At 40.6% G+C, this 144,179-nt stretch overlaps 1 protein-coding gene across 1 annotated transcript; it reads right to left on the reverse strand.

Annotated features, from left to right (window-relative positions):
* Nucleotides 1-1,042: 1,042 nt before the first annotated feature.
* On the reverse strand, nucleotides 1,043-120,775 carry LCLAT1 (lysocardiolipin acyltransferase 1). Its single transcript, XM_074168625.1, has 7 exons — nucleotides 120,600-120,775; nucleotides 120,318-120,427; nucleotides 78,661-78,829; nucleotides 75,066-75,264; nucleotides 62,292-62,438; nucleotides 51,814-51,930; nucleotides 1,043-1,858 (listed from the first exon to the last, which is right to left on the reverse strand). Exons 3-7 carry the CDS (start codon nucleotides 78,823-78,825, stop codon nucleotides 1,350-1,352), a joined length of 1,137 nt encoding a protein of 378 aa, XP_074024726.1. The 5' UTR covers nucleotides 78,826-78,829; nucleotides 120,318-120,427; nucleotides 120,600-120,775; the 3' UTR covers nucleotides 1,043-1,349.
* Between the last annotated feature and the right edge of the window lie 23,404 nt (nucleotides 120,776-144,179).

Genomic DNA, 144,179 nt, shown 5'->3' on the forward strand with positions numbered 1-144,179 from the left:
CTTTTACTATGTGACCATGGACATTACTTGTATTATATACAACAAGGAATACAATTGAAAGTGCCTTGTCTGAGTTTAAGCCTTCAGCTTTTCTGAATGTCACGAAAATACGGGAAAGCGTTATAGCAGGTGCCCCAAAAGAACCCCCCCAAAAATTGTGAAGGAGACCAGAAAAGTAATGATGTCATCAGGAATCAAAGAAAATACCTCAAAGGGAAGATGTAGCTCAATTTCCCTGTGCTGTGACAGTCTGAAACCCATCCCTCGTACTCCTAAGGAGACAACCATTGCATCAGATGCATTTTAGCAGGTCTGGCTGATATGCACAGAGCAAGCAGTCTTCCTGCTTATCTATATGAACACTTGAAATGTCTAAGGAAGCAATGTGAAAACCAAAATAAACGCTAAAAAAAAAATAAAAATATATCTTGCCTACTCTGAAAAATAAATAAAATGTTTTCAATCAAATAACATCTACAAAGAGATCTTTTTGAAAAACATTTGCCAGCTACTCAGAGACAGACACTTATTTTTGCCTCTACCAGAAAAAACCCCACCAATAAACCAACAAAAAACCAGCTCCCCTGTCCCACAGCTCTGCATACTACAGTAGAAACAAGTCTCCTACAGCTAACAGGGAGACCAAAACAGGATGAAACAGCGATAAATTAAAATTTAGCTGCATACATCTATTAAATAATCAGTGAAGACTTAAAGGGAGGCAGAGCCAGCACTGTTTTCTGTCCTACAACACAAGACTGCAAGGCTTGAAAATCCTCCTGGGTGACCAATAGCGGTAGGTTCAGTAGTGCTTGAAAAAGCTTATGTGAAAATATGATTTTAAAATAGGTTTGAGTATTTGAAAGAGAAAAAAAAAAAAAGAGAGAGAAAACAACTCATCCTCCAGCTTCCACCTACCATCAAAACATTGTTAAACTTACCAGCTTCCCAAATCTGGTGCTCGCTTTATGAAAACGTGATTATAGAGAAATCATACATCTGTCTCTTTTAGCCGGACAGTTGGGGTTTCTACATGAAAGTTCAGTGCATGTCACATTTATTAACGTCCTTACGATTGTTCAATAATCCAGCAATTTGTTTCTTAATTACAGCAGAATGTAGTTGGTAGCTGCTTGCGAGAGCAATGTTGAAATTACATTCAGAGATAAAAACTACCATTTTCACGTGTAGCAATAACTAACATTTTTCTTTCTTTTCACAGAATTGAGTGCAAATGTCTAACAATGGTGATAGTAAAAGACAATTCTCATGCAAAAATTCTTCCCTGTGCATAAAATTTGCAGGACATCTCCAAACCAGCCATTTTTACGCCTTTCTCTACCCCAGAACTAATTGGTTTTAATTTTCGTGCCGTGAAATTTCTGTCGCTTTTTAAAATACCGATGGCAAGCGAGTTCAATTAGTTCCAGCCCGCCGAATATCTTTTGCTGGGCAATGAAAAAGACGATCATGGCTGCAAAATACCACCGTGCCAAGCTGTAGAGGTACAGCAGCGCTAGCATACCCGGTGGGAATACGGTCCAATATAGAAGGGAGATGCATTTCACCGCCAGGACCCTGAGCTCAGATTTACACGGTGGGATAATGCTTTGCCCTGTCGCGCTGAAGCATCTTCCACCTTCATAGAAACGTCGGAGTCTCTCCTCTTTCTCTTCCCAACGCTGCCGGCACCAAAGCTGCAGCTCCTCCTTAGAAGTGGGCACTGTCTCTATGGGATATCTCTGGACGTGGAAGTGAATCTCCTTTGGGAAGTTTCCATTCAAAAGGTGCTTCTCCGTCTGAGGAATGTTTTGGGGGTACGCCACAGTTATGTCATGGATAGCATCAAGATTGTCACCTAGAAGACACGTTTGGTGGAAAAAAAGATCAACGGCAATGGTCAGAACCCAATTCACTTCAAGGCATGACTGAAAACTGTCCGAACTATGGCAGAAACCCCAAAGATACATTATCTATGCAGTTTTTTATTTGCCAGAATCTCTAAAGAGAGGTCAGTCTTTTCCCAATCATTATCTGCTCTGAATCTGAGCAAAAAACGTCGACAACAAAATTATACGCAGTACAAAGTAACACAGAATTATAACACACTAAGAGGATAAAGTAAAATTTAAAGGAGAGAAGATGCGCATATGGTCTTGGATAAAGATCAGAGTACGTGAGACTAATCCTCAGTTATTCACACCTGTGCTGCAAGCTGAAATTGCTTTTAACTAACGAGATACAACTCAGTGTATGTTCCTGTGAACACTGAAAAAGATTCAGCTCGATCTGGAGCAAGCAGCATAGACAACCCTAATTTACTGGAGATTGAGAAAACGTACGTGAAACATAGACCAGCTAAATACCAGGAGCTCATTAAATCTGGGGTATCTCACAAAGGATGAGGACTATCTCTGTGGCTCAACCAGCTCTGCAGAGTACTCCAGTTACCACCATTCCTTCAAATCTGGCCAGCCAGTACTGTAAGGAGGTGAGCTGCTCCTTACTGCATTCCAGATCTGGTAAAGGCAAAGTACAGCATAAAGGTACCACAGAAGCCCAGCTTTAAGTAAACCACATACAGTTAGTTATTTGGGTAAAGTGAGTACAGTTAACCATTTAAAAAGCAATTGCAGGTTAGAAATTCAAGGGAATATTGATGAAAACCCCTCTACTCTTCATCACTGTGCCTGATCAAGCCGACATACTTGAAAGGATACTGGTATTGCCAAGGTGGGCTTTGCTACTGCATCTTTGTACTAAGCATTTTTTACATTTTTGCACTTTTCTAAATGCCCTCTTTATCCCCCGGCCTCTGACCAGACATTCTTTTCAGATTTCATAAAGTAAATTCTGCTAGTGTAAAACCGATCTAAAAATAGGCGCCTGGTGCACTGGATGTTGCATAACTGTTAAGTTCTGCCAGCAGTGATTTATCCCGCTGTTTTTATTTGGCTGCCTGGCTCGGGGCAAGATAGAATTGGAGACTAAAAGCTGTCTCCAGTTGCAGAGACTGAACATTTTTTTTGTTCTCATAGATGATGTCACTTCTTGCAGAGATGATCAAAACTTACTCTTTAGCCCCGCTCCCCCTTTTCGTTTGCTTCCCTTCCCTGGCATTTTGGCTTTCCTCACAGCTCTAAAAATGACAGGGACAGAATAGAAAGTTACTTTAAAAGGCCATGTTCAAAATGATGTATCTAAAGTTCAACTCCAAATATCACAAGAGGGGGAAAAATCCCCATTCAGCCTTTCAGGGTATTTTATAACCGTGCTATCTTATAGCGATCTCTTTCGGACAGTTTCGTGGTAGGTTACTTGGTTTTTTTGAAAGCTATATATGGTTCCTAGGAGGTCTATCACAGCAAAACTCAATACTCCAGCTTTTATCTAGCTACAGGATCACATCCTATCTCAGCAGAGTATCACTGTATTCTGCACAGGTGAAACCTTTCAGATCTCCCTCCAACAGATGCCAAAATTGAATATGTCATAAAAACCCTGCCCATACAAAGGGAAACGATGGCCAGACTGCTGCACCTTAGCACAAAGCATTTTCATTTTGAGAACACCTTGCATTTTTCCTCCCCTTACTCCAAATATTTCTGCCATTGGGAGGAGTTACAGTCACCCTCCAGGACAGATGTGCCCTTGTTCCTGGCCCAGCCAGGGCTGCTACATATGCCTCTAAGAGATCCTCATCTCTTAAAATCTTCCTCCTGGTCCTCCATAGCTTCCCAGGTCTCTGTGCCACATAACATCTACACACTTTACCTCGAGAGGGAGGCCAGAAAAGTTCAGCCTTCCTGCGATCCTTGCATTAAAATAAAGCCTTTTAAGAAAAGAGGTTTTGGCTACATGAGTTTTTCACACACTCCCCCGCAGTCATTTGTGTCTTTGCAGCTAAACAGTCGGTCTGCCATTACATGCAAATGTTCTTGAAAAAATCAAGGCTTTCCACATAAGGATCACTGACATACTGACCACAGACAATAAATCATCAGATTTGCTTAAGACACAGATTTTCTGACTCTGTGCAAGCATTGGACTGGCAGGACTTGGCAGGACTCCCTGCACCCACACAGCTGGGCTGATCCCTTCTGCCTGTGAATTCCTCATCAGTAACAGGGAAGCCTCTACTCCTCACCTGTAGATCTGCACCATCCCCAGACAGATACCTTCCTGCAGGGCTTCACGCCAGGCTGTAGAAGGTCTACACTACATTGTGGCTTCTAAATTAGTTACCCATAACAAAGCCCAAAGAGCTGCATACAGGAGGGTGGACATTACTCTTCCTGCATTACAAATGGAAAACTGAGGCAAAGGATGATTATGTGAACTGATCATTGTGTCCAACCTGAGCCAGTATCTCCTAATTCCCAGCTGCGAGGTTCACCTACTAAAGCGTATTTTACGCAAGAAGAAATGAAACTTCAAAGGTAGATTTAGCATATCTGAAAGCACAGAAACATCAGAAAGAGAGAAGGCCAGAATACTGGGCTTCATGTGCAAGAGGATTAGAGTGTTTCTCAACAGGACCCTTGTTTGGGTCATACATATTTAAAAACTTCACACAAATGGCAGCCTGAAGCTTTAATTCCCTGGCAAGGCAAGCATATGGAAAGGACCAGCTTCAATCAGTTTTCTACAGCTGCTGAAAGAAGCGTGCCCTGCTAGTGTTCCGTGCGGTAAAGCAGTAGGATCCACACTGTACACTTGAACAAAAAAAGTTCTGCATATTCTCTGCTGATTTATCAATGACATCTTTTAATATGGACAGGGTTAATGCATCTCTGCCAAACATGTGACAAGAGAATCTGTGAAAAAGGAGAAAAGTTACTGCAGCAGATTAAAGTCCCCTCTACTCTGCTCTGGTGAGACCCCACCTGGAGTATTGCGTCCAGCTCTGGAGCCCTCAGCACAGGAAGGACATGGACCTGTTGGAATGGGTCCAGAGGAGGCCACGAAGTTGATCAGGGCACTGGAGCACCTCTTCTACGAGGACAGGTTGAGAGAGTTGGGGCTGTTCAGCCTGGAGAAGAGAAGGCTCCAGGGAGACCTTAGAGCCCCTTCCAATACCTAAAGGGGGCTACAGGAGAGATGGGGAGGGACTCTTGATCAGGGAATGGAGTCACAGGACGAGGGGTAATGGTTTTAAACTGAAAGAGGGGAGATTTAGATGAGATATTGGGAAGAAATTCTTTCCTGTGAGAGTGGTGAGACACTGGAACAGTTACCCAGAGAAGATGTGGCTGTCCCATCCCTGGAGGTGTTCAAGGCCAGGCTGGAGGGGGCTTTGAGCAACCTGGTTTAGTGGGAGGTGTCCCTGCCCATGGCAGGGGGGTTGGAACCCGATGATCTTTAAGGTCCCTTCCAACCCAAACCATTCTGTGATTCTATGATTTGTGGGCAGGGACCAAATCTCTTAGGCTGGGTTTAATCAGGCAGTTCTGAACCTGCATCCTTGGTTAGAGCATCTCTACTCTCTCTGTTCTGCTCTGAAGTTAAGCTCGTTCTCTCTGCAGTCTGGAGGTACCTAACAGCACATGTTTCAGATCATAAACAAAGCACCAATCAACCAGCAAAAGATAGTGATCCTAAGCGAAGACACAGGGCAGTCACGGATTTTAAAGATCTTTTTTCCACCTGAATACAAAGATCTGCTTAAAACACCTGCTTCTGCACATTTTAAGAAGAAATGACCCAAGGGGAAGTCACAACATTCTACTTCTCTAGTGGGTCAAAAATGAAGTAACCAAGCGTATTTGTTCATAGTTCAGAGAACCTTTTGGTGGACAAACCACTTTTTGCAATGCTTTCAGTGACATCTGAGGGATCTGCTTTATCCTGCATGTATCCACATCCCATTGGGGAAGGGATCAAGGACAGAGGAAATCTAATAATGTTCACGGTTTTGCATCTGAAATCTAATTAAGCTAAGAAACTGCCATTAAGGCTAAAACGTCAGGCAGGTAGCCCAGCTCTTCAGGCCAAAGAGACATCAGCTTCCGTCACTTTAGTGTCTCGCAATTTTCTTCCTGCAGTAGTAGAACTATATATCCTTCGTAACAGAAACACAGAATCGTCATGGTTGGAAAGGACCTCTGAGATCACCGAGTCCAACCATACACACACAAAAAAACCCTACAGTCTTGGCCACTAGAGCACGCCACTAGAGCATGTCCTGAAGAGCACATCTACACGTTTCTTTAAATACCTCCAGGGATGGTGACTCAACCACCTCCCTGCGCAGGCTGTTCCAGTGCCTGACCACTCTTTCAGTAAAGTAATTCTTCCTAATATCTAATCTAAACCTCCCCTGCCCCAACTTCAGACCATTTCCTCTGGTCCTGTCATTATTCACTTGGGACAAGAGGCCAACACCCACTTCTCTACAACCTCCTTTCAGGGAGTTGTAGAGGGCAATGAGGTCTCCCCTCAGTTTCCTCTTCTCCAAACTAAACATACCCAGTTCCCTCAGGCTATCCTCATATGACTTGTTCTATCACCAGCTTGGTAGCTCTCATAACCGTGAACAATATTCTGTTCTATGCTTTATAAAAGCACCTCAGAAAAAGAAAGCTTACTACAGTGCTCAGGAGTGAATACAAAGCTTATTTGTGATTATTGCTATACAGCTATAAACTGCATAACACGTAGAGGATGATTAATCCATGTGGCGGTCTCCATTTCTGGGATGACAAAATGCCTCAAAAGCACTATTCTTCTTTTTAAACTTTCTGTGCTCCAACCAAAGTTATTTATATTTCAAGGCTCCGTTGATACACGACATTACTTCAAGTGATCACAATGCACAGCTGGTTGCTCTGGGCATTGCACTCAGAGGTGGCAGAGGAAGAACTTACCAGACTCACAACCAAAGTAACAGCATCACAGAAAGACGCCTTCTTTTAAAAAAAATATTTCCAAGGAAAAATTAGGATATTTTCTTTCACTACACCAGCTGTTCCATCAGAATTTTCATTCTACGTTAGAAGTCGCAGCATCTGGTAGAGGCGAGGTTGTTGAATCTCCCTGCCCCAACTAGGAGCAAGTCTGAACCCGTATTCCCTATATGCACATACAGAATGCGTGGGCACAGACTGACGGACAGCCAGGGACATAAAACTGACAGAAAACACAACACTCAAGCAAGCAAAATGGCCTCATCGTCTTCCCCTCTCTGGCTGAATAGGATAAAGGTCTGCCAGTGGGAACTGGCCTTCGACACTCAGAGCTACCCCACCAGCTGGCCTTTGGATCTCCTCTTCTCTAGCTGCCTCATGCAGGGACAGTCAGACATACAAACTGGTACTCAGTTGAATCCAGACCCCAGCTTGGATCTTGCAGTCCCTCCAGTAGACAAATTTTGACCATCTGACCTCTCCAGTATCTGAGCAAGACTTATGGTCACTTTGATACCAGGCTCCCAAGCCTCTTACCCTACTTGCCTGCTAGTCCTGCTCGGTCACACATTGACGTATGCACCCGCACGACAGACACAGACCCTGGTCTCTTCGGTTGCTGGCACCTGGCTTTCCATACGCACACCCACAGAGTATCCTCACCCAGCAAAATCATTAGAAATGGGGTTTAATGAGAAGACGGGGAAGACTGGGCTAATCAGGCACAAGGCACAGCCAGGCAAGTGTACTGACCAGTCCTATTTACACAAGACCAGCCCCTTTTACCCCTTATTCCTCTATTTTCCCAAATTTGTTCCTCCCAAGCCATCCTGAACCATCCCTTTTACTTCCCCAAATATACCATCCCCAAATGCTCCTCTTGGGCATCCTATAAGAAGTCCCAATGCCCTGCAAGCAGTACCCCCAGTTTGTCTGTAGGTAATGGACAGAAGCCTCTCCCATTGACTCACTGTAATAAGTGTCACCCCTGGCCCATGGGCTGATAGCTTCTCCATGACAGCCCTCAGAGGAGCCAAGGTAGGGAATCTGTTCTTCTGGCTGGATTTTAGGGTTTTCTCTACCTGTCATCATGCTCCTGTGCTCCTTTGCACGTGAGCAGACCAGCCCTTCATCTCACAGCCTATTATAAAACCTTACAACCAAGAGCCTCTCATTAGGTTCAAAATAAAGATATCACAGGTGAACTAAAAATTACTTTAAAATGTGCATGTTAAATAATACAATGTCAGCCCCGTATTTTAATTCCGGGGAGTGAAAACTAGCCTAAATGTAAAAGGAAGGGTTAAACTATTTTAAGCTGCTTTCAAATACATTTGCAAAGCAAATATTGCAATGTTGCCAGAAGCGATGCTCAGCCCCACAAATAGGTCCCGAATAAGCAGGGTGGTTGGATGCACCCATCCCCTGTGCTGTAAGGATCGCGCACGGGACCCCAAGCACTGCTTGTTCCTCAGTTACGATCTATGTCAGTGACAAGGACACTTTCTTGCAACGCTGAGCAAGCTGACAGAGAGAGAGAAGGATCTACATAAGCAGTGACTTGAGAGCCAAAATGATGATTCAGAACAAAAGCTCTTCAAGCCAAGGTGACCATCAGTGAGCCAAAAATGAGGATGGGCCCCAGGCAAATCCATGCAATGAACTGCTCAGGCTCACAGCAGCCTGGAAGGTGAACAGGCAGCTGAGCCTCCTTGGCTTTAGCAGTGGTGGCTATTACCCATTTCCTTCCCTAGCAAGGGTTTCAGCAGCCGTAATTTGTCCTACTTTAGCTATCATTGACATTACTTTAAATCATACAAGAATTATACAGTCTCTTCCCCTGTATTGATCCAGTAGAGAAGATGCTATTCTTAACCACAGTACATCACGAAACAGTGTGCCAATGGGTTGTTGAGCCAGAACAGGGAGAGCTATACTGAGATGCTCTCACAACAAAATATTCACAATAACCTTAAAATAAGCTCTTCTGTGAAAAGTGGGACCACTACGTGAGGCCCTTGTCCATTCCACCTTTCACCACAACATAACTGTACCTCCTTCTTCCTGCAAAGCAGCATACCTATCCCTTCATCACACAGCTCCAGACTTCCATAAAACAGTAGTTGTAGCCCCCTCACCCCTTAGTATCCTCAACTTTATATACATTTCCTTAGGAAACCCAGCAGAAGGAGGCTTGACGTTTCTGTAAATCAACAGATCAGCAACATAATCAAAATAGATACAAGGAAACAAGTAGAACAAAACTAATTATGTTTCACAATATCTGAGTATCGTACATTAGCTGTAAGACAAAGATACATTTTTGGACATTAAAACAAAAGACATCTAAAACTGCTTACTGGGAAGTATTACTGTCTTGGCTCCTGAGATTTGAGTCATTTTATTTTGAGAACATAGTATCAGGAGGGAGCAGCTTCAAGGATTTACAGCCTCTCCTGGGAAGTATCATCCTTGTGAAGATTTAAAACTTCAGGCAGCCCTCTTTAAAGCAGCAGTGTCAGCCAGGGTTAATCTAAATCGCTTTCAACTCAGTAGTTATTGGAAATCTTTTTTGGGTAAGTGTAGCAATCAAATAAGCAAACAAAAAAAGACAGAATGATAATGCTGGCCTTGATTAACAAAGAAGAGCGACCCTGCATACCAATTCTTCTCTAGCAATCTGATTTTCCACTGGTGGTGTAATACAAGGAGAGAGGAAGACCTTCCACCTGCCAACACGAAGGAGTTGAGACCTTACAGCAGCTTCCCAGTATCTGGAGGGGGGCTAAAGGAGAGATGGGGAGGGACTCTTTATCAGGAGTGATAGGACGAGGGGTAACGATTTTAAACTGAAAGAGGAGAAATTTCAATTAGACCTTAGGAAGAAATTATTTACTGTGGGGGTGGTGAGGAACAGGTTGCCCAGAGAAGCTGTGGCTGTCCCATCCCTGGAAGTGTTCAAGGCCAGGCTGGATGGGGCTTTGAGCAACCTGGTCTGGTGGGAGGTGTCCCTGCCCATGGCAGGGGGATTGGAACTGGATGATCTTCAAGGTCCCTTCCAACTCAAACCATTCTATGATTCTTGTCCTGGAGGGTGGGAGCCTGGGGACAGGACAGCCCCGGCTACTTTCTGCTTCCCAGCAGGAAGGAGCTGTTATCCGGGTGCTGCGTACAGGAGCAGAAGACTACTGGGATCTGCTATAAGGTACCTCCAGCCCAGCTGGTACAAACATCAAGAGATATAAGGACATCCTCATAGCTCTCAGCAATCATGACATGTGCTTAACTCTTTTGTTAAATACATTTACACCACACAGTTTTGCAGCCTGATGCCACATCTCATGGTCAAAATAATAGCACTAACTGAAGTTGTTGGGGGGAAAGGCGGGGCGGGGGGAGGAAATCCACTTTGACTTTGAAATCTCTGTAAATACCTCATTTAATTATTTTAAGACCAGACTAATCTGATCTCCTAACACAGGCCACGGGAGCTTACGCAGAATGCTTTCGGGTTTGCCATGGGATGTTGTCAGACAGACATACTGCGTTGTCTTGAAGCTTTTGACATGAGGTAGGCAATTCCTCTAATTTTTTTTTTTTTTTTTAAATCAGCATCACTACACTGAACTTGTAATGCCAATAAAATCTAATCGACTTAAATGCCTCTTAGAGACGGAGTGATTCTTTGCAGGACTATAAACCAACGTGACTACAGCGGCAGGAGGAGATGTCCCTCTTTTCTAGTTGAAGGATGCTCTTTCCTTCAGTAGACCCACCTGCTGGCTCCCTCCCTCCCCTCCAAACCACATCACAGCTAACACAAGAAGGAAGACAAGGGGTAGTTCAGTGATGGTTTGCAAAGCCAGTGCTGTGGGAAAGCTGGGAAAGCTAAGAGCAGGTCAAGAAGTCTCTTATCCTGGTCTTGGGAGAAGAGACTGACCCCCTCCTCACTACAACCTCCTTTCAGGAAGTTGAAGCCACAGCCAGCCTGTCTGGAACACCACATGTGGCTCCTGGGCACCGCTGTTGACACAAACTGATTGATTAATGCCTTCAGGAACCCAGTTTGGTTGTTTAAAAGAGAAATCTCCGGGCAGAGGAGGGAAGGGTGTGCAGGGGAGAGGGGGGACCCAGCCATGGTGACAGGGAACACGCCAGCCCAGGGGCTCCATCCTGGGGGGCTGCTGCCCTTCGGTCTTCCCTCCCTGGCTCCAAAGGGTTATTTTACGAATTGCAAAGCACAAGCTGGTCAAGCTATAAATACAAAAATATGCGGAGAGGAGGGAGCGAAAGGATAAAAGGGTTGGAATAACAAGTTATTTCCAGTCACTAGGGATGACCAGGCATAACTGACTCACAGCTCTTTACTCTATCATTCCCAAACTATATTTATCAACTCCAGATAACAAAAATGCCATGTTTATTCCCCTGCCTACATATCTGCTCACTCCTGGCCTCCCATACTCTATGTCCACTCTATATATACATATGGGATTTGGTTGTCATAGGCATGTTACATGTTAGGAAGGAGAAAACTTTGGTTCTAGGCTTCAAGCACACTACTACTAAATTCATACAGAAAAATGGTATTTCATACAACAGACAGACACTGACGCACTGGTATGTGACTCTCTCACTCCACTAAGCTCCAACATAAATTTCCTGGCAAACAGCCAACAAATTCAGACAAGAATCACAATTATGCTTGAAATAAAGATAATTTGCTACACTGCAGTGAAATCCTTTTAAAAAGCATTGCATGTACTCTACCTTATCATGATAAGATGTCTTTCTAGACAGGCAAATGTACATAAATTAGGAAATGGCTGATTTTTTTTAAACTGTTGTCAAGAAAGCTAAACTAGCCATCCATCTCAGGAAAGCTAAGTATCATTACGATTAAGCAAAAATAAGATACCAAATATTCTTAAAATAAATCATACATGTGCACATACACAGAACGCATGTATAAGCAGCTCAAGCTTATTATTTTTATTTAATATAACAGACTATCCACCTAATTCCTCTGTTACTTGTTGGGCATTTGAAATCACTGGGAATCTGCGACGGAAGTAATCCACCCATGAGCATTTCTTTGCTCTCTGGCTGGATGAACAACCTCTCCCCAATGCAGAGGAAATTAAGCATCAATTGCTGCAAAAGAAAACACATCCCCGTTCAAGGTGATCCAGTTCTGCCAGAATTCAGCTGTTGCATACGCAATTTCCACCGTCATTTCTGACTGGCCTCACTGAGTTAATGGTAAAGCAAACCACTCTGGAACAGTTTACATACAGAACTGCCACACCAATGATGCTCAACATTGCAGGATGTTACTGCTAGGTACGCAAACGCAGCTGGCTTAAATCCTGGAATTTTTGGAAAAGTGTTACATTTTTAAAGATGGAAGGAGTAGCTGTATGTATGAACTGCCATGTTGTAGCACAAAAATGCACATTAAGCTTTCAGCACCCCAATTAAAATACAAGCATTAAAGGGATTACTCTTCCCAATCTCCCTGCTCATTCTACCAGATGTCACTTATTTCCCCCCAGTTCTTCCCAAACAACTGCTTACACTCTTTTTAAATAGATTTTTTTTTAATAGTGTTAGGATTTTCCAGGATGTAGGGTAGGAATTTTCTCATCATTTTCTCAGTGTTTTTAATAATTTTCAAATTGTTTTGGGCAGAGGACCATCAGACCCCAGCCAATCTGCAGATTGACCACGCGACTTATTTTCAGTCTCATCCTTTGTGAAGTCACTATAAAGCTTGTGTGCGACGCTGTGAGCAGCAGAGAAAAATAATTCCCCACAGATACTCAGAAGGAAGCAGTTGTGGCAATTTTCACTCAGTAACCAACTGATCAAAGTGCATCCTCTCTCCTCAGCAGTGCCATGGACTTCTCACTTTCCATCAGCCCTTAGTTCATGCTGGTGGAACAACATAGCACGACACCATCCAAGGTGGTATTGGAACAGTAGCAAAAAATAAATAAACAATGGCTAGTAAAGAACAGAGATTTTATTCCTGGCTTCTAGTGCATTACATCCATTCTTTTCTACAGAAATATACAGTTCAGCTTCCTTTCCTCACTTTATTCTGGTTTTATTCCTTTTTTAATGGCTACAGATGAGAAACCTGATGTTAATTCAGTGCACTTTGCAATCTGCTCTTATCACTACCCAAAGTCAACCGCTAGAGAGTACTCTTTAGCTGCTTAGTGACCTGACACTGATTTGTAACCCTGCCCTCTTCAAACTGTCCCTGGCATTACCCATGGGTACTGCAGCCTTTAGCAGCCCCGGGAAGACCACTCCGGAACGAGGGGGTCAACTTGGGTTCCTTGCAATACAAAAGGTGGGCCAGATGATATACTCAGTACCATCGTATTTGGGATATGCAAGAAGAAACTGAAAATGCATTCAAACTTTCGAGAGATTCAATATTACAAATACGGCTCATGCCAAACCAAAACACTAGATGAAAATGTACCCTGTACCAAAAATAGAGTATGAACTAGATGTTGAAAAAACACCTGCTAGCAGCCACCTCAAATATTTGGATGGAGTGCTTCCACAGCCATCCTGAGCCCATCTCTTGCATTTCATGCCTCACTGATTTGTGCTATTGCCATTCTTGGTCACAGCGGTTTGTTTTCATTTCTGCGTACAAAAGCAAGAGGAATGCAGAACAGCACCAGCAGCCTGACAAGAAGGCATTATTTCAGCACACATAAAATGGTGAGGCTTATAACTTGTCTTTCATGAAGATGTATATACTAAAGCCACATCATGTTTTCGCTCCACCTTGTTTTAAACCCAGGACAAGGATTTTGCTCTGAAAACATTTCATACTCTGCCGTTAGAAGAACCTCCATCGGTTTTATTATCTGAATTTGCAGCTGAGGCATATTTACATAGAAATGAGCTCATCTATACATCTCACTGAGCGAAATCAGTTTGGGGCAGAGAAACACTTGGGCTTCAACTAAGCGGCAAAGCCCTAGTCATGAATTAGTCAACAAAACAGAGCCTCTGACATACTTTAATCTTCTGTTCTTTACTGTAACCTTCCAGATGCCACTTAACCCTTTGATATTCAACTCTAGCACCACTAATTCACTTGTTGTCTTTCCCCTCTGCTGACTGACCACGCAAACTGTGGAGCCCCTTGACATGAGAGCATGGAGCACAGCACATAACAGCCATTTCGACCCTGTGCCTGCCTGCACCGAGATAGGAACTCATTGTTCCCAATCCCCTGGTGCTAAAACAATTTCCACCAGACCATGATACACACAAGTGGACAAATCTTATTAAATTTAATCAGCCCAGTACTTGGGGGAGCCATCTTAATCAGAACAGGATTTAATGAAAAGCCACAACTCCAATGAATACTCCTTAATTACGACTGACTAATATTTATCCACAAAGAGGAATTTGTTTCAGGATTAGCCTGAGACCTGGAAGAAGCCAAAGACATCAATTTAATAATGGAATGCCTAATTAAAGTATAATGGAAACCTAATTGTGATATACTGCTTTGTAGCGCACATGATTTATTTAGAACAATTGCTTTTCTCTGGGCTCATTAGGGAAAGTTAAACAAAACACAATAGTAAAAAAGAATAGGGAAAAACAGACACACTGCAACTTCCAAGATGATTATAATCAGCTGATGAAAGACAATGACATATTTGTCAGATAAAGCACTGCCATCCCTCCACAGGCTGTGGTTAAAATTTCTAAAAAGGATAATGATTATATAGTTCCTTTCCTCCGTAACGACATGGGATCAGACCCAAACCCTACTGCAGCTACTTGGTGGAGCTCCACTGGTGGAAAGAAGCCATAAAGCTGAAGGATCTGACGGTCTTTCGATCCTCCTTGTGCAGAGAAATCTCACATAGCAGAATACTCACGCTATGTGAGAAGAAGGAGAGCAGCTGGGGCAGAGCAACTAGCCCAAGGACAAGAAACACAGAATGATTTGTGTTGGAAGGGACCTTAAAGATCATGGAGTTCCAACCCCCCTGCCATGGGCAGGGACACCTCCCACTAGACCAGATTGCTGTAAGTCCCATCCAGCCTGGTCTTGAAGACCTCCAGGGATGGGGCAGCCACAGCTTCTCTGGGAACTCAGTTACGTTTAGTTGGTGATGTGAGAATGGCTGTACCAACCGAAGCTGCCATGACAGTGCCATGGAAAAGAAAAAGCATGTGTGAAAACACTGCATCATGGCCTTGCAGATGGATGAGGGATTACAGTCATTTTAAATGCACAGCAGCAAAAAGATCTGTCTCTAGAAATAAAATGATTTGCTAATGGTTTTGTTCCAACTACTGCTGTTCATAGGGATGCTTAGAAAATATACTAAAGTCAATCCTTTGAATGAAAATGAGCAAAGACTGCTGAGAGTGCCTGAACAGTCATTCCTGTGCCCAGATGGAAGCGGAATTCTGGGCATCCATCTTGTACTTCCACACGTGCAGCGCTGTCAGTCTGCCAGCCTGAGAAGTGAAAACTGAATTCCTACCTCAAGGATAGCAAGAGAGTCACATATGGGCCAGTGGTTCCTCTTCAGATCTGGTCTCAGGATGGCAAGAACGAGGTTGAGAGAGACCACTTAACCCAATGCACAGTGGCCCAAGGCTGAGCCAAATGCACTGCTCTGCTCAAGGCAAATCAGACCAGGTTTAGGCTCATAATCTGTGCACTGTGCCTTTGCGTTAAAGGTGAGGGTTGCAGTGGTCTGCTGGGTTTTCATACAGAGCAGCAGGCAATCCCATGCCGGCAGCTAAGGCCACAGATGAGAAAATGTTGTAAACCCTCGTTGTGCAGGCCTCTTTGAAAAGAAGTCTAAAATTGGTTTCCTGAAAATATCTGCTATAAACTTCCATCTCGGAGCTCCGGTGGAACACTTAAATCCATTGGCACTGTGTGCTAGAAAGCTCTGAGAGCAGTCATTACTAATGTTTTTAACATTGCTTTTTGACACAAATATGAGTATGTACATAACTAAACCACAATGAATAAAATCAACTTAGGCAGTTCAGTTTATTTCATAGGAATTACAGAAACAAATCAACTGCAAGTTAGAAACTCCATTGTTGTCAGCACACAATAGTTTTCCTTAAATATTTTAGCTTGGGAAAAATGAAGCCCCCTAAATTTCACACAGTGCATTGAGAGGACAATGCTTAATTAAGGGGAGAAACTATTTATCATAGCAGAAAATCATTTTGAGCTCTGTTTTCCATAAATACAGTTTGCTGTATCTAACACATTTGAGTTCACAAACACTTTCCCTCAAAACCACCTGGACAACAACTCAGCGCGTGGCTCCCCCAAGGACTTTCCATTGAAAACACAAAAGGCATCGTGTAGTCCTCGTTCCAGGACCACCTCCGCTGGGAGATCCTGAGGTGTACAAGGACAGCAAACAGAGATTGGAAACACCCCTAACAGTAGCACATCCCAGAAAACTCCATGTTCCTCAGTGGTACCTTGTTATTTTCCTTCAAGTGTACATAACACGGTTCACTACAGTCAACATCCAGCCTCATCAGTCTCAACATATTATCTCAGTGGCCATGAACAAGCTAGTCACCATCCACACAGACTTTAGGAGAAGACTGCTGTCCTCACTCATGTTTGGTCTATGGACACAAACAACCGTGGAGAGCTTCAGCCAGGGAGGAGGAGGACAGGAGCTCTCCTGACCACAAGTAAATGCACCAACACCTGTGCTCTAGAGGAATGAGAGTCAGGGAAGAAACCTGGCTCAGGGCTGGTGGAAAGCTCTGAACTGCCTGCAGGAAGGCTTTGCTACGGTACAGCACATCTTCATCAGCCAGGAGCAACTGGGTGTCTCTCATTTTCTGTCGCAGTGGGAAGGACAAAGGCTGTCCTGAGAAATGGGAACAAAGAAGTTGCCACTGGTTCACACGGCAGGTCAACAAAGGCAGCGAGAGAGTTCAAGTTTATCTGAAGAGTGTAATTTCTCATCTGAGGAACAGCTAGACTTTTGGATAGCTGCAGAATGATGAGCTGCCAGTTGATCTTTCACAAAGAAATGACAGGGTGATGACAAATCCAGTGTAGCTTGGCTGAGTTCAAAGACAGCTCAGCTCTAAGGGGCAGTTCTGGTGAAAACCTTTCTCTCCGTGGGCAAACACAAGCAAAGGAGAACTCCAGCAGTTTTGCTGTATTTTTTGAAACATGGAAAACATGACGAATGCTGAAACCCAAAGCCCACCACTCATCTCAGTATGTTTTCTGCCTAAGCAATGGTGACACAAACTAACTCCCACCAACTCTCCCATCTGCCCTTCTTTTGAGAGCATTAAAAACAAGTAAACAAGCCAAACAATAAGCAATTATAGGATGAATATCTCTGGAACTACACATAGTTAGTAACAGAGGCAAAAGAAATGCAAACCAAAAAGACCTCTTATTTTTATTCTCCCAAAGCCATGTCAACCTACAGTCAAAAGTTCATTAAGTAACGCCAGCAACTTTAACCATGTTGCTCTATTGTAGAAATGGCCTTTAAAACATCAAGGCCAACAACAAAATTCATCTGACAAACTGACAACTTCTGTTCAAACACCTGTAGTAACTCATGTTTAAGTGGACTGTACACCAAAGTGACAGATTCTTTGATTATTTCCTAAGAAATATTGTACCTCAAATCAAACCACAGTGCTAAAGAGAGAAAATGCTACTGCAGTAACAGCTAATGTCTCAGGTTAAAAAATGGAATATTTTTCTAGATCAGTCTTGATCTGAGAAGTCGTCACAGCATCACTCCACTCTCACCAACTGCAGACATGAATGAATAATTCTATCCATAGAGTAAAACCCTGGCACACTTTGGCGTTTTAAATTGACTAGTACATTGAGTTATGGCGCTGCCTGTGATGAAATAACGTTGTAGGCAAGAGCCCCAAGATGGAAATGAATTGGCTACTGTCCATCTGTCTTCACAGACTTTCAAAAAACTTCTCTTTTGACACTAAGAGTGACAAAGTATGTACCAATGTGTTTTTAGACTGATCGGTAAATTATCTTACCTAATCTGAAATACAAAACTGATGGAGGTCTGGAAGGCTGTTGAACTTTATTGTATACACATCTTTAAAATTATTTTGGCTACTTCTCAGTTACAATTACAGGGCACATTTCTATTTTACTCCCTGAGCTACCCACCTTCAATGCAAGTGGCAGAGATGTACGTGGTAGTAGACTGATACAGATGCACCTACACTGCTCTTCTGGAGGCCCCAGGACAGGCACAAGGCCAAATTAACTACCTGTTCCTAGTTACTTAGAAAGAGCATCCTTCTGGGGCTAGGTGCAGGAAAATCCCACTGCGATTCCCAGAGGGAAAATTTCAGATATGTCCAGCACTTAGGAAAAAAAAAAAAAAAAAAAAAAAAAAGGCCTTTATTTGCTGGATAGGGACTTGGTGGTCTTTGTCACCTCCAGCCAGGTTAAAATCAGGCAGGGTAGACACATTATCCAGGGTCCTTCCCAGAAAGGCCTCGGTACCACCTGTCAGTGGGGGCTCAGTGGGATTTGTGGGATTTGTACAGAGCCTGAAGGGACAGTATCTGCAATGGTAGAGGGGGAAGACCTATTGCCGAGTCTCAACATCAGCCCAGACCCAAGTGCGTCCCTCAGAGCCACCTGCTGAGCCTAAGCAAGGCTGCTCAGTCACCATTGCTGGGTCCCGAGCATTGCCCCCTGCATTTTGGTTTTACCATCTGCAACAGAAGTATACATTACATCTATCTATAGGTACCATAGGCATATGAAAACATAATTAGAGGTTATATAGCAATTTGAACAATGCACAACAGTAGTCAGACTCTTAAAAAAGAATTGTATACAGTAAAAGGGGAAAAGACAAGATGAACAACTGCCTTCTCTTGTTTTCCTGTATTGTAGACACACTTTATTACCAATGGTTGAACTCCATGACGTACAATTTTGAAGTACGCTATAAAACCAGAAATGTATCCCCTAAAGCAAGATGAAGATGACTTCAGGAAGTACGTATTATCAAGGAAGGATTCTAAAATTGATGAAAAGCCCATCGTTTTGTTCTGACATCAGCAGAACCTCAACTAAAAATGTTGACACTACAGCTGATCTGTGTAGCTGTTTCTAATTTACTACATGCGATGCTTTTTCCCTTCATGATCTATTGTCCAAAATTGTTAACCAGCAACAATACCTGTCTCATTTTTGAATACTGAAAAAGGGAACAGCAGAGCAAAATACTGCTAAATGCATGATGCCCTGAATTCCTGATTCTTAAGTATACATTCTCAAAGGGCTGTTTTAAGAAAATATTTACTTTTTGGTTGTTATGGTGATCATCTTTTCACAGCAGTTTATAAAAATAGGAATGGCTAAAAATAAAAATCTAAAGGAACCTAAGGTACTAAAAAAGGAATATGGCATGCAGATTTGTCTGCTTCAGAATAAATCTGCATATAGTGTCCTGCAGCAGCACGTTTTACAAAGGGAATTAAAGCCATGAAATTAACATTTTAATGAAGTAGAGAGACCATTGACGTCAGGACTACCCACTGATTGCTGCTTCCAGGTGGCCTAATGAGATGAAAATGAAGTTTATATCTTCAGCTAGTCTAAGCCAGGCTTGTTTTGTGACTGTGATTGAATTTAAATGAGAAGATACTGCTGTGTGCAAACATGTCTAGGCTGGTAAGTAGCCTTATCAAATCTAGGCATAATAAATGCTTGATTTTAAATATTTTATGTTAAGAAAAGGGATTTCAGCCTTCCTTTCACAATTCAACATAAATGCAAAGCCAAAGTTTCATCATTAATTGTATAGCATGCCACTGCTTTTGTACTGGTTGCTCCAGGAAATCCCATATAAAGTTTTTACTGCAAGATGTGCTCGTTTATCTCTCAAGACACAGAAAACATTCTAGATTACAAAGGTGAAGTAGGAAATCATAAATCCAGTGTAGCCCATGGGTAACCCACAGTGTGATGTTTTGGCACCAGAAGCATAGTCAGACATTAAGGAACAGTGATGGAAATGTGAGACCATCGTATATTGTGAAACACAATATACAATAAACACAACAAGGAACTGCAGCACATCATAAATTCCATGCTCCTAAATGCCACTGAGAGTGCTGCATTTCATTTTCTGTCTTCACTATATATAGCGAATAGACATGTATAAATATTCTTCATTATTTCTTATTAGAGGAATGAATCAATATTGGTTTTGTTTTAAATACCATATTTCTACCTAGAGAACAAGACAACCATTGTGCTGGGGACATCCCCTCAGGATTCCTGTGAAATCCTCTGAATAAGTTTATTACTTTTTTAACTTCTACCCCATGTTACAATATGAAAAAATAAATAAAAAACCCCAAACCTAAAGCCCAGCTCAGTTCATTACACTATTACAAACACAACATAAACATGTTATTTAAGTCTAATTCTCACTTCATTCCTGGGTTCACACATTTGTGAAGCAGTCCTCAACTGTCCTAATTTCTCACTTCATAAGAAGTCCTGACATGCAATCTGCTGCTGCTGTTATAATTGATCAACACTAGAGATTGGAGCAGGGCTGGAGAAATATAGAAAATAAATTGACTGACCTCCAACTCAGCTCTCCTCCTCAGTCTGTAACCTAGAGCTAAAGAACAGCAATGAGGGGATTTGTTTTAGTCCCTTTACACGATATTCTCTATTTTATCCACTAAAAGCATACATAGTTGTAGGTTCGTAAACAAGAAAAAAAGTAGCCCATCAATAGCTCTTTGCCCTTTTTAAAATCTGAAAACTACACAGGAAACCACTGTTATGGAAAACCCCTTGTTCCTCTGCAAGATGGGGTTACTAATGTTTACAACATTTAGCAGACTGCTTGTAAGCCTTTTATAGACATCAGCGTTCCAGGCAAGATGCATCTCTGCATACAATATCTATATTTGCATTCCCCTTTTTTCTTTTTTTTTCCCCTTTCTTTTTTTCTTGTCCCCTTGGAACAAGAGGTTTTGCACATGGATTACATCTGAGGTTTCAGTAACCAGGTTTAAAGAACGTCCCCACTGGTAACGTGACAGTAATACCAAGCTTGAAGCTACCCCTGACCCCTCCACAGCACCGCAAGTGATCTTCCTGGCTCTTGAGGTGGGGATTTCCAGAAATCTCTTTCTGTTTAAGATCCTACTAGGTATAAGGCACAGAGAGATGGCTTGGAAGGACTTCATGGAACGTGCACCATGCCCTGCCATGGGAACTTAAGACACGGGGAAAGTGACTGCTCAAAACAGGAGGAGCAGTCAGCAGACATCTATTTCAGATGCTCTTGTATCATCAGCAGAATGACCCATGTTCTTATAGGCAAATAAACACATCTGAGCTCAGGACTGCTGTCTGGCCCCTGGGACTACCTTGAATACGGAGCCTTCTGATCCAATTCACTACTTGAATTGACACAACTCTCCTGGACAGAAGGCTAGATACAAACGCGCCTGTTCAGTGTGATAGCAAACACCTTTCTCTCCAAAAGGAGGTTTCAAGCCACTTTTATTCTTAGGATGCAAGTAATACAGCTAAACCAATCCAATATCACCCCACCTGTGAAAGGACTGATGTAGCTGCCTCCTGCCTCACGCTGCAGGCTCCCATTGCCCTCCCTGATCCTGCAGTGAGGCTGTTCATAGAATCATAGAATTGCCTGGATTAGAAGAGACCTTTCAGATCATCTAGTCCAACTATCTACCTAACACTGACAAAAACCACCACTAAATCATATCTCTAAGCACAATGTCTACCCATCTTTTAGATACCGCCAGGGATGGTGTCCTCCTGGCAGCCTGTTCCAATGCTTAATAACCTTTCAGTGTATATAATTTTCCCAATATCCATCCTAAACCTTCCCTGGCACAACTTGAGGCCGTTTCCTCTTGTCCTATTGCCTGTTCCTTGGGACAAGAGACTGACCCCCACTTCTCTAGAACCTCCTTTCAGCAGACGGAGCCGGCAGAAGACAACCCTGCCCAAGAGCTGTGCTGGCACTGGGGCTGCTGGGGAATCTGAACCCCTGACTATTGATGGAAGTGGGACACAGGTATTCCCACTGATGAGAGCTTGTCAGGCTGGACCAGATACTATACACAGTGTGCTTTCACATTAGAAAATTCTTCCTTCATCCACACCAAAGAGGAAAAGCACCCTCCGTTTCCCCCACCCATCCCAGATGTGGGTGTAGGCTTCTCTTCTTACGGCAGAAGACCCAACCTGCAGCTCACATCTGTTGTGTTGGTGAGATGCAAAAACAAGATTACAAAGAACACAGCGTCCTCCTGTAATTCATAGGAATTCTGGGCCAAGGGTTGGAACATTTTTTCTTCATTATTCTACCACTGCCTAGAGTAGCATTTTCCTCTATTAGTTGCTATTGCCTAGAACAGCATCTGGAACAAGTTAGGTAGCCAGAGGAGACTAACAGACATGAGCTCAGTGTGTTCCCAAGACTTGATTCTCAGAGATACAACACACCTGCAGCTTTCAGCATATTCATTACAGAGTTAAAAGGGCTCAAAGCTATCTGGAAAAATCAAGCCCATGCTGATTAAACCCACTCAGGAAGTATGCCACTGCTTTCTACACACCAGCTAAATGCTCTGGAGGCTTATGAACATGTGCTGCAAGTATGGATTGCAGTATTTCAGCCTGGGAGGTGACAAAGACATGAATAACCTCAGCAAGATCCACATCCGAGAAGGGATGTTCACAAATTCCTGGCTAGCAACAGATGGAAAAAACAAAGGCATGGAACCACAGCTGTTCCTTTTCTGAAGTGGTGAAGGACCCAGGAGGACCTCCGAGCTCCAAACTCCAAGAGAAGTGAGGGGCACACCCTCCCGCCTGCCTCCGGAGGTGGAGGCACTTACTCCATTCCAGTAGATAAATGCCCTCTGCCCATCAGACAGACATGTCCCTGCCATGCAGACCCAAATTTCTTTACCACTGACAAAACGTGAAAGCATTTAGAATATGGAACAGGTACATGTCTCACAAGCTTTACCACAAACAACCCCAAGCTGGGCAAGAAGAAAATACTGATGTTGTACCCAAGTTGTACTAAAACTGTAATTTTCAGCACTTTGTAATCCCTCTCCCAGTATCCTTATGCATTCATTTATCCAGGGCAGCAACAAGTTCAGCAGATTCCCGAAATTAAGAACTTCCAGAGAGGAAGAAAACCACCCTAGGAAGAAAATCACGCTCAGCTCTGACACCTTCACACACAAACCCCTTCCTGCTGTCAACAGGAGCTACTCCAGAAACGGTGCAGCGCCTCGAGGAGAGAACAGAAGGAAGACTGGGCTATAGGCTCCACGTGCCTATAGCATTAAACTCCTGAATAATTGAATTTTTTAAAAAAAAAAAAAAAAAAAAGAAAACCAACTGGAATAGTTCCTTAGGTTTTTCATTCCTCTCAACTAGCAGGAGAAAAAAAAAAAAGCCAGAACTGACTTCAATTTATAATTTTGGGTTTGGGGCAGTGTTCTTTGTTTCTTTTTTTTTCCCCCAAATTGAGGTTCTGCGTTTCAGTACAGCCATTTCTCCAAGGTGTTCCCTGCCTCCCATCAGTCACCCAACTCTTTCAAGATGATCTTAACTGATGGGGAATTGACAAAACATGTACCTTCTTATTACAGTGTAAGATGCTTAAAGCTATTTCTATGACACATTAAGCTGATATTGTCTTTAGGAAACAGCACATTTCAGGCTCCCAGTGTTTTTCAGTTTCAAAATAAGTATTTCTACTGAATGCTTAATACATACATTTGTAAACTGACAGATCAAACAGTGCTAACGCTTGATGCAACGTAATTACTTCTGTTACAGAAAACACCATTGAAAACGAGTAAACACATTTATGAAAAAAATTAAAAATAAATCACAGTACATCAAATACTGCACCTAAAACAAAAGCCCTGCTTTGCCCAGTCCTTCAGTCTTACTTCCCTGACTTTATACTGCTTTACAAATGGCGAAGTGCTTGACCACAGAATTAATTGCAGAGACAAAAACAGTGACTCTGAACTCCACCTAGGGTTGTTTATAGCAAACTATGTGAGGCACGTACCTATTCAGTAATAAAACTCTGAGTAAAAATCCCGGCAAAGAAACTGGTTCAGCCAAAGAAAAAAAAAGAAATTCACAATAAAAGAGGCATGAAAATGACAGCCCTGAACTAGGCACAGGCACTCTCTTCTACAACTTTTGTTACAGCTATGAAAAAGTACTATTAAGTGATGGATAATGCACTTTCACAAAACAAGGTTGTAGTTTGTGCGTTAATATTTGGAAATCATAGGGTTTTTAGGAGACAGACGGATTATTTTCTCTGTACACAATGTGTACAAAACCCATGCATGCTTAAACCTGTCTAATTATCTTTTCCGCCTTTATGAAACGCATCTAGAATTTCCATCCTAAATTACACATAGGATTCTTTAGTATAAATGCTGTGACTCACCCATGTAAATGGAATCTGCCAAGAACTGCTTACTGCAGTCAACTGCATGGCAGGCCCGTTCCTGGCAATGCTGCACCTGAATTACCTCAATCCCTCCTCTCCCATCCACCACCCTCATCTCCAGAGTCTTAAAGCTCAAAGGTAATTCATGCTGCATTTTTGGGGAACACTCCCACCACGTGCAAAATGAGCAAAAATTGTCTATGAAAACGGTTTTTCTTTTGGGAAGGATTCATATCTTTTTGCATGTTTATCACATATTTGCTATGTTCGGCAGATAAGAATCAAACATTTTGGTCCCGGTTGGGACCTGCAGAATGGTTTATTATAATGCGATTCATTACAAGAACTTTCAGTTTTATGGATGAATCTCAGAACAATCCAGTGGGTTTCAGGGAGGCTCTTATGAGGACAGAGGACATACCTTTAAAAACACCCAGGCTGGTGCTGAAAAGCCATTTTTAAATGGTTTCTGTGATGTTTCACTGCCTGCTTCTGAAAATTAGCTTCTAAGTGTAGTAGATCCACTTTTTTTCTGTTGCTTAACAAAAGTAATCAACAGTTTAAGGATGCCTTATTCAAACAGAACTTGAGTTTGTACTTTTCCACTTCTTAAGTGGAAACATGATCACACAACTAAATGATACGTTCACGTCTTGTTTCATACATAAAATTGCAATTATATGTTAACCTTATACATTTAAAGAGGAAATCAACCAAGGTTTCACAAGAATTGTTTTTATATCCCACTCCAAAATAGAAAGAAAAGGGACTAATTGGTAAAAAGCAATGCAGCCATTCTGAAATGAAAATGACTGAGTTGTAACTGGTTAGGTCAAAAATTTGCATTCCTCAACCACATTATGGCACTGAATGTTATGTGTCTGAAAAAGACCCCAATCCAGCCTCTACAGAAAAAGATGGCCGGTTTTGTTTTAGAGAGAAAAGCACTGACAAATACAACCTACTCTGGCACTCTGAAAATATTTTTTCCATAAAGCAAAACCCTACCATATTAGAGCCTAAAAAAGAATGCAACTTGGGGTTTTAAAATTTACTATTAAACATATCAATTCTTGATCTGAAAAACTACATATATACGTAGCTATTTCTGTATATCTACATGTCTTAATTTTTATTCCTGTAGTTTTAGAGTAAAAAATGATTCAAATCAGACAGAAAGTGACTACTGACAGCATTCTATTAAATGTGCAAAATACATTTGGAGGAAAAATATAATAAAACAAAAATCAAGCATTTTTTTTAGTTGACAGGGTAACTAACAAAAATATATTGTGTTTCAACATGTTTGAAAGAAAGAAGATGCCCGCAGAAGATGAATTACATAAAGAATGCTGCTTGGGTTTCATATAAATTGCTTTATTTTTATTTTCAGAAACCTAATGTACTAACAGCCCTGAAATCAGATGTGCATAGCTTGCCCTGTGTATTTGTGCAGTCCCTTGGCCACAAATGAAATTGCTAGATTAGGATCTGAAATTTGAAGAACCTCCTTTAACCTCTTGTACCTGTTTATTCATATGCACAGTCACCAGTGCCTCGAACAGTTTACAGCCCCTCTGTGTGTGCTTATTAATTTTCCCTGTGCCAGCTATATCTTTCATTTCTCCTTATTTCCTACAATCCACAGACCGTATTCCGCGCGAGCAGAGGAAGCCACGAAGTGGCCAAATGTGATTGCTGAGACAGTAAGTGAATAAGAGAAGGACTGCGTTACACAGCAGAGCATTATACAACATGTTCTTCTCCCCTCACGCATATATTTGATTATCGAATGAGGAATAAAAATCCGACGGCGCTTCTTGTTTGCCCATGTGGTTGCTGTAATAGGACACAGGCCAGGCGAGGGAATACAAAGCCATTTTGGAAACTACATCTGCGTACACCTGCCTACAGAGTTTGCTGTAACCCCACCTATCTTTAGTGCTATATTTTTTAAAACCAGCACTAAAGGTTATTTTGATAGATTTGGCTTAGCTCATGATTAAAAGTATTACCTCTAACATTTACCACAAAAGACTCCTAAATCTTTGTTTTTAAAAATCTGCCAGCAACGCTAGGAAAACCTTAGCTTTTTTACAGTTCTGAAATGAAAAGATTTAAAAAACAGTAATACTTTTAAAGTTGCATCTCACAGACCCTTAGTCCTCATTAAAAAGTGTTTATATAACATTTCCAAACTATTCTATGTTGAATTTTATTAAGAGAATTTAGCGTGATCAAATTCCCAGTAGGGTATGCTGACATTGCTCTCCCTCCAGCTGGTCTTCTCCGTCTGAAACGTTCTCCAGTCCATAAACAGGAAAAACTACTAAAATGCTGACAGCATCATACACTGCAGACACACGCATCCCTGCAAATGTGCAGTTTACAATATCAACAGCTGTATGGGGGAAAAAACCAAAACAAAACGGAACATTTCATAACAAGATTAAAAAAAAAAAAAACATTAATAATTAAACAGTTTTTGGTCAAGGAGCTGAAGCTTGTTACAAATTTCCATCTATAAAAGTATCAGACTGTCCAGATGCAGAAACAAAGGTAATATAGAAAGACAGATGTCACTCTGAAGATGGTGCTGCACGCAAAAATGTCCATTTTTTTGTCTACTAACTAAAACCCAACAGAGGGTGCACAGGAGGTGGAATCCTTCTGCCAAATGGACACAGGAGAAAAAGAATGTCAATATGGGATGTGTCCAGAGACAGAGGTCAGAAAGAAGAGAAAGGAGAAAAGGTCACATTCAAGCTTTTAATAGGCAATAACATTTTCTGGAGGATATAATTCCAAAACTATTTGGCAAAACTTCAGGACATCCATCAGCACAAGCAAAATGAGGGTCAGTTGGCTATTCTGTGAAATATTGAGCATTTTATGAGTCATAAATTTAATAAAATGTGGATGTGCTAAATTTACTCCACTCCAAAGTCACACCCTTTTTTGGTAACCTCTGTCCATGATATTCTTCAATGCATCAATAATGGGAACCCTCCAAAAAACTAAACTCAAAGGAATTAAGACTGAATAAAAACAGACAATACATGAATACTGAAGTCCCATTTAAGGTAACAAAAGAATAGAGTGAAAACTCCAGACACACACAAAAAAAGCAGATATATCATTTTTGCTACAGGGTTGCAATTAGTGATGGGAGAACCAACATTTCACAAGGCTCCCACAGTTAAAGGATCAGCATCTCATGAATAGCTTTGCTAACCTCTGGTAGACTTTTGGCAGCTTTTTTACTGAAAATATCCATTGTTAAGCTGAGCCATTTCCCACAGACTCGGTACATAACACTACTGGGCTGCAGAATGTGTCCCTCCAGTCTGTCTGCCCACGATCTCGCTGCCACAGACCACAAAAAGCAAATTTTGCTAAACACAGATTTGTAACATGTACAAATCTATGCCTCTCTGTAGCAAGCCAGTAACGATCTAGGCAGCACGCAGCAGCAGACTCCGAGCATTTACTTCTTTAGGTGATTCCTAGTCGGGCTGGTTATTCCACAATTTCTCTATTTCTTGCATCCCTCCCTGAAGCAGCTGCTGAAGGAGTTTGGATACTCAGTGCACCAACCATCGGATTTTGTCTACGGAGTTCCTTTCCTTTAAAAGACCCTCACCAATACTCTGCAATGCCTTCTCAAATCCCATCCTTGGCTTGAATTTCTGTGTAAACTCTCAACCACAATTTCAGCAGACAGGGCTCTGATTCCCAGTCTTCAAAGGAAGCAGGGAGACTTACTGTTAGCCCATCCCTTTGCAGTATCCTGCCTGATGCCCCTTGTCTTTTTATTTTTGGTTCAGAATTTAAAATTACAGTGAAATGAAGGAAGAACTACTGCCATCTTGAAAAAAAAAAACAACCCAAAACAATCCCCCTCAAAACGAGCCAGACTTTACATGAGTTACTGAGAGGTGGAGACCCAGCCACAATTTGCAGAGGGCCTCACAGACACGCTTCATTACAGTTTTAAATCACCCCTGGAAGAAAGTCAGCAGTGGCAGAGGGAGAATCTGTAGATCCAAAACTTTTACTATCTACAAATTAGCGTGAGTCATGAAGAAAAAGCTGGGTGGAGCGGGAGAGCGAGGGAAGCAAGACCTAATTCAAGAAACCACCAAATAGAAGCTTGAACTCAACCAAACATTTATATGTTCCCTTTTCAGGAAAACAAGAGAGAGAAAAGAGGATGAGAGGCTAAACAGAATTGAAACTAGCAAAATGTCAGGTTCCCAAACAAATCTTCATGTAAGAAACTGTATCAAAACCTCTGATGGATTAATGGACCTTTAAAGACACTGTTTCAAGGAAACCCTTCCCTGGCTGAGGCTTTGAATTTCAAGCTCCAGCCAAGAAAGAAAAACAAAAAAGTGGCTCTTCTTGCAGAAATTCAGAGAAGAAAGGTTATCGCTGTTTTACAAGGATGGGTTAGCATGTCTTTTGTTGTCTTTCAAAAAACACATTTGTTTTTATATTCACTTATTACAACTGACTGCATATTTCCTCAGGAGCTTCAATTCATCAGATGTTCTCAGAGAAGCTACAGCAGTCAGCACAAAATGAACTGATTCCTTAAATTTCCAGAACAACAGTCACCACGGGTGAAAGACTTGGTATTACAGATACAAATAATTACCGTCTAAATCTTAAAAAACAATCTCCTGAAAATACTTCTTGCTTAGCTAAACTCTTGGAATGGTAGAGAGGAAAGACCCTTGCTCCTAAGACCACGCTGGGCTTCCAGTTTCCATGAAGTTGGCTGCACCAAGAGGTTCAGCTCCTTTTAAAGTGTTCACGTGTTAAATTGTAACCTTAAATTAAATTCAACCTCTTGCATACACATCAGTGAAATTGCAACTGCTGGTAAGGCTACCAATCAATCTCATTAAAGTACACAAAAGTCATTTTGTTTCTGTCTAAGTGGTTTTGTTTGTTTTTCTGGGGTGAGGAGGATATTTGACGATTTTAGAACCATCATGTCTTGCATGAAGTATAATATGCCATAAACCACGTCATGTTTTTATCAAAACCATTTCTTTATTATGGCCATTACAACACACAGGCCACTGCTGGCTTATTAATTTCAAGTTAAGTAGCTTTAAATACAGGATAACAGCCACATTTAGTAGAACATTTAGTTTCTTTTGTTCTTACTCCTGTTGTTTAAAAAACAAAAGAGGACTTAAATCATACAATATCTGTAATATTTGTATATGAAAGAGCTTACATAAAACAAAAACAACTGATAAATGTCTATAAATGCTGGTAAATCTCTTTTATCATTTAGTATTACCAACACCATCACTTTCAAAGAGAGACTAAGCTGGAAATGGAGACTACCAGTATTTTACGAAATTTATTTTATACCAAGCATACTGTTTTTGTTAAGCTTTTAAAAATTCAAAACCTCCAAAAAACCTAAAAGATACTTTTACAAAAGAAAAATGTTTAACTGTTTCTTGTTAAATATTTACCATGAATTGTATCAACAAGGCTCAAGAAATTTAAAAATAGCAATGTCTGACACCTAATATTCAAGCTGACTTCTAATGAATTCATGTTTTTTCCTCGATGAATACAAATAAACCATTAAATTCTCAGCAACCTCTGCCCATATACAGGAGGAGACAGCAAATACCAAATTTCAGGAGGTGCTGGTCAACTGGAGAAAGAGCAGTATACCAGAATACGGCCAACGTGCCAGATTTACCAATTTATTTTGTAGCCCCAGGAATTCATGAGTGTGAGGAGGAGCTTTTGTGGGGAGATGGACTTGGCAGGTGCCCACCTCCCATGAAAGTCCAGAAGTTCAACACCCTGTGGTCTTTTCAGCTGTACCAAACTGAGTCAGGTGCCTACTTACATCTGTAAGAATCAATTATTTTCTTTTGTCCACTGGTCTGATTGCCCTGCTGCTTTAGGTTGAGCTGGCATTGCCATCAAAATAAAAGAGTTTCATCTACCCTCCCCTAGCTCTCCGGGTTTGGCATCATAGGGCTGCTCCTCCCCCACCACGACCACTGCGGTGACACAAGGATTTGCAAGCCAAACGGTGAATCACATCAGAAAAATCCTCCCATCGAAAAACAACCCTTTCCCTGTATTTTTCCCCGGTGGCAGTTGCTGGTTTATGTGCACATAAAACTACATGGTTGGTTACAAATCTTTGGGGTAGACTAATAATCCCTCTCCCTCCACCCCCCATCCCCTCCATCCCACTTGTGCAACTTGCTGAGAATCAAACCAACTTAAGGACTGCTTCCCCATTTATTTTTACTAAAGTTCATCAGGGAAATAAAATCCTGAGCTCCCAAGTGCAAACCCAAACAATCTAGTTAAAAGAAACGCAAATACTTGACTGGATGTAAATGGGAAAAGCTTTACGTATTTCAATAGAGCTAAACTAATTCAGCCCCAGCTAAGGATTCACCCCTTGCAAGAACAGGCAGGCAGAAAAGCAGCAGACCCTCACCAAAGGTGGTGAGAGCTGTATTCATCTTGGAAGGGAACAAAATAACTTTACCCATAAAGGGTAAGACATTATTAGTAACCAAATTCTTTGCATTCTTTTCACGAAAAGATGTTTCGCATTGCAAGACGATATCCTAACAAACTAGCCTTAGATGGTTGGGTTGAGTCTGCACCGTGCAATGCCAACATATCACACATTCTCCTGATCAAACAAAAAATCAAAGTAGGACAAGTCGTCCAGTCCAGCTTGGGCTATTTTGTCTAAAAATAAAGTTCCTGAACACCAATTTTATGTTAGCATGAACCAACTCAGATGACAACAGCCAATTTCTTCTACTATAAAACAGGCTGACTACCTCCACATTACAATTTCCCAGCTCTTTCATTACAAGACCCTACTGTAATTGCTATGTACAACGTCAAGTTTAAACCACTTGGACTGAAGTGGTTTGAATTTCCAGGCTCTTTCAGCCTCAAATTCATTTTTTTTTGAAGGGAAGAAGGGGCACCACAATCTCAACTAAAGCAATTCAGCTATATCAAAGACTGAGGCTACGGAAAAAATGTTTTTGTTACTTAAAAAGTCACAGAAAAAAAATTCAAATAGTTTCTTCTTTGGAAAGGACTAGCATCCCTAAGCCTTGGAACTGGGACTTGAAGTTTGGCAGGAGATGGTATTTTTGTCAGTAATATGCCTTTTGCCAACTTCCAAGAAAACATCCCAAATTTGGCCAACAACTATGAGCCTTTGAAGAATCTTAATTTTGCACATGCTCAGCAAACATTTTATAGAGTTTACAGCTGAAATTTAACAAGAATCTGTCCTTATTGAGTATTCTCAACTTCTAGCCTTCAGTTCAGGCACCATTCCCCGTGTGTAGATGGTCATGCTCCATCCCCACTGCTTCCTCCTGTGACCACCCATGCAGCACCGGGAAAGAAACTGATTCAAACGCAAAGGGGACAACTACTTAACAGCTCTGATTTGGCAACCAAAGCAAAAACCCAGCCTGAGGAGGGACGGCGGCAGTATCTGTTGTGTGATCGGCTCTTGATTTAGTGTTTAAAAACATTGTAGAATAACACAGAACACATCAGTAGTAAAGAACATTAGGTTGTAAAGTTCAATACTCAGATGTAGGAAAATGCCAGATCTAAGGTTTCCTCTGCCTATAATACAATGGACATTATCTTTAGTTCCCTGATGATATAATACTTTGCCCCAGGACCCAAATTCGCAGTGAATCAGGACTGTGTAACAACAGAGTGCAGGATCTTTGCTTTATTTGCTGCAGGACCAGAAGGGTCTGCAACAAACAAAAACAGAGCCAGGACACAGGACAAGTTCAACTTTAGGCAGTTAAGTCTCAAACCAATTCTAATGCTAAATAAAACCCAAGAGAACTGCACGCTATTTCTGCCGATTTCATAAACCGACTTTAACTTCTCATCCTCTGGTTTGGCTGACTGAAGTTTCTAGGTTCAGTTTTACACTGCTGCTGAGCTCCCCCAGCCGCAAGGCACATGGCTGAAGCACCTCTCCTATGAGGACAGGCTGAGAGATTTGGGGTTGTTTAGCCTGGAGAAGAGAAGGCTCCAGGAAGATCTTAAAGCCTCTTCCAGTACCTAAAGGGGGCTACAGGAGAGATGGGGAAGGACTCTTGATCAGGGAGTGGAGCAAGAGGAGGAGGGGGAACAGTTTTAAAGTGAAAGAGGGGAGATTTAGATGAGATCTCAGGAAGAAATTCTTTCCTGTGAGGGTGGTAAGACACTGGAACAGGTTGCTCAGAGAAGCTGTGGATGCCTCATCCCTGGAGGTGTTCAAAGCCAGGCTGAATGGGGCTTTGAGCACCTGGTCTAGTGGGAGGTGTCCCTGCCTATGGCAGGGGGGTTGGAACTGGGTGATCTTCAAGGTCCCTTCCAACCCAAACGATTCTATGATTCTATGGAAAGTGCTACGACTGAAAAATAAGCCCATAGGTCTCTAAAACCAGGCAGCATACCTGACCTTAGTCTTGCTGCACTTCCATTTCCCACACACGTCAGAAATAGAGATAGAGTAACAATAAATCCCTTCAAGATCAGGAAGCAGTCTAGTATAGAGCAGCAAGCAGCAGAGATGCTCATATGGAAATGCTGTTTTCAGAGAAGAGCTTGAATAGTGCAGAATGTAAGCCCCGGTGCCACACACTCAAGATGAAGGGAAAACAAAATATTTAAAAGTTGCTCCTTCAGTGAGTGCTCAATGAGGCTGAGGATGCATGTGTGGGGAGAATGGCAGGCAATCATTTTAGCTAAAGACGAGATTATCTCATATATACATGTAAGAAAGCCAAATTAAGATTCCACAAACAGCTTTGTGATGTTCGCTGACTTCTGACTGTCAATTTTTCCAAGCATTATGTTTTTTCTCTCTCTCATTTGCTTTCATTGTTGGTTTAATCCAAACAAAATTACCAGTCTCCCAACAAAAGGAATAAAAGAGTCCTTTAAGATTTAATGATACTGGATGCTGGAACATGATAAAGAAATCTGGTCTCACCCTTAAAGAATACACTAGGACTTCAAATACTCAGTTTTTCATTAGATTTTAAATTCAAAGCCCAAAGCTGATCTGTGAAGGAAGACTCAAATTTTGTAATGTCAACGACCAAGTCTTAGAACTTTCCAATTATAAAAGCAGTACTCATCAGCAACTACAAAGCTAATTCACTATGATGTTCTGAGTCTGTTTCTTAGACATTTATAAAATAAAACTACTAATTCATCTGAGACTTGAACTCCATGTGAAAATTGCAGATTTGGAAACTAAGGAAAAAAAAATCAGGATTTTGTCATTTTGACTTGCAGCTCAAGTGTTAAAGCCTCATCTACAAACTTTGCACGTGTGAACCGTTTGCAATAAGAGTATATTCTTATTTTGGGCATTATCAGTTGATGCTTCTAATTTTTTTAAAATTATCCTTAACATAAACACTTGTCCTCAGCCATTCCAATGATACTAAAACCTTTGTAACAAACAGCACTGTATAACACGGTGGTAAAAGATTGTGCCCTCATGCCTCCAGCAGTACATTTATTGCAGATTAAAGACTTCTGTCTTACTGAGCTGAGTGGTGGCTCAACTAATCAAATTCAACAGTAGATTAGAAAGAAGGCACAGGACTGAATTTGCAAGCTCCAAGCTGAACCCTCTGTCACGACAAACAATTTGACAGGCACTGATCTAAATGCTTTGGGATTTGTATTTCAAAATTGAATAGCCATATGCTTACCATCGAAACGTGCCAAAGGCATCTGTTCTTTTACAGTTTCTGATGTTTGTTTACCAGTGCATAGTCGTATACATTTAATAATTGCTTTAATACCCTCCTCCCACATTCTCAAAGAAGAGGAGCTCCAAAAGTGTTTTAAAAGCGCTATACGTACTGTAGCTCTGAACTTTTTCTATATCCATGGACAATTCTGAAATGGAAGTCATACGAGCAGCATAAATAAGCCATGCGTAAAGAGTCGGGATAAGCATTGCCATACAGCCTGCCACAGAAGGCTAAAGATAAATGCACCTCCTTTTTCAACTTTTTTTCCTTCTCCTCACTCCCCCTCAGCTTTAATTCTGCACTCGGTGACCACAAGCGAGTATCCTGTCTTCCAGATAACAGGCTGCCTCTCAGCTGAATTCATACTGGAGCCAGTCCCCCGAGGAAGCAGCATGGTGCAGCCAAACCTGCACTTGGAGCACCCTCACCTCTTCCAGGCCCGTCCGCACTCAACATTCTTACTCTCCTTTTTATTACTTCCACGAGGTTTTGGAAATAAACTAATCCTTAGACAATCTTGGCATTAACTATGCGTGCTTATCACACTCATTCGACACTAGTCCCTTTAATCATTAAAAGCAATAACATAGACATGACACCCACCAAAGATTTAAATTAGCTTTTAAAAGGCTAACTTGTCTGATTGTCTCTAGACAAGATGATACCTATGAAGACCATGGTTTTACTGTGAATAAAGCATACACTAAAATATCTATCCAGGAAAAGACAATTTAAGAAGAAAGAATCTATTTCAAGTGTGAATTTGCTGCTTTGTTCTATTCAAATACAAAACAGTGTTGTTGGTTATTATATTGCCACTTTCAATGTTGCTTAATTTACATAAAAATTAACTAGACTCTTCTTTTGCATGCATCAAGTACTCGTGGTTAGCTATCTATGTATATTTAATATATTTCCATGTCATCATCCATTGCTGGATAATTAGTTCCTGGAACTCTTACTGTGTTTCAAACGGTGAAACATAAGAAGATCTTATTTAACATCAAGTTTCCATTCAACAGATGAGTAGTAATTTCCCACTCACCTTCACCTCTTCTGTGTTTTGATACTTTCTTCCGATGTTTTACACTTAAAGGGAACACACATTTCAGTCACCGAAGAGACACCTCATAGGCATCCAGTCTAATCAAATTAAATGAGCATTCAACACCGATAGCTAAATACTGATTTTCTCTCACCTCCTTTATATTACCTTTTCTCCAAGTCATACTACCTATATCACAACATACTGACATACAAGACGGTTACGCAGAGGAAACCTCACTGAGATTCAGAATAAACACATCAATATATGTTTGAAACACTAGGATTTTAAACATTCTTGTAGATAAACGTTATACAATTTTTTGTCTTGTGCAACAACACATCCAACCACCTTTCCAGTACAGCCAGTATGAAACTTTTTTCCAGCTTCAACAAGTGAGGGATGCTGCCAGAGATCTGAAGGCCAAACAGACAGTTAAAGTTCTCTTAACCTGACCTTGCACTAAAGGCCACTGAAATCCCTGCAAAGGAATTTCTGCCTTGTGATGACAGAACCATTACAATTTCAAAAAAACTGTTCTATTTTTACAGTACACTAAGACTGAGCAATACTGAGGTATTGCAATAGCTGGGGCACAGGTCTCATAAAAAACCAACTTTGCCATTTCCCTCCCTGTTAAAATATTTAAAGCAGTTTGCAGTTCTGGGATTAAGTTCCACTCACATCTGCTCCTCTTGGGTTTGACACTTTGGACAAAATTTCATCTTTGGTCAGCAAGACAACTACCTGCTGTTTGTTTGCTAGCAGAGGCTGATTCATTCTTCCTTTCCAGACTTGGTGTTACAGTCATTTATTTCCAAGCCCAGACAAAAAAAAAATCATGGAAAAGCTACAGCTGGACACCTTGTCCCAGGTCTCCACACTCTGCCTAGCAAGTCATTCAAGCTTTTGGTACAGACCTTCCCACCCATCACCCCTCTAGCAGCTTTACTCAACATGGATCTGCCTTCAAATCTGATCGATATGATCATTCAAGCACAGAACCCACTCCAAGCAAATTCCTTTGAGAGCCACCAGCTGGCTGGCTGTCATCCAGAACCCAAGTTTGGTAGGAGGGACCTTATTATGCACGACTGTTTCTGACACGGCGTGCAGCAACCCAAAGCTGCCTCTACTGTGTCACCTCCACCAGCCTCTGCTGGTAAACAAAGGGAAATGACTAAACTCAATCATAGAATCATACAGTTGTTTGGGTTGGAAGGGACCTTGAAGATCACCCAGTTCCAACCCCCCTGCCATGGGCAGGGACACCTCCCACTAGACCACGTTGCTCAAAGCCCCATCTGGCCTGGCCTTGAACACCTCCAGGGATGGGGCAGCCACAGCTTCTCTGGGCAACCTGTTCCAGTGTCTCACCGCCCTCACAGGAAAGAATTTCTTCCTGAGATCTCATCTAAATCTCCCCTCTTTCAGTTTAAAACCATTACCCCCCCTGTCCTCTTGCTTCACTCCCTGATAAAGAGTCCCTCCCCTCACTCGTAATTCCTGATAATCGAATTTCACTCAAAATGCCATATATGGGGTGCATTATTTATACTGACCAAAAAAAAAAAAGGCACCAAATATATCTTGATAATGCTGCGTTGGAAATGTTACTGTCACAAGCATCTGCCCTGTGGCAAGAAATCAGATCCATCGTATGCTGGATTCAAACATTATCGTACTGGGCAACTGCCAGGGCATCAGCACAACTAGGGCTGCCTGGGGTGGAGGTGGACGGAGGAGAAGTCTCACAGACATTGCAAAAGGGTCCAAGGACCTGCTGCGGAGTGACTTTGCTGAAGGAAGTTAGCAAAGCATCATGTTTTTTGTGCTTGAGAGCGGGGCTTATCCATAGTAGGGTTTCTTTCAAAAGGAGAACAAGCTGAGCATAATATACAGAAATGATGAGTAATTAATTATACCATGCACTGGAGCAAGACTGTGGTGGAGAGAGTACAGAGAGGAGAAAGAAAAAATGTCCAAAAGACAAAATCAGGAAGGCTTGAGTCTTCTTCATTCTCTTAAACTTCAGAGTTGACTGAGCTTCTTCTCTCTACTCTCAGATGAAGTCAGAAACAAGGACAGAGTTAAATAAGAAAGAAGGAATCTTAAAGAATTAACCTGTCTTCTGCAGAATTGCTGAGGCCACTTATGATACTTTTCCAGGCCTACCTGAGGCACAGGCATCAGGACATGCAGAGGACAGATCTGCAATAATTTTTTGAAGAAGGATTACATAAAAGTGTATTTGGAGTGTTTCCTGCAGGGAGATGTAGGAGGAGATCCTTCAAAAAAATCCTGACATTGTTCTAACCAGGTATGTGGAAAAGACTAAGAATTCAGGTGATCTGGAGGTATTGTGAAATAGTATGCACAGTAATTCACCTAAAAGATATTATTGGCTGATATAGATGTATCAGGGCACCAGGCTAAAATCTAAGAACATCATTCAGGATGGGGTACACCAGCAAAGGCAGCAAATTCCAAAGTTGCTGTAAGCTGCCAGATGGTCATCTCCATTTCAGCAGAACTGCATCCTCTGTTTCAAAGGCTGGACTAATTTGACCATTCTGAGAAACGCAAATGCTCTATGGTGACAACAATTACAAACTGCTTCCTTGTCTATTCATTTATTGTCATCAACCTGCATCCGATAGCTTTCAATTAATCTCTTTCTGCTCCAAGGCTCTGCTGATAAGCATCAGCTCCTCTGGACCAGATTGCTTCAGGCTCATTTTACCTTGGTGGATAAATCAAAACATTTGCAATCTTCATCTAAATTTGCCCACAAATATACAAATATAGTAGTTACTGCTCTTTGGTTTTGACCAAAGTAGACTATTATGGAAAAACAACAGAAAGAATAATTTCTCATCTATGTCAGCATTTTGTTTCTCTTGTAACTTTAAGTAACTACTTTGGTTTATTCCTATTTAACCAGGCTCCCTAGTGTATTTATCTGGTTCTGAACATTCTTTTGTATAATAAACACTGCTGAAAATAACATCTTATGAATTACAATAACAGCCTGAGAAAGACATTTTATCCCTACACAATACTAAAAACAGTTTCTGATAACAGTCACATTTAGATACTCTCCAAAATTCACTGAACATTTTCAAACATGAAATTTGCTGCCTCAAACCTTTTTTTCCGATGAGTAAGGATACCTAGTTCTCAGGGTTCATTGTAATGCTAATGAAAACTTTTTTTTCATACTGACTTAGTTGAAGGATATCCTGTCCTTCTGCTGCATTATTAATACTGCCAAACCACTGGAAAACTAAGTGCAAATGCCAATTCACTTAGTGCTATCATTCGGCTCTACAGAATTTTCCATTTTAGCTACAGTGTGTGCTAAGTAGCAGACAAAATATATTTTACATGCAGTTCTCAATAGCCTTTGTTTATCTTGTGACAAAAGCCTGACCAGCATATTGCACATGTTCTTATTTGTTTATAATTGGTTTCTTAATGTGAGGTGGGGTTTTTTTCAGACAAAAATTTTTGTGAAGTGTCATACTTCTGGGATTAAAACTACGCTGGCAATTCTTTTCATTATAATAGCTCTTGATTTTTGTCTAAATCCAGATATACATACCAAATTCCATGGAGAAAAAGGCAATTTGACATTTCTGCTCCATAAAAGTACAATTTAGTAACAGAAGTCAAAGCAGCATATCACTTGAAAATTAGAAATAAAAAAACATTTACATTTTGTTTGTTGGCTTGTGGTTGTTTTTTTTTTTAAAGAGAATGAAATCTGAGAGCTAGAAGATGCTTATTGTGTAACCACGTTCAAATATCCCGTTTGACACAGCACCAAGTGTACTCTGGATTACTCATAGATATAAAACAAATTATTGTATTTATAAGATACAGATTTGAGAATATGCTGTGAGTATAGATCTTCAAACCCCTCTTACTTTTTTCAGCTACCTCCACTACTTCCATCTTTTTGTATTATTTGCCACAACTCCTCTATTAAATAAAGGAAATATTTTAGGAATGTGTTTCTGGACAGCAAAATGTTTTGAGAAAACAACATTAAGATAACAACTATAAAAGAATTTTTGAAAAATTTGAAAACTTTTGAAAATGAAAGTAAGCAACATTTCTGGGATTATAACCAGATACTTACAAATTCCAGTTTTCTCATGGGAAGAAACTCAGTTAATTTCCTCATATTCACCTGGGCCTTAACCTCAGAGCCCTGCCGGTAAGAGCTCTCCATTCTGACCTATTTTTTTCTTTCTTTCATTTGAAAGGAAAAAGCATGAAATATATTGTTAAAAGTTTGTCATTCTAAGCAAAGGAAATAGCAGAGTGGCAAAACACAACATTTGCTCTCTCACTCAAAAGTGTACACACCACAAGAGGGCTGCAGTTAATCTTAGTTTTTGAAATTCTTATTTCTCAGCATTTAGTTATGCAATCTGAATGTTCAACACTTTTCCTTCTGTTTTACTTTGAAAAGATGCAGCACCCGATGAGGCTGTTTGAGTTGTAAGTCAAGACAGAGCATCCTGATAGCAGATCCTAGAATGTTTTCCAAATGACATCTACCTACTCAGTTGAGTTCCTCCTTTTGATGAGCTAATAGGAGGTGATGGACCTCTAGCAAGAAGCCAGTGCAATCAAGTCTTACCACCACCACTGCTACACTGGCTTGGGGATGCCCCAGATTATTATGCAGACTGAGTGAGCTCACTTTGCTCATGTTCTGGACCAGTTGAAACCCATGTTGGCTTTGTTACCACAATCTCTTCAGTTTGGGCGTAAAGCAGCCCAAGTCTGACCACTGTGCTCTCAGTCAGCTCAGAAGGAGCAGCAGAGGAAAATCATTCTGCTTGTAAAAGATCATGGGGCATATATCCTCACTGCGTAAACTCACGAAGGCTAAGTCAGTCTGTTTTCTCTAACTTTATTAACAAGGTTTGAGAATACAATACTTATCCTAGATGGTTTGCCAAGTAAGACGCAGATCAGCCACTAAACTCCTCTACATATACGCAGCTTAGTATATACACAATATACTCCACCTTACAGGAATAAACCCACCATGTGAGTCATAGCCTCATTGCCTCATTACATTCCATCACCATTTGGCGGTTTGATTTTAATGAATTCTGTGCTGTCCGCTGCTATCCAAACAAGAAGATGTGAAAAAGAATATGCTGCTGGTTGACTACAACGTGCCAGAATACAGAATAGCACAAGACTGAGAGTCAAGAGAATCTATCCCTTCAAGGAGGAGAATAATCCTTTGAAAATGTTCTCTCCTAATGTACAACGCTGCTGTTATAAATCAGAAATTATGTATATATTTTAAAATTGAGTGCATGCTCACGTGCGCGTCTCAGTGTGTAATGTCAACTGAATTCGTTAGCACCACAGGTAGCATAAATCCTGATGAATCTCCACAGCCTCTCTGTATGGTCGGGAATGTATTATTAACAGGTTTATTAAATATTTGCAATGCTATGGACATGCTGAGTGCACTGTTTGAGACAGCTGCAGCTTAACTGCTACCTGCTTCAACAATGCTAATATAATATACCAGTGAGATGGTTGTTTCAGATGTACAAAACCAAAATACCTGCCTCAAAAAGCCACGGTCCCTGCAGATAGTACATGAAGAAGGGGAAGGAAAGAAGGAGCTACATAGCTGCTGAGCATATGTTTCATTTAATTCTCTGATCCACGTTATGAGAGCAGCAAAGGGCTGACAGAGGAAGCCAGGGAGCTTTCTGGTCTTTTGGAAGGAATGCTTTTTTGGGTAAGAGAAGAAAGAAGTAGGACTGGTTAAATCCCAACAATGCTGCTGACAGGTTGAACCTGGAGAGCACTTAGGCAAAGAATCCTTTTGAGGGATGATTTTTCAAAAGCATCCAAGCAGATTTAAAGAACACGAATTCTTACAGGATTTTAAATGGGACTTACGTCCCTAAGGTCTGCCCTCGGTGTGTTTGGCTTTCAACATCAGTACCCATAGCAACTTCCAGGCAACGCAAACGTGCCATTGCTCACAAATTCCAAAGTCTCTAAAATGTTTTTAAAAATGTCTCTCTTCTTTTTATTTATTGTGCATGCTATGCATTTCTCCTAATAGATGTCCTTATTGTCTGAGCGATGCCAGAAACCATCAGGAGGGGCTGGGTCCTTTAAGAGCTCTGCAGTGAAGGACCAGTGATTGGATCAAGCCAGACAGAAGGTTGCTCAGGTCCCCGCTTCTGGAACTGTTTTATAAACATCAAGAACACTCAGATTTATTGTTATACTGCAAGGTCAACAATGACTGCCAATGCAAACAAAACCACAGTTTTGCATAAGTCTAAATATAGATGATATGCATTTCAGATATGCTTATTTTAAGGTATTATTAGCTTTTAACAGTATGAAATGAGATTACGGAGAGACACTACCATATTGAATGTACATTGAAAACAGTTTTCCTATTCTTAACTGGTAGCTATTCCACAGAAAAATTCATTTATGGGAAAATATATTCAAACTTTACATCTGTAATCTGTCATATATGTCACTGTAATAGTTAATTCACATTATACAACACTTCAAATAACTGGCATGGTACACAGGCAGTAAAGGGAAACCCTTCCTATATCTACCCATGTTTGGTGCGAACACTGGGAGCAAAGACCTTATTTCCTGCCCTCCAGGATCCTGCAGTTCAGGAAAACGTTGACAAAGTAAGTCCCAAACACAGCAATATTTCAGGTTACATAGAAGGTGATGAATGAGGTGAAGAGTTCAATTTATGTTGAAGTTTATGTTTTGATAAAAATCTATTTTAAAAAGCATTTATACTCTACTACAATTTTTCCCAAGCTCCTCTGCCCTCTCATGTTTTTCGTTTTTCAGTATCAGTACCATAGCAACATGCAGGACTTGTGAATGTGGTACTGCTCTCAGCATCTCTGGAGCAGAGCCTCGCAAATGACTGCCAAACTCGGGGATCTGAGTCAGCTCGGAAAAGTATGATGCTGGGCTAATTTTTGTAAGCCCTGAAAATAATGGCAGGGGACTGGGAGGAGGGCAATGGGAAGAAGAGCTGAAGCTGCAACAGCAGAAAGGAATGAAAGAAACACACTACTTAAGGTTTAATGATATATAAGGAGCAAATTTTGCAAGAAGAGGAGATTGAAAGTTGTATTAGTATCTCATGGATTTTGGGGCTGTATCTGAACAACTTGAGGATTCCAACATTTCCAGCAACTGAAATGATACTCCACGGACCTTCTCCCCTGCCAGCAATTACTCATAGAAAAATGATATCAAGAATACACAAAATACATTTGCAGCAACTTTAATGCAGCTGGAAAGGAAAACAGCTAGCATCTGCAAAAAGTGGAAGAGTGGGGAATCCATCAAATATGATTGAGAATCTCTACAATGGGCCTCTGATTTGGAATTAGTCTCTTCAGCCTGTAGATGTTGCCATTTTTCTAATAAACACATCAGGAAACATCATCTCCTAACTGAAACTAAAGCAGTATTTTGTCCTGGGAAAAGTATGTTTAGGCTCCTCTCTACTCAAGGCTGCCTGAAGCAATTACCTGCCTTACTAATAAACAGAGCCAAGAAATGGGTATGCTGAGTAGAGCGTCTGGTAATCCCATGTGAAATAAACAGGTATCAATACTATTCCTCTGTTTATAGGAATTAATTCCAACTTTAGCAATAATTAAATATGCTACCAATCCAACAAACATCACCTGCACAAACATGGATCATTGGCTTACAAGAATGAGCAGCAATTAATAAACTCAAACTTTAGCCGAGGCTCACCTATTACCTATCCTGCAGCCATAAGTCTTCAAAGACAACCACAAAGCTCAGTGTTCTGCCGCAAAAACCCAAATTCCCTGGACAATTCTTACAGTATTCAGCATACTTTATCAGTATCAAGCCCAGCACGAGGATATAGTGAACAAGTCAACTAAATGGACCGTTTGCAAAAACAACCAGAATAACTTTTTTACAAAGTATCTTCAATAGGCCATAAACATTAGATTTAAAACAAAAGCAGGAACATACTTTCAAAATTCTGCAGGGAATAATTTTAGTTTTTACTGAGCAATCATTTTACCAGAACTCATCTGTGGCCAAGCTTCATTTCTACGTATGCAATCGGATGAGCTCACATCGTTCCAGGCCTCCAGTTGAAGCAATTAAAAATGTCCACATTCGCCAAACATTACCACATTGTTACCACAGATACTGTGTATTCTGAGTTAAGGGAAAACAGTGGAAACCTCTAATACCACTGTAGGGTAACTGCTGGCAAATAATAACTTTTTTAGTATGGTTACCACAGCGACTATTAATCACCTGCAAGGAGGCAAATGGAAAATGATGCACCGCATGGTATATCTGCTTGTCACCAGCCATGACTCACACGTAAGAGTGTAAGGAGATTATTTCAGTAGATGGATCTTGATAGGCTCAAGAACGTAAAACCTGAAATATTTCCAGTGAGTACCATGGATACATGGGTGACACAAACAACAACATGTCAACCTGTAAATACCACAGGGAGCGATTCGTACATGGATCCACCATGAATCCTCCGGTAAAAGGCTGTGCTCCCTTCTCAAAAGCCACGAAGGCTGGGAAGAGGAGAGGATGGGGGGCCAAGAGAAGAGAGTGGTTTGGAGAAAACCAAATCCTTCCCAGGAGGACTGAAACGACAGACAGTTTGCCACAGAGGTGGGGCAAATATCACAGAATACTGCTCCAGTAAGACATGAAAAAAGAGACAGCAACAGAAACTTCAACGTGTGCTAAAGGCCAGAAAATACCTAAGAGAAAGCTGGTGCTCATTCTGAGAAGTAGGTCAAAGCCAACACATGCAGATGTTTGCGAGATATGGTAATCATCAACGGTTAACATGGTTCTGGAAAAAGTCAAGCTGCCCTTTCCCATGTTCCAGATTACAGAGACAACTGTCAGCATTCGCAATAAAGCACAACAGCCTGCACTCGATTTTCTGCATTGCTGAATTTCACAGACGTGCCGAGCGATAAAAGTGTGTTTTTGAACAAGGGCTTTGTGGGTTTTTTTAATTAACTAATTTGTTATGAATTTTCTACCAACAAACACAAGACACAAAAGCCATGCAAGCTTCCATTTACAGACCAATATTTCTCTATCAAAAGCGACGCTATTTAATGCACAGGATCCAATTCTCATAAAAGCAAAAGTTCGATTATAATGGCAACCAGTGAAGCTCTAATACTGCATTTTCAGCTAAAAAATCGCTCAAAGCTCTTTCACAATAGCTCTGTAATTTCTGAGTATCAGTCTACTTAGTAACATGACTCTGGGAGGCACAGAGGAAAAATAAGAAAGGAAAAGAAGAAAATTGGGAAGAATTTCCTTGCACTGAGGAACGATGGTTTAGAGTTGCTGCTTAATCTCTGCAGATCCGACAGATCTACGGGTGAAATTAGTTGATTGAGGACCTGAGGTTAACGCTCATGTGGCCACTTATATTTTCCTGCTTCCAAAACAGACCGGGTTTGGTTTACACATGCACTGAGCAACCAGCACAAACAGGCAAGAGCTGCTCTGAGATGGCAGTGCCGGGTCAGTGTGCAAGCTCTGGCCTCACCAAAACCCACAGAAATTTTGGCAGTGGCCCAGCACATCGTTCTGGGAGTCAAAAATCTGTTCAGTCACAAAGAGGGAGGCTAGTTTTTGTTAAAACAACAGATTCAACCCCTACTCTTATTTGATGTGGGGCCTTTCTACGTCCTGTACCTCCATTACACGTTAGACAAGGTAGGCATGAACCTGAAAGCTGCTGAAGTCGTGGTTCAGTTTGAGCACATAAAACCTCTCAAAGGTAATTCGGCAGACATTTCTGTGATCAATACCTGCACACCTCACCCAATGTTTATGTGAAGAGGAAACAAACTTTGTGTGTCAGAGTAGAAAACACTATATTTAATAAATACATCCATTCATTCATACACCCCACCCACCAGAGCCTGAGCATTTCAGTCAATAAACAGACTTATTACAGACCTTAATTTTATATCTGCATCAATTTTCCCTTAAAAAAAACCAACAATCCACACTTAGAAATTGGTATTACTTCATTTTACATTTGATAATTTGATAGAACATCTGTCTTGTATGCTCTAGGTTCTTTGGATGTAGCTGTACAGAGAGCAGAAGCATCACCTGTACCAGAAGACAAGCCTTTGCAGTATCATGGTACCATCCCTCATTGACATTTCATCCACTCATAAAAGCAGCCTCCTACTACCTCTCTCTTTTCAAAGTCAGAGTAAGAAAAGAGCTCTGGGAGTTAATAAAGTCTGGCTACTTCAAGTTGGAGGGTCTCATTAATAAATTACTGAATTAAGAGTCTCAACTTTAACCACCGATTACACAAATACGTAAAATTTGAGCACCTCAGCTCACATGGCAATTGCAGGGCTCAAGACAGAATCATCTCCTAAATACGGTCACCTAAGCTCTTTAGGGCTTTATATGGGAGCTTGCTACGTTCTTCACGTGTGGCAAGGACACCCAGATGCCACTTACAAGGACCTGCTTGAGTAAAGGCCAGGTTGGATGGGGCTTTGAGCAACCTGGTCCGGTGGGAGGTGACCCTGCCCATGGCAGGGGAGTTGGAACTCAATGATCTTTAAGGTTCCTTTTAACTCCAACCATTCTATGATTCTGTTTGGTTACTTCCCATCCCAGCAAAGGTGAACCGAACCCTATGTTCATTCGGTGAACGAACCAGCTTTCAAGCAGTGCTGCTCGTCACCTCCTATTAACTATTTTAAATATACATTAATCTGCAAATCACAAACTGTCTCCCTAGATTATTAGCTCAAAAGCGCCACATAAGCACATTGTACCATAACCAAAATAAATGGCATTAAGAGTTAAGTACATAAATACACACAGATGGATACTACAGCTCCCAGAAAAGCATACAGAATCTACATAATAGTTAATAAGTGTCACAGGATTAAAATATTTACATATATCTATATCTATCTCCTGGATTGAACACCTAAATACAATCTTCCTGCCTTAGCAATGAAAGAGACTAGGATATTTGCATGCAATTACTGAAATCCTGTACAACTGTGAAACCCTGAAACCCAGGAATACACAGTAGAATATACAGACTGTTTTCTGATCGTGTATATATATAAACATCTATTTTGGGGCAAAACTACCAAATTTGAATCAATCATGGCAAGAGGATGAGAATCCCTGTTTCTTCTCATCAGTAAGGATATGCAATGAAGGCAAGTGTGTTAAATTTGTATTTTTTTTTTAATTTTAGGATGCTGCAGTTGGCAGCTGTTATCTGCATTTTTTTTTTCTTTTGCAGTTGAACCAGAAATAAATTTGAAGCTTAAATACTATAAGGAGGCATATAATTCTGACTCTTCACCATACTGTAAAATCAGTAAAATATAAAGCCCATAATAGGAACACCCAGTCCAATGTATCCAGAGATTAAAGATTGTTGATGGATATAGAGGAAGCGTCAAAAAGAGGTCAGTTAAAATTTAATGTTGGCAGAAATGATTGTCTGCGAAAGTATGAATAATCTTCTAATGATGCTTTAAAACCTCAGCTCTGTCTTAACACTTACTGTTTATTTAGTCGTGAGAAAATACTTAAAAGCCATGAAGCAATTTTAAGAAAACATTCGTAAACAACTATTTTCTCTTGACAGACTATTTGGCTGCAATTACAGATATTATGCCAAGATAATATATGTTATTCCACGAATCCAGACAATATTGAATCAAATCAACTAGTATTATTTTCCATCTTGTTGAAACTGAACATTCAAGCCATCTGAACTTTCAATGTCATTTGGCACTTCAGAAAAGACTATAAAGTACAACCAGGGCTGAAAAGCTATACTTCATTTCTGAGTCACCTCCTGACCTTTCAAAGAAGGATCTCACAAACTAGATCTTCAAGAGCATTATATAAACCAGAAGTGTTTTTAATTAACTTTGTTAAAGGCATGCTTATATAAAAGTCTTATTTAAATTCCTGAAGATTTCTGTCATTTTCAAAGTCCCATATTTTGTAAAAGGAGATGGTTTTCCTTAACCCAAGTTCTGCCAAAAACAACTCCATACATAACATCTATTCAAAGCTTCAGGCTTTAAAAAAGGGTTAGATATGATTTGAGGTCATGGCTAGAGAGGTGTATAGTGATGATATTAAAAAAAAAAGAAATCATGACCAGGCTTAATTTTGCAGTCTAGAATTCATTTTCTGTTGCTCATCACATGTTACGACTGTCTTTCCAAAAAATGCTCACCTTCGTTCCCACAAGAAATATAGCATAAAGCTGTAGTAATTTTTCACCAGGTGCTGACTGAAACCAGGATTCATAACAGCTGAGGCAAGACAAATTACTTGATCAAGTGAACAGAATTGGAAAGAAGCAAAGCAACTATTTTATTTCCCTTTGGTGTCTATCAACAGCCAACTAAACAGATGCAATAAAATCCGTGGCATTCCAGAGGTCACTTTGGTCAACAAAAGTTTGGTCTTCCACAGGGTAATTCCTCTATTTCCCACAATAAGAGATCCAAGCGATCAAATGTGCTTCAGCACTGAGAAAATGTGCAATTAATTGAGTTCATACACTTTCTTCAAGTATTTTGATAAAGTAGGGCCAGACTGTTGGCAGAAGCAAATTTTAAAGCGTGCTATGAAAAAAGGCTAGTGCTATTTTGAGTAACACGCACCAGTGAAGATTAAGGAAGAATCTCACAAACCTGCTTTACCTGTTGCAGAGACAGTTGACTAGAAATTCAGTAATTGTTGCCAAGAAGGATGATTTTTCTTGCAGGGGTGAAAAATGCATATATTTTGTTAATCTCTATTTAATCTCTAATACTTTTCCATATTCCCTAGTCCTTACTGAAATTTTTGTTACTCTCTTACTCACTTCCACATCTTCAGGTAACTCTCTATACTGCATATCAGGTAACAAGCTGACCTTATCCAGCTACCGTGCGCTTCTTCCCTCTTTGTGTTCTTATATCTATACCATATTTTCTTTTACCATGCACAAGCAATGACATTATATTAAAACATCCTACTCAAAATTATTACTGAGCCAAAGGTACACACTTCTCCAAAAATGAACGCTGAATCAAATTTATGTCGTTCTCCTGCTTAAAAAAACCAGTAACAACTGTAGTGCTTATTCTACTGAGTATATTATTAATTATATATCTAAAGAATGTTCATAGTCTGTGTGTACTCTTGGGTGATTCTAAGGTTTATATGAATGAGAAAACAGTACTGTGATCATATACAAGTAAAATAATGTTTTCACTCTCTTGGCACCTGAGCATAATGAAAGGAAAAACCAGTCAGATTTACCTGGGTTTCTGTTTAGAAGAGTCAGCTCAGGGGGTAAGAGCTATAATTCATGAAGAGCTAGAATGTGGGAAAAAATGGTAACAGACTCAAACGCGAATGAGATGTATTGCCTAAACAATTTTTATTGCTTTTTTGGTGGAGGTTATATAGATTATTTTTTTTCTTAGCTCCCATAATCTCAGCAATGGCTTAGAAACCATCATAGCAGTATTTATGGGCAAAAGAGATCAGATAGTTGAAATAATGACCATGTAAGAGCGAGAAGGCAGCCGGAGGAATCTGAGTGCTGGTCATCACTGCCAAAGCCATTCACATGGTTCAGAAATTTTTGCCACCTACGGAAAGCAAAAGGACTGATAACTGCTCAGATTATGCTGTCAGGGTGCAGACTGTGCTTCCTCTAGGAAAAAACCCGCTGCAGAGATAAAAGCAACATTTTACTGAAGGGTTTTTTTTCCTGATTTTTCATTTCTATTCAGAAGGGTTGCTAAGAGTTATTTTTATGTAATAGCAGGTAATTCTTTCATGCTACAGCTTGTGATGCATATTAATCGGGGTTCTTGCCAAATTAAATTAGTTTTTTCAACATTCGAAAAGCAGTTAAACTTCTTATGACATTTCCCCCCTCTCTTCATCAGCCTATTTTTGGAGCAAAATAATGTACTCAGGCCTGAAGTAAAGACACTTAAGCCTCAGGAATGGAAAACGGCCACGAGCCAAAATGTATTCACAGGAGAGCTATAGGGCAATAAGGTTGTCATCTCTGCACAAAAATACTTTCAAAGACGTAAACATGATGTTAAAATCTCCACCACTCCCTATTGCATGTTAAAGTCACACACACTGCTCTGAGCTTGCAGTTACAAGCAGGAAAAAAGGAAATAAGCCTATTTTTATCACTATTGCTAGTATTGTAGCATTAGGACAGGCCAGAAACAGGGACACCATATCCTTAACAATCCTGGGCTTCTTTATTACTCCTAGTATCAAAAATTAGAATTGTAAAAAAGGCATTCTAATATTTTAAATAATAAGTCAAATCAGAACTGAATGATAATGCTAAGTATCAATTGTGCCATCTGCATCTGAAAATCTACCTAGACATCTATATTGTACAGAACAAAATATATATGTGCAGATATATAATACACTGAATTGTTTTAAAGTCAAGCAACTACAGTTAGGTTGTCTATAAAAATAAAATATTTCAATGCAAATGGTCCCTATTTGGCACACTTGCAAACAATCGAAAACCAATTCTTAAATTAGTAAGTAATAACTATGTATTTTAAAATGCTAGTTGTACTGCCTTTTCACGCATAATTTACTACATCGTAGCATACAGTCATAACATATAAAGTTTATAATGCCTACCAAGATACCCAATACCTATAAATTCAATGCTAAAGGGACATTAATATGTCACACAACATTTGCCTGCCTTAAATAAAAGTAGGACTTAAAAACATTTGAAAGACTGGACACAAAAAAATAATCCAGGGATGTTTTTTGTTTTTCCCCAGCTTTGTACTGCATAAAATCAGTTAATCAGCATCAGATATTTTCCTTTTTATAACCCATTAGCCTAATTTGCATAGATCTCTCATACAGCAATAGAAAAGCATTTTTATAAAATTAGAAAATTACTGTATAACCACGAAGCTCATTTCTGCAGCAAATGCAGAATCTTTTCTTTTCTTTTTTTTTTTTAAGTTGATAATATTGTGAGTGGAAAACATTCCTTTAACTGAAAAATTATTCCAGGCTAGAAATATTCTTATGCACTAAATTAACCTAATGCTGAAAAGTTTTAAGTAAAGCAAGCTTTTGAACTTGTGTATGTGGCAATTATTTTTTTTACTACAACAAATTGAGTAATAAACATTCAAGATAAATGAAAATCTAAGACGTCCACCACAGAATGTCTAATAAAAATAGGGTCAAATAGACACATGCTCCAGGATTGTCCAGCTGGACAAAATATCAAAGAGTTTACAGTGATTTTAGGATATTTGCTTAGTAGAAACGAGGCAAAATGCAAGCCAGCTCTGCTCCTAAAATCCAAGCAAGGATTCCAGCAAGGAAAAAAAAAAACTTACCAGCAGGCCCCTTATTCTTTTTAGTAATCTCAAACTTCTTCCTTTGGCAGTCAGAATAACCAGCATACGTTAAAGATCTAGAATCACTTTTCCCTGAAGAACTAGCCTATAAATAAGTCACTTCATATATACTGTACATTTTTTTTCTTCAATCACACATTCATATATCCTACGAACACTCATTCATCTGTATTTGAATCACCACCACATCAGTATCATTTAATGGTTACACCGTTACAACCTAAAACCTCATCAAAATGCCCATTCCCAAAGCAACCCACTGACATCTTGAGCTAACAAGCAATCACATCCTTATACTCTGTTCCCCCGATAACAGGGACTCAATCTCTACCCCCAGGTTAATGCAGAGATGGAAGACCATTTCTGGGTAGAAAGCAAGTATCAGGCATTCTCTCAGCCTCCCCTCGGCCAAGCCCAAGCACCACAACTCCTGTTTCACACAGTTTCTGCAAGTCACCATCACCTGAAAAAGCTGGCAGCACCAGGCAGCTGCCCGTCTTCCCCTTGTCCATTTAACACAGCAACTTCTTGTCTCAGCTCTCAGACTTAAAACCAGAAGTTTTTCAGGGAGGGCAGCGTGATACATGGCTGTGTGTTGAGTGTCAACTACACAGCTGGGGTTAGGGACTGGCACAGACAATAAGGATAAACTTTCTTTTATTTTCTGAGGTAGACTGCTAAACAAGCTGCAGTATTAAAAAAAAATATTAAATAAACATAAAAATGTTGTTTTCATCCACTGCATATCTCCTGATGACATTAGTATGTGTTATCAACTCTCAAATCTATCCATGTTACTATCATTTCAAACAGGGTTGCAAACAAAGGCAGCTTTTTTTGTGATCAGGATACATAAAGTTTCTCTGAAATTACTTCAAGCAGTTCTGTGAAAATCAGCTTCGACAGCTTGGGTAAGATTCATTATTTTAAAGGAAAAAAAAGGATTACCTTCCCTTAGACGCTCAACCACAAAAGTGAATCCAGTAGTTCGTGGATGTAAGACGTACTCGTATTTTTGAAGTCCATTCTTTTCAGCGAATTCATTACTGCGGGCTTTGGTATTGGCTGAAGGAGAGAAGACAAAAAGCCCCATTTCTTATTAGCGTGCATGTAGACCAAGAATTAAATAGAATTATTATAGGACAGGAACGGTACAACAGCAGTTGACACAGTATGAATGTGCAACAGCTTTTCAGGTGGAGGCAGACGGCAAGTGTGGGCTGAAGCACGGTATGAGGAAGAGCAATGTGGATTGCAAGAAAAGCCTTTTTTTACCCTCTCATTTCATTTTAGAAAATAACCAGCATAACTTTCATATTTATCAAATGTAACCTGAGATCTATCAATTAATGAGTGTTAATAGTTCTCTATTGTACATTTCAATACCCATTTCACAGTAAAGTGTGTTAGTTGGCTCAATTATTATTTTTTAACTCAAAAGGCACAAGATATAGTAATGTAGGTTTGACATTATGTACAGAAATACCTTGAAGTCAATGTTTAACTATGTTAAACTTATTCCGGAACGAAAACATTAAATGAAGGAAAACAGTTAATCTAATCCATTAGAATAGTATTTTACATCTTCATTCTGAATTTGCCAATCCTTATTCATCAACCTCTGCTGCACATAGGTACACCGTTTAAATTTTCTGACTACCTGCCTCAGTGTCACAACATGAGATCATTCCCATACGCAGGGTACATTCAAGGCAGCTGGAAAGCAGTGTGGCTAAACCCCGTGACAAATACAGAATCAGAATTTTAGGGATTGAAAGGGACCTTCAGAGATCATCTAGTCCAACCCCCAGCCAGAGCAGTGTCACCCAGAGCAGGATGGACAGAAACCCACCCAGGCAGGTTTGAGTATCTCCAGAGGAGACTCCACACCCTCTCTGGGCAGCCTCTTCCAGGGCTCTGCCACCCTCAAAGGAAAGATTTTCCTCATGTTAAGATGGAAGTTCCTGTGTTCCAGCTTGTGCCCGTTACCCCTTGTCCTGTCACTGGGCACCACTGAAAAGAGCCTCTTGACACCCACCCTTTAGATATTGATAAGCATTGATAAGGTCCCCTCTCAGTCTTCTCCAGGCTAAACAGACCCAGGTCTCTCAGCCTTTTCTCGCAGGAGAGGTGCTCCAGTCCCATGATCATCTTCGTAGCCTCTGCTGGACTTTCTCCAGCAGTTCCCTGTCCTTGAACTGGGGGGCCCAGAACTGGACACAGTATTCCAGATGTGGCCTCACCAGGGCAGAGTAGAAGGGCAGGCTGACGTCCCTCAACCTGCTGGCCATGTTCTTTTTAATGCACCCCAGAAGATCATTGGCCTTCTTGGCCACAAGGGCACATTGTTGGCTCACGGTCAACTTGTTGCCCACCAGAACTCCAAGGTCTCTCTCTGCAGAGCTGCTTTACAGCAAGTCAGCCCCAAACCTGTGCTGGTGTATGGAGTTATTCCTCCATACATTTTGAACCTCTGGCAAAAAGAAGTCTCTCACGAGAAAACCGAACAAAGGCTTCCAGAGCCAGTTGCTAGCAGAGCCCACCGAGCAAGGAAAGATGCGGACACTGAAGTGAAAACTTCTGAAGGCAAGTGGAGAGGAAGCGATTTGTTCTCCAGTGATGTTTGGGAGGCTTCTTCCAAGCAGCCTCAGTGAGGAGCCAAACAGGCTTTGCTGATTACACTCACTCCTTCGTTGTGACACTGCTGTGCCTTCCCTGGGGCCAAAAGGCAATGGACACAGGCAACGTTCCCTTGGCAACATGGAAAAAAATCAACTTGATTAACTACCTTACTAAATAACTTGTATTTATATAGTTTTACAGGTGTTGTAACAGACAAAATCCCAGCAACAGATCTATGAGACAAAATAATTGCTTAAGCAATATATCATCTTTTTCAAGCAGTTTCTTAGGTGTCCACAGTTAAACTTAAAAGAGATGGGAGATGAAGTAATGAAAACCATATTGCTGCTTAATAATTTAACAGAATTGATACTTATAGCCCTTTATAAGTCCTATATAAGTCCTTTCCCTTACAGTCATCATAATTTTTCCTGTAAAGGAACAACAGCACAAGTGTACAACTCAACAGTAGTGCCAGATGTCCTTTTTGCAGTAATGCAACTTTCCTGCACCTTTCTTTTTTTTTCCTGAATTACATGAGCCCTTTGTTTATCAAAAAATGTGGTTGTCCCTCCTAAAGGGCCATCTATCTATTAATAAAGGCTATAGCATATGAGTATAGTGAGTATTTCCCCCCCCACCCCGTGATTTGATCTGATGTTTCCACGCATAAGAGTACTGCTTCTCATACATGCAACCCTGAAGATTTAGTGCACAGATTTCCTGACCATGTGATCTGGAGGAAAGCAAAGCTGTTGCACGGTAGCCAAGCAAGGGATTCAGCAAAGAGAATCCAAAGATTTAGTTCTTGCCAAATTGCCAAAGCGTACAAATACTTGAAAATATGACATCTTCAAAAAGCATTGCTAAAATTACAGAATGTGTGAAATACTAAAATTACACTTGGCTATGTAACTTAAACTTATCTTTCCTTGGACATATGCATCTTGTCTTTAACCACATGATCAGAGTATCTATTTTTGTCTGCTCAACTACTACTCCACTCAGTGTTGAAAAAGGACTACTCTGAACCAGCGAAGGGAACTTGTCCTTAGGACCCCTATGTTTGTGATGGTAAACTTGCAAAGTGAGTCACGAGCGAGACCTGGAATGGCAGAAAAGGCAAGAGCAACACAGTAATTATTAATTGCTCCTCTGAAAAGTCAGATTCTACCTCTTAGGCATAATAATTGTATTGCGCTATTAGCTCAACTTAAACTCTTTATTTTCCAAGAAAAAATGCTGATCAACAAGAGTGTTCTAATAAAAAGTATACAAGTCAAGAGTTCCTTTCCAGATTCTGTGGTGATTCAAGTAAAATGCTTTAAATTCATTTATCACAAAGTTTTAAGCTAACGTATTGTTTCTTCCAAAGGACAGGGGAAGCGTTGTCTTCATTTTCTGCATATCCAAATTTGGGTTTCACATTGGAACATCTGCAATCTGCAAATCAAGTCAATCAAAGCTTTGAGACACAAGTGCCGTAAGTGTCTACACAAAGCTAAGCAGTCGAAAAAATAATAAAAAAAAAATTTAAAAAAAATCTCAGTCTTAAGCATTTCAAATTGCACACAGTTAATAAGCACTCAGGAAAAAACTCTCTCCCTATGTCTCCTCACTGCAGTTTTGTTTTCTGAGCAAGACCTAATTGATGCTGAAGAAGAGGTTTGGGACCTCCACTGCCCATTGCCTTGAAATAATCATCTTCAAACTTCCTCGTAGTGTACCTCCCTGCACTTGGAAAGAACTCAGTGTAAACATCTGTAAAACATCTTCCAAATTTCCCTTTACTACAATGCCTTTCTAAAAATGTGTGAACAGCTGGACGCTGGCACATCAGCCAACGCTATTAAGCTATTTCCTGATATTTGTATCCCTGTCCTGCCTCTGGACTGTAAGTTTTATATAACAGAGATTGTTCCCTTCCCCTTCTGCGTGACCCTGGTGTAATGGGATTTTAGAACTAGAATAATGCTCCCAGCTAATACAGTGATCATTGTCATCTGGAAAAATCATCTCCCTCTTCCTTTCCTAACAACTATCAAGCCACAGGTCTTTGTGCATCAAACAATATTTATTATAGCACGTCAGGAAGGTCAAAGGGGTTTTGATGCTATCCTGAAAGCAAGGGTAGGATATGCTTTCACTTAACTCAAAAGTAAGAATACTGCTCTTCCTCCCCCTCCTGCTTCTCTCAGCATTTGAAGAAAAGAGTTTCTTACTCTGCTGTGACTTACGAAGAAATGCACCGACTGTCTCCTTATCCGACGTAAGCACCTTAGTGCCTACTGTTGTTTGGGACTCCTGTGTGAGACACTCGTGCCTTAACCTTCTCTGGGAAATTCAGAGTAAGTCTCCTGCTCAGGACTGGACACAACACAAGGCAGAAAATGGGATGCTCCCCACTATATGAAACCTAGAGTTTAGAAAACTGATCCAGGAAATTAGAAAGCCATTTTTATATCCTCTCCATCCTAAGGGTATTTGCACAACAAACACCTCTTAAAAACCCCTTAGTCAATCAACCAGGCTACACTGTCAGAGCTGCAAAACTTATGCAGATGTCTCATCATTATGCAGTCCAGGTGATAACATTCTTAGGTGAAAGAACAAACAAAAAAAACCTGAAAGATGCCTTTGTAAGCCTGATAGTGAAAGCACTCCCTTAAAAAGAGGAAACATAAGTTCTCCTCTTTGCTTCCAATCAACTAACACCAATTTCATAAAGCAGTTCTTGAAGCAGGGACTGGAAATGAATTCAGTTTGGGTCTCCTTAATCCCAAAAGATCACTCACATCATTTGGCGAAGGGTAATGCCCCCTCTTGCTTAATCTGTCTGAAAAATATGAGTAAGCTTTGCTTTCTAGAAACAAATATTTTCTTTCTTACGCTGTATTTAAGCCAAAGTAAATCCACCCCCAGACTTTCTGCTCATCATTCCTCTTAGGTGTATTTTGCATTTTAACTCCTGGGTTCTATTTGCTCCTATGATAAAAAAGAATAAGTAGAATAATCTATTTTTATGGAAAGCAGTCAGGTTATTAATAGAGGACAATATGGGACCTTTCCTGATGGAGAACTGCTTCATGGTCTGTCTCCTCTGGTCTCGCGCTGACTTCCCTCTCCTCCCCTGTCTCCTACAGTTCACACATGGGTATGGTCTTTGGGGAGGTGACAAATACAAGAAATCCAATTTATCTGAATCTTTAGACATCACTGCAGAGCAATTGTCAAACCACACAAAAGAACAAGACCAGGTTGGATGGGGCTTTGAGCAACCTGGTCTAGTGGGAGGTGTCCCTGCCCATGCCAGGGGGGTTGGAACTAGGTGATCTTTAAGGTCCCTTCCAACCTGAAATATTCCATGATTAAGAATTTAAGGGTTCTGGCCTTGATTTCTTACATTTTTTTGGCACCTATGCTGCCTTTGGTACATCATTTGATCACATTTTTTCCCATTTATCTCAAAATTATGTGGGAAAATCCCATTTATCAAATTCTTTAATTACTGGAAAAGTTCAGAAAGTCAGCACTTCCTAGAAGCACCACACTTCAGAGTTTCATTTACAGTAACTGGAGGAAGAAATTATGCTCACACATTTTCTTGATTTTTAAGAGTTACAGATTTTTAAGAAGTTCTATTGCTTTTGCCCCTGAAAATCAGAGGATAAAGTGAGTAATTTTTTTTTTAAGCCAAATTATGTTTTTATATTGTGAGATAGCTTTGAATGAGAAGAAGAATCTCTAGGCTTTGACTTTGATGAAAGCCATAATGCAGTAACAAGCTGCATTCCTGTGTCTGAAGAGCATTTGGAACTCAAACTCCAAGACTGGTACCCAGTGAAAAGCTAAGCCTGTGCTCCCCATGAAATCTGTGTACGCTATTAGCTCATCTCAAACAACCAACCTCACATGCTTTTACAGATTCAACATTGTCCTGGCTGATGGGCTTTTGCTGGATGTTACCCAAAAGAATTATAAACTTCCCTCATCATCCTACTGTAAAGCTGATTCTGACAACTTTAATACAAATATCTCTGATCAACTCTCAACTACATTTTTTTTTCCCTTTTGTACTAGTGCACTGATATTTGAATATTAAGTACTACCTTTTCCTTTAATCTGAATTGTGATAAAAGCATGCATGTAAATCTATGACTTCAAGTACTCTCAAATGATATTGGTGCTAGACAGTGAAAGAATAAATTAGAACTCAAAAAATTTGTCTTTAAAAAGAAAAAAAAATTAAAAAATTATTTATCTATTAGAGGTTTGCATAGAAAGCATAAAAGCTATATTGCTCACAGTTAATATTTTAAGAAAAAGCAATTGTACTTATTTGTGCTACTTTCAAACTATTACATGTTAAATCAACCTCTACCAGTGCTTTTGAAACATTTTTTTTTTGCATTACCAAAGTACATCACATACTAGAAAAGAGAAGAATCCAACTGCAGTTCATTTTTACCTTCTAGACGGAATATTGCGTGATCCACATCACAACATTCCTGCCAAATCTGGGCTCTAACAACCTCTCTACTTGTTTTTGAGCTGTTCCTCAAGGAAAAAAGGTCTGTGCAATCGCACTCTGTCCAAACGTTCCCCTTAATTTTTGAAGCTATTGCCGCCTGCAAACAAAGTTTGACAGAGACAGGAGATTCAAAGATAATTAAGCCCCACAGGAGTTTCAGAAATGGACATAGCTGAGTAAAGGGGTCTGTCAGGGTTTTTTGGCACAACATGCAATGGTCCATTGGCCAACACAAGTATTGGTGAGGATGAACCACGGCACACGATGCCTCTTGCCGAGACAGCGACAAGAGATTCACGGAGGAAATGTCACACAGAAGGAAACACAAGGAAAAAGGAGAAGTGGGAGTAAAGAAAAGACCACATACAGGGATACAGACACAAATCCATAGGCCCAGAGCAATACAGCAACTGTGGTTTTATTATTGCTTTCTGAAGAATTCTGCAGAGAGTCTTGTAAGGAACACCAATAAAAACAAAAGAACAAGCAAAATGGCAGGTTGTATTCCAGCTTTCCAGAAGCACTAGACTGATGGTTGCTTTGTTTCCTTCAGGGCTTCAGAAAGCCTGGCTACATGGTTATCTGCTGAGGGCTGCTTCTTTAAGTAATTACAACAAAATACCTTTGACGCACTTAGCTTTAACCTTGAAGTACTCCAGAGCGAAAAGATGACCGACCTATCAGAAATAAGTATATAATTATTACCTCAGACCCTGTACATGCAGTCTGTAAATACACTACTCAGGGTTCATCTCATTGCTATTTTTAGAATTTAGTTACATAGCATCTTACACTGCAAGATGAAGTCAGGCAGTGGCCCATATATAAATACAGTGACACATTTCTTTTAAGCCTTTCATCCTTGAATACCTGAAAACATTACAGAATTTCTTTATAAGAGGAATAAATCTATCAATGTCATGTGAACACTGAGAGGATAAAAAAATCGTAGCAGCACAGAGCTGCACAGCAATTCTGCTTTTCAGTGAAGTACATGTAGAATGGTATTTTTCATTCTAAGCACCAGAAGAATTTTGTTTTCAGAAGCAATTAGCAGTTTTAAAATTTGGTCAGAAAACAAGAGCCGTTACCTCTATTTTTTCAAAATGTTCCCTAGGATATTGAGCGACCACTCAGAACAAAACTGCAGTTTATTTCTTATCCTAAAAGATGGAACATGAGGTTGTAATACTTCCTAATATGTCAATAACAGTTTTCTGAAAATAGTTTTTTCAAAATATTACACAAAATACATTATTAAGTTCTATCGTTCTCATATGGCATAAAATTATTGCTTGGGCAGGATTAGCTCGTCAAGGGGTTTTGCTGTCTCCTACAATATTTTAAAATATATGAGCTAATGTTTTCTGTGAATACAATCTCCAAAGAAGCAGTGCCCTGTCATCTTCCCTGCCATCACTCTGTCCTTCCCACTGCCCTGCTTCCTCCCTGGGCTGCTCAACAAACCAGGAGGGAAATGATCATCACCTGTCTGCAGTGGCTTAAACTGACTGGAGAAGAAAAGCGCAGTTTGTGTGGGTATCCACTTGACACTACAAAGTTGAAGAGTACGTGTTACACACATAGGAGGAAGGAAAACCAGAACGATGGAAATACCTTAAAAAAAAAAAAATCTGTCAAAAATCTGTGTTCAGAAATGTAATTAGAGATTAGAATTTTTTAATAGTAAGTAAGAAGAATCTTGTCTGCGTTAGTTTCGCAGTGGATGGTATCAACAGCATAAACTTAAATTTAGTCTAAGTTACAACAGCAGAATAAGGTTGGTGAGACACTGGAACAGGTTGCCCACAAAGGTGGTGGAGACCTCATCGTTGGAGACATTCAAGGTCAGGGTTGAATCTGTTCTAGTTAAAGACGTCCCTGTTTACTGCAGGGGGGTTGGACTAGATGACCTTTAAAGGTCCCTTCCAACCCAACACATTCTATGATTCTAATGAAAACGCTGGGCTTCCTGAAGAGATTCCACATTCAGGTGGGAGCATCCCCACCGCTGCCTTTGGGACTGCGCACCACAAGCGTTAACACACTGCGGCTGTCTCAGTCCTCAGTAACTCTAATTTTTTAAAACCACAGTACAAATCTTCCTCAGTTCTTTAAAATCTGTTGTCTCCGAGGAATAGTGGGACAGATTAGAAGGTATACATAATTTATGGAATGAATTACAAACAATCCAATTCTTTCAATCATCTTGAGATGGAACCACCTGTTTAGAAAGAGAGTATGAGAGACCCATGGAGGAGTCTCCTAAGTCCATGAATAAGATTAAGATTTCATCTCTTAATTCAGAGCTAGGAAGGGAGAGTTGCTAATGAATTCAAAGAAAAAAACTCCAGCAATTAAAGTGAGATATTTCCCATCCTTCTTCCTAATTTTAGATACAAAAATAAGTAACTCAACAAGAATCAAAGAATCATAGAATGGTTCGGGTTGGAAGGGACCTTAAAGATCACTGAGTTCCAACCCCACTGCCATGGGCAGGGACACCTCCCACTGGACCAGGTTGCTCAAAGCCCCATCCAGTATGTCTTGAACACCTCCAGAACATTCCGAGAGATAAAACATGAAGCAGTCCAAGAGCGTACAAGAGCGTACAATGAATTTATCCTCTTTTAGGAAGGTTGATCAAGTGATGACAATTCCCTACAGTGTGACAGCATCAGAACACTGTACATACCCATTTTTAGGGATATCAGGAATACAGAAAAAAAAAATAGTGGTAGATGTTGGTTATTTTTATACTGTGTCTAGTATATACTTACTGATCTGGCATTGCAATAAATTATGATTTGAGAATATCTGCAATGGAAAGTAAGTAAAAATCTTTTAAAGAAACTAAAAGGTAGAAGTTTAATTGCAATTGATTTTCTATTTAAAGATGATGCTTATCAAATCATGCTGCAGTCATGAACCACCACAGAACATTCATACAATGTTTTCATTTATTGACAGTTGACTTGTCTTCAACACTGGTTAGCAGCTTGCTACCGATGCCATAAAATACCTGCACTAAGGTAGATATTATATTAGGAATTAATACAACAGAATTGAACTCATTAAATTTACCCTTATGATAATGTCAACATTTGGTTTAGGGAGAATTTTTCTTACAGAGGCAGATATAGACTGCTTGCATGGAGATAATTGTTCCTTAGGCCATTTTCTCCTCTTAAAACATTAGGCAAGAAATCTAATCGAATCATTAGTTGTCGTCTTCAATTGCTCCTCCGTAGGCCTGAAATGACTTTTTGTTACTGTTTGCCCCAGTAACATGGGAAATGGGAACATGCAAGTGATGTATTCCAGGTCACAGAATCACAGAACAATATAGGGTTGGAAGGGACCTCTGGAGATCATCTAGTCCAATCCCCTGCCAAAGCAGGTCCACCCAGAGCAGGTTGCACAGGAACATGTCCAGGTGGGTTTTGAATGTCTCCAGAGATGGAGACTCCACCACCTCTCTGGGAAGCCTCTTCCAGGGCTCTGCCACCCTCAAAGGAAAGAAGTTCCTCCTCATGTTTAGATGGAACTTCCTATGTACAAGTTTGTGCCCATTACCTCTTGTCCTGTCACTGGGCACCACTGAAAAAAGACTGGCCCCATCCTTCTGATACTCACCCTTTAAGTATTTATAGGCGTTGATAAGATCCCCCCGTCTTCTCTTCTCCAGACTAAAAAGACCTAAGTCTCTCAGCCTCTCCTCATAAGAAAGATGCTCTAGGCCCCTAATAATCTTTGTAGTCCTCTGCTGCACCCTCTCCAGCAGTTCCCTGTCCTTCTTGAACTGGGGAGCCCAGAACTGGACACAGTACTCCAGATAAGGCCTCACCAGAGCAGAGCAGAGAGGCAGGATAACCTCCCTCGACGTGCTGGATGCTGGACACACTCTTCTTGATGCACCCCAGGATGCCACTGGCCTTCTTGGTCACAAGGGCACATTGCTGGCTCATGGTCATCCTGGTCTTGAAACCTTCTTTTGGTAATGCAATGTACATACCTACTGACCAATATAAGTCATTTCAAGCACTAGACGCTTTGAAATGTAACTGTTATTTCAGGAAGACTGGCAAAGCCTCTCAGCGGAACTACGTTTGTGCCTCTCAAAGGAATTAGCATGTATGATCATTAACTATAACTTCTACTGTCCGTAAGAACCTACTCTTGCTCCTGCCTTGAACTTTTTTAAACCATTTCCATAAACAACACAGAATTTCCACGTTGAACATTCCATGAGAAGATGACAAATGCAGCCTACCTGTGAGATCAGTTCCTTCTGGAAAGATAAGGAGTTGTAGTGGTTCATGAATGTCACAGAAATAATCCAGCATTTTTTCAAAGTGGCTCTTGTCATCTTCCCACCTTCTTTGAATGAAAACAAAGGCAGCAACCTGCATCGCCCAGCCTAGAGGTTTTTTTTTTTAAAAAAAAAAAAACACAAACACCTTTAGTAACATTTCACTCTGATGCTTCCACAGTGTCTCTTATTCCAAAATATTTTGTGAATTGTGTTAGACACAGCATTTTATTTACTGCCTGCCTGTCTTCACCTCTGATTAAGAGCATTTAGTTACCTCGTAAAAGGAGTTTTGGATAGGAAGCAAAAGAATGCGTAATCTAAGTGAATAAATCTAAATAAATTTGGAATGGCTACAGTTTTTCAAAACCAGAGTTAGAAGAGCTTTCCCGAATAGGGTCAATGCTGTCATGAGGTGAAGTATTTAAAACCATGGCCCTCACTGTAATAGCTTTAATCACTGCAACACTGATTTGCTCAAGGGAAGGCACTGCCCTTACAGACAAACATCTCAGCAATGCACTGCAGGATCTAAGAAAGCTGCATTATATAGACATAGCTGCCCTTAGTAGGGCATATTAACAACGTGCATTGTGTAGAAAATACTGCTTTGAGGGCTTTATTACATACACCTTCTTTTAATGTTCATTACTAGTAGAAGAAAATACAAAGTTGTTCTTTACATTTGCTTATAGAAAAAAAAATATGTATATCTCTTTGTTTGTATTCATCCACAAGACAACTGTGAAGATTTACAGCCTGACATCAAACTGACAATTTAATTCAGTTAAATAATGAAGCCACTGCTGAGCCTGCAGCTCAGGGGTCACACACCTTTAATCTTCAATAAACATTATTGGGTTTTTTGGCATAATTAGTATACAATATATCCCATAACATTAGAAGTTCTGTCCACTAGTTCAGACAAAAAAATCAGGGCTCCAGCTCTGCCATGTGCCCGTGATGCTCCTTTCTTATATGGGGCTCAGAGGAGCATGATGTGGCCTTACCGCTGTACCTGGCCAGCTCGTATCTCATCAGAAAAACTGCAGAGATCAATACTCCACATCAAAGAGAAAACATCCCAGCTTCCCCTTCTCCTCTTTGCTCACCACCAGTTCTCAAAAGTCTGTTTTTCCTTTGCTGGTGACTTAGAACATGTTATTCTTGCACTTTATTCCAGCTCTTCTTTACAGGGATTCCCTTCTATTCTCTTTGTGGCAATATCTTACAAGAAGGATACGCTAGAAAATCACTTATTAAAGTCACCAATTTCTGTAAGTCAGTCAGCCTGGATAACCAAGGTATTGGTATTATCTAAGCTGCATAATATCCACTGTTTGGATAGGAATGTTAATTGTATTGTTAAAGATTTGTAACCTGTATCACAGGGTAGATACTTTTTGATTTTCAACCAACTAAGCAGATGGAGTGTGCATAACTAACATGCCTTCTGCAATGTGCACTTAATGAGTCTCAGATACCCAGATAACGAATGATATCCAGATCACTGAATACTGGAAGTGGTTATATGAATCAAGAAAAGAAATGCTCAGAATGCAGTCTCAGCAAATCTTTTCAACTTCGCATCCTGGACTTGTTAAAAACCCTCCGTAAACAAAACTAAACTTTGACCACAACGCTTTTTGTGCATCTATGCACATATCGCGTTCCCACATCTGCAGTGTCAAGAAGTATCAGTACCGCTTTGTTAACAGAGGCTATTTGTATTTAAACAAATTATTTACAGGAAAAAATAAAGGTCAGTTTTAAAATAACTGAAAAAATAACTTACGTAATTTAACTATGCTCTCTTGTGGCATTTAATCATCTCCTGCTGCTACAATACATTTCACCATAATGGTACAAAACCAATATTTTAAATTGAACTAATCAGGGCCTCATTTTCACATTTGTCATTGTGTTATATAAAGAGGACATCTTTTCGTACCAAATGTTGCCAAATACCAAGTGGTGCCAAAGCATTTGTTTGCTCTAGAAGATCCACAGAAATTGTATGAAGCTGCCTCAGGGAAAGTTCAGCCTGGACACCAGGAAAAGGTTCTTCACTGACAGGGTGCTCGGTCCCTGAAACAGGCTCCCCAGGGAAGTGGTCACACCACCAAGCCTGTCACAGTTCAAGGAACATCTGGACAATGCTCTTGATCATATGGCCTAGTTTTAGGTAGTCCTGTGAGGAGCAGGGAGTTGGATTTGATGATCCTTATGGGTCCCTTCCAACTTGAGAAATACTATGATTCTCTGATACCTCACCTGAAATCCAATCCATAAAAATGGACACAGCGAAGGTAAAAAGCCCTCTAAGCAGAAACAGAGATGCCTTGTACCATATACAACTCTGAGAATGTAGATGCTCCACGGGACAGAGTGGGAAAAAACACAGGTATTAGGAAAGTTGTGCTGTGGTTTTGGTGTTTTCCAGTCATTCTTACCTCTCAGCCCAGACCTTCTGTATATTTTATGTACCCTAGATGCTATGCCTAAATTAGTTTATGCAAAACCTTTACTGTGCTAAACCATTTTATTGTGTGGTATCACACGTCAGGCCTAAATTATTCAGCCCTTGTGTTCTCACTGCAGCAGAGTCTGTAGGCGGAAAGAAGGGAAACAAGAAGCAAAATAACTGCTCACTTGGGAAGCCTGCTGATACTTTCCCAGATCAGCAGCTCCTTGGGAAGAGTAATTTTGGTCCATAACACGGAGGAAGCACAGAAAAAAACCTCCCTGCCAGATCCCACCCTCTGCCCTACCTTTCCTCGTGCAGCACAAGGCTTTAAATTATATGGAAACTTGCATATAAACTTTTTCTAGCAATCATTCTTTAACAGCACTGTGAACGTCAAATTCCAATCACCTTCAGCTACTAAGAAAGCTGCTGTTTGGGTGACTCACATTCTAATTGACTAAACTGCAAAGGATATACTGCAGTAGTTCCTCATTCCTGTCCGAAGCGGTGGTGTTACATACAGGCTATGAAAAATTAAACAGAGGCAGTAACGTAATGACAGTGGGGTGTCAGGGAGGAGGAAGAAAGAAAGAGAGAGAAGGGAGCTGGGAGGCATCCAGTTTTTAAACTGAACAACAGGTTTGATCTTCCAACCTTTCCAATAGATAATACCCAGTGTTCTGGAAGAATATTTCCATCTTTAAGTGTATACCTAATTAGATAAAACAGTCCTGACTGTTCAAATAAGAACAGATTATCCAACAGTCAGATGAATAATGGTAAAGGACCCAGGTTTTCCTCCACACTTACCCCAGCACAGCACAGTGCACCAAACCATTTTACCCTCTAGGAAAACGGAAGAATCTTCTACATTGGCTCAGCTTTAAGACCTCCAGTGAAAGGCCACAAAAACATGAATTATTGCCCTGAATGAAAACCCTGGTCCGTGCAGTGATGGGGAGGAACGGCTGCTGTTTATGTGTCTCACTGTCCCACCAGACTCCAGCAGGAGAGGAAACCCAGTGCAGGCTGGCAGACACATGCCTTTCGGCAACGGAAAAGCAGCTCTTGCTCTGATTTCCATCCCACAGTGTGTCCGCACTGGCCTCTGGAAAAACAACACGTAACAAGTCCAAGGCACAAAGTGGGATCCGAATGGGAATGCACAGAGGAATTCAGTAACAAGGGAAACAAGAGGAAATCAGTAAAGCAACCGGCAAAATATAAGGGTTTGCTCATCAGCAAGATTTGTCAATAAGCAGCAGAAGGAAGTACCTTCTCATGCGCAGCCTGCAGTGAGACACACTGTTAAGTTAATAATTAAGTTTAGGTCAAGGTATTGTCCAAATACTTATATTTTGCTCTTATGTACAACCTTTTTGGTCATATAAAAGCTCCCAGGCAGCAGGAATTTTCCCAGCAAAGGCAGCATTTACTCAACTGAGGAAAAATAGTTGTCTTTCGATTTGCAGATTCTTGAGAAATCATCAGTTATAAAAACATGGCGGAGAAACAGCGAAGCTAAAGAAATCCTAACAGTGCAATTCCACTCCTTTGCTAAAACAGTCTTCTTGTAATAGATGACATTTCTGAGAATTAACATTGCCTGGAAAAGTATACAAAAACCACCATGCTGCCCAGTTCTTGTTCAAAACTGCAAAACAGCAGTGCAAAAGCCTACCAGGTGGAGTAGCTACACACACCGACCTTTGAATCAACTTTTTGGAGCTGAAAAAAGAAAAAAAGGCAGCTTCAAATCTCAAGTAACACATACACATTAATGGTATGTATTCCCCACGTCAATAAGGCTTTATCAGGACATAATTCTACACAGAAAAAAATTACATAAAAAGGAGAGCCTGCTATTGAACTACAGAAATGTGCTGTACATAAGAATTTCCTTACTGCTTTGGGGATAAAGCAAATTATAGCTTACGCAGGTTTAGAATTTGCAGCACTGTATTAAAAATGCTAGTTGCCAGTATAAAGCTTTTTAAAATCTATTTTCTGCACTTCTATTTTCCTCACACCAAAATCCTTAAAATAAAATAACCCTTGAAGCTGAAATTTCTTAAGTGTGTTTTCATTGCAAAGGTAATTTGGGAGTAAGGAGATAATAGAGATGGAGGTGGGAAGGAACAAAAGAGAGAAAGAGGTGAGCTGTGCAAAAAAAGGGCTTTGTTTGGTTTTCTATCAGAATTTATGTACATTTCCACAAGGATCTCAGAAATTAGATATCCCCCAAAGTATCATGTCTCTGTAGGAGGAATATCATGGCTGATAATGAAAGCAAACATGCATCAAGAAAACAGTATTTGTGTATTTCCTATAGCAATGCAACAGAACAGGTAATAAACCCCGCACAAACAAATCAGTGTTTCAAAACTATAGAAACAAGTAGGAAGATAGAAGGCCTAACTATGGGATTTCCTTATTATATTCATTCACCTTCCCTCTTTTCTTCCACTGCATTAATTTAGTGGGTTTTTTCTATCAAAAATTGTCTTGGTCAAAAATAAAAGCATTATTTAGTGTGCTTGGATTCAGCAGGGATCTGGTCCTGATCAGGGCTTTGGAGGCAACAGTGAACCAGACGTTGAGGCTTAATGAGGTAAATTACTCGGAAGCGCGTGATCCTACTGTATACAAATAATTGGGTCCATTAACGGTTTGTTATTCCAAGTGTTTTGCTGCAGAAAATATCCACAAGGCAATAACCACGCAATTCTGAACGTTCCTTATTTTAAAGATGGGTGGGTATTAAAAAGATGTTAGCACACAGAAAATCACACAGGAAGCCAGGGCTTAAAGGCACTATGTATACAAAGTTAAGTTTTCATCGGTATAGACTACTAAACAGATTTCTGCAAATCCAATTAGAAACAGCCATTTTACGTTTTTTTTCTCGACAGTTTTATGTCTAATAACCCACAGCAAACTAAAAATTAAAAGATTTTTTTTTTAATTTAATGTAATGGTTTAAGAGCAGAAACTAGGAAAATAAAGAAAGAAACGCTTCTTGAAATACTCTTGTAATGCACAGTCTCTGCTCCTGGCAAGTGTTTTTTTAACCATGCTCGTTTCCAATAATGTAGTTAATAGGAGCATAATGAATTGAACAACTACCATCTGATTTGGTGAATTGAGCAAATTACAAAACTAGCTAAGAGATAAAATTCACAAATATAGATTCACAGTAGCACTTCTAATCTTATAGTGAAACATTTGATTCAGTCTATTTATTCATTTGATTCAATTTATTTTGTAAGGCATCTATTTAAACACCAGTATGCTTTTGATATTGCCTTGTCCTATCAGACTCTGAACATTACTTTAATCTAAATCTGTTTTTAAATTATTTTTATGGCCCTGTTCATTTTATCTTCAGACTATATCTTTCATACACGTATATGCTTACTTTTTACTTGGACAGAATATCATCTCTTCCAATGTATGTGAAGCCTAAACCTTTTTCTATTACTAAAACAACTTAAGCGAACAAACAGCAATGTTAGAAACACAGAGTTTTAAGGTAACTGAAAACATATTCTGGTTTTGCTCTGATCAATTTTACCTTTGATTTCCCCATAGTTCTCATGCATTTGTTTCAGTACTAAAATATTCTAAATTTTATATTTAAATCCTATTCAAATAATAACACTTTCTGTACTTCCTTTGCCCTGCTTCATTCTCTTGTCGTCAAATACAATATGTGCCAGTAGAAACCTGCTTTAGCTTATTGTTTATTTATAATACAATTAGAAGCTTATTCAAGCGATGTTTACAGTACAAGATTTACTTGTCAGGACAATAAGAATGTTATCAAAAAGCTAGCCAGATACAGTGGCTTGTGTCTTAGCTGTGAAAATTTAACTGTGAAAACTTCTAGAAAGGATATTCCATTGAAGAACTGGTATCTGTCAGCCAAAATACACATACTAACAAAAGTGTGAAAGTACATAGTGAAAAATCATTACAGTAGTAGCAGGATATATATGTATATAAAGCACCTAGACAGAGGTATACCATGCTCTTGGGAAGTATTCTTTCAATAGTCAATCCCTTAATAATGGATCAGAAAGATGCCATTTGGACACTTCATTCTCAACTATTCATTCTATTTCCTAAATTACAGCATTTTTATAGAATATGGGCAATCAGATGACTAACTCTACCATTGTATTAATGCTACTTACACAAAATCTTTCCACTAAAATGCTATAAATGCCATTAAGGAACATTAAACCTATTCAGTTACAATATCCATTTTAAAGTAAGACTTCAAATTTGATTTGATGTACTGTGTAAAATCAGAATAACATAACATCGCTCAGTACTAAAACAAACTAAAGCAAAGGCTTGAACCTCTAGGATGGCTGGGAAGTTGCTTTTTCTAATGCATTTTAAAAATACATCACTACAGTGAAACATAGCATGAAAACCTAAGTATTTAAAAAGATGACTCTTGCCCAATACATATCTGGAGAAAAGGCCCATGTCATTCCAGAATCTCCAAAGGCAGAAAGGAAACAACCTCTGGCTGTTCTATCATGGGGAAGAACAAACAGGCCCTACCAATTCGAGTCTCTCCCACGGATGTGTCACCTCTACTGCAAGTCAGAAACAGTGAGAGATTTTCCGATTCCATCCCTCTCCCATAGGCCAGCATCCTCTTCAGATGCTCCATCTCCTTACGGGAGGACCACAGAAGTAACTCAGCTAAGTCACTGATGAGCTGATCTGTACAAGATGCTGCATAACCCACTGATAATGGCAATGGAAGGTAAACCAGGAAAACACGCTGTCTTAATCCCGCTGTTATTTGGTCTGTGAGCTTGGACAAAATAAGCACTTCTCTTCATCACTTGTTGTTTATAAAATGGGGAGAAGAGAAAGGTCAGCACCTGATCTCACTCTTTCGATGTGCATTTTGGAGAGGCAAAGGGGGCAGACAGAAACAGGAGCCCTTATTGTATAGAAAGAATAAGAAAAATTTTAATAGAAGTCAGGCTAATTTTTTTTTTTTCCTGACAATGTTGAGAGAATTTCTGTGGTATTCATCTGAAAAATATTCCTATTATGTCTTTCCTGGATCATCAAAGATAAGAGCCAAGCTGAGAAACTGGCACCTAAACCTTTTCTTTCCCACAAAAAAACACATGTAGAGTTACTGGCAAATTAAGCTGCATTTTTGCTTCGAAGTATAATCCTTCCCTCAGACTTAAAACTTCTTCAAGAGAATCCTGCTTATCTGTCTTGACTGTGAACAACTGGTAGAATAACAACTGTACTTTCCATTAGAGAGCCTACTTTTCAACTGCTACTTTAAAAATCACGTAGGGTAACAACTGTAAGGTAATTAAGTCTGGCAGCTCATAATTGAATTGCTACAACACAAAATGTCACAGCTCCTCAAAACTCTCGTTTCAGTCTATTTTAACATAACAAAGATACTTGAGGCATAAGCTATTGCAGAAAGTTCAGTCAGTTACACTTCTAATATTTTAAACTAATAAGCTCTATTGATAAGAATTTGGATGCAAATCCAGCTATAACCCGAAGACAGACACCTTCTGCTGAAGTATTTATATCTCTGCCCTCGGAAGGGGCAGCACAAACACTTTCATGCTGATATAAAGGCATCCAGATTCCCCGCAGCGTCCTGCTTTAACTATACTCCAATTGAGTTAAGTGCTCAAATTTTCTAGGCTTAGCTACACCAATATTTTACTTCATGGTAGCTGATCCATCATCGCTGTCGGTGTGCATGCCCTCAGCCCGTGGCAAAGGCAGGATAATTTGAGTTGTTTTGCCCCGCTTCATTGAAAACTAAGATGACTCAAATTACTTTGAATTGGCTTCAGGCAAAGCTCGCACACACGGACAGCTATAATGGATCAAGTGACGTGCAGGAAAAGATTGGTGGGGCTAAACCCAGCGCTGAAAGAGCACAACTCCTTTATTTTTTTATTTTTCCCTGGCACTTAACACACCAAGAACCAAACCTGACTTTGAGCCTTCGAGAGCTGCAGCACATGAGTGACCGGACGAGTGAAAAACAACTAAAGAGCTCCTACATCTTGCAGTCTCTTCAAGAACAATGCTAGCCACAGAATAACTCGAATCCCAAGATGAAGTTCTGGACAGATTTATCTAGTTATCTCTGCTCCTGACTACTCCAGGTGTCCCTGCTTTGCTCACTCTCCTTTTTCCTTTATCACCTTGTCCTTTCCTAACCTGTTCCTGCCCCAGTCCGCTCCAGCTGTAATTCCCTGCTTTAGCAGTCTCAGTTAGCCCTCTTAAAAAAGGGAAGTCTTCAAGATACGTCCATCAATGGTTCCTGCAGCACCTGCAAACTTTACATGGGAACACTGAATTATGGTATTATTTATCTTTTCCATCTTGCATTAAGCAAAACCAGGGTGTATATTATCTCACATAGCAGCCATGCACCAACACTAACCCCTTTGGTTACCCTCTCACATTTTCCATCAATTTCTCTGAGAGTCCTCTACTTAAAGCCAAATTCTAATTTATTTTTCATGTAGATGTCGAGGCACTTTTAACCACTAAATCCAAATACCACTGCAAGCCCACCAATAATTAAAATCCTATTTAAAACAACAAATACATGCGAATTTTCCATCATTAAAATACAACTCTATTTCCAGTGAAGTCTTCCTGGTCATATCACAACAAGACTTTTACAAATGCAACTATTAAGATAAAAAAATTAAAAGGATACCACTAACATCTAGTGGTTATCTGGTCATCTGACGCTACGATATATGTTTCCTGGTACCTACTCAAACAGAATGTATTCCACAGCGTGTGCTGAACACAACTGCATCATCATCTGCATCACTTCCGATGTTATTCCTTATTAATTAAGAACAGGTGAGAATATAAATGGTACATATCTATCACAAGTACTGTAGAGAAGTCCTGTTTTGTCAGATTACGCAGGAAACTGTCGATGCCATTAGAAATTCTCCTTGAAAACTGACACTGCAGAATGTGTCAGGAGTTTCTGGTGATGTCAGATGAGAAACTGCAGCAACAGCTAAGAGCCGAGCTGTGCTCCCCCGAGACGCCGACTTTGGCAAGTTGTACTGAAACGCTGCAAAAATGTTTCTGAAATTGAGATTACTGAAATGTAATACTTTTTTTTTTTTTGAAAACTTTATTGCGCACCATTTATCAAGCCAAAGCTATGGTTCCAGGAAGAAAGGACCATCTGTTTTTCTTTGGGCTTCTTTTTCTTAAGGCTCACCTTTAATCAATTTAAAGTTTTTTCATACATTGGAATGCAAAGAATTAATAACTTAAGAACTAGCTAAGTGACTCAATGCTTCTGCTTGAAATACTGACTCCTCTGATTTTAATTATAATTAACTAGAAAATTACTGCCGACTTGTAATACATACTCATTAAATCTGATAACTATACTTTTAACCTACAAAGGGGGCAACAAGGACTCTGATTCTATTTGCATCCCAAGCTTTGCCCTTCACCCACCAAATATACCACTTGGATCAGCATAATCTCTCATAGGCCTATTTTTACACCCAACTGGGATAGTTACTTGTAACAGCAAAGGTGCTTAGTATTCACAAGATTTTCAGGAACATGGAAATTAAAGGGTTGCATTACGAACTGTATCTTACACATGATTTTAAATGAAACGCTTGTAAAAAAAAAAAATCCTCTGAAAGACCTGAAAAAATTGCGCTGAAAACAATATAGTGCATTCATTCAAATATTTCTCAAACTCAAAGCAACATTACCATTAGGTAAAGATTTATTAGAAGTTTCAGAAGTTACATTTAGCCAATATATCAATACTTCTATAATAACTTTTGACTATATACAACTAATCATATAGATAAATAAAAGGATGAAAGACATGATGAAAGTAGCTGGTTTAATTTCCACAAATATTGCAACTTAAATGACCAATATCTGAAGCATCAACTGTAGCTGCGGTGCATTGAAACTGTTTCGTTGATTTCTAAGTTATCTTCCTGCCTTTACAAGCTCATAAAATAAACAAAACTTTCACATGAAACCACTGGACACAATTTAAGAAAAACAAAGCCAAAAACTGACAAACACCTATTAAAAGTCTGGCACGTAACACAGCAGGGCCATCAGAGATAAGTAGGGGAAATTCTACTTTTACTAACAAGATTCAGGGTTGTTCCCTTTGGACACCACTTTCTGTTCTATCACTGCCCCACCAAACTTCATACAGATCCATGATGAAATCTTCCTCTGTCAGTCTTAATTTCATCCAAGGGTCTCCCCTTTCAAGTGTCCCTTAATCATATAGCTATACAGAATACTTCATTTTTGCAAGAATCTGCCACCCAAACACAGGGTGACTGAACACCGAGACATGTATTTCTAAGGCGTCATTTCAGAAATGCTATGGTAGAATAGAAGCTGAACATTTATTATTTTAGACTATCAAATTCTGGCATTCTGGCTTGAGTGAAGGACGTAGTTTATCTGGATTTCTCTCCTGTGACTAATAATACATCATTAACAGTCTACTAAAAAATAAGCTAAAATTCACAACATTGCAACCCAAGTAGGCAAAGCCTGTATATTGTGGAGGCTACTTAAGGATATACAATATAAATGGTGGTTTATAACATTAGAGAACCAGCACCCAATCTACTGCCAGAAATTGTCATCCTGTAACACAAACAAGAGGCTTAAATGTCTGCCTGAGCCACCTCTACCGTCACTGCCCACAAAGTAGAGTAAGAGCCCAGAATTTCATTAGCAGCTTAAGCTACCATCATGGTCTGATAACACTGACCTGCCACAGCTCCATCTGCCTGAGCCTACTCATCAAATCTATTAGATGTGCTCAGTTTATGCACAGAACTGAGAACTGGGGGAAAAAAAAAAAAAAAAAATTAAAAAAAAAAAAAATCAACCTCTAAATAATTCCTGACACTTTCAAGAACCAAATCTTGCCAAGCATAACATGGCATCCAAGCTCATGGAGCTGACCTTCCAATTTTATTAAAGGCATTAACAAGCATATGTACAAAAGTTTTGTTACCAAAAAAACCCCATATATATATATATATATATATATATATATGCTACTTTTGAAGAGATAAGCCTATGAGTCTTTCAGACCATACTTCTGATTCCATCTTCCATCATTGCTTTAAAAGTTGCAGTTGGAGCCGATTCCAAGATTTCAAAACATCTCTGCTGTATTAAGGAAGATCAAACTTTTATCTAAATACGTATTTTCTCATTTCCTGTAACATTAAAAGAGATGTCTTTTGTCATGTAAAACTGACCTTAATGTTTGACTGCTAGGGAAAAAAGTATGCTACCCAGTTGCAGCTCTTACTTAAGAGGACTAAAGGCCCAGCAAGTGAATGCAGTAACAGTGCAAGAGTATGAGAGTTCCTCCGTATGGAATCCTGCCAAAACTATCTGTTCAGATAAATGGCCTGACAAAAGGGAACCATAAATAAGGTTACTCTTTCGACATCATAAAGCTGATGCATATCCTGCCCAAGCTAGTTTTGTATAAAACAGCAAATAAATCTAAGAGATAAATAAAATGCAAAGAGATGCTTTTATTTCAGATAAGTCTGCCTTTTTATTCAGAAACCATTTGTGCAACAATTTTGGCCTATCTGAAATGATTTCTTTGAGTATGGGCAACTCAGATCCATTTCCAGCCTATATTACTATAAATACTGATCATTTCATATCCTGCACAGCATATTTTGCGTAACCAAGTTCAATTTAAAACTACAGTTATTAAAATGAACCATCAAATTTGCAATTGCCTACAGGGCTTTTTCTTTCTTTCTTTTTTTTTATTTTCTCAATAGTATAAATTGGATAATGAAGAAAGAAGCCTGATGACAGCATTTGCAATGTGGGATGAAATAGCACCAAAAACAAAGTGTTGAAAGAGACGTTGAAAGGACTCATAAAATCTTTTTTCATAATTTTGAAAAATTCTTTCAATATGTAAAGCAGAAATATTTTTACCTATAAGCAACAGCAACACATGTAGTATCTTTAAAAAGAAATGCTTATGCACGTAATCCAGGTGTCCTTCAGGAGATTACTGGTTTAATTGCTAAATATATCATATATTTTACACAAGTTTCCTTAAAAATACTGAAATAGAATTTAAAAGTAGTTCATTTAACAGGGTATGTACAGTGCTGTGCAAAATTTAAATGCATTTTCCTTTCAAATTACAAGGTTTAGTGACCTACCAAATCCCGGAATGCTTTTGAGACTGGATTTGAGACAGATTTTTTCAAGTCTGAGGTAGCTGTATCGCAGCAGGCAGTTCCACAGGAACATCCAGTCCATTCGGGTGCGATGGTTCATGATAATGACACTCCTTTCTCCAGGAACAAATCCGTCACCAGTGACAACCACCTTGGCACCAAACACCATCTCCAGCAAGGCCTAGAAAGAATATCTCAATATTACGGCTTTACTCTCAGAAGAAAAGCATCAGCCCATTAGCAATAAAAATTAATTTGAATTATATCATTTTGCTTGTTCACACATATTACCACCGGTAAACAAATTTCTGACTCTTTTCTAATACAGCAGCCAGCTTTTCCACAGTAACAGTCAGCTGTTTAATGGAAAAGAAACAACAATTGAAAGCACTTCCTGAAAGCCACTCCTTTACAATCCCCAACATTGAATTGACTTTTCCCCTGTTTTTCCCAGAATACTACCATCTAGGAATAAAAGTAAGGCAATCAGTATGGATTATAACATGTTAGGTAAAATCTAAGGACAGATTAGCTGTGCAAATAATCTATTGCTCCATGCTGTCAGGGATGGAAAGGTATTGAAGCTGCCTTGCTTTCTGCTTGGGTCCAAATGGCCAATGTGTTTGTGCTCGACTTCCACCTCCAAAATTGGCTAGAACCTAATGGCAGAAAGAGGAGCTGAGGGAGAGAAACCCCAAATAAGTTGAATATAGTACAGCAATGCAGACCTAGGCCTGCGCAACTCCACAGGTGCTACCTTGAGGCCTGGGCCTGGGCCTCCACCCCACAATTTGCAAAAAGCATCAACCACCAAACGCTGGCACACAGTCATTGAGGAAGGGCCATCCCAAAGCACGGAATAAGCCTCAAACTTGAAAGGACACAAACAAGAGGCCGGGCAAACAGCTTTCTCCATTTTGCCTCAACAGCCAACGGTGCTAGAAGTTCACATATAAAACATGTTTCTTGCTTTACCCCCTAACGTGGCTCTAAGGGGTCAAGTTATAAACCATGGGTTGGTGGTTTATCAAAAGAAAAAAGCAGGCAAGAGCTACGCAGTAAGTTTAAGAGGGCCTGGCTTAATAACTTGGACAGCTGGACCATAACCATGTAACTAGACTAGTTGTACATAACATCAGAGCCCAACAGCATGCTCTGGCCATGTTCCCACCACTGAAATCTCTCAATCACCAAAACAAGGTGGCCACATACAAACTACTTATGGAAAATGGCTTCTGACCCTTGAACACCCCCGAATCACGCAAAAAAGCGTATGGAAGAGCACTGGTTGGTTACAGCAAAAGACAAGGCAAATAATTCAAAAATATGGATGACTGAATGCTAGTGCCTTGCAACGTTTTAATACCTAGTGGAAACACACAAAATCCCAAGAAATAGGAGACAGACAACAGATATTCCCTAGAGGTATGACTTAAGGCCCTGGCCACTGGCAGGACACTGTCTGACCCAGCACAGAAAAAGAAACCACAAAAAACAACTGGACATCTAGAGGTATAAACTTAACAATTTGGCTTAATGTAAAAAACAGAAGCACTTCAAATTACCTCCTTACCTTCTCTTCCCCATTCTTCCTCCAGAAAAATATAGAAAAAGAGCAAAGCCTGGGGATTTAAAGAGCTCTAGCAAGTAAAACAAAACAGTGTTCTGTTCTGTTCACATTTCTGCCACCTCTGTGCCACAGAACCTCAAAGAACACAAATTTCTCAGTTGAAGTCACCTGCAAAACTGGAATGACATTCTCACAGTTGCAAACAGCTTGATATCTCCAAAAGAAAAGCAAAAGGTGTTTGCCATCAAGAGTAACTATGGACCACCGCAAAAAGCACAACAGGACATACAGCTCAAAATGGTAAACACGTTATCTTTTCAGAAAAGAGAGAAGCAGCCTTTTTTTGATAGTTTAATAAGAATCTTATTAAAGAATAAGAAATATTAAAGAATAAGAATCTTATTAAACATCTAGTTAAACACAATAATGAACAGATGTCCTGTTCTACGTACCGTAATGCTAGTATAAGCCAAACTAAACTGAGAGAGTTAAGACCCACTCACTGTCCCATCCTGCTGACCCTGCTAGAAAGGAAATAATATGTGGCAGAGGAGCGAGGAAGGTGGAAGTTTCTTGTATCTACAGAGGTCAGGGACAGAGCTTCCCTGCTGGAGTCCAACTGGTCCAACATTAGGTTTATTGTTTGGAGACACAAACCCAAGTACTTGCTTCTCCTGATTAAGAATGGATCAGTGTAAGGACAGAAAACGAATGCATACAAGGTTTGAGCCTCAAAACGGTTGGGTGCAAAGTCTTTTTTAGACCCCTTTCCTGAACCCAAATCCCCAAGATTCTTCCAAGACAGAATCCTTTTCACAAAAATATGCAAATTGTTTTGGTTTATGTTCAGTGTGGGCTGAAATCAAATTTCTAGACTATAAGTTATCACAAAATAGTGTACTAATGCAGAATTATAAAGACAAGACAGCTAATATAATAAAAGATCAGTACTTGATTTGGGGGAGTTTGCCTTTTTGGAACAATTGGGAGACAAACAGAGAAAGGGTCGATTCTGTGACACTATCAGTACTCAGCTAAATTTCATAATGACAAGAAATAACAATCCCTCTATTCCCTTTACGGGTAATTATTTCTTCCTTCCTAATTTTGCCACATTTAGTAATGATGAAAAGGACAAAAGTTTTAGAACGTGAAACAGCTCCCACCCCTTTAAAACACAGAAGACAGAAACAGAGAAAGCTGCAACTATTTGTTATGTAATAAAGATAAATCTTCCTTTATGCCACAAGATACATATTTCTGCATGCCAATAAAGCATTTTACTTCAGAAAAAGTTAAATAAATCTTTAAAGGCCTAGAGGAACAAAGTCCCTTGTTTTTTTGAGAACGGATGAAGAGACAGATACCATTCATACTGCCTTTCCTCAGGAACAGGAAGAGCTTTGGTATTGATTTCCAGACTCCTATAGCTATAAAGTTGATGCATTGTAAGTGAGGAAGACTTCCATTCTAGGGAAAGTTCTTCTTTTTCATCTGAAATCATTTATCTCTAATTCAACTACAAGGACTAAATTCTAAGAGGACTGAGTAAGAGAATAGTGAAGGTCAGCAACAATGTACCAGACAGTGAATAATATTCCTAATTATTTAGTTGGAGCACAGTCAAAAGGAAGAGTTTAAGACAACTCATTTAGCAAGTTTAATTTAAAAAAATCCTTCTGCTTACTAGTGCTTCACCTACTCTTCTCTGATCAGCATCTAACTGACACTGGATAGAGATGTCACAAAAAGGCATTTTCAAGAGTCCAATTAAACCAATGCATTAGCTTACATATAAATTAAACCGTGAAAGAAGAGAGGGACTGCAGAAGGGCCCAAAATCTGCAATCCTGAGGTAAAACTTAAGTCTCCACAAATAGTGTGTTAAGGCTTGTTTTGACAAAAGCATAAAAAACTTTTTAAAAAAAAAATCAAAAGCGTTAGTGAGAAAACTAAATTGTGGGATTAGGAACAGTTGCCCAGAACTTGTCTTAAACCGCAGCTTACCACTGGGAGCGTGAGCCAAGTGGCGACAATGCAATCAGTGATCCAACGATACCAGGCAGGCGAGATGAACATCAAAGGTAGAAAAGGACCAAGCATGAATATACTTCCAAAAAAACTTCCCAAGAATAGTGCAAGTACAAAATATATCCCTTTCCATGACACCATGGCTCTGAAAGAGAAAGTTGGCATTACGTTAGAGAGAGAAACAGAAAGTAATTACATAACTCTTCAAGTCCATAGGTCCAGTTTGAGGTAATATTCCTCCTTTATTTCCATGGCTAACAATAAACGATGACAGTATATGCAACCAAAATGTTCCATCTCACAAGCAGCAGTAAGAGAACAACTTTATAAACGTGGTCATTTGTAAAGCGCATCAAGATACTAAAGGGGTCATAAAAGTATCAGCTACATCATAATTTCCTCCACTTATTACAATAAGTAGTTCCATTCTAAAATCTTCAGCAAGCTATTTTTATTATCCAAAGGTACAAAGGAGCTTATATTAAAAAATACTTATATTAAACTTTTCAGCTATTATCTCTATTACTGGCAAAGTACTAACGTTTGCATTTTCTGAAGACCGGGAACTTTGCTTTTATGTTTCTCCATTTTGTTTCTTCTTGCTGAACCGAACATTGCAGAAATTCATCTTCCCCATCTAATGAGGGCCTACGTGTGACCCCCTTCAGAAACCACTCAAACCTTGCGAGACTGGTTTCAAACAGCAGTCCCCTTTTGATCACACCGGGGCAGGCAAGTAGCACCTGAAACCTCCCAACTCACCCCGACTTACAGAATTTGTGACACTTCAAACTCTCCTGTACTTCAGCTGTCCTTATCAGTTATTTTCCAGCTTATTCCACAAAGAGACAATAGCCTTCAGTTTTTAAGACGCTAGTCTAGACTTGAAATATTTCAGTGTCTGCACTATCAGCTTGACTCCCTTATTATAAATTGAAATGTACAGCGTATGGAGCTTCTTAATGCATTACAGCAGAACACTCAGCAATCCTCCAAGCACTTGTAATAGCTACAAGCTTTCACAATTTAGCAACTACTACCAGCTATGACAAAGCAAAAGTGGAAATATCAATTATCTAAATTAGGGCCTAAAAATAGTCTGGTTTCATCTATTTAGGACTCAACCAATTGTTTATAAAATCAAAGGTTAAGTAGAAGTCACTTTTCAGTCATTTTACTATTTTAGAAGTTAGAAGAGCTCAGATAGACTTCAGGACAAGAAAAACAGGAAGGCTGGTGTCTGTAATTTGAAAACAAGCAACGGAAAAGTAATCTATTAAGCTTTGTATACTGTAACATACATGATTTATCTCGTGTGTTTTGTGCAATGTCCATAGCAATAATGTTTGCACAGCAAAGTATTCAAAAGTCAAGAAGCAGCAATGCTAGTGTTGCTAACACATGGATTTGCTTCTGCTACTTCATGTTGACAAGTAACTGGAAGTAGCTCTATTTTGGGATACTTTTAGGTTTAAACAATTTCCTAAACTGTACGTATCTGGAGGAAGGCCAAGAAAAGAGGTCATGAAAATTAGTTAATGGCAGATGGATATAGGAAGTTGCATTTAGCCCAACTTCTGCAACATAGCAAAAAAAGTAATGCTAAATACAAATGTTTGCTAATAGCTATATCAGAAAGATTTTAAACACAGTGAAATTTGAATTCAGACAAATACATATTATTTACATCCTGGAGCACAGAGCCAAATCTGTCCTGCCAAAAGCAAGAACTAAATAACCAGCTGGCCACATGTGCATGCACTAAGTAGGATCAATTTTAACATATGAAGGGATCCTCAAAGAGATTGCTCTGAAGAAATAATGCCCCAACTGCCTTCTTGTATTTGTTACTGCAAACCCGCGTGGGGAAAGTCCGAAATAAAGGTAGCAGAGGACAAAGGAAAAAACACAGAGAAGGGCAGAAACAACAGAAAGGGCAGAGAAAAGCATGAATTGCAGCAGGACTAGAAGAAAAGGCCTTCTCCTGATAGGTCAAGATTTGAGACTGACTGCAAGAGGCAGCAGAGAGGATGGAAATTCAATGTGCTTGATCTAATCAAGCATTTTTTTTGAGGAACACACGTAGCAAAACAACTGGAAACATCTAGGGACTGCTTTCCGACATGTAAAATGCACTAGCAGGCAGAGGACGCGAGTTTGTTGACTCCGGTCCTCTGCAAGGCTGCTTACAGTCACCGATCACCGAGTCAGACGCTGTGACGACCCCTGGACAGACACCCCGGCTCCAGGTGCCACCAGCAGGACGGAGGCACACGTTCCCCTTCTTCCAAATACTCCACAGCTGCAGACAGGCAGACAGGTAACCACAGGGTTAATGAGAGAAGACACGGCTCCCTCATCCTTCCAGACTCTTAGGACAGCAATACAGGTCACTTATTTACAGGCTGAGCTTTTCAGTTTACACTGGCTCTTCCCTCAAATTGTAGCTCAGAGCCAAATATTTAAGAAAAATCTTTTCCGTATTTTGTGGGAAAGACTGTCTCATAAACAATCTTTTTTTTTTTTTTTAGATGAAGGTAACTGAGCTATGGCAAAGACCTGAGGAAGTTCTGAAGTTTTCTCTTCTTCACCATTTTGTTTAACATTGCAATATATAAGTTATACTGTACTCCACTGGGTTAAACACTGTGGTGTTTATTTCTAGGCACAAAAGATAATCATGTGTGTTTTGAATCAATGTCATTGATCTCTCTCACAGGCACATTTTTAAAGCATGAAACATACCATATTTTGCTTATGTATAATACAGTACATATCTTTACACATATACACATGCATTTATCTAGAATAATGGAAAGACTTTGTCTCTGAATTACCTAAACCACAATAAAGCACATAAGATGCAAACAGGTATGAGAACAGAAAAACAATTTGCTCTTAACGAATTTGAGCAAAACTGCAAAGTGAGAAGCCCATGATAATTTGAAGAACTTCCAGCAGAGAGCAACCATCCAGCTTGACTCCTGAAATAATGCTCAGCAACTCATTTCAGTAACAAAGTAAAATTGTTAATGAGCTCAACCCATTCAATTTTGTTTGTGGGTACATGTGGTGGAATTACAGCCTGGACAGGAATTTACATTGTGGTTACAGGATTTAAAATCCATCTGCCTACGCATGAGAAACATTTATATAGACTCTCGTTGTAGCCAACAGGCCAGGATGGGTATCCATCACACAAGCTGCTGGGCACGTTGGCTGCCAGCAGAAGCATTTCTCGGGGTGTGTTTAGAGCAGGGAGGGCAGAGAGAGGGGGCTGAAGGCCCACGCTGGACCTGACACACTCGCCAGACCTAGTGCACTGCTGAAGCCATATGCCCTCTTTAACTCAAGAGTTCCTCAGCTAGGAGTACAGCAAACAAGTTTGTAAACTGTACAGAGCCAGCCCTGCTCAGACAAAATAATTAGTCACAACTTTGTGTCCTACTAAAGCTTCCATACAGTGCTCTTGTGAGACCCCACCTGGAGTAGTGCGTCCAGCTCTGGAGTCCTCAGCACAGGAAGGACATGGACCTGTTGGAGTCACAAAGCTGCTCAGAGGGCTGGAGCATCTCTCCTATGAAGACAGGCTGAAATAGTTGGGATTGTTCAGCCTGGAGAAGAGAAGGCTCCAGGGAGACCTTAGAGCCCCTTCCAGTCCCTAAAGGGGCTACAGGAGGGATGGGGAGGGACTCTTGATCAGGGAGGGGAGCCATAGGACAAGGGGGAACGGTTTTAAACTGAAAGAGGGGAGATTTAGATTAGATCTCGGGAAGAAATTCTTTCCTGTGAGGGTGGTGAGGCACTGGAACAGCTGCCCAGAGAAACTGTGGATGCTCCATCCCTGGAGATGTTCAAGGCCAGGCTGGATGGGGCCTTGAGCAACCTGGTCTAGTGGGAGGTGTCCCTGCCCATGGCAGGGGGTTGGAACTCGATGACCTTTAAGGTCCCTTCCAACTCTAACCATGCTATGAATTGCCCCATCTCTGAAGTAGTACAGTCATGTTCACGCAGTGCTGCAGGTTGCCTAACCTCTTCTGCCTGTCCTTCCTCAGCTCCATATCCTCACCTTTTCCCTTCCCAAGAGCAATCCCTCTCCCAGCACCACATCTTCCATCCTGAGGCAGCAGTACCCCTCCCATACAATCCCCATGGCAATTACAGCTCACCCGGGCAGGCGAGGAGCAGCATGCTCCCAGTGGCCACACAGCCAGCTGAAGAGGAAAGCCGTCATGCTAAGGGCCATGTGGTTGGCATGATGGCTTGCCAGCTAATGAGTCTATTTATGCTTATAAATACTTAAAGGGTGGGTATCAGAAGGATGGGGCCAGTCTTTTTTCAGTGGTGCCCAGTGACAGGACAAGAGGCAATGGGCACAAACTTGTACATAGGAAGTTCCATCTAAACATGACGAGGAACTTCTTTCCTTTGAGGGTGGCAGAGCCCTGGAAGAGGCTGCCCAGAGAGGTGGTGGAGTCTCCGTCTCTGGAGACATTCAAAACCCACCTGGACACATTCCTGTGCAACCTGCTCTAGGTGGACGTGCTCTGGCAGAGGGTTGGGCTAGATGGCCTCCAGAGGTCACTTCCAACCTCATATCATTCTGTGATTCTGTGAGTCCTGCCAGGCTCTGCACACTGGTGTCCACTTGTGTTGGCACTACAAGGCTGTGATACCCAATTTACCATTGGCTCAGTCACCTGAGGGGTGAATTCCCAGACACCTCCTACCAAAGACAACAGGGAATTGACTCTATTATCTTCCTTTTGCATGTCTCAGCCGCTTAAAAACCCAGTCTGGAATCAAAGTATCCTTATAGATATTTACGTCAGCCATCCCAAACCTAACATATGCATTCAACAAGACTATGTTGTATTCAACAAGTAACAGCTACAAATCAATGCAAGATACAAGACTGCAACTTCGAAATATGATTAAAAAACCCCCGAAATAACCCCAAAGGGAAAGAAGTACTTAATGAGGACTTGTAAAATGATCTTAAAAAAATGTGAAAAATCTCAAAACAAAGAAAGCCGGAGCTGACTCATGTCAGCGATGAGACTCCCAAGAAATTAACTGAAGGATTCAACAGGAAGTCTGAATTACAGAACCCAAGCCTTTTCAAAGTACGGAAGTATTCCTTTACTGCTGCTGACAACTCTCTCTTCCTAATGCAGCCATCGCTCTCAACACTGTATTTAGCATGTATTACAGCCTTTATGCATCTTAAAACATTTAAGATGCATAAAGCAATGCAATTAAAACACCTCCATTTGCTGTATGGGTCAGAGCTGTGGGAAGACAGTCAAAATTAGTTTAAGATTCAGGCTGAAAGCTGCAAACAGCGAGAAAGGCAGCACCCTCTTAGTGGGCTGGTAGTTCTTCATCTATTTTGTGGCAGAACTCCAAGTTATTGGGGTACTGTACTTCACATGTGCTCGTTGTCATAGCAGAAGGAAAACATGCTCTGTCTCCAGGTAACGGGAAACAGTCATTCTTAAAATACAATTTTTGTTTTACATTTCAGTCAATTTTAAAAATTCTTGGCTACGGTGGGACAAATTACTTTCCAAAACGGTTGCATTTTTGTAAACTTCATCTTTATTAGAATATTTTCTTGAAATTATTTCAATATTCTATGCAAAAGAAAATGTTTGCATAGTAACATAAAGCAGAGGCATCTTCCTGTGATCATATTTTGGCTTGTTTTACTTATCGTCTACATGTTTTCATTCAAGGTACAGCTGGAACGACAGACAAACCACAGCTTGTTATGATGTTGATTTCAAAGGGTTTTAAACAGCCTGTTCTCTACAACAAAACTAGTTTTTCTTCACAACTGTTTCTATGGCTTGGAAGTGGGCAAAGAATGCAAAATAAGTTTATCTGGTTAAAAACAAAAAAAGGTTCTTCTAAAATTAAAGGTGCAGAAGTTTCACAGTCGTCAAGACTCCACACGCTTCACATTTCCTTAACAGTTCCCGGCTAATTCAAAATTCTTTGTACAAACACGTCAATACATCTCCCAAGTTCAACGTAAAACAAGATTTAACCTACAGAATGGAATTAAGCAATACTACCTGACAAACGGAGCCAACTGCCTGATAACAAGAGTGATTTTTAAGCACTTAGTATTATGGAGTCAGCAAATTGGGTTTTATTGTGCTACTGAAAAAAGAAAGAAATGCTCTTTCTTGCCAATAAAACACCATTGTATTATTACCGGTCAGTGCATTTCCATTCAATCAGCACAGGCAATAAAACCGCATGTTCATTAGTCTTCAAGAACTGAATGGGGAATACTAGGCATTGCATTTAATTCTTCTTTCGGTCAACTACCAGTGGAAAAGGTAAACTTTATCTTCAATTAAAATCAAGCAGAAACTCACAGAGAGAGCTCACGATGCCTCTTCTCTGACAGCTCTGCAAAGAAAGCTGGTAGTTAACTGCAAGCAGACTTAACTGAGCTCTGTATTTCCTCTAAATCAAAGAGGTGAGCCGGAAATTCCACCTCCCCTATTCAATTTTGCATTCTGAAACATACATTCCAAGTCGTAAGATTGAATTTTCACAACAATTTTTAAAACCTTTCATCTGGAGTGAAGTGAATTTGGCTTCAAGGAGGTGGGCAAGAGGGGAACAAAGATTGCCAACCTCCCAGGTGTCCATTAAACAAGCCATCAAAAGAATGATCCAAACTTTTTACTTGTTAACTATTTTTGAAGGTTACTAAACAAAATCACCTAGACAGGAGCACAGGCAGCTGGACAACCCTTCCCAGCCTGTGAGCAAATAACACAGGGGCCTCGGCAACCACCGAGCAGGTGGCCAAGTGGCAAAGCATCAGCCAGGCAGACAAAGTTTCAGTGGAAATGACCCATCCTGGCAGAACATTTATAGTCTAATAATCTCCAGGCTTTTCTGTTTGAGCATTTTATGGGGTTTTTTTCATAACAACATTTCAAAGGAAATTTTTACCAATTCTTGCAGTCAGAGCAAGAAACCAGTTTCTATGTAGTACCATATTTTAAAAAGAAAATTGCTTACAGCAAGCTTTTGTGGACTGACTCAATTGTATTTCCAGATCTACAACTTAACGCCATCTCTTTGATCATGTAACTTCTCACTTGTGCCTCAGTTAAAAGAACTGCAGAAATACCAGAGGTTATATGGGAAGTGATGACAGGAAGAAGCTGAATTATGAATAGCACAGATACCCATTCTAATCAGTAGCCCACACGATACAGGTAAGAAGCTCTATCAGCCTCCACAGACCTCTTCATGGACTACATTTTATTTCTCATCCCTCTCTTGGGCACTTCAGTATTTTAAGGAACATACAAATACGGCACAGATCACTATCACAGAAAAAAAATGTGAAGAAATGGGCATTTGACCATTAAAACTACTTCCCTTTTATTCACTTCTTACATTTAAAAACTTCTAAGAGATTTAACACATGTATCGTAAAACAATATAGGACAGGGCAATAAAAGATAATTATCACCACAAACCACATCCCTGACCCTCTCTAACAGTACAGCAGATATTAGCTTACACGTGCACAAAATAAAAAGTACAATACTCAGTGAGCAATTTCCGTAAATGTTACCAATAAAACATGATTACTGCTGCATTTTATAATTTATTATATCTTTTATTTGCCAAGACTTAATCTGACTATTATAATTCAATGTAAAAATTAACAGAATATTTAATTTGCTCTTCCAAGTAATTGTGTCTTTCCAAATGCAAAAAAACTGGCTGAGATTTTTTGCAGTACAGCCTTTAGATACTGTAAGCAGATAATTCAGATATCAAATCAGTCTGGTGCTTTTTCACTCTTGTTTACCTGTACTCTTTCCACTGTTGCTCCAGACAACCATTTAGACCAATAAACCTTGAGTGAGAGCATGAGCTAAGGTATTTAAAATCACTTATAAGAAGGTATCAAGCAACAGCTACAGCCGCTTCCTGGAAAAAAAAAAAAAGAATGATTTATGGAAAAGTAGCTTGCTTTTATTCCTTGTATACTCAGAAAATCTAGATGAATTGACAAATTTAAGCTGCTGTAGGAAAAACTGCACAAGAACTTTTTCTAACAAAAGCTACCTCATTTTTTATTATGCATACTGCAGGCATAAATAATTTTAAAATTACTACTTCATGGCTTTTCGTGCATATAGTTGTTCTCTGTATTATCCTTTGAGTTATTGTGGCCCCACAAGCCCGTATTAAACAGCAATCAAGAGAAAAAGAGTGCACTGGCTGACAAGTCATCAAAAATAGATCCAGCAGATGAAGAAGAGCTGATATATTCCCTCCATCCCTTTCATCCCATCTTTAACTAAAACCAAAAAAACCATAACCTTGCAACAAACACAGAATAGTCATCAGTTCCGGAGTATTACTAGGTATATTAAATAAAACCTGCATTTACTAGGTATATTAAATAAAAAAGCTCTAGGCTTACTCTACAAAAAAAGCTACTAGTGGTCAATGGCTGGAAAAATCTAAGTCCTTTGGTTTTAAAAATCTACAACAGACCAAAAAGCTGACCAACTCTGATAGATAACAAACCCAAGTCAAAATTATGAAAAAACAGGTAAAACATTCCACTTTGTAACTGGAGATATTACAAACAAACCAATAAATCAACTCCCCCCCCCCCCCATAAGAGCATTCCAGCACTTTAATTCACAGCTATTCTTGGTGGGGAGGGGTGGCATTTATAATTTCAGAAGTACCTGTTTCACAATAAAATCCTCAGCTAAGGAACAGAAATCAAGGACTCCATGCTGAAGAACAGCTACTCAAAGACAAAACTACTTAGTAGAGTGTTCAGTGGAATATCTTAAAACCTCTGCCACTGGTGCTGTACCAAAATCACTCCCTGAGAACGGTGAACGCTCTTCAAATTATTGATATGCAACTGCAACAGAGCCTGATAAGTACAATTTCAAAAAAATGCTGAATTTTCAAGGTTCTAAAAACTTTGCTGTGTTCACCATTTCCAAGATAAGTTCTTTGCTCTACTTACAGAACAGTAAATCACAACTCCCTTTTGTGCACAGACACATCCGTGAAACTTCTAATGGCTTTTTCTGCCCTCATCAAGACAGAATTTTCTCATTGGGTTAAGGACTCAAAAGAAATACGGGAGACGGGTATGAACCAAATTCAAACAGCCTGTTCAACAAGCTGTGAAAACCACCAACCGTCACTATGATAGCAACAGCATGACGGAAAACTTCTGATAACTCATCTTATTCTGAAGAATTTAATTATGAAAATAAAAAGGGGGTGTGTGAAAAGCAGACTTTCAGAGGCCTTAAGCAAAGTACTCAACTTGGAGAAAGGTTCAGTGAGAGCTCTGTATTTGTGACTACCCTTTACAAACAACTCTCTCAGTTTTAGAACAGAATATAACCCTAGTTAATATAACCCAATATAACTTGGGTTAATATAACCCAAGTAAGTTCTCCTTTACCAGTTATGATGTATGCTACATATGCAGGTACAAGACAATTTACCCATTCTGGATGGGTAATTTTACAGCGTGGTTTGGGGTTTTTCTTTTCAACCAAAGCAGCTTTTTTTCCCTTTTTATCTTTTATACTATAAGATCCATCACGTAAAGATCCATCATGTAAAACAATGCCAATTGCTAAACTACTTTATTCCTTTTCTTAGCAGCACGTTACATGCTATAAAACTTCAGCAGGCCCCATGTTAAAAAGCCCAACACCAAACTTACTGAAGTCAGTGAGGCTCCACCTAGAATCAATTGCAAGATTAGATTATGGACTTTATCCACTCTCAGAATTGTTAAAGAGTTGCAAAGAAAAACTAGAGGCTTATCTTCATTTCCTGATCTTGTAAGTCATTCTGGCTAAACCGTACTTATACAAGGGATGGAGAGCAGTGTCTACAGACAAATTTATGTCACTTTTTTTTAATAATAAAGATAAATTGCTATTACCAATTGCATATAACTCTGCTAAGCCTCTTGAGTCCGTGCAACTGCCTCAGGTTTTTAAAAATATATTTCCAAGGCAAACATCAAAGAAAAAACATTTGCAAATAACGTTTAAAACGTTCTAGCCATTTAATTGGAAAATTCCATACTTTAGAGAACTTGAAATTTTGCAGGGCTGCCTTTGTATCAGGAATACTCAGCACTTTGAAGCATACTTACACCTCAGCAAATATCACGTGTTTATAACAACTTTAAAAGCCACATAAATTGTAGTTTTCTAGTGAGTTGTGCTTACAGGCTGGCTGCTTTCCAAGGTAAGCACAGCAGAAACAATAGATCAGTTACCTGGCAGGCTTCAAAGCAAAAGAGGAAAAATACAGTTCTGCAGAAAATTTACCAATGTTTCCCTCCCACTAGAAGCAGCAGAAACAGCTTCTTTTGCATTTAATCCATTTCTGAACATGAAATCCTGTTCTCAAACTGTTATGCTTTGGTGAAGATGGAACACCCAAAGCGATACAGCCAAAAACCACACATTACCAAACTACTGCCCCACTACTAACGAGTAATATTTCTGCTTCAAGACTTTACACAGTGAGAGCTGAAGTTCTGCTGTGCTTTTCGAAGCCTTCTAGAGAAGAGTCTTCAACTCTGGTTTACATAGCCCACCAGCAGGATCAGTCAACACCATATCTGGGTATTTCTAAGATTACGTTACAAACCAGTGTTAAGAACTGCAGCTTTAGCTCCGTCTTCAGCTCTGTAATTTTTTCTTTCTACCGGCTGCAAAGGGAAGCTTCTCTTCTGACAGAATTCCAAAGGAACTTCCTTCAGGGCTTCAAGGCGATCCAGCTCTTCAAAGCCATTTCTGACAGAGAATTTCACAGCGTAAATCCTTCCTCCCCGCATCTGGCTGGTGCTGTGCACAGACGCAAGCTTGGCCCGGGAAGACGCATGGCTGAGTTAGACGATCTCTACTGGAGCTAATAAAGCTTCTCCGTGTCTCAGCAGGGATTCTCAGCCCATGCCCAGCCACAGGCTGATGCAGATATGGTGCTTCGGCTCCCAGGGCTACCCAATCTCATTCTAGAAAACACACTACGTTTTTTAATTCAAACTCTAAGCGTTCTCAAAGACAGAAAATGTTTTACCAATATAGCATAATATGGCAACTTGTGTTTCTTGTTAAAGCTGAATGACTTTGGTTCCTCAAAGAAATGAGTGACCGTTTGATTCTTCCTTGTAAAGTGTTTTGCATTTAGAGGCAAAGGACCCAGTGCTATTAACAAATGAGTAACAAAATGTTTTGCATGAACTTTTAGCAAGGTCATTTTAGGCTATAACAAATTACCAGCATAAGAAGGTAAATAAAGTCATTCAATGCTGAAGTAACCAGGGAAGTTATCTGCCAGTGCTTATACAACACTGTACTAAGCAGCCAGAAGACAAATAGAAAAAAGCAACATCTAAGACACAGATTTTTAGCTTTTTAGCTTTGTATTACGTAAAACAGTAGCTCATTTGAAACAGAATCTCAGTTTGTAATAAAGTTTGGCAGAACTGAAAGGAGCTTATAAAAAAGAATTAAAAGCAGTTTAATAGGTGTTATATTTCCCATTGCAAAGACCAAGTCAATGTTACAGTAAGAATGAATTTCAAGTCAGCTGCAAATACATTTGGCAGTTGCAGATTCATTAGACAGACACACTGTAACAAGACACAGAGATGCCAGGCAATTCAAGAATAAAGCATCCATGAAATAATTACAGACCAGCAAGTGACCTATTCAGGGAAATAACCCATTATAGCTATTCAGGGACTACTGGATTTTACACGTGTGAGCAAGGGTCTAGCTTAACAAGAGCTATTAGGGGAAAAAAAAGGAGGAGGAAAGAAGGAAGGAGCTTCTGGGGCATTGTCATAGACCAACCAACCGCTTCCAGTCTCCAACTCAACACCACTGACATGGCTACAAAATTGCTTTAAAAGCTGCAAAGGGATAGGGGAAAGGTACAAAAAGAAATAACAGCTTTTTAAAAGACTGTGATGTCAAAGCAAAAAATTGTTTGGATAGTTAAGGAAACTACACTGCTCTTATGTTGGGGATGAGAGGTCAGAAGATAAAGAATACCCTGACATACACCAAAACTATCAGGTGGAAGATAAAGGAGACAGGTGACAAGGTAGACATAGTCCAGAGGAGGTTATTTATTGGTATCCCTTCTCCCCCTCAAAAAAAATAATAATAAAAGAGAAATCTAAGAGTAAATGCAATGACTCAGTCTTTGCACTAGATAAATCGTATCCAAAAAAGGAAGATATTACCCAGATTTGGCTGTGCAGATCATGCTACCAGAAATATCTAAATCAGGAATCTTCTCACAGCAGTTTCTGTAGTCATGGAACATGTTTAATATCAGCTGTATCTAGACTTTTCTTTAAGATCAGACAGATTTAGAGTTAATGATCTAGCAATTCATTATAAATACTTTTTTTTCCCTTTCTATTTTTCTCTCTCGCTATAAGAATTCCTCTTCCAAGAAGATGTAGCATTCTCTCAGTTATTTCCGAGTGGGAACACAGCCTAGCATACGTTTCCCCTTTTACCAAGTGCCCTGGCCTTTCAGAAAAAAGATTATCCAAAACCAGAGAATTCTTGGAAAGAATATGCTATTTCTGATTAGTGTACTAATATCACAGAAACAGAAGCTAGAAGAGCTTATTAATGAGCATATTTTACAGCTTGAAGGTAAGTGAAGTATCTGGGCAACTGGTTAAGGTTATATATGAGAAAGCATGTACATCTTTCTAGTTGCACTTGCAGAAGAATTCCCAAATGCAACCACAGCTCCTGAAATGCCTTTAACGAGTTCATTGCAATGGGCATTGTGGAGGTGATATTTCTGTCGGGGAAATTATAAATCATGGACTTGTCAAAACCAAATGCTTATGACATTCCTCTTCCCTCTCTTCCTCATCAATTTGAGGCTTCTCCCTGTCTTATGAAAATAAACACACCGCTGACACTCTCAGCGCTCCCAAATAACCAAAGGACAGTATATCTTTACATACTGGGACACTCTGCATTCAAAAAATGCAGCCTCGAGAAAACTAGTCCCCTTCTGGTGTGACTGTAAGGCATGCTGAGGTTAAGAAAAAAAACATCACAAACACAGCTATAAAGTTGAACACAGAAGTGCCAGCATTAAAAATAACAGCATTGATGATGAAATAGTCTTATGTCCCAGAGCTAAGTGACATTTTTCAGCCAAGCATCAAACAGACAGCTATTTTATCCTACATTGAGATGTTCAGCTCTGAAATATTTTTGTTGCCAGCATGACCATCAAAGCAAACAGCTTGGTAAACAAGAGCAAGAGTAGTGATGGCAAATGACACAACACATGAATCAACGACCTGATATCATGGAAACTATTTAGAGAAACTAGAGTTACAAGACCTTCCTCAAACAAGGGGCAGTAAAATTGTTCCAACTCCTTACTAAAATGTTATGAGTTATTTAACTGGCAGTTGGGTCAACTTGCTGTCCTTCCCAGAGGCGTAAAACCAAGACATGCAGGGATGCTGCTTTCCAAGATCATGGGCAAACTGAAGAGTACATGAACTTCTATTTCAGTGGAGGCACCTAACTGAGAAACATTCCTATCCTACTGAGTAGGGTCTTAAACCTAATTCTCCACAACGGAACTAAAAGAAGGGCCCCAGTGACAAGCAAGGCGAGGGTCTTGCCCATCTCCTCCCCTCAGCAGGTCCACCTTGAGCAACAACTGAGGCAATAACACCTCTGAAAAAGTTAAGATGTGATTGTTAAGTTAAAAAAGATCCCAATTTTGACTTTCACAGGGGACCATATGCGGGCACAACTTTTGAGAGCTTCCACTCTTAACATTAAATATGATTTCTTGTATATACTTTGATCAGAATTTATGCAAGAGCACTGTCTTCCCACGAGGGTAGCTCTTAATATGTAGATGGCCTTAAAAACTCTGCACAGAAATACACAGAGGATTATATTGTTTTACTTAAAGATTAATAATAATTTTTTTATAGTTTAAATAGAAGATAAATGTTTGCAACTTTACTATGGTATCTACAAAAGTGATGTGAGAAAAATGCTAGGCTGTTACAATATCGATTATATACCTGGATTAACACAAATAACTCAGATTAAGACCATAATTTCTCAAGGTTAAAAGATACCATTTTTAATTTTATGTAAGGTTGCTTAACACTCAAAACTTCCCTCTCACACAAACCATTTTCACCTGCTTCTGCTGTTGTCACAGATTAACAGGCAGAGAGAAAGGGCAGAAAGAACCAAAACAAGGCAGCAGTGGGAATAAAGGAACACACTATGTCCAAGGGAAAGCCTAGAGCTATTGGAAAGCCCTGTATTACAGCTACACAAGGCAAAACAAGAAGCCTTCTAACAAAGACAACTTGAAACCAATTAGAAGGTTAATGTACTGACTCAGGCATATATGAGCCTGAGTTTTCCATTACCCCTCCTTCCTAAGAACCCTTGTCTAACTCACTGAAGGAGGGGTAAAACTGATGGTAAAAAAGTTTTCAAAAGTGCAGTAAGGAGAAAATTTGAAAACAACTTGAGGAAACACGGATTCCTGCTGAGCACAGTTTTCAACAACAGCTAGGATTTATTATACTGAAATATTTTTTTTCCAACACAGACACAAGCTACAACAATTCAGCCACAGCTGAACGTTCTATTGAACCGTTACAGTAAGAAAAGAAGCTTTCACAACAACTTTTTTATAAGATCTCTTCTTTTGGGATCAAACCGATATATTATTAAAGTAATGCTAGGAAAGGGCATCAATAATAGAATACATGATGTCAAGGATTGCTGAGCAATTAAATCTGATAAGTAGTTTTGATGTATTGATGAAAACATCACAACTGAATATTCAGAAAAACATACTGAATACAAATGTTTGTAAAACTATTCATTAAGTCTTCACTTTCCCTCTGCCCTGGATTTGAATATATCAAGCAATGTAAACAACCTTCTACATCAATATTTAGAAAAGTTTTATGGGCAATGCATACAGTAATTTATTTTTTAATAAAGATATTACTACCCATACGTAATATTTAATCCAAGTACTCTTTTAATTTGTTTGGGGTTTTTTTGCTATATAGAATGGGGAGCAGGGGGGCAGAAGCTTGAGTGACACCTTTGTTAGTTCCTGTTGTGAAAGGTAAGCTAGGAACAGTCACCAAAGCCAGGATTTTTAGATCCTCCTCCACTGAATTTCACTGAATTTCACTGAATTTTTTTAGAGTTGGAAGGGACCATATAGATCATCTAGTCCAACTCCCCTGCTGAAGCAGGATTGCTTAGAGAATGACCACCTTCACCAGTTTACTCCTATGACAAATTAACACCCTTTTCGAAGAGTGCACTGCATTAACACAGCCATATGAATGCAGTTTGGTAGCAGCTGGCTGGTCAAACGCCATGTGCAGAGCCCTGTACCACTCTCAACACGTGCCACTCTGATATATTCCCATTAGACAAAGGATGCAGAGTTAAAGCTGCAGTTGGTTCTTTGAAGAGAATTATCATTATGGGATAAAACCAAAAAATTCAAAGGATCAAGGTTTTATTATGGCACAACCCATTTTCTAAATAAGTTTCTAAAAACATCTGATGAACCTTCCCGTTGATTTCCTTGCAGAAGGCAGAACACTTTTTGTACACGTACTACAGTATTTACAATGAAATAATCTTTAAAAATGGCTTATGTAAATAATAAAGCCTCTCATTGTAAATCACATCTGATTCCAGTATTAGGTTTTATTTTATCCTTCTTTTCTTCGCTTTTTTTTTTTAAATTAAACTTTGCTCCATAGAAATATCAGCAATTACACCTGTGGTGGAATGGGGTAGGAAGTTCACACACAAAACTCGCCCACTGACTAGGCAGCGATGACAGGATTTGTTAAATATGCATTTTCTCACCTTAAAGGTATCTCACTGGAACAGCCCGAGCGCAAGAAGAAAAAGTAATGGTCTCTTGGCAGCACATATAAGCTGTCATTATTGTGATGAAACATTAAACCACAAGCAGCTGCCAGAGACGGGCTTACGTAAAGGAGCACGCTTCTTCAAGTGTTTTAGCTTAAATAGATACTGAAGTCAAAAGAATTGAAGTAATTTTAAGAATCGCCTTCTAGGTCAGCTTTCACCTCTTTTGTATGTATATTACAATAACAATACTGTGTTTCTGGAGTAAGGGCTTGGTTGTTTGGTTTTTTCCAAATCCTTGAGAGAAAAGATTAAATTGAAAAGAAATTAGCTGTCTTCTGCTTCATACCAGCAAAGTAGTACAGACTTTTTAAAATCCGGGATCAAAACTACCTTATGCAATTTTGAATTTGCCAAGCCTCGTACCAATCCATCAAAGAAGGATTTCCTTCATTTAATTTTGGGCATTTACATAAGTGCCTTAAGTTGGGTCACTGGAATTATTTCCCCTCGTTCCCCATCCCATCTCACTCCATTCAGAAGGCTGATCCTATAATCTAATTTCGCAAAAAACAACTCCACTTTCTTCCTTTGAAGCAGCAAATATAGACACAGCTTATTTTCATGGAGGCTTGATCTACAGGGGGTTAATATTTTAGAACTTCTGAGTAAAATTTGCAATCACAGTAGGAAAAGCTAAAGAGGCACTTAACCCCAGGGATGCCATGTTCTCCTCGCACCTTTGTGACATTAGAACCATCCAAACGCAAAATACTGTGCAGGCAATATTTTTTTTTTTTTCCAAGTTTTTCTTCTGAGAAAAAGGAGGGAAGGAACAGGGTACAGGATGCCATGGAAGTTTCCTGTCATGAATAAAGGTTTTCCTACTAGAACATACAACTGTTGTTGCACACCCACACAGCTCAGACTTTGGAACAGAGTTTTTCAGCAAATAATGAAGTTTAGCCCTTTCAGGTTGTTTTAGAGATCAGTTCAAGACCAGGGTTATCAGACTCACTAACATATACATATAAAAAGGATAAGAAGTGACAATGACAATTGCCATTTTTCTCTTTACATACAAGAAATGACTAAACACATGCAGAGTCATAACAAACTTCAGCAATGGAAAAAACTGCAAAATGAAGAGCTCTTGCAAAAGAGCTCCCTCTTCAGTTTTTTTTTGAGTTTGTTCCTGCTCACTTCTGCAAGACAATTCTTCCATCAATGCCACCAGAAGACATTTGGAAAAAGTGTGTTAGATTCAAATTCTATTTTACTTGTCATGGGCTTGCCCTCCTCAAAGTTTAAAGCCAGAAGATACCATTAGATCATTTAATCAGATGTTTATGGAAGGCTACTCAATTCAGTTCACTTGGCCAACAACAGTTTGGCTAACAACCTTCCAAAAGCTTGCCCCATTTGAAAATACCAGCATGTGGGTATCTAAAACCTCCTACTATTATGCAACCTATATTTTGATTTAATAATTTTGTTTCCATAAAGATAATTGCAAACTAACCATGAAACTTCAATTTTCATTTAGATAAACTGGACAAACATAATATATCATGAGGAGCTAAACAAAACACGTTACAAACACTACTGAATTTGATCAACCAAACTTATTTTCCATATAATCATATGTATTCAAAGGCCATCCTATGCCAGATGCGCACTGGGCAAGTATCGCTGTGACCACTACAATTTTCCCTTAGCGAGTTCTATTTTCCAAAGAAATTATAAATTTTACAAAAAGTAACCTACAGATGATAAAACACACATTAGGCAGGTAGACTCCCTACTCACCATGCTGTGAGAATAACCCATTACCCTTTAATAGTCCCAAAGATGTGATCTATTACTAATGCCATGAGTACCCCAACCACCTACCCCATACAAAGTCTTTATATATATATATATGTATAAAAAATGCATTAGTAATAGGCTACCAGTCCTTAATAATGGACTACTAAGTACAGTCATTACAGTGGCAACATTTAATAGATAAATAAATAAACAGTCATTTGGATGCCAAAAATTTTCTTTGTTTTGTCACGACAATTTTATTCACTGGATAATTTTTCTCCCAACTCAGGAACAGCCACATTTGTCTCCAGTCAAATTATTCATAATTGAAAAGAGTAAACAGTGACCAAGCTGGGAAATTTAGTTAGTCAAGGGACTTTCTGAGCATGCATCTAATTTACAAGAACTTGGCCTATCAACAAATACTTAGAACTATTTGTACATTCAGAGACAAGAACACAAAAACAGCATTGTAAAAATCAAACACAGCAAATTTTTCCTCAGGGTTCCTACCCAACAAATAGCTAAATAGCATATATCGGTATTTAGATGTACTAATACCTCAAAACAAGCAAAGAATTTACACTTGACACATAGAAACACATAAATAAACCTAAATCAAAAGCGAGCTGTGATACATCTACTTATTCCTGGATGAAAAACTCCTTTCATTTTAGAAAGAGGAACTAAGCCAGCATTGCCACAGTCGAGGAAAATGCTACTTTCTCTCAGTATTTGCAAGTTCCTATGACATCATGGGCCTAAGTGAATGCAGGGAAGATTTCTCTAGTTATATTGGGGTGGGGTAGTTTGTGGTTTTTTTATTATTTTATTTTAATCTTATTTTGGATTTCAGATTTGTTTGTTCTTAAGTCTTTGTTTCAAGTATCCCGAGCTTGTTTCAGATGTAGTAATTTATCCAACTAGAAGAAATTATGCTATTAGTGATATGGAAAGAGCCTAGGTAAGAAGTCAGCTTAATTTCTCCACAAAATAAGCTCCTTTTTCATAAAGGATAAAGAAGTTCAACCATGAAATTTGCAACATTAGGAAGACTGCACTGCTTATGAGCAGGACAGGCAGGTATGATTCTAATTAAAAAGTGACATTCTTCATTCAAGGCTCTCCATTTGGTTCCTTGTAAGTTTAGAGAAAGGAAACAGCTTGTTACACAAAAAGTAGTACGTATTCATACTCAAAATGAATCAAAGATACTACCAATGTGTAATCAAAACTGAATTAACCTCTGCAGGCAATTTTACTTCTAGTATTTAAGCTTTCTTTTCCAACAAATTAATCATTTAGAATTTAAATAATTTCATTTGTTTCACGAGGAAGATCATAAGCTTTTTCAAAAGACTCGGGTCTTGTCTTTGTTTATTTGAATTCTAGAAGGGGGTAGGGGTAGGAAGGGAAAAGAGGACAGGCCTTAATTTACTGCATGGAGCATTCAGAGAATTTGGTGATCATACAAACTTTTAAGGAATAAGACATTCCAAGAAACGCTGCCAAGATCTTCAAGGGTTTACAATGCTTCGGATGCATTGAATGGTTACACTAAACTTTCATTGCACTAGAAGAACATATTGTTGTGGGTATTTCTACAAAAGAAGTGAGCCTTATCTTACAGGTACTAAAGAACCCCAAGAGTCTTGACTTTCTTCCCTTGTCAGAAAAGTTATGTTCTAGTGCTCTAAGCACGTCCAAAAGTTTGGTCAGACTAGATGTATTCACAGTAAATAAAGTATTTATGGATTCCATAGAACTTATTTTATAAGTGGCAATGACTATAGGTTGGTAAAAGGACTCTGGCATTCTATCAGCCTTTTCCATCTCTCATGCTGGGCAGTATTTCTGTTTCTCCAATACAAAATGAATTATTCATGCAAGTTTTCAATCCAGAAAGAGCTGCCCTTACCACTGCAGAAGATACCAGGTGGCATTTCAGGGAATGAGTTCTAGAGAAGTCTATATCCAACAGAGAGAGCATACATCAGCATGAACTGAAAACTCCAAGTCAGAAGCTATGAAAGCCTAACAAATTCCCCCATTGACCTTCCATCAATACCTTTGCAACTACTGACCTTCCACCAATACCTTTGCAACTATCAATAGGCACCTGCTGAAATAAAACATCCTACTTCACACCACCTCTTCCCTCACACAGTGCACCTCTGCTTATTATCTGTTTTTTTGGAAGTGCATTCCTTGCTTCCTGTCTTTGCCCATGGGCTGTAAAAAGAAGTGAGAGAAAAGAGGGGATCTGTCCATATGGAGAACAGACTGCAACGACTGAGTACCCATAAGACAGAATAAATTCAACACTTTAATATACACCTTTGCAAAATCCACATCACACTGGCCAGGAAAAAGCTCGCTACTTGTCTTAAAAGAAAAAAAGCTCAAACTATGGACTTAAAAAGGAATCAAGAAGGAAATGAGTCATGGGGAAAATTTCAGGGAAATTTCACATGAAAAGGAAACCCATGAGCAATTTCATAACATTTTCCATGCTCAGTTGTTCCTCCCCCCCTTTCTTTTTTCTTTCCCAGAGGCTTGATGGAAGAGGACAGGCCTCAAAATACTTGTATTTCTCCTGTTATTAGAGGAAGAACAAAACAGAGAATAGACTACAGTATGCTCTGATGTCCTGAAGATTTGTCTGTTGCATCTTTTTATTCATGGAATTTGGAAAAAAATGTATTGCATCAAGAACTGGCAACTACAAGCATTCAGAAACCATGAATCAGATTGCCAAAAAAACCCAAACACATTAAATAACCATTCCACTTACAGTTTTCAGACACGCTGTCAGGAAACAAATAGTTTCTTTCTTGTCCTACGTCAAATGGGCAGGTGGAAAATTCCCAAGCATGTTTTTCTGGTGGCTATGTTCTCAATCAGCTGTAAAGAAAATGTGTCAAAGTCCCAATAAGGTAATTTGGATTTATGTCTTAGCTCCCTCCCTGATGCTCCGAGTCAGCCTTCTATCTTTGCTCCTGCACTAAAGAAACCAAAAACTTGGGATTGTTCAGATGCAGAAGGGGAAAAAAAAAAAAAAATCCCTATAGATGACGACAGATCGTTAACACCCCTACTATTGATTGGCTTTGCTTAAGCAAATTATCCTCTTTCCTCTCTAAAAATCTTAAATCATCACCTAATTAAAGAAAGAAAAGTAAGCTGCTTTGATGTTCCAGGTCAACATTGGGGTTTTTTTGGTTGTTGTTTGTTTTTGTTTTGTTTTTTTTAACAGAGACCACAATAGTTTGGAGAACAGATGGAAACACCAGCTGTAAGCTCTGAAGGACATTGATCTTCCCAGCTTCTCAGAAGACAGGCACAGTGCTCTGCTCGATACATTTACCCGTTCAGATATTTTACAATCTTTGCAGCTTCTAAACAGCACTCGGATGCTGTTGATTGGTCTTGATTCTGAAAAGCTCAAGAAAAGGCTTTCTCAAGAAAAATTTACCACAGAGTCTGCAGGGTAATTTGTTTGAATGAATTTGTAACAAGAAAAATTGAGTCCTCATGCAAAACATCTGTCTCCAGGAGGCTCACAAAAGGATTCTGCTACTGAAATGACACTGTGTTTGCCTCTAGAACAAGTGTGGTTTTGCAGGAGTCTTCCAATGAGACATTGCCTGGACTCGATGAATCAAATTTTCTAGCTTTTGCACTCTCCAAAATAATAATAATAAAAAAACAACCCAGAAACTACATTACCAATCAAAATAGAAGCAGAAGCACAGGAACTGAGAAGCTCTTTTCTTACACAGACATGGTCCTCAGATTCCAGACTATGTCTCAGTTTGGTTGGCTGTTCCTTCTGGTTTATGAATTCCAGTCTTACAGTCATTGACCTGGAAATCCTTGCCCTTTGGAGAACGGTCACAATTAGAATCTTCAGAAAACATCTTAGGGAGGTCACAAGTCCCACCGTGACTCACAAAGGGTAGAAATGGTTTCAAGGAATCAATTATTAGCTCTGTGAATGTGTCACAGCACAGTTCATACACAGTCATTGCATTATACAGATCAATCATGCAGTTCGAATGCATAAACCTAGGCAGCAGAACCTCCTCTAGTAAATCCACTGATGAATAGTTCTTTCCTACCACACATATGAACGTGATTAAGTTCAATGAGTTGTTGATATAAAACACCTTTGGGAAAAAAAAAAAAATCTCTTTAAACTCTCACAATAGTGAATTCATTGTAGCTCCAAGAATTTCAACTAAAATAAGAATGACCTGTAGAAAACAGCAGCTGGAGCCAGCCACCAGCCCTCCCCAAGTCAAAGAACTGACCTTGTGAACTCTATTAATAGTTGCCACACACATCTGGTATAGAAGAAACCCAAGCAGCTATTCTATAGCTGCAGATAACATCCAGATTATTGCTCTAAAAACCTGCTTCCTGTCCCTCTGCCTTAGTTTCTGATCCTGCTTCTCAGCAGCGGTCTTTGGCACTTCAGTTGTATTAACTCATTGTGCCAGCACAGCCTGGGTTTCTAATCATGGAATGGTTCAGGTTGGAAGGGACCTTAAAGATCATCCAGTTCCAACCCCCCTGCCATGGGCAGAGACACCTCCCACTAGACCAGGTTGCTCACAAAGCACCTCTGGTCTGCTTAACATGGATTCCTGGATCTCACTGCGTACGGTACCCCCTCACCCTACCTACTGCTTCTGATCATCTCACTGAAGCTGGAGGAGGAACACGCAGGCATGGATCAGAGAACCTAGGATCGCTCTCTCTGGAGCTCATATGCCCTCCTTTTCCAGTTCTTCCTAACAGTATTTCAACCCATCCATCCTAAACTACGGGATCTATCCAGTCATATCACAGTTAAGATTCCTCGCAATCAAGAAGAGTAACCAGCATCATCTCAATCAATACCCTAGACACAAGAATAAGAGCTGAGCATCATCAGGGACCTAACATATGCTCTAGACCCTCTTGCAGCCTTAACAGATGAGGAATAAAACAACAGTCAGATAAAAAGCACACCCTTTACAGCACTTGTTCTCTAGCATTTTCGTTATGGTGTCCATTCTGAATTAGATCAGAGACTGAAAAAGAGTCTGGTTTATTTTGTGGATTCTTTGGGAAGTTTTGTTTTTATTCTGGGATGGGGAAGGAGAGGAACATTTACAAAAAAAACCTGGCAAGAAGTGGCAACACCCACTTTTCCTTTGTTATTTTGGCCCCCATTGCTGATATTTTTGGATTTTCATTCTGGAAAAAGGAGAAAGATGAGGAATTGTCTGAAAGAGTGTTTGCTGGGCTGCTTGCCCTCAGAAAATTGGAAAATTGCCCAGGCTGAAGAAAGAAAGGATTCTATAAACTCAGATCTGACTTGTGTTTAACAGAACAACATTTACAGAGAATAAATATTTGCAGTGTCTTGACCTAAGAGACTTTGTTATCTTGTATGGTGTTGAAGAAAGAAATGACCAGTGGAAAAAACACAGAAATTGCCAAACTGAACCAGCAGTAGTCCACCCAGTCCTCCTGTCTGATGACATCTTGAACTACGTATTTCATAAGAAGGTGCAGGAAGAAAGCCTGCAGTAGGCAGTGATGGCAAGTTTATTCTTAGTCTTTGTTAACCTTTATCTTAAGCCATAAAATACACGGGCTTATATCCTTCTCAACGTTACTCGTTCATTAGTAGGCTGATCTTGTCTTCTATATAAACAGACCTAATCCCTTTGCTCTATCAGCAATCTTTAAAGCCCTCTTCACTGTTGCCAAGTAGCCAAATCCATAAAGGAAAAGGACTGACAGTAGCCAGACAACTTGCCCATTCGAGCAACAAAGGTATAAATCCCACCCTCTGTTTCACTCAGGTAGTCAATTGGAAGCAAGATGATTAAAAGTCTGTAACTTTCTTAATGGCAAATGACCAGTGATTCTCACCACCATCCTCCACCCTCTCCTGGAATCTTTAAAATAAAATTAAAGTCTAAACTCTGGATTTTGTTCTAAGGAAAAGTTCCCGTTTTATGGAATATCTTCCCAGAAAGCACTGTTAACAGCGAACAACACCTCAGATTGTGTAAAGCAACTGCAAGGCTATAGGGAACACAGTATTGAAGAGGAATAAAGTAGCAAGAGGAAAATTAGATCTTACATCTGGGATTTGTTCAGAGTTATTATAGGGCAAGGGATGCTCTCAAGAAGCTGTCTCTCCAAGCCAGGCAGATCTTGTTGAGCTCACCAGCCCTCCAAGGTGCCAACTACTAAGATTTAATCAGCCTTTAACTGTTGGAGGAAGTTCGCAAGAGCAGGATGGGAACTGGGGAAAGGAAGGACAGAGCCACATTAATAGGCATTGCTAGCATGACCTTCAAAGAACAGCTGGGAGCTACCAGTAGAACCAATATGAACAATCATGTATAAAGATCAAGTCTGCAATGACTCCTTGATAAAAGTTATTTGTGATCTTATTCAGCCTACTTTGCTTAATGCCATGGGGGATGTAAAGAAAAGGAAAGAAAGACACCAACTGGTGAAGTCTGGTCTAACAAAACAAAAATATGTATTCCTGGTGTCTGCATTATTTAAAGTATAATTTATTCATCACCACCACAGACTATAAAGTGTCTGAGCAACTTCTAGAGCACAGAGAAGTTTTTTTTTTTTCATCCAAAATATGAAGAGTGTAAGAAACACAACTGGCAACCACTATTTTATACAATAACAATGCAATACTATGATTCACTTGCATTAAGTCTGACTAAATATGTCATTACCTTTAAATAGAAAATGCAGCTAATAATTTCAAAACTAAGATTAGAAAGATATATGATGTGAATCCTATGCGATTTACTCCTAATTTGAATATATTATGCTGTCTTTCAAATGTTTTTGTAGGTGCTTATCAGCTTTGCTTTTTTCTTTTTCACTCACGTTTGCGTTATTTTTTTTTTTTTGCTTACCAAGATAGTAACATCTGCTTACAGAAACACATTTCTAGAATTTTATATAAGAAAAAGGACTATATTACTACACTACTACAGTAACCGTGCTGTTATGAAAAGTAGATGCCATTGTAGCTGAAGAAAATCAAACGGCAGAGAAGACGACAATGAAATCTGTGGGAGCAAATATGCAAATAAACCCTTTATAATGAAAGGAAGTAGTACTAAAAGTCTTCTAAAAATGTCAGCTAGGGGAACTCAATAAAGGTCAAGACACTTTGAAAAGGAGAAGTTAATCAAAGATTTTCTGTATTTACTGTCTTCTGTTCCATAATTCAGTACAATGTACTCTAGGTTACTTTAAAGCTAAAAAGTGACCTTTCTTGCCAACATTCACTGTTCATTACCCTGGAATTCCCAGGTTTTGAGACTTTTGGCTTGAAGAAGCCTACCAAAGCTGTTGATGTGTAAACTCTAAATCTACACTCTGTAGGATGTACAGTGATGTTAGTCTCCAAAACTACTACTTAGATGATAGAACATCACCAACATGACTACTTTTCACTGTTCTTGCATAAACCAAAATAAACAACAGGTGGGGAATGACCCCAGAACTCACTTCGTATATTTTAAACAGCCTTTTATGTTACCGTTCCCACCACTAGAAAGTGAAAATAGGTGGGTCAAATATTTTTGTGCCAATAAAAATGTTTCATCTGACAACAAAATGTGTGTCAAGAAGGCCAATTAAAATGTACAGGCATGTTTTGAAGTCATTGAATTTAGAACTACTCCAAACTTGTGAAAATAAACAAGCATTTCAAAATGGAAGCATTTTCATTACAAAAGCGACAAGCAGATTTCCATCACCTAAAGGAAAGTCACTTTTTAGTCCTTTTTTTTTTTTTTTAAAACTGTCACTCTCAAAATGAAAGCAAAAATCAAGAATGAGAGAAATTGTTTTGATACTATGCATGCTCTTGAAACCTCTTATTTTTTTGTGGCTTAACAACCACATTTTCCTGTGTTTAAAGTGCTTCTCCCCCTTCTATAATAGCACAAGACCATTACGCAAGAGGAGAAACAGCCTATAGCAAAGTACAAAGCAAGTGCTTCTGTCCTTCCTCCATCAGGAAAGAAAATTATTTTCCTATGGTGGCTCTGTTACAATGTACATTTAAATTCCTCTAACAGCAACTAAAACTACTGCTTCAGTTCCCAATTCGCACACTTCTTAAGACTTAAAAGAAGAAAGGAACCTTTTTTCCCAAATACCACTCCTTATTCTGCAACTTAAAGCATTTACCTCCTCTGAAGCTGATGAGACCTTTAAAGGAATAAGTAAGGTATCTTTTATTTTAAGGTGAATCATCTTCACCCACAAATGATCTACAGGTGATCTCAAACCAATAAAGATCATATGACATTTGCACAACAGAATCACCTAGAATGGCTGAGGTTGGAAGAGACCTCTGGAGGTCATCTGGTCACAGAATCACAGAATGATACAGGGTTGGAAGGGACCTCTGGAGATCATCTAGTCCAATCCCCTGCCAGAGCAGGGCCACCTACAGACAGGTCCCCAAGATCATGCTTAGTCAGCTTACTAATCTCACTGTGGGAGACTCCATAACCTCCTTGGGCAACCTGTGCCCATGTTCACTGACCCTCCCAGTAACAAAAAGTGTTTTCTGATGTCCAGGAGGAATCCCCTATGTTTCAGTTTATGTCCATTGCCTCTGGTCCTGTCACTAGACACCACCAAGGAGAGCCTGGCTCTGTTCTCTTTGAACCCTCCCTTCAGGTATTTACATATATTGATAAGATGCCCCCTACCTGAGCTGTCCTAGCTCTCAGCCTTTCCTCATATGTCAAGTGCTCCTGTCCATTCATCATCCTTGTGGTCCTTCACTGAACTCTCTCCTTTTACGTCTAGTGTGTGTTTGTGCAGGGTCTCAACCCTACAAATTTCCGGAGGCATCCAGAGTACCCTTATTAGCTGGATAGTTCAGCCCCTCAGTGTCCCTTTAGCTGCTGCACAGGGTTTCTACAAGAAGAAGAGAGCGAGCTCATGGCCCTCCAAATTCAGCACGAGGGGGTTTCCGTCTTTAACCACTAGAATTACTCCTTTGGTCCTGGTTCTAACTCAAACCAGGTCAACTTTTAAGAAACTCTGAATTAAGCCAATGCTTCTGGAAGTACCTCCCTGCTAGCTGCAAAATGAAGAGACTATACAGTCACTTAAAAATTCATCAGTCCTCAGCTCCAGTTCAAACTTCATGAAGCAAATAGTTTAGCTTATAATGTTGTTTTTGCAACATTGTAAGGCTGAGATAAAAACTAACAGAGATTAAAAGACAAAATATGAAGATCAAAATCATAAAGATGACATTTTCATACCAACCATCGCCAAAAATAAATGAGAGGAGGGAAACAAGTGAAACTGATTCCAGTTTCAAAGCTTGTATATAAGGTCTCAGCAGTGTGTGTCATGGTATGGCCTCTGGAAATTTAAATATACTCTGGGAAAAGGTAAATATATTCCAAAATAAAACAAAAAAACTCTCTCCACATTTTGGTAAGAGGACCCAATACCAAATGTCTAGGTAGATTAGAAGACATGAGCAACAACTGGAAGATCCTTTTCACTTATTTATATTAAGCCAGTACTTTTTCACAGTGCTTTCCAGAGCAACTTACAGTATTCTGCAGCATGCAAAAAGGATATAATTGACAAACAGTATAAGAAGCTAAGCATTTCTTAGGATGTCAGAATTTTTAATAACTACCATTGTGGTGAAGAAGAGATTAATGGTGACATAGCAAGAAATAAAGTAGAGAAAGTCATTCTAGTAAACTCAGCATAAATGTCCTGGCATTGCTTCAGGCTTCAGCTGGGCAGCTTCTACAGACACAGCTTATCTTCAAACCACATAACACAAAGACACTCACATCAATCACTTTCTGCATCTCAAAATGTTGATAAACTGGAAACTGAAGGGGTTTGGCAATGGAAAAGCACCTACAGTATTGTAATGAACAGAACACAGAAGAACTTGCAAAACTAGCTTTGCACAAGATTGCTTTTATAGGATTCTCCATCCAACAAAAACAATTAAGGTGGATAGATAAATAGCTTATGACTTACACCGGTGAGATTTTAGGCATTTCATGGGAAATAAGAAATTTAAAGTCATCTAAAACCTCTAACAGCATAATCATAAGCCTTTTTTACTGGTAACAGATTCCAAGCTTTGACTGCATTAGTCACTAAGGAAAAATGTAATAATTTCCTGATATTTCACTGAAATTCTTAGACTATACTACAACAAAAATAAATGATAATCCATTTTAGAAGGAATATCAGCAAAGGATTCTCCTCCAATTGTTCAGGAACGCTGGGGATTTAAAATATTTCAAAATGGCTGGCTGCAGTTCAACACAACATGGCTAATGGGGCTCATTTATCAATTGTCCCATAACACTTAATGTAGACAAATCATAGCTCTTTGTAAGTTTCCATCTCTAGCTTCTATGCTGTCAGATAAAGATATTGAACATATAGATGGAAAATTACATCAAGATATATCATAACTGACCCTTTTAAACTGAAAGTAGGTTTTTCTATGCATTACAAACCAGCTTAACTCTGCTGCAAGATGCCCCATTAAAGAACATCCACAATCTGTAATTTTGGTAAAGTTGTTATACATTTTGATAATATAATTTAGTCACTTTCTATTACGCAGGACAGATAACAGAAATATACTCTGTAGCAGTAATTGTTTCCCTCCCCAAAAAGATCTTACTTTAAAAGTACATTGAAGAGTATTCTCTCTCACTGGCACAGAATTCAGGACATTTACTGTAATTTGTAATCAGATATATCCATAAAGATAATTACCGTGTCCTCAATCAACAGCTGAAGCAGTGATTTAAATGACCATGAACTAAACTAGGATAAAACTAAAACTGCAAGGTTCACACCTCATTCAAAATGCATCTCTCCCAAGTTATCCACCTGTAAAGATGCCTGCCAGTTCATCAAATAAGCTTTGTCTCATTCTAAACACCACAAAAGGCTAAGATATATTTAAATCAAATAAATTCAAGTACATTTTTAGGCTTAACTTCACTGTGAAAGCCAACACAGATTGGGCAAACCTGTCTATCACCAATTAGACAGTATAAGTCAAGCAATGCACAGTGGTTCAGCATTAATTTCTCAGAAGGCATCCTGATCAACATCCTTCATCCTGATTACAGAAGCATCAGACTGAAATTGAAAAAAGCAGTCCTAGATGGCTAATACAATCTTCACAAGAGTTACTATAAAGAAAATTTCAAAATCATATAATCATAGAATGGTTAGAGTTGGAAAGGACCTTAAAGATCATGGAGTTCCAACCCCACTGCCATGGGCAGGGACACCTCCCACTAGACCAGGTTGCTCAAAGCCCCATCCAGCCTGGCCTTGAACACCTCCAGGGATGGGGCAGCCACAGCTTCTCTGGGCAGCCTGTTCCAGTGTCTCGCCACCCTCACAGGAAGAATTTCTTCCTAGCATCCACTGTGAATCGACAGATTAGAACAGGCTATTTTCCTCTTACTTCTCCTTGAGACAATAACCATATTCTCAATCACACGTACTTAAATACACAGAGAACTATTTCACTCTGTACAAAAGCAAGATTTAAGTGAGAGGCATAAAAAAGCATCTGTATAATTCACTCAAACTGCAGAATCATTTATGAGTGTTAACTGCTTTGTAGAAATAACTTCGAATACTAACAGTTGGTTTTTTTCCTAGCCCTGCCATGATTAGTGGTCTTGATACTATTCAGGAACTCAGTCTAGTTACTTCTCTTTAGAGCCAGCATTGATCTCAGATATCTATCATTTTTGCATACGATAAAACAGATTGCCAGTAAAGCATAGTCTCAGACTACAGATGAAGTGATGCTGTGGAAGTTAAACAGGCTAAGAGAGTTGAGGTTGTTCAACCTAGAGAGGAGAAGGCTCCAGGGAGAACTTATAGCAGCCTTCCAGTACCTAAAGAGGGCTACAGGAGAGATGGGGAGGGACTCTTGATCAAGGAGTGGAGCCATAGGACAAGGGAGAACAGTTTTAAACTGAAAGAGGGGAGATTTAGATTAGATCTCGGGAAGAAATTCTTTCCTGTGAGGGTGGTGAGACACTGGAACAGGTTGCCCAGAGAAGCTGTGGATGCCCCATCCCTGGAAGCTTTCAGGACCAGCCTGGATGGGGCTTTGAACAACCTGGTCTAGTGGGAAATGTCCCTGCCCATGGCAGGGGGGTTGGAACTGGATGATCTCTAAGGACCCTTCCAACCCAAACCATTCTATGATTCTAAATCTGAACTTAAAACAGCTAGTCTCAGCCTGACAAGCATTTAGGTCAGATATAGCACCATCAGAACTGAAATGAGGGAGAACATTACCTTTGGTAAGGGGTCATCCACAGCATAATTGTAATTTGCTACATTTGCAGCTAAAAGATATGGGGCGTTCAGCACCACCCAGCACACTGTTAGTGAACTGTCACATTCATATTACAGTCAAAAAACATCTGGGATACTGAAGTTGCACAATCAAACATACAGAAATTATAAACTACCAGAATTAAGGCTGTTCCTTCCTGGCTGGTTTATTTGTTTTTTCAAACAGGAACCCTGCCTCGTCCAATGTACATGCTTTGACAGGAGGGTTAACAGGGAGAAATTATTTGTATTTCTTTTTCCCCTTTTCATCGTATAGTGCTAAAGTTAGCCTAAGCTCTTAAAATCCTAGGATAAAATCCCCTTCCCCCTCCTTTTTTTTTTTTTCTTCTCTCTGTGTTATCCTTATACTACTATGTGAAAGTGTTATATGTCAGTAATTTATTCGCACAACAGAATGTACTTATATATTTATAACTCAAGATCCACAGCACAAAGTGTAAGAATTGTGTCTGCCTTATCTGGAATATTTCCAGACTAACTTTTTTCAGAATATTCGTCACTGCATAGTACCTCACAAGCACAATTCACAGTTGCTATTGGCTTCAGTTGCAGCTGCAAAAGCTTTGCATTCTTTATTTTGTAGGTGTCCAACGTGAAACTTTACTATTCAATATAAGGATCTCAATTAGTTATTGTTAATAACATTACGCATCTTGCTTATCAAGCAAGAAGCAAAATCAAATTCTTCAGAGCAGCATTTAACGAAAGAAACCTTCAGATGATTGTCATCTTCAATCCTTTATTCAGTTCAATATACACCACCAAGCACATGCAACAAGTACAATGGGTTCTATAGACCCCATTCCTTAAATCTTTAAGGCATCCCTAAAATACAAGCCATCCTGTGAGGTTTTCTTAAGGGGAAAAAGAGTAATGTCCTAATAAAATTACAAAACATCACTTCAAATGTGGTGATGCGGGTTACTTTAAGAAATTTCGCCCGTATCATTTGCTACTTATGCTTCTATTGGTATTTTAACAAAATCTAAGATCTGAAGAGAATTTTGGGGAAGAGCAGCTGCTCATCTCTAACAGCCAGAATGTAACTTGAGAATTGTAATTTTAATATTTTCAAGGAACAAAAGAAAGCACACTGATCTTCATGAATTTCCAGAAAATAATTATAATGAAAAGGTAGGATATCTTAAAAAGAGGAAGCCCTACCATTCCCATGTTCAATATTAATGCTTTTCTAAAATCAAAACCACAACATTTAAGTAGGTCACAAAACCATGAAATCTAAACATCCCTTTTGACCTCTTTAACCAAATAAAAAAAAAAAATATTGGAGTGTTATCTAGAAAGGTAACAGATATAAGTGTTTCTGTATTTGCTGCATTACAGGATAGATCTGATAGCATCAAGAGATAAATGGGGAAGAGAGTAAAGTGGTAATTAAAGCAAAAGCTTATGTTTCAAACCATTACAGTAAATCTGCATATTGAGTGTACAACTCCTTAAAGCCAGCAGGCTAGACTGGATTAAAGAAAGAGTAAATCCTATCACATTTAATGTTTCACATGCCTGATTCAGGTTCCCTTTTATGCACACTTCTCTATTTTCCTCTACAAAAGCAAAATAATGCCTTCTAGTGCTATTAATTGCTCATAAAAGAACCAATTTTCAAATAAAAACATCAATATGAAAATCCTAAAACGTAACCTATTTTCTTTTTGACATAAATTCTTCTTCCATCAAGAAGAATCAATGAAAGCAAGCTTAGAGAATTTGAAGGTAATAAAGTATAATGACTCCAAGCCTTTTTTCTTTTTTTTTTTTTTCCACTACTTACATTGTAGTCAGAAAATTTCTATATTCTGCACTAGGGAACAACTTACCTAAGCCAACTTCCTTCTGAAAAAATAAATTGGTGGCTTTTAATAATGGTTACGTTTAGAAGAGGCTTATATAGAACTTCCCTAATCTTCTTCCAGAGCAAAAACAGTTAAAATGTTTTAATTAATCCACTTTTCCCTGACAAATATTTCCTTTACAATGTTTTTAATATAACTCAACATTGGCTGCATCTTTCTTGACAGCTGGTATTTCCTTAACAGAGAATGTCTCAAATGGCTTATGTATAACATTCTTTCTAAAATTCATTTCCTTTTAGTGTAAGAAGTTAATACACCAGGAAAAAAAAAAAAAAAAGGCAGGAATGTTTCATGCCATGTGGGATATAACAGTTCTAGAGTTTTGTTTTAAATTAGCCCAATAATGTTTTTGTAGAAATAGTATTAACATGGCTGTGGCTTAACATTTGGAAAAAGGAAAAATACTTCCCACAACTTTGCTTCTCTCCAGATCTTATTCTAACCCGAACTTCACTTTTATGTTCTAGCTCTTCAGTACATGCATGGTGGAAATCTGACAGCTCTTACTAAGCTTCATCTTAAGGGAAAGATGTTAAGAGGAAAACAATCATCTAATTAAGAAACGAGAGACTGATGGTTCTATATGGAATAGCTCCCCAACCAGAAATCAAAGTTCTTGATAAATTCACTCGAAATACTAAAATCGTTCAAGACACTGAAATTGGAATAAAAGCACACCATAACCTTTCCCAAGGGAAGGACAGACATTGAGGTCTCATAGAAGAAGATGCAACTCCTAAAGGTGGGCCACTCCTCCATACTAACACCAAATCCCAAGTTCTTAAAAGCTGTTACACTTGGACCAGCTGTGTGCAGAAGAACTAAGGTCCCACATGCAAAAATCCCAGGAACTGATATCTTTATGGGATATTGAGGCCAAACAAAGGCATTTGCTGTAAAGTCTACACCATATTCCCTGTAACGGTTGTGAACACTTACCTAAGTGACCAGAGAGCTACAGCAGTAACAGCAATTTTCAAGTGATTAAGAAATACCTGCTGATAATTTCTCTTTCCTCTTGCCATCCTATAAGCCTTCATTAACATACTGCTTTTCTACCAGATCAGATAGAAAGTTTTCAGCACTGCTGAAAACTTTCTTTCTACAATATTCTGCAGCCTGTGGAACCCAACGTACAACAATATTTTGCAACTACTCTTTTCCATTTTGGGCGTATCTCCTAGCCAATATGTCATCTTGTGATATTCCTAGTAAACATTATCATCTGTGTTAATACTGTACATATAGAATATGTACAGAAATCCAAAGCTACCAGACGGCTTCCCTAAATTGTAAGGTTTGCTTATTTTATGTTTATGAATAAATGACAAGTTTCTAAACTTCAGCAAAAGCCTGTCCTAAATATGCTTTTTTCAGCTAATTCTGTATTTCAAGATGCACTGAGAGATGATGGAGACAGGAAATGTAATATTTTTCTTTCTAACAAGCAAACTCATGTTAGCATTCTGCTCGCAGCAATACCTTTTGTTCTGAAAGCAAGCTTAATTCTGCATGCCCAGTGTTCACGAAGCAAACCTATGGACAAGATACACAATGTTAGTTTGTTTAACAGATTTTTATGGATGCCTTACATAAAGTTAAATAGAAAAAAACGCCGTATTTACCACCTCTGTTTGCCACTGTCTACATATAAATCAAACAAGACTCTGAACACACCTGGGGCTGCTGGCAATGCTGGAATAACTTAAAGCTTCCCTTAAGAAAAGGGCAGTAAGTATTTCCTGTGGCCTGGCCTCTTCAGGAGCATAATGCTGCTGGGGCAGGATGATGGTTTGCCAAGCTGCGAAGGCAGAGAGAGAAGGTGGACCATAAGTAAACAAAGCTTACTAAATCATCTAAACTTTTCATACGGTTCTTCTATTAATTCAAAATTCAAAATCATCAATTTCAAAATTCAGTGCTGGAGTCCTCAACACAGATAGGACACGGACCTGTTGGAACAGGTCCAGCAGAGGGCCACAAAGATGCTCAGCAGGCTGGAGCACCTCTCCTATGAGGACAGGCTGAGGGAGTTGGGGTTGTTCAGCCTGGAGAAGAGAAGGCTCTGGGGAGACCTTAAAGTCCCTTCCAGCCCATAACAGGGCGCTACAGGAGAGATGGGGAGGGACTCTTGATCAGGGAGTGGAGCTATAGGGCGAGGGGGAATGGTTTTAAACTGAGAGAGGTGAGATTTAGATCAGATCTGAGGAAGAAATTATTTCCTGTGAGGGTGGTGAGGCACTGGAACAGGTTGCCCAGAGAAGCTGTGGATGCCCCATCCCTGGAGGTGTTCAAGACCAGGCTGGATGGGGCTTTGAGCAACCTGGTCTAGTGGGAGGTGTCCCTGCCCATGGCAGGGGGGTTGGAACTCCATGATCTTTAAGGTCCCTTCCAACTCTAACCATTCTGTGATTCTATGATTCTATAAAATAACTGCTATTAGTGTATTTTAAAAGACACTCTGCTGCATAAAGGTGCTGCATATCTTGTCATATTATTCTTCAATTGACTGGTCTACCACAATTACTTTAACAAAAAAACCCATAATTTTAGCTATTTTCCCTTTAGACAAAAGCTAATACATATTCCTGTGTTATCAACCATCATTTTAGCCATATCTCTATCGTGACCACTCAAGCCACATTTGCTTCTGCCTATATTTAATTTCCACACTACCAAAACTACAGAGCCTTTGTCTCAATTTTACAGATCAGTCATCTCTCAAGGTCCTTTATACCTGCTGTAATAAGAACACCCACAAAAATATAGCTGTTTAACCCTTGACATCATTGCAGGCATTTGTCATTCAAAAACTGTTAAGCTGGCAGACAAGATAAACACACACTCTTTTATTCATTGTCAAAATCTATATGAGATGTGTTATTCAGTTAAAGCATTGCCTTAAAGTGGGATATTTTTATTGCTTAGTGGATCTGACACTGTTCAACATCTCACCTTGTATCCAACAGAGGTGCAAAACCAAATGCTTCTCAATATTTAGGAAAGAGAGCAATATTCTTTTTTCAGAGTAGGACTGAGATACGGTAAGTACAATGCCTACCTTTATTACAACGGAAGATAAAAAAAACTTTCTGCAAAGAAAGTTCTACTAAAGGTGACTACTCTAAGTAAATTTTGGAAATTGATATCTAAAGATACAATCATTTATGAAAAAATAATGAAGTATCCATTCTGTAACGAACAGTAGACTCATGCAAGCACTGGAAATAGTGGATAACTGTCAGGTTTTTATTTAAAACTTGGTATTCGAGAGAAAATTTAAACCTGATGTTCCTAATGAAAGAACGCACTTCTCTGAGCAAAGCCATAATTTTGGGAGACACACCCTTTGTCACTTTCAATGGTTAGAAATAGATGAGTCTGCAAAACATTTCTTGTAAATCAGATTGACACACAAGTATTTTTCTAAGGAAACCCTAGTGCAAAATCTGTCCATCTCATGGAGGCAGCACAAAATGCAGTAAGCACAATCCTTTTCTAAAACAGGCTATCCCTAAAGTTTAGAAAGATCAAATATACCCAGAACGTTTCTTTACATTCTGGAAGATGATTAAAATCACAGTAACAAACATGATCTTGATAGCAAATGGAGTTGATTAGCTGAACAGGAGCATGATTACTGTAAGAGTAAGTATTAAAAACTAGAAGGATCTAGTCCTTCTAGTATCTGAATTATAAAATAAAGCATTTGAAAAACTAAGTCAGATTTCTCACAGTTCTGTGCCCAAACCAGGACAGTATTTCTTCCCTACCTCGTTTTCACTAAAGGAACAGTATGTCAAAGCTCAGCTCAGCTCTCATAAAAACATACTGCATTCCATAGAACAGAAATCCACACAACTCTTCTCCCTCTTAGGACATTTGTCCTCATGTTTCTCTGTGAAAGCATCTCACCTTACGTATGATCAGGAGAAACAGTCTATCTGAAGGGGAAGTCTGCTGACAGATTGACTCCCTCAATCTCCAAACACTTTGCCAACTGGAAACCTTGCTGAGTAGAGCAAAGATCTTTTATTCTGCATTTGGGTAAAAAGAAGGATAGAAGATTGGTAACAGTTTTGGGGGTCTTTTTGCCTTTTTTTTGTTGTTGTTGTTGTTGTTGTTGTTTTTTTTAATACTTTTCTAGAAACTGAAACTTCCAGATGTTAAGCAGTAATTCAGGGAGTTGTAATAGCCACCTGAGAGATTCAATTCAGATTTGTTTCCACTTCTATTTCAGAATACATACGATGTCGAGTATCCTCTACACAAAGCTTAACACTCGCTGTACATCTATTTACAATTTCACCTTACTGACCAAAAATGGTAACTATATCCTGCCTAAAGAAGTACAAGGTGACCAATGAAAACTTGAGTAATCTCCAACACAACGCTTGAGTGGAAGTCTGGAAGAAAAGCAAGCATTTCACTCTCTTTTGATGTCGTAACTTGCTTGATGACTGGAATTTAGAGTTTCTTTCTCAAGAGCTACCTTTCAAATTTCAGAAACACAGCGTGAAGCGCTTTCAGTGTTACTTATTACAAAGAGACTACTAGTATAAAGTCATATTTTAGCCAGGCTATAAACATTTTTTGCAAATAAATTGTAAAAACACTTCAAAAGCATTAATCAGCTTAAAAACATTCATTTCTGCATACATTTTTCTACATAAGTTAAATCACATTAGGAGAACATACTTTTTAAAATATGGGTTGAGCTAATTTTAAACATGGTTGGAAAAGTTTGGCCTACACTGATTAAAATCTATATTTAAATGAAAGGAAAATTTAACCACAGAAACTGTGCTCATTTTAGAAAAACAAGGATATCACTGCCAAAGTGCTGTCCTAAGTTTAGATTGCTGTCTGACTAAAACATTATAATTACGAGAAACTAAAATGGATTTCTAAACGTTTCAAGATGAAACAGCCATTGGGTAATTTGCAAGATATGCAATTATCTTCCGAATTCAAACACATAATGCTAATACATGATCTGAACAAATGCAGGCTGTAGATCGTTCCTTGTGTGGAGATTGGGAAAAATCGATGTTAAAAATCAATACCAACACTAGGTAAGAGTAACCATAATGAAACCTAAGAGCAAAATTACCAAGCAATGTGGAATTACTTAGACATAAAGAATTTTCTTTAAGAAAAAAAAATGTTTTGAATCTTTTATCTACTGCTTCTGTCTCTCCAAGAGCTGACCAAGCTGAACAGAGGATTCTCAGCACTTTTATCGCTGTTAAAACTGTGTAAGTGGCCACAGGAGGCATTTCACATGAGCTTTCACATATAGCAAGACAGTAATTTTTACATTCAAACACCACAGAGGGTCTTCTTAATAGAGTTGACAGGTCATACAGCGTATTTTCTGTTACTTCACAATTAACATTTGTATTTGTGTGGAATCATCATACTGCTCATGCAAAAGTTAAAAGAGTAAAAAAAAAAATAAATACTCACACACTAGCCCCACTTCTGTATGTTTGTTCCATGTATAACCATAATAAATTCCAGTTACTTTGAAGAGTAAGTTAAATCTTGATCTGCAACAACCATTACCAGTTTGATACAACTAACAGGATTTCAGGAAATCAAAGTAACTCCATTCCTATTTAAAAATCAGGATTGTGCGTAGTTGTCAGTACCTACATTGCCTGCTGTTGTTTGTCTTTGATTTAGCAAGAGAAATGCATGGCTTGGTTGTGTTTTATTTATTGTTCTCCTGGAAAAGCCTGGAGTTTTGGTTATCTTTTGACTCTTCCGACTACAACCAGCTCCGTCATTTCAACGATCTGGTGGAGTACAAAACAAATCTGTCATTCATATATTGAAGCACCCAGGAAATGTGAGCGTATCTGGGGACATGGTAGTTTATAGGAACACTTCCACAATTCAAATGTTAATTTTATAACAGACCAGATCATTTTCAAGAAAAATTAATTCTCTTCCTACAAGCAATGCATGGTGAGCCACGTAACTGCTTCATATAGACTCATCAGGCAGTCTGTTCATTTAGCCTTCATGGCACCTCTGAAGCTGCCATCAAAAGAGAAGTGCAAATAGATACAGATTTCATTCAACCATAAAATATGATTAGATATTAGGAAAATCAGGTATTAGGAAGAAATTCTTTCCTGTGAGGGTGGTGAGGCACTGGAACAGGTTGACCAGAGAAGCTGTGGCTGCCCCATCCCTGGAGGTGTTCAAGACCAGGCTGGATGGGGCTTTGGGCAATCTGATCTAGTGGGAGATGTCTCTGCCCATGGCAGGGGGTTGGAACTCAGTGATCTTCAAGGTCCCTTCCAACTCAAATACCATTCTATGATTCTATACGCTGGATGCCTTAAAAACAACAAAACCATCAAAAGCTCAATGAGAAGGAACTTGATACTAAGCAATACCTTTCAGAACCACTGGAATGAAAGCAATACCTGCTCCCTTAATACCTAAAATAACATCAATAGCATGTGTTATACCAAAGGATGCCCCCCCCCCCCCCAAAAAACCCTCAAGAGTCACGGGAGTTTTAACATCACAGATGCAGTGTCTTGGAAAGGCATGTTTAAAAGCAGCGAGATGAAAGAAATAGTTTTGTTTCAAGGAGTCCCCGGGAGGGGGGAGGGGAAGGGGCAGAGAAACAAACACAAAAAAACCACAAAAATATAAGCCTCATTCAAGATTAAAGGCAAATTCATTTTCTCAAACTCATGAAAGGACAGTGGGTGAACCCAGCGCTGCAATTAATTTTGTATTGACGAGTAAAGACTCCCTCAGTTTTAAACCTCTAAGCATGTAAGAAACCCTAATACAAACATGAAATTAAGTAAATTAAGTTTATTATAGCAAAACAAGTTCACAAGCAAACTAGTTCAGCTAAGAGAAAAAGATTAGGAAAAAGAAGAGATATTTTGTCTCCATTTCAAGAGGCCTGCTAACATTGCTCTCTCGCATCTCACTGTGCCCAGCAGCAGCAACAGTGGACCTTATAACACAGAATGGTCTTTCAGGGGCAATTTACTTTTTGGCCAGGTTAACAAAAAGTCACATAAAACCAAACTGCGAGCCTTTACACTCAGTGGGGACCTGTTTCAAAAAGTTAACTCTCCAAAGGTTCCATTTTCCCCTCTCTAAGTGCTGACCAAACAACACAAGTAGACAAGCCAGCTCTCCTCAGTCTGTAGCTAATAAAACTTTAAAGCAGATTATGGAACTCAGTACCAGATACCGAACATGAGGATCCTTCTCTGTGTGTTCTCAGCACCACAACCTGAAGAAACAAGGGAGCAAGGAAGGGACAACCTTAAACAAGCCTGTAAGTGGAGAACAGGAGAATAAAATTAGGAAAAAAAAGAAAGACAGAGGAAAACAAAGGTTGTTTATACCTGACGACTAGGTACGAGGAAAGCATAAACTGAGACAGAGACTCTGCATGTCCCAAGAAGCTGGAATAAGCAGCCGATGAAAGGAAAAGGTGCGTTTTGGCAAAGCAGATGTAGGACAACTGAGGGGCACCAGCACACTGAAGGACAGGACAAATGACAGGAAAGGAGGGACACAAATGAGACTGTCTAAACAAAAATTAAGAGATAGAAACTCTACAGGGAGAAGTCTTGGACAGAATCAAATAGAAAGCCAGCAAAAGGACAAGAGGATTTGCACCTGAGACAGTTCAGGTGATTAAGAACCTAGCCTGGCATTATTAAAAATAGCTGCTGAAGAAGCAGAGACTGCAGATAAGATGAGACATGACAGCCTGCCACCTGAGCAACTGGAGAAAGGATTTGCTGCATCAAGTAACCCTAACACTGCTAAAACCCCAGGTGGATGTGAAGATGATGCCTCATTACACTTCCAATTTTCTTTTCAGATTGCTTTTGTGAGGAGTAGGGAACTCCATGAAAGTAAAACTCATTAGGACTGAGGAGCTGGAACATATCAGAATCAAGGTTTCTCTGGGCAACTTGAGTGTGGCTTTCACAGTAGGATACAATATTCTTTTTCTTTCAAGATTCCAGCCTCACTGAGTACACACGGCAGGCCAGCCCCTGAGGTCTAAATAAGGCTATGTAAAAGTCTTCCCTTTTTCAGCACAGAAGCTCTTTGGCAAGAAGTGAATGGAGAAAAGACTCTGGAAAGATGGGAAAGTTCCTTCACAGACTTACACTCCCTTCGCTCTTACCACATATTCCCTACACATGGCTGACTTTTCCTTTTTTGATCCAAACTCTTCAGAAGTTTTAAGTGTAGTCTTTATTTTCAGAATGACCAATTTGAGATTTGGTTTCTCGAGGTAGTTTCATATTATACTTAACCCACAGCTGGTTTACATTAGTACAGGAGGAGAAAGAGCTTTCATTTGTATCAGATCAAACACTCATTAGAATAGGTTCCATGTGACAGAAAGGCATCCCCGTAAAACTTTTAGATCAACTGTCCCTGCAACCATCCAACCACTAAATCCACTACAAAGAGAGTAGCAGTAACCCACGGCCAGTGATGGCAAAGGAGGGAGACCACACTTTTCAGCTGCAGCCCACACATCGACCAAACTATGTCTTCACGCTGTTAAACTGTACCTCGATTTGCTGAGGAGCCGGATAGCACAGCTGCCAGTGAAGGTTTACATTCAGAGTATTAGATAATACTATAAAATCTGATTACAACGTCAACCAACTCCTTTCAGATTTCTGTGTTCAATTTAAGACATACTTTGGCTTTTCTCCTTTTTTTTATCCTAGTTTCCTCATTTGTAAAGTAAGAAGGCAGCTGGGAGTGGGAAAAGACCATCTGTTAATCTCTCTGTGTTACAGCAGAAGTAGTTTGCGCTTGAGAAATATTAAAGTACTGCTGTGGTAACCACTACTGAAAAGTCCAGAGGTTCAAAAGCAAAGAGCGGGTGGTGTCTTCAAAACAAGAGACAGTGAGCATGAAGCAAATGTGATATGGCAATACTTAGCAATCAATTAGCAAAATACGCTACATACTATGTGAGCAGAGTCCACTCTGTGCACAAGCGTACGTAGTGACTCCCAGGTACTGTATCATAGCGAATACACGCAAGCACCAATGTGAAGCTGCAAGCATAGTTTAATTCTAGTATTTATTTAAGGTATGCAGCTTTCTGCTGCCACAGTTACATTCCAAACAGCCTGGTTGTGAAACGTTACATGCCTTGTTCCGATACTCACCCTTCACTTCTTACACAAGAGACCATTCAGGGCAAAGTTTAGCTTTGCCAGAGGGCAAATCTAGCCAAGACAGCACGGTACACGCCAATATCAACGGGAGAAGTGACGACAGGCACAGTAAACAGGGAAAACCACCCAGCTACAGTTGGCAAGAACTGACTAACTTCTGTGTATGTGCAAGTCATAATGAGAGGCTCTAGTTTTTCCAAAAGGAAGGATACTAAGGATGGGATTATAGCAACAAGCCTCCGTTTATTCCTCTAGATATAATAAAACCAGCAGTACTGAAACCAAGGTTTCGGGTAACGTACACGTTCCACACACTGAACGTATCCCCAGGCAAGCTTAAGCGTTCTCCTCCAGCGGCTCCTCCTCTGGCATCGCCGCGGCTCCCGGCCCTCCTACAGCGCACCGACCATGCCTGGGGAGAGACGGGAGGCGGGTCAGAGTCCGGCAGGCCGCGTCTTGGCGAGAAAAACAACCGGCAAGGCCGGACCAGCGGCGGAGACCCGGAGCGGCTGATCAGTCCTGCCGCGCAGCAGGGGTCGGCCCGCCGCCCGCCCGCCCGCCCACCTGTGCCCGCCCGCCCTCACCTGAGACGGGGCAGCGCCGCGACGGGAGGAGGCTCGGCTCGGCTCGGCTCGGCTCGGCTCGGCTCGGCTCGGCTCGGCTCCCCACTCAGGGAGCCGCCGCCCCAGGGAGCGCGACCGCGCCAGCTCCCAGCGTCGCCAGAGCCGCCGCCGCCGCCATGTTCCCGCTGCCACCGGCGACCTCTGACCCCCCAATCACTTCCGGTCACGGCTGTCAAGCCGTTGCCATGGCAACGCTGCCGGCCCCGGCCGCCCTTAAAGGGGCAGCAGCCAACTCAGGCCCCTCCGCCTCGCACCCCCACACCCACTCTTTACACACCCTCTCCTCACACGCGTGTGTGTGACAGGCCTTGAGAGCCACCAGGTGGCTGAGGGAGCTGTGGGCACCGGGGGACGGCAGGCCCCATCCCACTCAGGGGCACCCCTCTGCCCTGGGGCCCAGCCCCGCTGCCCTCGGCCTCCTCTCCCCAAAAGGTCTGGGCCACCCTGCTGGTCCTCGGCCTGGAGTTTGAGCCCCAGCTCGCTTCAAAAGTGGGTTTCAGCTGGGGCTTTTGGGGTACGCAGAGCCCTGCTGCCGCTCCCATGGGGCAGCAGGTGGGAAAGGATGGCTTGGGAAGAAAAAGCCTTCATCTCAATTTAGTTATTAGCTAAAAAGGGACAGTGATTCATCAGCCCAACAGTGCTGTACGAAGGGGAAAACCCTACTACTGTTAGCTGTTGGATTTTGTCATAAAATCGCCTGTTGAGTGTGAGGGAAGCAGAAAATTATTGTGGCACGGTTTCCACTGCCGTGAGGAGATGGTTTCTCTTAAATTTCTCTGAAACTGGCAATATTTTAAGCTTTTATTGCACCATGCTTTACTACCAGTCACTGTTGACGCGGTTAACCTTTTTATACTCTTTCCACATGTATGATTTATAAGGTAAACAAATCTGGTGAAACCCCCAGTCCAAGAAGGAAAACTCCAGGAGGTTTTAAGTAAGGTTTTATGCCTGTGTTAAACCAAAGTGAGCCCATGCCCGGCTGACTAGAGCTGTTGGATCAGGACCAAAGCGACCTGGGATCTCTTTCTGATCCCACAACAATTTCACGTGCGCAGCTGAACACGCCCCCTCTGCAAAACTCCTGCGATATACAAATCCCAGGGCAAAACCTGATCCCATACCCATTTAGGGACATATTGCCCCATAGCCACTCCTGTAGTAAGATCCCACTTCTCTACTGCAGTTAATTTTGAGGACAACACCAGCTCTTCTGAAGTGCCTACTGTCATTCAGTGATAAGTCATTGCCTTAATAAGTACCTTTTCAGAGCTGAGAATCATTTATAAATTTGGTCAGTACTTGGAATAAAAAAAAAATTATGGAATGAGGCTTCTGGGAATCTCATCCTAAAAGTCATAAAAATGTTGGAAATTCCGTTGTCCTCCCTTTTTCAGGGATCTCATTTGTTCATTCATCCTGGAGACGTAAGGGCTAAGGGGGGAACTTAGTTGTTGCCTTCCACTGGTGGAAGGTTATTGAAGGTAGAAGGTTATTGAGAAAGTGAAGCCAGACTCTTTTCAGAGAAGCACAGCAAACAGATGAGAGGCGTCAGTCCTGCGTTGCGGCAAGAAACATCCCAATTAGATGTTAAGAAGGAATTCTTCAAAATGAAGATGGTCAAGCACTGGAATGGGCTTCCCAAATACCTTGTGCAATCTCAACACTGGTCTTGACAAGGTCTTAAGTAGAAGTACTAACAGCATCCCAAATTCTTCAAAATGTCTCAGCTGAAGAGATGAAGACAACTCCCTATTAAATTCCACTGTCTCTTGTGTCAGGAGGGTGTTTGTTGGGTGATTCAGCTCACCTGGCTTGTGCTAACTCTAAAATTAGAGGCATTTAGTCAGACTTATTCATCAAGGTTCCCCCCCTTGTCGGCAGCTCCAAAAGGTGACCGGTTCCATCTTAAAAGGGATGTCTAAGGCAGCTCAGCACATGGGGAGCTGCAATAGCTGACTTTGGTAGCACTCTCACTGATCAGATAGATAAAGCTAGGTGAAATGAATCCTCACTGGTGCCTCCTGAAAATAAGGACAAGAGGAAGGCAAACTGCAAAATTTCAAGTAGCTAAGCACAAGAGCTTAGAATGAAAGAAATAACACAGGCAGAATGGCTCTGAGGGGAACACGTGTCCTGGGCTGTCAGCCATTGACTCGTGGCCAGGCTCCTGGGCAGCCTCAAAAGTTTGAATAGGAACGGGGCATCTGCAGCGATGGCATCTGCAAAAGGCCTCCTGGTGCAACCCTGGAATGCTAAACAGAAAGCTGTCCCTAAATTATTGTACTGGTGTTGTCTAGGAAGGTGAGAGAGGTGAAACTGCAGTCACATCTACGTGTGGCTTTTGGTAATTGTAATGCAGGGGAGTCACGGCTTCTTTCATTAGTTTCATAAACTGATAATGGGCAAAAATGCATATGGTTAATTGACTCTCAAGTTGAAGCTCTCTGTGTAGAAAAAATACGTGCTAAAATGGGTTCATAAAATCTTGAAGATTTTGTGGCTAAGTAAGGAGCTTTGGCACTCTAGCGTGTATCTCTGAGCAGTAAAGCACCGACCAGAATCTTACTGCAGCCCCTCTGCCACTTCCAGGGTGACCCTGGACAAATCACTTCACTCTCCCTATCGGTGTAGTAGGAATAATGAAACTTTCTCCTTGCTGAGGGTGCTGTCAGGAGATAATAATCAAAGTTTGTAATTTGATTAGAAAATGTGAAACATTATACAGCTCTCCTGCTTACAATGCCAACACCTGGCTATACAAACTTCCAGTTAAGATATTTTATTTATTACTGTGGAGAAAACAATTTGCTAAGACAGATAATAACGAGTAATTGTATTCCTATTTTCCTCAAGGACCCCAAAGCAGTTCTGTACTGTTTGTAGAGAAATCATTTTGTCTATCACATTGACATGCAGCCAGCTGAAGAAGAACATGGCATCTTTTCAACCATTGTGGCACTCTATTAGAAAATACAAAGGAGAATTTAATTTTCAATTGCAACTACACAGGCAAAGTAGATAAGCACCTTGTGCTTTACAATCACATACTTAATGCTGAACTTGCATGAGGTGAGTTTGTGTAACCGTTTTGTTAGAAAGCAAAAAGTCTGCTCAAGAAAAATACAGGCATTCATAATGCCCCTACAGTTTTTGTGAAAGTGGAAAGTACAATTTCTACAGCCAAAGACAACAGTGAGGGGAAGAAAAGAATGTTCAGTATTCAGCAAAAAGGAAGAATCCGGCTGACTGGAAATGTATGTGCATTTCAGAAGGCTTTGTTAAAATAATATTAAGGTACTGGCTTTACCTCCACAAAAATAATGCCATTTGAAGCTGAAGTCAAGCTTTCGACATGTTTGAAATAAAACAATATCGATTTAACTTAGCCACAAAAGAAGACCTGTGGGGAAAGCTGGAAGCAGTGAGGCCTGATTTTCAACAAACTCGCTCCCTGTGTCCCTCAGCCCACCTCCGTTCCCCACTGCATTAATTCCATCTCCTCCCCACACCACGGACGACAGCCCCACGAAGCAAGAAGTAGTAGGTACGGGTTGGCCAGTGGGTACCAGCTGCCAAGAAGAACAGTAATGTTTGATCAGTGGGGGCACAGATTTTAGTTCTTGCTCCTCCAGCGTGTTGTCTGTATTAACAGATCTTGTAGGGACATGATTGTTTCTCAGACTACTGCCCTTCCATCAAATTTGAGTTAAATTCAGCAAAAAGGTTCAAAAGCTATTGGAGGGGGGGCTTGCAGCCAGACTGAAAGCCAGCATGGCTGCATGAGCAATATTCATGTGAAAAGAGGCCGAAAAAATAAAGAGTTGACTGCAGTGGAGGGAGGGGGGTGGCCAATGAAAACCTTTTTGGAAGGGGGTGAAATTAAAAATTATTCAGACTTTATAGTTGTGCTAGTGCCTGAGAAATAGAAAGTGAAAACAGGAAATGAGACAAGCTACCATCCTTCCACTGACAGCACTTGGAAATGTATGGAATGAAGAATTTAAGAGGTTGATAGTAACACATGAAAAGGGATTTTTTTTTTTTTTTTTTTGCTGTAGCTGGGGTAGCCTTTACAAACTGTCTTAAGATTTGCAGTGGGACACTTCCATCCGTCTGTGTCGGCATAGCTCACCTGGATGACAAGTGGCATCATGAAGCTCATAACAAGCCGCTAAGAGAGGGGAGACGAGGGGAAAGCATTTGAAACCGGTGTCACTAGCAACAGCAGTGTGCCTAAAACATTTTGTTTTTTAATCACTATTGCTTAGTTCTGCATTTTACTCGTAGACTAAGTCCCCTTGGGGCCTATATCTTAGCTGAGGGAAATGATAGACGATGTGGCACTCAAAAGGAAAGAAAAGATAAGCAATATGGAAAATATCTTTAAGCAACCAGTCACGCCCCCCCTAGAACTGCCAAAAATCAGCAGAAAGAAAACTCATGTTCTCCTGTTCCTTGTGAAAGCCTCAGTCGCTTGAATGAGAAGACTCTCTAGGAGCTCCTGTTGCTAAATGGCCTGGGCTGTGCTTGCATCAAAAGGTTTTCAAGTTGTGACCCACAAGCTACTTATGGGCCTGCTGTTCACATGGCTATTTCCACCTCCTAAGTCACACCAGAATGTGTTAAATGCTTTCCTAATGGTCCTACACCATGTAAACAATTGCAGAATTAGCCCCAGAGATGTTATAAAATGGTAAATTGAAGGAGTGGGAAGAGGAGGAAAGGATTATGTGACAGAAAGGAAAAGATGCAAGGGATCCTGAATGCAAGAGGTGGGAGGTCATGAGATGCTCTCCTCAAAGACCTCCGTCCCAGAGAGCAGTGCAGATACCATCATCAGGTCCTCTGCTGTGTTTGCTCCTAAAACCCTTTAGGATGGCTCTGCCCTAATCCCTGGGCTCTGCCCTAACACTCCTGATGGATCTCATTTGCCGAAACTGCAGTACTCCATATCCGCCTGGATTCTTCCTGTCTCTTAGGTTTTCTAAGCAAATTTCACTGCCTGTGAGATGAGCTGAGTTACTTGATGTCTGGATCATTCACCTTCTTGCCTTCGTTTTCGTGCTGTTCTGGAGGGTTCGAGATAAGGATATGACAAGCCCACGTAAGGATTTTCACCTATCCATCTGCTTGCAAAGTTAAGCAGATATCCGAGCCCACATACCCTCTTAGGTGTGGAAATTTGCTAACTGTTCATAACATGCCTAAGCTGCATTTGTTATATTTTTTTTTCAGAAACAGCAGAAGTAGAGAAGGGGCCTTGACTCCAAGGGTATCAACACAGCAGTGAGCAGAGATTATAGTCACCAAATCAAAACAGGGGAGGCAGTGACAGCATGGAAAGCTTGCACTGATTTAAGCTGGTATAATATTTCTGGTGCCAGTAAGGTAGGTGTATATCTCTGGAGACAGACTAAGCTCGTTCTTATGCACAGCCCCATGAACAGCAAACAATAAAGGCCACTGTTTACTGCCCTACAAATATAGTAACTGGCACGGGTGATATAATGGATTTAGCTGATTTGGGAAACACTGTGAGTTTAAATGTTTTTGCTATCAAATTCAAAAGGCATCTGCAGGTATAACCATGAAAGGCAATTCAATAAATTACTGGGGTTTTTAAACTTCCCAAAGCTAAAGAGAAGATGGATTTAATTCAGAAATGTTTATTTGATTTAGTTGCTGTTTGGTTCACAGGAGACTCCCTGCAGGGGCAATAAAACCCAAGGCTGCCTTTTTTATAGTGCAAAGATTTTACACTGCAGTCCTCTCCAGTCTTTTTAAACATGCCCCTCTCTTGTTTCAAATACTAAGAAATTCCATTCATCATGACTCAGAAATTTCAGAGATGGAAACGATCTATTAAGCCCTATGATCCATCTCCTGAGCAGTGCAGAATTGCTCCCTATAGTGCATTCGTATTTTTAATATTTTACCCATCAAGTTTATAAGGTCACATTACTGAAGTGTTTTAAATCACAGTTCATGTTTGTGTAAACAAATACGCGGTGGTTGCATTTCGGTGTAATTGCTCTTACAGATGTACTGGAGAAAGGAGGCAAGCAGTAGCCAGGATAAATGGCAGGTGTCAGTATCAGCGGGGGGGTGTTTTGGTGTTAAATGTGATCAGTGCTGTGCACAGAGGGCTTTCAGCTATTCCTCTTTGGAGAATGGTCATTCTAATGTCAGTCATTAGCAATTTGCTGTTGGTCACTTGGGAACAGCATGTTTCCTACAAATTGCTTCTATTAGTCACCAGTTCTTGTCTAAATAATTGGCTACGAGCGAGAGACAGAGTGCCTGTGTGAGACAGGAGTTAACAGGATGGCAGAATGTATGGGTACATTGTTATAAGACACATACTTTACATTTTTTGCATGCCAAAAAATAGTGGAATGGGCTCAGATCTCTCTAATGCTGGGGTCAGGCTGGAGCTGCTCCACCAGAGTCCAACGGAGCTGTTTGAAAAGCCAAGGCTAATGTACATGAGATCAGTATCTGGCAGCAATACAGCAGTACATTTGCTTGTCTCTGAAATGCAGTCACCTCTGGCACGAAACCTGGCAGCTGTTTCACATAAATTGGTGAGGATGTGGCCTGATATCCTTCAGGAAGGGAGGAAGAGAAAAAGGAGGAAGAGCATGGAGGAGTCTCACTAGTTTGCACCCTTCAGATTCCTGTTGCCAGCTCGTTTAGTGAAAGATCCTACACTGTGTTGTTCGTTTAAGTACCTGCTGTTTTGACAGCCTTTTATCTCACTGAAAATAGGTGTTTTGGCATGACAGCAAATAAAGGGAACAAAAAAAATGTAACTTACCTACTAAAAAGAAAAATGCTGTGGCAGAGAAAGCAGGTCACAGTCAGTAGCACGTCAGCACTCAGCTATGTCATCCCCATCAGGAGCTTCAGTCTTCCCACCATCACATCTGAATATACTCTACTTTAGGATACTAAATTACTGCTCTTATGGTCCTACTATACTTGGTTTGTGAAAGCTTAGTCTGAGAAAGTACGGGGGTAAAAGATTAAAAATGTTCTCCTGCTAAAACTCATGTCATAGTTATAAAGAAATATGCAAGTTTTTTGTTGATGGGGTACTTCAGAGATGACAGAAAAGGGGGCTTTGAGATCATACAAGTCATTCTGGAGCCTCTGAAAACTTATATTGGGACTATAATGCAGGCATGTCCCACAGAGGTGCGGAGAGAGAAGCAGCAGGACTTTTGAATCCAAAGCTGCCTATCTCTGGACGGATATAGAGGGGACTGGATGGTTATTCCCCAAGGGCTGGGAAGGAGCCTGAGGGGGGATACTGGGAAACCGGAGCTTAATTATTGCTGTGGCGGGAGGAGGCAGCAGCACCGGGACAATGGATGGGGGTCAGAGAGGGGACAGAGGAGCCAGCCTTACGTAAGCCATTTCTCCAAGTTACACAACGGAGAATAGTAATAACACTAATGTACTTTTATAATGCATTCCTATGGAGATTTAAAATGTTTTGAAAAAGTAAGTAAATATTATATCATAAGGTGGCAGATGGAGAACCCGGAGCAATGAGGAAATAAGTGGCTTCCTTGTAACTGTAGGGAGAGGCAGAATTGTGGTGGGGAGCAGAAGAAAGGTCTGTGTAGCTCTCTGAGCACTTGGTCAGTCTCTCTAGTGCCTGGTCTGCTGGACAGGAGGAAAGCTGGCAGGTTAGGAAGAAATTTTCCCTAAATCAGGAAACAAATCAGAACAGAGAAGCACATTTTTCAAGATGGAAAAGATGTTTGGTGAAAACAACAGAGCAGCATTTTGGGTTCCCAGGATTTTATTACCTTTCCTACTGTGAGCCAAATGATCCTATCCAAGTTTCCAGAGATTATTCCTCACCGGAAAAGCAAAGCCCTAATAAAGGACATAGCAATTGCACAGTAAAAACAACAACAATAATAAAAAGATGGCTTTTGTTTAGTCACCTGGAGAGGTCTGGTGTGATGCAAATAATACAGGGGATAACAAGCTCCAAGAGACAGATCACATCTACAGGGGCTTGTCAGGCCAAGGCAGCAAAGTGAGACTGAGCAAGGTGCTGGTGGGGAGCAGTATCACGGACCTTCCTGTGGTCTTCGTGGTCAAGCTGCTGTTTGTCATGCACCGGTGACCCTCAGGAGTTTTCTGTCCTCCCAAACAACTGTTCAAAGCACTTGTTGGTTTCCCAGTGATAACAAACCCTCTGCTGCTCCTTACTACCTTCCCAGCTGGACTGGTTCCTTCAGGGTTACCACGGGGAGAGCAACCCAACCTTAGAAGGAATCACTGGATGCAGAGGGACCTCCGTACAGAGGAGATGTGTCCTGTGCCTTCAAGCATGTCTGTCTCGTGTAATGAGGAGTGCTGCCATCACCTGGCTTGTCCCTGTGGAATTGCTACGTGCAGAGGACAGCCCCTGGCTGTCACTTATTTACAGCTGGATTTACAGCTCTTAGTCCATTCCAGCTCCTCTGCCTCCACTCATTGGGTGCAGCTGCCCTCATTCCAGCTGGGCCATTTGTTGTCCCTGGTCAGGCAGAAGGTCTCCCTGCCTGCCTTTGGGTGGCTTCAGCTCATGCACAGGAGCCCTGGGTAGCTCCTGTGCCGTGTGTCCTCTCTCCTGCCTGAAGTACTACTGTGAGCAGGACAGGTCACCCAGGAGAAGGTTGTCCTTTAGCTGGGGAGATCAGATCATGTGGTTCAGGACTCTCCCTGCAAGACAGTAAATTGAGCCTTCCATCAAAAACTCAGCTCTCGCTCCCCCTGGAGTAAAATGAGAGCTCAGCTGTGCAGGCAGAGGTAACATTGCATGGATCTGTAGGACTAGTCCTGTGGATTTTGTAGTAGTTTAGATTCCAGGGATTTATGGGAAAATGTATGTCCTGTCATATGAAATGCAGTAACTAATCACAGAATCATAGAATGGTTTGGGTTGGAAGAGACCTTGAAGATTACTGAGTTCCAACCCCCCCTGCCATGGGCAGGGACACCTCCCACCAGACCAGGTTGCCCAAATCCCCATCCAGCCTGGCCTTGATCACCTCCAGGGATGGGGCAGCCACAGCTTCTCTGGGCAACCTGTTCCAGTGTCTCACCACCCTTACAGGAAACAATTTGTTCCTAAGATCTAATCTAGGAATAATAAATAATGATCTGCATTTCTCCAACTGCAGCATTGAGCAACCGTTTGTGACTGCAGGGTTCTAACAGGTCAGCGAGCAGCCAGGTGCTGTCCCCATTTCTGGGGGGGGCACCTAAAGCACTGGACCACGGCTGAAGATTGCTTCCTTTTCAAGAAGGAGTGGTGCATGGCCTCCTCTCCCATTATAATCCCTCCATGGGCAATATTACTGCCAGGAAGAGCCATAATCTCCCCTGGGTGGGGGGAATGGCACGAGGGGAACATTTTCAGATCACCTTCCCTGGCTCATTCCTCAGACAGGCTTATCCATGGGTTCAGAGAAAGGAGAAAGGTAGAAAACCGCCAGCCATTGCTGCTGAAAAGACTGTGCCTGTGGCTGCCAGGAAGAATTTGGCCATGATTACATGAAATCCAGTGCTGTTTGGTCAGTCTCAAGCTGACGCCCTCCTCTGCTCTGGCTCATCGTGGACAGGATCCGGCATTCTGGACGAAAGCGAACACAGCAGCCAAGGCTGGCATGGAGGGGACTGAGCCGGCTTCAGAAAAAGCGTGTGGCTTTCCAAACATCTTGCAGTCCAAAGCAAAACCAGCAGTTCTGACATGCTGTGAGCAATAAACAATGAGCTTTGTCAGCATGTCTAGAGGAAATGATAATTCCCGGAGTGTGAATGATGAAATGTTAACCAAGATGGAGGCTTCGGATAGCATTGTGGTTAGGAAAGCAGATGTGCATTGGTGTGGAAGAGCTGACACTAAGGCAAAGAGCCCTAACTAAGGCATGAAGATCTTCCAGGTCTCTCAACTTACTCCTCAGTGGTGTTTTCTCCTGTTCCCATTGCTTATCCCGAAAGGGAGGTTTGCACTATTGTAACCAGCATCCAAATCCGCCCCTCTCCCTGCCTGGCTCTTCATCACCAACTGCTTGGTGCTGCCATTCAGCCCCCTGAGACACATGGGTCCCGGTGCAGGTCAATTTACTATTGAACATGCATTACGAGATTGGCTATCCCTCTTTTCCATGCTTTGTACTAATAGGCAGCTCTGATGGCTCTGGTCTTTTCAGGGTAATATAAAGCCTAATGAAATCAGTGGGAGTGGTTTTATAGGTTACGGTGACCTTGGCAGAGACCTGGTAGCCCCATGCTTAAATATTTTGCAAATCTGTTGCCCAGTTTCAAGGCCAAAAAGAGTCAAGGTATATTTTTCCCATTTACTTGGAGGACATTAAAGCTATATGCTGCAAACCGGGTGAAGTGCTTCCAGTCACTCCAGCAATGAACAGCATTGACATGCATGTATTAGCAGGAAATAAGAATAACTAGAATCAGAGAAAATGATGCAATTATTCATAGTAATAATATTAATTTTATAATGTTATCACTGTAGGGGTCTGTTGCAATAAATAACCTTGAGAGTTATCTAAGTTTGTGTGACAGAGGACATATGTGCATATGAGATCTGATTACACAATAACTTTTTCCCGATGTGCCCTGTGAAACGTGGAACCTTGATCTCACTCTCCAGCTACCCATCCTGGGGTTGTTTTAAGAAAAATGACATTCAGTCCCATTATTCAGTGCTGGAGAAAAAAAAAAAGACTCGGTGTTCTTCTATGGCTAGTGTTACCCTCAGGCATTTCTGGCATGTTTCCGTTGTAAATTCATTTTATATGTGGCCAGGAAGTACAACATCTTGTTGCATCATGTAAGAAAATACCATATTTCTTCCCTGTTGCTCATTTCCAATCTACAGAAGCATCTGGTGGGAGCATGTCAGAAGATCTGTCATTAAATGTAAGAGTTTTAGCCCACAATGCAGTTTCATGCCTGAGTCTCATCTTGAAAGAACAAGGTCAAATCATATTTTACTTTTCTCCCTTTTTAACTGTGACTTTTTATTGTGCTTCTCTCTTTTGTGCATAACAATGATTTTCTTCTCTACCAAAAACTGGTTTTGCCACTGTCACTTCTGGGCAATTTGTTGTTGGATGGAGGTAAAAATTAACACTGCTGCTTCCCAGCAAAATCCTAGTGCTGTAAGTTTTCACCAAAGCTTGGTCCACAGCTTAACACAGCTGAGTTTTGAGGCACCCTTGGGGAAAAAAAAAAAAAAAATTCCCAAAATACCACACAAAGAAAAGTAATAAAGGGCCAGACAATCTAGTTTGCATGGATGATACCTGAGGGCTTGGGATGATGGCTATCCAAACTGTGGCATTTGCTACAGGGGCACAGATTTGTTGGAGAATATAAGGGCTTGTCTTCAGTGTCATAAATGTGGGCTCTCTCCCACCTCTTGTTCCTTTCTTTTCCTCCCTCTTTGGACCAAGCCAACATCTGCTTCACCATTCCCATCATTCTCACAATGGTAACCCCCAAAAATTGTCTGTTGAGCATTAGGAAGAAGGTAGAGAGCCATTTGCACAGCATAAAAATTACTTTCATTGCTCCTACTAAGCCAAGGTCCAAGCCACATAGTCTTGCGCCCTGTCTACTGGCACAGTGCCTGTACTTGCTGCCCCATATGTACAGACCTGGACCTCTGCGGTAACAGAGTCAGGTCCTTTCTGCCACACTCATCTCTCATGACCTGCCCATTTCTGTCTCTGCGCCATGACTCCCACGAGGGTCTCTTTGTCACCTGGTTAATCCAAGAACCGAGATGTGGATAAGACAGGTTGCACTTCCCAGCGGTCAGACTGGTTCCTCTGACATAAGCCTCATGCTCTTAATAGAAGCAGGAAAATTTGAGAAAATACATCTGATGTAATTAGTGTAACCTTTCTGCCAGGTGGTTAACAGCAGAGAAAATGTCTGGATTTAATATCCCTATGGCCCCTCTTGATAAAGGACTAAATTCCAGTCTCCACTTAGAAACCTGAGAAAACTAAACATACCCTCCCTGAGAGCTCTTAAAGAGATGGATTTCCACTGCTCACTTGCATTCCCAGATCTTTATTAGGCAAGAGGGAGCACAGTCGTAAAGCCAGGCAAAACCAGCAATGGCAATATATACCCAGATAATGAGCAAAATACCCTTCTTTTTCAGATCTGTTGGCAGGGATCCACCTCCCTCCCTTCCCTCTCTCTAGTGAAAAGGTCCCCCAGGGAGAGCCCCATGGCTCCAGCACCTCACCCGTGGTCAGGATCAGGGAACAGTCCAACCCAAGGCAGCGATGGGGAACCCCAACTTTGCTGCTGGTGCTATGGATAGAAGAGCTCTCAGCTGCTTGCACAAGCACCCAGAGACCTGGTGATGACACACACTGATGCTCCACACCATCCTTGGGATGAATCAGGCCACATGGCAGGAGTTCAGGCAGAAGAGTGCCATCAACCCACGTCCAGTTATCAACAAACTGGCATTCAAGTGTGGTCTACCCTCCTGCACCGTGCATCCTCTTAGAGCCTACAGGCAGAGGTGGAAGAACTATTCCAGCCCGTTTTGTGGCATGTTGTTTAAGCAATCCAGGTACACAAAGGACAGACGGACCACTTCCCTGTGCAACTGCGATGCCTTTTCCTCAAAGACACTATTATAAAAGTCAGGTGTCCACATCGGTGTGTCCTGCACACAAGAGTCCTTGAGGCTTCAGGGTCTCAGGTGGCTGAAAATGAATAAATGTGGTTTCCAAAACTGTTTGGTTTCCTCAGCTGCACTTGACTGGGAGATTGCATCATCCCAGTTTGGAGGTGGGAACCTCACCTCTCCTGTCTTTTGGGTTGCTGTAACCTGCTATGCCCAGTACTATAGTTTCAAACTATTTGGAGGCTGAGGCTTCATGCTGAATAGGTTGTGCCCAAGGTGGTATTTACCATGAGACGTATTTCTACATATATGCCATCATTTGCAACTGCTTATAAATGATTTGGGGCTGAAGATGCAAATGCTTCAGTCTGAAAGGCTTAGATGATTTAACTCGTTTAGTCAACTTCAGGAGACTGGCAGCTTTTTAATTACAAAATCTATTGTTCTCCTCTTTTCATTCTGTCTAACTGGGTCTTTTTGGAGTTTACTGAAATACCCAAGGGCTGGGTAGTAATTCAGTTAGCTCTAGGCTGGATTCTTTGCCACATTTAAGCTGAGTTCAAAACTAAGCATTACTAGAGATTAAGCTGTGGAGTTAAAAATTATTGGGAAACTGTACCTGGAAAATGCTAAGTGTGAAAGATTTGGATATTTTCCAGGTTTTGCATATTACAACTTTTTGTCTAATTTATATTTTGTGCCCATCCTAAACCTAGAAACATAATCAGAAGAGCTAAGAGAATCCTTCTGAGATCCTTTAAAACTACCTTCTCTGTAGGAAAAGGGAGGCGCTTGCTTCCTCCTTTCCTGAACCCCGCCCCGATTAAAACACATGGCCTTGTCTCCACAGCAAGAAGCAGCAGACCAGGAGTCAGGACTGAAGGGGGAGACTACACAGAAAAGACAGAGGTAGTCCAAACAGCAGCAAAGAGGTGACACAAATTGTCCATGGGCACGTATCCGGGAAGATTTGCTCATCTCTGCCTCCATCACGTGCAGCTGATGTCCAAGGGAAGCTGTGCTGACCAGTCAGTGTCACAGCGGAGCTGTTAAGTGTGTTATTCTGTGTTTGGATAACACATCCAGCCATTCTCCTGGCTCTCCAAACACATCGTGGGACATGGACAAACGTAAGAGAGTCTGTCTGAACAGTTTCAGTGAGGAACAGGACTCATCTTTCCCACTCATATTGAAGCGTTTCTTTTTAGTTCTTGTTGTTTTCTCTCTCTTTTTCCTTTTTTCCCCTCTTTTTTTTCCAAAAGGCGCCCATCCAAATGACCCTACGAGCCACCTGTGCTATGTAGCTGTTTCCTGTTGAGCGGCCATCAGCTGGCAGCAGGCGGTGGGGAAGCTGGGCAGCGGTGGCTGCGGTGACCTCTCAGCTGTAGGGTTTGCACAATGCCCTGGGAACTCCTGGAACAGATGGGAATGATGTACACAGGAGATATTCCTGGGATCATTACACACTACAGTGTCCTATAAATTTCTTTCATTCATCTCCGCTGAGGTCAACAGTCGAAAGCAATTTTAAGCACTTGGATCATACAGAATATATAAATACCTGTATTCTGGCTAGCTGTAACAATTCAATGATATAAGTATGACTCCCTGGTGAACGAACAGGATATCATAGGCTTATTTTATCTTCCAAATGGGCCAGAGTTGAATCTTTTTCTGGATTTCCACATTCATCTTCTCTTAACAGGTTAGGTTTTTACTTGGAGAAGGCGTTGTTATAGTTCTCAGACTCACAGGCACAACAGAAACACCTCCAGATCTTCTGTATGTATTTAAAACAAATTTGTTACAACCTGCAATTTGGTTCCACTTTCTAATGAACACCCTCATTTTTATATATAGATGTAGTTCAGGCTCATTTATTCAGCCTGTTTTTCACATGTGTAGATCCAGTAATCTTAAATCACTATGTAACCCTTCATGACTACTTTAAGGGGAATTAAGATTCATTAAACTTTATAGGCAGTAATGGCCTTTCCTGTGGTATCCCTGTTTGTCTACCATTGTCTAAAATAATGAAGTTATGCCCCTTGCTATATATATACTATTTTCAATAACAATATAGTAGTAGAAATAGTAGGAATGAGACCATCTTATAGAATCATAGACTTGCCTGGGCTGGAAGGGACCTTTCAGATCATCGAGTCCAACCATCAATCTAACGCTGACAAAAACCACCGCTAAACCATGTCCCTCAGCACTATGTCTAACTATCTTTTAAATACCTCTAGGGATGGTGATTCAACCACTTCCCTGGGCAGCCTGGTCCAGTGCCTGATAACCCTTTTGGTGTAGAAATTTTTCCTAGTATCCAGTCTAAACCTCCCTTGGCACAACTTGAGGCCATTTCCTCTTGTCCTATCACCTGTTACTTGGGAGAAGAAGACTGACCCCCACCTCTCTACAACCTCCTTTCAGGGAGTTGTAGAGAGTGAGAAGGTCTCCCCTCAGCCTCCTTTTCTCCAGGCTGGACAATCCCAGTTCCCTCAGCCACTCCTAAGACTTGTGCTCCAGACCTCTCACCAGCTCTGTTGCCCTTCTCTGGACCTGCTCCAGCACCTCAGTGTCTTTCTTGTAGTGACAGGACCAATATAGGCTTTGTTAGAGGTGATTAAAAAAAGTCTACAATATCTTACAAGAAGGGTAATTTTGCATTTTTAAAAATGGTGCAATTCTAGCATTTTAAAAAATTTCAACACCCATTTACAAATGCTGAAAGTTTCGTCTGACAGCGGGTTGAAAAATGTGGAAAATACTGAAGTGAGCTCAAGAGTCAGATTATTTTGGCTAGTGTGAGTATTTCTCTAGGCTTTAAAAATAAGGCAGTGGGATAAAAGAAATTCTGATCTTAGCATTAGACTTGTAGGCAGAGTGTAATATGTGTGTTGTGTTTTCCAGTGTATTTTGGCCCTTGTACTCAATATACAAGGAACACACATAAATATATATACACACATATAGTCTCCACATTTCTTCACTTGTATGTTCAGTTGAGCTGTGTTTAGACTTCAAAGGACATGCGTGCAAGTACACGCACACGTGCATGTACACAGACATAAATCCATCTCTGAACATACACATACCATAGATGCATAATTTGTGCTTATGTCACACCTGCTGCCTTGCTAAAGTCTTTCAATCAAAGATCTCAATGTATTTAAGAGTTCATTGGTCATTTAAGAACCAAATATCCCATGGGCTAGCAGTATACCTTGTCCCCTGCTCATGTATTTCACTAGCAGTGTGTTCAGTTCTATGCCTCACTGTATACACACTTGGTAAAATTAACCCTCTCATCACTGTTGCAAACTGTATATATTTATAAATTTCCTAGTGAAGTGAGCTGTTTCCCCAAAGTCCTTGTTCATTAGCAGACCCAGGTGCAACACCTAGGAGTGTTATAGTTCTGAGCTGTGTACTCACCAGCAGAGCAGGTAACTTCTCTAACATCCAATTTTGCCACACACTGCTCCTGTAGATTTTCATATCCTGCCCATCATCCTGAAACAGTCGGAAAGACGTCCGAAGCACCCTCAGCTCCAAAACAGATTGCTCAGAACCTCCCAGGATTCGGCCCAGTTTGATAAGAGGAGATACAAGTGCAATGATCATCACCTGGGTCAATCCCAAGGGTGGGTGTCAAGAGGATGGGGCCAGTCTTTTCTCAGTGGTGCCCAGTGACAGGATAAGAGGTAATGGGCACAAACTGGAACATAAGAAGTTCCATCTAAAGATGAGGAGGAACTTCTTTACTTTGAGGGTGGCAGAGCACTGGAACAGGCTTCCCAGAGAGGTGGTGGAGTCTCTGTCTCTGGACACATTCAAAACCCGCCTGAACATGTTCCTGTGCAACCTGCTCTGGGTGACCCTGCTCTGGCAGTGGATTGGACTAGATGATCTCCAGAGGTCCCTTCCAACCTCGTATCATTCTGTGATTGTGTGATTTCTGTTCAACACTTTGATGAGCCAGGCACAAAGCCATCAGCACCCCAGGTCTATTCTGAACATCACAGAAAGGAAAGCAAAGTTTTAAATCAAAAAATGAAAACCCATCAAGGTTAATCTTTCAAAAGCCATGGTCCATCTGGATGTCTTCTTCTTTGGTATTAATAATGAAGACTCGCTCTGTAATCCATAAGCGAAATATGAGATGTAAGCTTGCCGCAGTTGCGCTTAATATTTTGCTTGCTAACAGGGCATCTAATCCACCAGGAGCAGGAATTCATCAAGCCTCAGGGACTACCTAAAGCACAAAATCCCTCTAAATGAGCAGTAATCTCCTCCATCGAAGAATGTTCAATCTCATGAACTAATAAGTGATGCTAAAGGCTCATTTGCTCTGGGAGCTCCCAGCAGTGGAGGGGATGACACTGTACCCAGCTCCCGGTGCAGCAGTGAGCAGAGCCCTGACATGAGTGTGGGCAAAGAGGCAAATTCCTGGAATTTTGATTTTTGCAACAAAGAGCAAGTCTTCCTTTGCGCGCCAAAAATTGTGAGCCACATGAGTGCCGGACTGAAAAGACCCCACTAACGGTCTTAAGCAGCAAGATTAATAATAATTTCCACAAACCCCGCTCTTTCGCCACATAACGCCTCCCTTCCCTGTTCCCCGTGGGATAAACAGTGGGATGCAAGGCTGACATTTTGCAGATGCTGGGAGCGCAGGCGGTTCCGGCAGCAGCGGCAGGAGCAGGAGGAGGCGGTGCGGGGGAGAGGCACAGGCGACTGAAATTCATTACTTGGAGAGGTCATGGGGGTCAGCGACAGTGGCGCTGAATGGATTTTTCCAGCCGTTTCGAGCTGAGATTTGCACTCTGTAATCTGAAATGCTTTTATCTATTTCTGAAAATAGACAGGAATTTTTTCCACAGGCTGCTCCAATCTGGCTATGGAGATGCAGGGAAGGATTACAGGGATAAATTCAGGTTTTGTTAAGCAAGCGTAGCTTTTCCAAACCAAACATAGACAGCTTTCTCGTGGCATAAACATGCATACAAGAGGTCTCTTGTTGGAAGGACACAACCCCTTGTGCAAGAGATGAAAGCGCTGGGTGCCATGCACAGCCCCAGAGCCCTTAACTCCTGTGTTGTATGTTTTTTGCCTCTCCAGGCCAGCTGTGCCAGAGACAGTGAGATCTCTCCAAAGCTGCAGAGAATCATCTAGATTTGTTTCCCGCGCTGAACGAACAAGTACTAGTTTACTCAGTGATTATTTTCTGTTTCACTCACATTTTGCTGCGGTTGAGCTTCCTCCTTTGCTTAGTCATGTCCTCTTCTGGCAGAGGTTTCTCTGAAAAGAGAGCTGATTCTAGAAATTAGCTAGGACAGAAACTGTTGGGTGGATGTATTACAGCACTTTCAGGGACGAGGAATTGATAAGAAGCCAGCTTTGTTTACTAACTTTTTCTCTATCCAGAGAAGAAAACATGATGCCAGGGCCTGGCATCACTTTGGTCTTCCTAAAGTGTTTGCAGCTAGAAACTTAAGGGTGTGCTTGGCTGCCTTTATGCCAATGTCTTGGGGTAAAACACCATGGGATAACAGGACCCACAATATTATGGCATCAACTGTTCTCAGAAGGTTTTACCATTTTCCTGGTGTTCCTCAGTCCCACCAACCCTGTCTCTGAGCGGCTTACCTGCCCACCCCTTGGGTTGCACCATCACTCTCATGCCAAGCTCCTAGTAATAAACCAGCCGCTCTTTTCTCTTACCCACCCTTGAGCCACCCCACTTTATATACAAAACAGTTTTCATGAGGCATGGATATGCCCTTTTTGCATGGACAGAGCAGATCAGGAGCTTTGCTTACCATCCTGCCAGGAGGTGGCTCTGCCTAGCCATGCCCAGGTGGCAACAGAGCCACAAACCAAACACCCTAGAGCAATAAGTCTAGGGAAAAGTGAGGCGGGGGTGGTGGGGGAAGGTAATTCGATTAAACATAGCAGTTATTAATGACAGTAAAGCCTTTGTGGTGGGGAGGTACAAATCTGGATGGAAAAGAGTATATGACTGGGGCCACATCAGGGCAAGGAAGGGTTGGGAAACCATGCCAAGAGCAGAGCTGCTGAAGCATCCTGACAGCTCTGAAAGACGATGGTGGGGAGTGACTATCCCCTGGGAGGCTCCTCAGCTGGAGATTCAGAGGGGAGAAAAGGTCTCTTAGGAGGCAGCCAGCTCCACTGAGCTTCAGCTGTTTGACAGAGGCTTAGATCAGCCCGTCTCAATGCAATGCGGCATGTCCATCAAAATAAAAAAAAAAACCCAAACAAGTGAGTGAGTGCAAAAACCCATTGGCATTCACCCATGCCCGTAACATTTACCAGCAGCCTCTCATCACGCTTCTGTCTGTGCATCCTGCCATTTGCCTGAGCTCAGAGCAGTTTCATTTCAAGCCAACAGCAAGCACTGCCCTAGGGGGGGGACGCACAAATGCCTTCAGACGCAGTCGCTCCCTGGCACAGAAGAAGAGACATCAACAATTTCCCCCTGGCCAGCTAATACTGACAGTAAAATTAGTAGAATCTGTAGCTTGGAAATTAAGTTCCTATGATTTACCAAACTGGTCAGACTGGAGCTTTAAACATCCCCTTCTCCCAGACAAGGGAAGGCACTAAAAACAAACCCTAAGGAAGCGTTTAAAGGAATTTGCTTGCTGGGCAGGAGGTCTGTGCAGATGGAAGCCCAACACCGAGGATTTAAAACAGTGCTTGGGCTCAGAGGACTCTGCACACTTGCTCCTAATGGTCCCACCAGGTTAAGTTCCCTGTGCACCAGCCTTCCAACACCAGTTAGATGGTCTCTGTGCTATCATAGAATCAGAATGGTTAGAGTTGGAAGCGACCTTAAAGATCATCCAGTTCCAACTCCCCTGCCATGGGCAGGGACACCTCCCACTAGACCAGGTTTCTCAAAGCCCCATCCAGCCTGGTCTTGAACACCTCCAGGGATGGGGCATCCACAGCTTCTCTGGGCAACCTGTTCCAGTGTCTCACCACCCTCACAGGAAAGAATTTCTTCCCAAGATCTAGTCCAAATCTCCCCTCTTTCAGTTTAAAACTGTTCCCCCTCGTCCTATGGCTCCACTCCCTGATCAAGAGTCCCTCCCCATCTCTCCTGTAGCCCCCTTTAGGTACTGGAAGGGGCTCTAAGGTCTCCCTGGAGCCTTCTCTTCTCCAGACTGAACAGCCCCAACTCTCTCAGCATGTCCTCATAGGAGAGGTGCTCCAGCCATCTGATCATCCTCTATCAGATCTCCAGCAGGCTCTTCTGCCCCTCTCCCTGCATTCCCCAGTAAACAAATAATGGCACGGTCCTGCTCAGCCTTGTCTATTTTGGGATCTCTAGCAGTCCTACTGATAATCACTGTTATAAATGTTTACACTGATAGGAGACTGGCCCATATTGTACAGAGATAATAACAGTACAATTTGATATTCATGAGGTGCTGATGATCTCTAAATATAGAAACAGAGTAATTATTGCTGGCATTACAGGCTGGATTTCAAAAAGCAGATAAATGGAGAAATGGATATGCTATTTATTGCAGCTTCAACAGTAACAACAGGAAAGCTGTCTCCCTTGATTAGGCAAGGACCAGACTGCAGAAGCCAGAGCTCATGGCAGAAGGGTGAAGGGCTGTGATGCCCTCCCAATGGAAAGGAAAAGCACAGCTGTAGAAAAAAAAATCGGAAAACGCACCGCAAACCAAGCTCACCCCAATGCACGTGACTATGCAAGATGGCAATGAAGCAGGTTGACTGTACCAGGAAAACCTATTGCGACTGGAGAAACCACCTGCAGACTTTTCTACCAAAACCCCTTACGGAAAGGCAAAGTCTTGGGCCTCCACAACCAGTGCACATCTGCAGCTGGACCAGGCTGCCAGGGTGCAGTGAGAGCAGGCTGACTTCCTTTGATTCATTTTAGGATCATTTAGCTCTCACTGGAAACAACAAAAATAATGGGCTTCTGATAAACAGGCTGCTGGTTGACTACAGAGTCCTTCAATACACGTGCAGCCACTTGGCATCAGGCGTGCAAGTTGGTACCACTGAGGAATTTTCTGGCAGAAACTCTCTTCTGTTGAACGTTGTGTATGTGTAGGGGGGTGTGTTTGCAGCAATGTCCTTCTCCCAGTCTCTACCGGGTGCTAGCAAGGTTAGGTACCTAATGATTGGAAAGATACCCTTATGTCTGGAAGCGTGGCCTTTGTAGTTTCCCCGCGGTAGCGGTACCCACGGAGCTGAACACCGCAACATCTGGGCTGCCAGAGCCATCCAGCATCTAACGCTGTTTCATGTTTTGTTTGTTTCCCTCTCACCCCTGTGAGGAACCTCACCTCTGGCTGGTGCTTCCACAGCAGACAGAGCCAGATTTGCTTCGACTTGGACCTTCACCACCATTGCACTGAACAAAGCACTCACCGGTTTCTGCTGCTGTAGAAAAACACACGTGGACTGTAGCCAGGCTGTTGCCCCAGAGAGATCAAAAGAAGTGAAGCCTTCAAATGGAATAGGGCAGGAGCTGTAGGTTCATCTGTAGGTTTGGTTGTTGGTATGGCTTTTGACAATGGTTTTCTGAAGCGACATGAGGAAGAGATAAAAGTTACCCACCGCTTTAAGACTTTGGTCTGAAAGTTAATTGCAAAGAGGATGTTTCTAAGAGCAGTAATTCCTGAATCAGTCTCCTTATTAGGTGATTCTGCAGTCCTAACAGTCAAGAAGCAACGTGAACTCTAAATTTCTCCAAGGTTTAGGGAACTGGTGCTTGCATGTGAACTTCACATGTACATGAAGTACCAAAATTATTCACATGCTCTGCTGCTACTCTTCTCCCCTTCCTATATCTTGTCTATGCATACTACTAGCCAAAGGGGGGAGAAGGAGAAAAGAAAAGAGAGAAGGGGGAAAAAAAAAAATCTAAAGAATTGCAAGTGAGAAAACAATGCAGGTAACACTGTGTAGCATGTACTTGGGGTTTAATATGTTCCTGTAATATACAAATATACAAATACTGACTAAGCCTTGAAACATATAGTTAATTGAAGTGGGTTATTCTGTGTTGTTGGAGCAGAGGGAATCAAAGTTCCCCAAACATTTACAGCTTTTTGTCAGACACCACCTCAAAGATTTTACTTAAGGTTTTACAGCTGGGGAAACCAAAGCACTGAGAAGTTACATCACTTGGCCAAGGACCCACAGCAAGTCACTGGCGTGATTTCCATGGGAACTCAGACGTGTTCTCAGTCACCAGCGTTCTCAGACAAGAAGGGTCTTGGTTAAACTGGACACACATGGGGTTTCAAACTAGTTGTCCCCAGCAGCATGAGCTACGTGGCTTTGGGGAACCTCTCTTGTGCTGTGCTTGGCTCTGTATCAGTATGGTGGAAAGAAATGATTGACTGTGACCAAAGCTGGTGTCACTGCCTTAGGGTCACGGTGACTTGGCAAATGGGCCCTCATCTCTCAGACAACCTCCAGGCTTGTCTGCACCAAGTCAGCTCCCACACTGACAGATGCACTAGGCGTTTTGCTTCAATAACTGGTGGGGGATGTTCTCATTGTTGAACATGTGTTTCAGTTGGACAGAAACCGCTCAGCCTGTAGGGAATCTGCACTGTGGCAAAGGCAAATCAGAGCGGTATTTTTTAATTAAAAAAAAAAAAAAAAAAAGGCATTTCAAGCATAGTTTGTACTCTGCTTGAGGAGGAGCTCTCTGCCTCCAGGGAGTTTTCAGGATGCTGAGCCGTGACAGCAGCTGTTGCTTCTCTACTTGCTGCTCTTAAGCAATATATTATTCTCCTATGCAGGTGATGATGGAGGCAGAGCACCACCTTCTCTAATATAATCCAAAGCTCCACGTGGTCTATTCAGGTTGAAAAAGAAACCTGAAATTCCTTCAGAGCTGTAGAACAGAGGTGTCCACCCTGTTGCTTGCATGTCCACAAGGGTCTTGGAGGAGCTCCAGGGGGTCCAGGTCAGGACACTAAAAAAGTGGGTATGCTGGCAGGAGGCTTGGATTCACTGTGAGAGCAGCGCTACTGGGAAACATTGTAGGCTCTACAAATCAAAATGTTAAAAAATGCAGCTCTGAGGCCTGCTGCTGTAAGCTTTGTGAAGCAAAGGCAAATCACCAGTCTCTAGGGACAATACGAAATTTTGTATAAGGGAAAAATGTGACAGTAATTCATAACTTCCAGGTTTTTCCAATTCCCACTTGGTCACAGTTCAAGGTTGTGCTTCCCAATTGCAACTCTTTACTGTTGGGGTTTTTTTTCCCCCCACAAAATAAAAATTTTGTCCTGATGAGGTCAATGATTGGAATTTTCTATTCAAGAAACTTTTCTTCTCAGTCACAGACGGCTGTAGGCCTAGCAACTATGCAAGTCTGAAGGTCACCAGCATCCTGTGGTGACAGTCAGAGTTTCTCACCAAAAAACAATTCTCTGTTCCTGAGACCTGGTCTGCCCTCACATCAGTCTGGTTGCGTGAAACCAAGGGATAAAATGGAAGTGAAATAGGAATGACGGTAGTGTAACAGGTCCCAGGATCTACTCCGGCAGCATTTTATTTGGTGCATGTTCTCTGCCATGGGTGGTCTTGTTTCTTGTAGTTGTGATTAAGAGGTGGTAACTTCTGGGGCTTGGAGTAACTCATCATTTTTTAAACAGCTCCTTTGAAGCACAGCACAGAGGAGTCAGGGCACACGTTGGAGAGGAGAAGGGAGGTAAGAGAACAAGATAGGTCTAGGGTGGAAATACGTGGGAAACCCAAATCTTCCCTTCCCACCCAACTTGTCTTATGTGCGTTACAGAGAAGTAAGTCAAAAGCATGTCTTC

The sequence above is a fragment of the Numenius arquata genome, chromosome 2 (genome assembly GCF_964106895.1).
Source record: "Numenius arquata chromosome 2, bNumArq3.hap1.1, whole genome shotgun sequence".
Lineage (NCBI taxonomy): Eukaryota > Metazoa > Chordata > Aves > Charadriiformes > Scolopacidae > Numenius > Numenius arquata.

Bases quoted from the DNA above. Each gene is read 5' to 3' on its own strand.
- LCLAT1 (XM_074168625.1), bottom strand. From the start codon at position 78,825: ATGGTGTCATGGAAAGGGATATATTTTGTACTTGCACTATTCTTGGGA. The intron at 75,265-78,660 runs GTAAGCTGCGGT...TATTCTTTCTAG, and splicing joins CTTGGCTCACGCTCCCAGTG to GCCTTGCTGGAGATGGTGTT. The intron at 62,439-75,065 runs GTAGGTCACTAA...AAAAACCTCTAG, and splicing joins CAAAAGCATTCCGGGATTTG to GCTGGGCGATGCAGGTTGCT.